This window comes from Gigantopelta aegis, chromosome 9 (assembly GCF_016097555.1).
Source record: "Gigantopelta aegis isolate Gae_Host chromosome 9, Gae_host_genome, whole genome shotgun sequence".
Classification (NCBI taxonomy): Eukaryota; Metazoa; Mollusca; class Gastropoda; order Neomphalida; family Peltospiridae; genus Gigantopelta; species Gigantopelta aegis.
The window spans coordinates 48,388,375-48,493,018 of record NC_054707.1 but is presented as its reverse complement, the minus strand read 5'-3'; the positions used below and the strand labels follow the sequence as shown (position 1 = coordinate 48,493,018).

General features: G+C 36.9%; 3 protein-coding genes across 3 annotated transcripts in view; 2 read left to right on the top strand and 1 right to left on the bottom strand.

Annotated features, from left to right (window-relative positions):
- Positions 1-1,207: 1,207 nt before the first annotated feature.
- Positions 1,208-39,833, top strand: LOC121380677 (sperm-associated antigen 1-like). The gene is made up of 23 exons (XM_041509616.1): positions 1,208-1,339; positions 3,162-3,289; positions 6,952-7,026; positions 8,553-8,637; positions 10,145-10,267; positions 11,871-11,932; positions 12,783-12,895; positions 13,988-14,046; positions 16,754-16,853; positions 17,607-17,684; positions 19,506-19,612; positions 20,263-20,890; positions 21,580-21,754; positions 24,348-24,428; positions 24,951-25,311; positions 25,697-25,804; positions 28,278-28,367; positions 28,721-28,834; positions 29,447-29,570; positions 32,832-33,182; positions 34,960-35,034; positions 35,715-35,810; positions 36,989-39,833. The coding sequence occupies exons 2-23, from the start codon at positions 3,165-3,167 to the stop codon at positions 37,087-37,089; spliced, it is 3,231 nt and encodes a 1,076-aa protein (XP_041365550.1). The 5' UTR covers positions 1,208-1,339; positions 3,162-3,164; the 3' UTR covers positions 37,090-39,833.
- Positions 39,834-47,623: 7,790 nt separating this feature from the next.
- On the bottom strand, positions 47,624-69,721 carry LOC121381613 (homeobox protein aristaless-like). The gene is made up of 6 exons (XM_041510948.1): positions 69,490-69,721; positions 62,048-62,140; positions 57,104-57,261; positions 56,203-56,278; positions 54,453-54,662; positions 47,624-47,718 (listed from the first exon to the last, which is right to left on the bottom strand). The coding sequence occupies exons 1-6, from the start codon at positions 69,719-69,721 to the stop codon at positions 47,624-47,626; spliced, it is 864 nt and encodes a 287-aa protein (XP_041366882.1).
- An 18,065-nt stretch (positions 69,722-87,786) lies between these two features.
- LOC121380632 (solute carrier family 28 member 3-like) overlaps positions 87,787-104,644 on the top strand; it is a 50,209-nt gene continuing 33,351 nt past the window's right edge. The window contains exon 1 of the mRNA XM_041509539.1: positions 87,787-87,987. The gene's annotated coding sequence lies outside the window, so the exon portion shown is untranslated. The remainder of the gene's footprint in view (positions 87,988-104,644) is intronic.

Genomic DNA, 104,644 nt, shown 5'->3' with positions numbered 1-104,644 from the left:
GCTGTCGTATAACTTTGTGTGCAAAATGATCTATGAACTAATTTAGTTTCTCAATTTTTAACTTTGGTTTGTAAATCGATGATATGTGACCTGTAAAATGATATATCTGTAGTTGGAAAGTCCGATGCATATAGAGAATAATATATGAGTTTTAAAATGTATCTAACGAGCGAAAGCGAGTTTGATACGTTTTAAAACAACGAGTTGTGAGATAAATGGTAGGCTATCTAACGGACACGAATGTATTATTCTATTTCTTACATATCCTCAAAAACCAGGTTTTAAGCAAATTTTTACATCTTTTTAAACTAAAAGTTATTTACAGCCGTTGCACTTGTAGCTGACTTACGCGTCACGGACACATGAATGTCAGGTTAACTATACGTCCATTGTGTAGTTTTTCATTGGATGTATGGCATTGGTGACCTGGTCATCACCTAGGAGCAGCCAGTCGTATGTCTTGAAATTGCACGTACATGTGTTAACAACCATGTGTAAAAAAAAATAGCGCATGGTGTTCTCACTAACGGGTGTGTAAAAACAAACAAAAAAAATTAATCTGCACAGTTGCATGATCGTAGCTAAAATGTCCTCTAACCATTCCTGTTTATATGTTGGGTTTCTTCTTCTTGCGTTCGTTCTAGTCGGAAACATGTTATGAGTGACCTCCAAAATAATGAGACTATAAAGTTCTGTGGTCTAAGAAACTGAATTTTGCCAGAATTTGACGATTTTTTCTAGTCCTGGGTAGAGAAGTTGCCCGCCCCCTGCCCCTGTCTCATACACTTATGTTTTTAACACAAAGCGAACTCTACCATCTGGCAGTTTCTCCCCCCCCCCCCCATCTCTCTCTCTCTCTCTCTCTCTCTCTCTCTCTCTCTCATATTCACTCCTTGTCTCGCATACAGTAAATGATTTTTTAAATTTGCTAACGTGTTGTTAAACATAGAGGGCTGAATTTACAAAGCCTGTTTATGTCTTACACGCGTGTAACTACGTATATATACAATGCTTAAACATAATCGGGTTTTTAGAAAAAAACAAAAAACAACAACAAAAAACAGGCTTTGTAAATTCGGCTCGTATATATTCCTTCCTGTTAGTAAACACGCCTAATATTACGGAAATAGATGGTGTGTTCCGAATACTGTTGGAAAGTACCACTACCGAAAAGAAAAAAACCTTGATTTTCATCACTACTGTGTGCTGTGTGTAAGAAATTATAACGACAATAACTATCGATACTGATCGCATTTGCGATACCAAGAAACCGAAGGCAGCGTTTAGTTTCTATTTCCCACGGCAGTAACATTCGGACAGAATATTTTAAAGGAAAAAGGTATATGTCCCAGGGAACATGGCTGTCTGACACTTCTTAAGCTTCATAGATCAACGAACTAGAAATTATTCGCTGATCACTGATTGTGAAAAACATTTTGCCAAAAAAATAGGGAGAAAAAAGTCGGTGTCAGACTGAGACTGACAGTGGTGGTGTCACTGTTCAGTTTCAGTTTCACCTCTGAGCTTGACAAGTCTTAAATATTTCCTGTTTATCGAAGACTTTAAAAATAATAAAATTGTAATTTAGTTTAATTACTTTGTCACCTCCCATATTTTTACGTTTATTTATCATAAAGAAGGAAAACAATTTTTTTGGTAATAGAACACATTGATTAATTAATCATGGCTATTGGATAAGGTACATTTCAAATAATTGGTAATTCTGACTCATAGTCATCAGAGGAAACCTGCTACAGTTTTCCTAATGCAGCAAGAGATCTTTTATATATATGCACTTTCCCACAGACACACCACAACTGGTTCATCAAAGGTATGTGCTATCCTGTATGGCATGGTGCATATAAAAGATCCCTTGCTGCTAATCGAAAAGAGTAGTCCATGAAGTGGCGACGGCGGGTTTCCTCACTCAATATCTGTGTGGTCTTTAACATATGTCCGATGCCATATTAGCCGTAAATAAAATGTGTTGAGTGTGCCCTTAAATAAAACATTTCCATCCTTCCTTTTCCCACAGACTGAAAGCACATACCACAGCCTTTGACCAGTAGTGGTGCACTGGTTGGAATGAGAAAACCCCCAATTAGCTGAATGGATTCACTGAGGTGTTTCGATCTTATGATACAAACACCTCAGGTGAGCACTCAACCGATTGAGCTAAATTGCACCCCGAATTGTAATGAAGGATACGGTGAATTCCCAAGAATTTTGTAAATTCTGAATGCAAATAACAAAAATTAGCTACAGTGTTTTGGGCCTGTGAATATATGAATGGGGTGCAATGGCCATTAAGGGCCCAAGGGGCCAAAGCCTGTTGAGGAGGGGAGGTGGGGTAGTTCTGAAGTTTTGAATACCAGCTATATATAGGGTATGTAACAATATTCGGAGGTAGAAAGAACCACACTTTCTACGTCCCTTCGGACTAGTACCCCTCTATTTTTGGTTAATAGGGTTAGTTTTAGGGTTAGAGTTAGATTTACATGTAGTTAGGGTTAGGGTTACACTTTTCAGATTAGAGTGAACTATGTTACCTCTTTATACATGTATTAATATAATGGGGGATAACAGGTGGATATTATACCATCTGCTCAAGTCGTCAAGTTATTAGCAGAAGTCGCAGTAATAGTTTGGACCTAATGGACGTGAAGACCCAGACTTGTTTATTGTCATAGCTCATTTGGCACCTTATCAGTCCGTGTTTTTATTTTGGCGCTAGACTGTACGCATGTCACGCCATATGCTGTAACCAGTCGAGCATTGTTTCAGTAATGCTAGAAAATACTGTTTATTAGTTTCTTTTTAATATTAATTATCATTATCAACACATTATCTATCAACTACTTAATAATATCACGTTTTTAATTAAACATACACATTTTTTGTTTTAATTTTTTACCAGAAGTAGTATTTTATATCAAAATATTACGATTAGAGCAGAGTGTATAAATTCGAATTTTCCTCAATGAACCCAGGACAAGGTGAAACATTACAAAATGTACCGATAAATATTCACTTATTTTTATAAAACATACCTTTCTTCTGGGAAGGGAGAAGTCACTTCCTCTACCTTTTCAATTCTAGATTAGAGCTTTGTCCATGTCTCACATTGTTTATAAGCGGGTTTATTTGATTTTTCCTCACAGAAAATGGAGGAAATGCTCTCGCACAGTCGGACGAAGCGGTTTGATATCCCATTAGGGCACATTGATTTTGATTACATTAAAAAGTGTACAGACATCAAGGAAGTTGAAAGAATCTTAAGGATTTTAAGGTACAGTTAGCTTTACATGTTTAGTTAATGCTACCAAGGTTTAAGCTGGGCTAATATTTTCTTTTACATGTAAGAATGTTAAAAAATGTTGCTATCTAGATTATAATTTTTTTTGTCAAAATAAACATATCTGATGTGTTATATATAATAAAATTCATCTTCCGACACCGTGTGAATATAACAAAACCAAAATATTATTGACTTAAATTTTTATTTATTTTTTAACAACAAAACAGAATCGGAAAATAAAAGAAATTACATGTATCAACAAATGGCGTACACCCAGAAATTATCTCCCCCTTAGAGGTAGCGTCGTCACTATACACCCTAGAATCTCGCTTTAAACAGCTGTTCAATAGTGTGATTTGAAGCCACTGGTCGTATAAAATTACATGTCCGCCTCTTTACGAACAGGAAAAGTGGTCATATTTTTTCAGACGATGATGCATTGCACAAAGAATGTCTGGACTGCATAACGGATCTAGTATATGACAAAATACAACAACAACAAAAAACAAAACAAACTGAATCGCTGAAAAACGAGGCGTTTGTATGTCACTGCCAAAAACCTATCCATTCTCGGTGTGTGGTTTTAAAACAAAATTAATTATTTATATATTATTTTAATAAAATCTAGTTGAAATATTATATTTTCTTCCTTTTATGTATGCTATGTGGACATTTGTTTATTTGTGTGTTTGGTTCACTGCTTTTTGGTGAGGGGGAGGGTTTGGGTGAGTTCGTCCTCCCCCCATGGCATTGATCATGTTTGTTGTCGATTATTTAATTAATTCATTTATTTTTAATTAATAATTTCACAGACTAAAAGAAAAAATGTTTTAGAAACAACACCTTTTTTTATTTATGTACAGGGCCAGTGGAGTGTATTTGAAAGTGGGGATGGGGTGGGGGTACTTATAGTGTGCTGTTTGTTAAAAGGTTGTGGTGTATGTGTGAGAGAGAGAGAGAGAGAGAGAGACAGACAGACAGAGAGAGAGAGAGAGAGTGTGTATACATGTATTTGAGGGCCTGAACCTGTTTGTGGGGTTTCGGTGGCATGCTCACCCAGAATAAGTTTAAATATCAGATTTTAACATAGGGCCTATGACATCTCCAGACTTTTGAGAACAGTAACAGGAAAAAAGAGGAGACCATGGCCCTATCGGCTCTCGCCTCTTCCACAGCCCCTAATACACAATTTGAAGAAGAAAATAATAGTTTGAGACATGCAAATAGCATACATACAATATAAACAGAATAGTGAGATGTGGAGTGCCCACTGAGGTGTAAAAACAATTGTTTCTTGAAACCGACCCTACCTAAAAAAAAAGTCTTACCCTGATTATTTTTTCCCTTTTTTTTTTTAAGTTAAAAAGTACAGATGTAGTTTTTTTTTTTTTTTTTTTTTTTTTTTTTTTTTTAGTTTAGACTGGCCCTACCTAATATTTTTAAGTCATGTTCCCAGAATTTTTTTTAGGTACAAGGCAGAATAAAATTTTCTTTTCTTCATTTGTTAAAACTCAACATTTGATTATTCCTTTGTTAATCTATCTATAGGGGGCCTATTAGTTGGGTATCTCTTTTGTAAGCTGTAATATGTATGTAGGATGCATTTTCTTTTTATACTAAGCATATCTGAAATTACTGATAAAAACACTACCAAAGGATGCTGTGATGGTGGTGTAAACAAATAACTGCATTTTCTTTTTATACTTAAGGCATAACAGAACAAACTGTTTTGTTTTTGCTAGTGACCCAAAAACAAACTAACCATAACAAAATACTTCCCAAATTATAATCTAGAATTTATTTACATAAATATCCTGAAACTGGAAATTTTAATATTTCTTCCAAAAATAAATTTCTTTTTTTTTTCTTTCTTTTTTTTTGAGACTGGACTATTTTGGACAAATGTAGCAAAATCCCAACATTTTATTCTCCAGTTTATAATACTTTTACTTTTTGGGGGAGTATGTTGACTACACACTGTTGGACTGAAAATATAAATACCAGATAGGTATTGTTTATGTACAGTTTATCAAATACATGTACATGCTAAGCAAGTAACTCATTATACATTGAACTTGAAACAAGCCATGTGTGAATACTGCATGTAATGCATCTCTTGAAATTAATGTAATTAGTGTTGATTGGTTTTGTACCTATATTCACTTTAAACTATTAGTAAACCATAAGTGTACTTTTATATATGGAGAGAAAAAATAGTATAATGTCTAAAGCAGTTTTCAATTGCTGTTAATTTCATTATCAGTGGAAATCATGGAAAGTCGTGAATTTTCTTGGTAAATAAGTGTATGAACCATGATAAAGATTATTTACATTGGACTTTTCTTAATATGAGTACTGAAAAGTATAAAATTTAGATACCGGTAGGTCAAATAGATTTATGTTAAAACAGGCTCAGTGAAATCAGAATTTCTATCGGATTATGTCATTTTGTCCACACAAATTAAATTATTCACATTAACAAATTATAAATATTGAAAAACAATACCACTATCATTTCTAATTTCATGTAAATGTGTGTGAAAAAGCATTGTTATATTTCTACTTACATGTGAAAAAAGAGAAAAATTAAGAACAAAAAAAACATATTTAATATTTTAAATTTCCTATTTATTTTTCATCATTTGAAAATTTAATATTTATTTCTGTAATTATATATGTATGTTATTGATTTTTTTAAATTTATTACATGTATACATATAAACATTTTTTAATTTTACATTGAATATATATTTTTTATTTATTTATTTTGTTTGGGTTGGGTTTTTTTTTTTTTTTTTTTTTTTCATTGAAATAATTTATTAAAAATAATTGTTGACAAATTTGGTTGAATTTACTCAACTCTGCAAACGAATAATTTGTGGTTTTAAACACGTATATCTTCATATTAAATCGCAATAATAAACATTGAATAGTAAATGAATGAATGAATGTTTAACGACACCCCAGCACGAAAAATACATCGGCTACTGGGTGTCAAACTATGATAAACAAATAACATTGAATAGAACCCGGAAGTAAAGAGCGAAGAATGGAATGTGGTGTTTTACAAATTAAAACTTTATTAAATGCTGTTACCGTTTTATTATTGCAAAAACACTCAAGTATTATCAGTCAAATATGTACACATTTAATGGTTTTGGCATGGTGGATATATGATAGAAAGTTGTAAGAACGGTAGGGAGTAGCCTACGTGGTTGGGGAAAACCCACAATTTAGCTGGACATTATTTTGTTCTTTTTATTCTTCCATTATTATTTTTTACTACCAACTGCGGAATTTCGTAGATTTTTATTATTAACTTTAATTTTTAGCCGTTCTACACTTTAGTCACATACATGCTCACAATTAGGTCGGGAATAATTGAGTGGATATACCGATCGGTGCTTTACGACAATACAAATTTAGAAAAAGGAATGGTGTATAGTGCATGAGTGCCACCTGTCGGAAAGTCTCTGATTGTACGCCATTAGAGAAACTATCTGTAACTTTTTTTTTAAATGAATTTTAATGACACATACTGATGATGTACAAATATTTAAAAAAAAAGAAGAAGATTGGTTTATGAATTATTTCTGTATTATGTAATATAATAAGATATTATAAATGGTCTAAATGTATTTGCTTGAATACAGGACAGGGGAGGAGGGTAATTATCCTGAACTTCAAAAACTGACAGAAGACAGACTTGAAGAACTTGATCCTAAAAAGTAAGTTACACAACTGCTCTTTGGTTTTGATTGATCATTATATAATCGTATTCCCTTTGCCTTCAAATGTGTTGTTAAGTAAGATATGTGGTGGATATTGATCAAGTAGACATAGTCGGGTATTCATGCATGCACACTGATAGCAATTCTGGACACAGCCTTCTTTAGAGTTTCTAGTGGCACATTTATGAGTCTACTAGTGTAAGCTTTAAGAGGCAACCCCTGCAATTGCCCGTGGCAATTTGCAGTGCTGTGGAGATTGCCGAGGAGTTTTTAATTCTCTGTGGCTTTTTTTTTTTGCTGTGGACTATATTGGATTTTTTTTCAAGATATATTTTTTCCTTATTGTTAAAAATAAAATATGCTTTGTAATCTGAAAACACATTAAAAGTAAATATTAAATCAGTAGCTGGACCGTTATTACTAAAGTATTTGAATCTCAGCTCCATCGGGCACGAGTGCAAATAAATGTAAATTACCAATCCAAAGTTCAACCAGCAAACGTTTTGCTTACGTTCGCAAACTATGAGAGAGTTATATCAACGTATATTTCTGGAGAGAGAGAGAGAGAGAGAGAGTGAGTGAGTGAGTGAGTGAGTGAGTGAGTGAGTGAGTGAGTGAGTGAGTGAGTTTGTGTGTTCCAGTAGTTTAATAAAACAAATTCTCTGACATTTATATTGACAACATATGCTATCCTTTTCTGGTGCTGTGTGGCCTAATAAACCCCCCCAAACCAACTAAACAAATTTTACCGATTTACTTGTGTTTGAAAGGGGGGCCTTCAGTCTTGGTGACAGATTTCCAAACAAAAATTATGCCGTTATTAAGGAAAATTATTAAAATTTTATATTGCATTAAATATATTGTGACACTATGATGTAATATAATTAAAAGATAAAGACTGAACTGTCATCCCCTTACAACCCCATTGTTCTTGATCATGCACGTGTCATTCGCATGTTAACTGTTACGTCACTTTTAGTCAACGAATAGAGCCATTGGTATAAATAAATCTTATAATACATGTATATTAATTTTCATTTTTTTGTACGATCCTCCTCCCAAATTCCCCCAAAGTTCTCTTGGCATTCTACCTCATGTCACTGGGGCCCCCTTAAATGGATTTTCTGGATCTGTCACTGGCTATTGTTTGAAAACATTTTATTGCATGATAAATTTATGAACAACAAAAGGATTGGGCTCAAGTTTACCAACTTACTTGGCCCTCTTCTATGAACACACACTATAATGGCGACAATTACTTAATTATAATATAATACTATTAATAGTAATGTGTACATATACGTACATATAAAATTTGTATACAAATTTATTTCAATAACATTGAAATCGTAGGCTATGACGCTGCTATAGCATGTGTCATAGTGACATCATAGCGTATGACGGTTTTACGATATTGTAGCAGCGCTACGATTGCTTTGAAAATCTCTAGCCAGTATTTTGACAACTGCATAGCACCTCTGTATTATTTATTATTGATTTTTTTTTTCTTTTTCTGTTTGAAGCATTTTGTTGAGAAAAACTGTTCCTGTTCCTTCATTCAAAGATATTGATAAAGATGAAAGGACTGCTCTTACGTCAGAACTTAAGGTTAGATTGTCATTGATTGAATTTGCAATTTTTAAAATTTGTTTCTTTTGCTTTATCTCATAATGGATATATGTATCTTATGATTCATACATTGTCTGTCTGTCTGTCTAGTAACAGTATGAATAATCAGCCTCTTCAGCAAATTAATGTCTCAGGATCTAGAAATCACTTTGCACAAATTACAGTGTTATAAAGCATCCAGTGCCGAGCTGTTTTATAGGCCATCACATCTTCTATTATTTTAGGTGTTGGCTTTCACAGGTTGTTCATACACACCGCCGAATCATTAAGATTTTGTATTACTTCAAAGACTTTTAGACATCTCTTTTATCCAAATGATTGCAATCAAGATGTAAACACTAATCAGCTGTCAAATAGAGATCCACTACAGCAGCCACACGTTGGTGTTGTTGTTGATGCTCTTTTTTTTATAACAGCTCTCTAAATATGTCACAGACAGTTTTTAAACTTGTCATGTGGATATTCTAAGATGATAATTACAAATTAATAAATTAATATCGGTGACAAAATTGAAAATTAAAAAGTGAAGCTCTCTAGGCCAATAGCAGGGATTCTAGATTATGATGGTCCCTTTCCCATGGCTAGTGATATTCAATGTTGGACTAGTAAATAACTACTATTGCCATGCTCGACAGCTAGTGAATTTTTTTGGTCAAATGTTGCAGTTAAGTCTTGTTTTGTAAATATAAATATCCTGCCCCCACCCCACCCCCAACTGTTAGTATTTTTAAGCTCTATCTCCCTCTTTAGGTGACATATCTGATTATTACTATTAATTTGTAAAATTGTATTTACTTAAAATAAAGTAGGGATAGTGAATTTTTTATCGTGGCTAGTAAATTTAAAAAATCACTGATCCCATGACTAATGGATTTTATAAAAATTGTAGAAGCCATGCAATAGTTACCACAAAGATTATGATGACTAGAAATGCATTGGGCACATACACACACTGATATTGTAAACAAGGTTATATATAATATTATATTTAATTGTTAAAAATGGGACCGGCCTCGGTGGCGTCGTGGCAGGCCATCGGTCTACAGGCTGGTAGGTACTGGGTTCGGATCCCAGTCGAGGCATGGGATTTTTAATCCAGATACCGACTCCAAACCCTGAGTGAGTGCTCCGCAAGGCTCAATGGGTAGGTGTAAACCACTTGCACCGACCAGTGATCCATAACTGGTTCAACAAAGGCCATGGTTTGTGCTATCCTGCCTGTGGGAAGCGCAAATAAAAGATCTCTTGCTGCCTGTCGTAAAAAGAATAGCCTATGTGGTGACAGCGGGTTTCCTCTAAAAACAGTGTCAGAATGACCATATGTTTGACGTCCAATAGCCGATGATAAGATAAAAAATCAATGTGCTCTAGCGGCATCATTAAATAAAACAAACTTTGTTAAAAATGGTAGTGATTATTGGCAAACAAGTTGGAACAGTCACATCAAGATAACCGAGTTCATACATGTGTATTGGTTTATTTTCAGGACTGGATGTCGGATATGAAAACCATGGAGGACAGTCTGAAGACAAATATGAATTTAACACAAGACGACGATTCATCTCTTCCTCCAATCCGAGGGGAGGGAGTCACAATTACTGGAGACGGGGTATTTGTTATTTTCACTAACACTGCAAAACACATGTCATTAAAGATAATATTTAGTGGTTTTCTGGATTTAACAGTATCAGAATATGGAATTAGACACATGATTAAAACAAACTGGCATCTACAAACAAAAATCGCAAACCTTGAGATGGCTGTCATTATCAGTTGTGAAATTTTACTCCTGCGAATAAAACTTTATAACAGAGTTTTTCTTTATAAGTTAGTTTGCTAGTTGTAGGGAGTATATAACATTTTCAGGTAATTAAGGTAGAATTGTATTAATAACTTTTTAAATAATGGGGAGGAAAAAAATATTTTTCACTCTGCTTTTGGTTATGCATGTACATGTAAAAACAGTCATATAGTGTAATAAAAGATTGCCTATAAAGGTCTGTATCCTAATTATATTAGTTTATCCCACTACAGTTACTGAAACCTTGATACAGTGTATGAACAGTTGGTAATTTAAGAGATCATATTTCTTGTATTATACTTGGTAAAATAGCCATTTGAAGATGATATTTAGTAATATTAACTGAGAAAATATTAAAGGGACATTCCCGAGTTTGCTGCATTATAAGGTGTTTCCGACTAATAAAATATTACTACGATTAAACTTGCATATTAAATATATTTTCTTGTTTAGAATATCAGTGTCTGTATATTCAATGTGTTCCTGGTCGACTTAATATTTGTAAGAAGGCCAAACTGGATTTTGTCTTTAAATACAGGGCTCGAACTTAAGAATTTGTGTCCCATGGCAATTTTTTAAAGAATTGCCATGGGTGAAACAGCCAACTGATGGCCATTTTGAGCCTGCCTATGGCAATTATTTTTTAAAGTGACATTTGCAGAACATAAATATGACTGAAAGGTTATTTTGCTGTATGTAAACATATTTCAAATGTGAAAATGTTAAATATTGGCAGATTATGTACACCTGGTGTATATATTTTGCCATTGTTGAGGAGTTTTACCGATGGCACAAAAGTGCTCTCTACCTATGGCAATTGGTAATTGCCGTCGGTGCCACCGTTAAGTTCGAGCCCTGGAATAATTTTTAGAAACATTTAACCTAGTACAAATACTAGAACGATCAAAAACACATTTAATATACAGCCACTAATATTTTATGCAGAAAAATATGTTTGATATGTACTTACAGTTGTCAAAAAGTCTCTGTTAGTCGATAACATCCTAAAAATTGCAGCAAAATCAGGAATGTCCCTTTAATATAATTTAGACTAATATTGTTTAAGGTTTGTAGTTGCCACGACACCATAATTTACTGTTAAAAACTCCAAAAATGTTGTATACTGACAAAAGCTTTTGCTGTTGTTTTGCTAATTATTTATGTAGTTCATTTTAGTTTTACTAAAACTGTTAACTGAAGCTACTACAGAATACACTTTTATGGAAGCTGAGACAAACTTTAGCACTAAATGTAGTAAACTGAAGCATTAAAATTGTTTTTCTTGTGAGCATTAATCCTGATAAATTGAAATTTTTGCTTTAATTTTCAGTATATTAAAATGTTTTACTTTTTTTTTTTTCATATTTAAAAAAAATTAAGGTTTGTAACTTGTAATGTTTTTTTTTTTAAGGAAGTGAAATATGACAAAACTAAAAAAAAAGTGGCACCAAGAGATTTTCGAGAATGGGACAAGTAAGTTTCTTTAACCACAAAGAGTCTTAAAGGTGTACTGTGTTTCACAATGCAGGGCATTTTTTTTTATCTTTTCCTCCCTAGTATATCACAGTATTTACTATTATGATTGAAAACAGCATATTTTAACAGTTGTTAAATGTGGCACCTGTAGGACCCCTGTGAGTGCCACTTTGTATATTACTATAGCAATTTCTCATAACTGAACCACCAGTGATTTATAGGTCAGTAAAAATGTAATTATAAGCCTTTCTGCTATTACTACAAATTTGTTCTCATGTATATAAAATATGTTTTATTTTTATTGGCCACTTTTGTTTCTGTGTTGCATGACCTGCCGCTTAGTTTATGTGGTTGTCTGTCCATAGGATTCTGTGATCTCTCTATGACTCAAGACACTTAACCCTGAGTGAGTGCTCCGCAAGGCTCAATGGGTAGGTGTAAACCACTTGCACCGACCAGTGATCCATAACTGATTCAACAAAGGCCATGGTTTGTGCTATCCTGCTTGTGGGAAGCGCAAATAAAAGATCCCCTGCTGCCTGTCGTAAAAAGAGTAGCTTATGTGGCGACGGCGGGTTTCCTCTAAAAAAATCTGTGTGGTCCTTAACCATATGTCTGACGCCATATAACCGTAATTAAAATGTGTTGAGTGCGTCGTTAAATAAAACACTTTTTTTCTTTTTTCTTGTTGTATGATAAAGTTTGTAACTGTTTGTTTGTATGTGGTTGTCTGTTTTTAAAATTCTAGGATTTTATTGTGATGAAATTTGTAATTGTTTGTATGTGGTTGTCTGTTTTAAAGATGCTATGATATTTTTTATGATGATGTTTGTGACTGTTTCTATAGGATTGATGTAGACCAGGAACTGGAGCGACTAGACAAGGAGGAAAAAACGACGATGGCTACAAAACCCTCTGGTAGAAGCATCAAGGACCTCAGTCCCAAAGTTGACACCAGTGGTGAGATTGCAGTTGGTTTTCTCTCACAACATCCACATGGGTCATGGAAAATCATTAAAAGTGAAAAAAAATGTCTTATTTAAACTAACACTTGAAGAGCAGAAATTTGCATCAAAACGTTTGTTGATGATTATGTCATGAAAAGTCATGGAATTTCATTGATAAAGTATATGAACTCTGTCTAATACATGCTTATACAAATGAGAAATAGTCAAAGTGGAGAACTAAAGATGGATTTAGTGTTTTCCCTAGACATTTTGCAAGGCATTTTTGTCATTTTCAGGGCATATATTTTTCACACCCCATATACACACATAGACAAATTAAATTTAATTAATGTAGTTTTCATAAATGGATAACAAAACATTTTAAAACAGGATCTTTGATTAATTAATGATACATATCAGGAGCAAATGGAGGTGGAGTAGCATTTAAATAGGACACCTACAGTACTCCGGGTGGGGTGCAATGTTTAAAAGAGTACACTAACATGCATTATGTATATATGACAATACTCCTGCCAACCAGGGTGTCACAAATTTTATATCAATGGCCGTGATATGCGAGTTCTTATCTATAGGCAATACCTATAAAAGATCCCTTACTGTTATTTGTTAAGAGTAGTCAGCAAGCCTCCTGTCTCACTATCTGGCCTAAGTGTTAAACTGTGCTGAGGAATCAGTCCTTTGAATGTGAAAAATTTGGATTAATATGTTCTGAATTTAGATTTTACTCAGGGTGGGATGTTGCCCAGTGGTAAAGTTGTCCTCTGATGTGCAGTCGGTCTGAGATCGATCCCCATTGGCAGGATCATTTGGTTAGTTCTCGCTCCAGCCAGTGCACCACCACTAGTATATGAAAGGCTGTGGTATGTGTTATCCTGTCAGTCGGATGGTGCATATGAAAGATCCCTTGCTACTAATGGAAAAAATGTAGCAAATTTCCTCTCTAAGAGTATCAAAATTACAAAATGTTTGACATCCAAAAGCTGATTAATAAATAAGTGTGCACTAGTGGTGTCGTTAACAAAAGACATATTTAAATATTTTTTTTAGATTTCACTGTTGTTTACTTTCTATATAACTGTTTCAGGTTTATCTGGAGAGGAAAAGTTCAGAAAGGCTAACATGGAGAAAGACAAAGGAAATGAAGTAAGCAACTGTGGTTAATAAAAATATCTTTCTTAGTTTTCAATTTTCTGATAACCACATATCTTCACCTGTATGTGGACCCTGTCTATAAGTCGACCCCCCTCTCTCTGGTAATAAAATCAGCAATTTTTTATTTGACTCGTTTATAAGATGACCCAGTTTCTGTGGCAAGTTGTCCTCGACATTACTAAATGATGACAAATATATCATTGTTATTATACGGTCGTGGTATGAGATTTTCACTTCACAAACAACAAACGTCGCCATACTTATTTTGTTATTTAAGCTATTTCCTCCATATCAGTATGAGCACCCTCTGTGGTATGTTATGTTTTATAGTAACATGAAACATTGTTTTTATTTGAAACTAAATTTATGTAAACAAATACAACAAACAAGGTGGGTTTTTTTATATACAGTATAGTACTCTTATAACGAACTGCATCAGTCTGTTATAGCAATAATTCATTATACACATTTGCGGACGGTAGCCGTTTTCATTCAAGAAATCAGCCATTTTGGATTTTTCAAATTTAAACACAGAAATTAGTGGTGTTTGTAATTATAATATTTCATCCGTTATCATCAATATCAGTGCAGTTGTTTTGGATGCATTGTCGTTAATGCTACTGACTGATAAGATACAAACAAGATAAAAATTAAGATTGGTTTGTTGTATATGCACTAAGTTACACTGAAATTCCTCACAATTTTAACAAATTGGTTCGTTTTAACCATTAATTTGCAATGCATAGTTCATTCTATACATTAAAGTTTATTAATACTATATAGGGGAAAAAACGGGACTTTACAATCAGTTCGTTCTGACTGGTAGTTTGTTATAAGCATATTCATTCTAAAAGTACTTTACTGTATTAGTGATTTCCCTAGAAATTTGGCACGGCATGGTAGACCAAACACTTTTGGGGCATTTTCACCATTTTCAGGGCACTTGTTTTTCATTAAAAATACACAAAAATTAATTGAAATAAACATTAATGTAATTTATGTGCTTGCTTTAATAAAAGAATGGCAAAAGATATAAAGGGCATATTTTATTAATTAATAATACCTTTTTGGGTGTTTTATAAAGGCAATTTTAGAATTAAATAGTGAAAAAGGCTTGTTTATTCTCAGGGCAGCATGGTGCTGATTAAGGCAAGATGGTGCTAGACTATTGAGGCATGGTGCTGCACCATGCTAAAACAAGCTAGAGAAAACACTATGTATACATTTTTACTACAGTTTCTTTTTAATAACATTTCATAATTACAACCTTCAATATTAAATGCCATAAAATGGTGTCCAATTTCAAAAGAAACAATTGTCAACAAGTACAAATATTGTATTCACAGCTGAATCATTAATCAAATTCACAATCGCTCAGTGACCAACCCCAGAGATCCTTGAAAGCTTTTATGTGTACAGACATCTGTGTTACGATGTAACCATTTTGCCTAAGTTCCAGGATCCACTCGTTCAAGTTATTTTCCATACCCGCATATAGACTAGGATTTGATTGCATCTTCTTGAGTGTTTTGGTTCATGTTTGAAGTTTTTCCTTCTTACATCTCCAATCTCACACTAATTTTTCGCTAACATCGAATTCATGTTCTGCAGTACAGTTATTATTTTCTTCGGCAAAGGCAATAACCTTAAGCTTGAATGCTGCATCATAAGAATTCCGTTTCGGCATGATTATTAACAAACAAAAAATTGTGGCAATGAAAAATGGTATACAAATAGCTGTGACGATCGAGAAATGAATAAAGTAATGTTTTATGTACATATAAATTATATCCAAATTAATCTGTGTAATTGATTACTGCACCAATAAAACAAGCCGGTGTTGCTTAATTAATATTCATTAGGTTAGTATGTAATTGATTACTGCACCATTGAAACAAGCCAAGTTTGCTTATTTAATATTCGTTAGGTTTGCCTCGTTTTCATTGGTATTGGGATCACACGAGGCCGGTAACTATTGTTTCAGGAGCAGGAAATTATGTAAGTCGTGAGTTCTTCCTACCGGCCTCGTCATATCACTGGCTGAGTATTAAAACAAAGATCGATTTGGCTGTGTTGTTTTAACATTAAACAACACACCGACTTCACTAGCTTCAAGTTTACTGGATTATGACCCTATATCATTATCTGTGGATGGTATTGTAAGCTGCCTAATTAACCACTTCTCAAGTCTTTTGGTTCAGAGACGGGTACATTTGTTTACTGATACGTGCTAAGTGGCTTTGTGAAAACAATAATAATGGATCACAAGAATCAAATAGTGTTTTATTGCAGTGAATAAATATTAAAGGTAAGTACATGTAGTACTATTGTGAGTTTGAGGCTACTTTGAGATGAGATCGTGATTTAAAAACACCCATGACAGACTTGCAAAATGTTATTTACGACATGCCAGGGCGGGGTATTTTGGTGGGGTTTTTGTTGACTCTCTTGTAAGTCGACCCTCTGGATACTTGCAGAAAATGTTGGTGTCAAAAATTTGACTTATAGTCGAAGATATACAGTATTTTATTTGTAGACAATGTACAAAACATGCATGAGGAAATTGTGAACATTTATAATTTGCTTCAGCAAAATCATAGACACAAACTTGTACATTAGTGCCACTTGTTGAAATATTTAAAATAAGAAAATATGGCTTTGAAAGAAGAAATTTTATTGATTAAATTATTTTCTTCAGGCTTTCAACTGTGGTGATTATGATGAGTCAATTATGTACTATTCCCGGAGTATCTCCATACATCCTTTGCCTAAATCGTTCAACAACAGAGCTTTAGCTTGTAAGTACTAGTGGTTTCTTGTCCCTTTCTAAACTTAAACACTCACATGCACTAATATCCACACATTACAATTACCACACACATACACAAAAGTATGCATGTAGATTCACATTAATACACACATACACATACACACACAAACCCACACACAAGCAGATATGTGCACATGTACATCGACACACATTTGCATGTGCACACATGAAGCAACAAACACACAAATACCATTGCTACATGTACATCGTAACAGGGCTTCTAGAATATTTATAAAATCCACTAGCCATGGGATCAGTGATTTTAAACATTTACTAGCCACAGTTAAAAGTTCACTAGACCTAATTTACTTTTAAGTTAATACAATTTTACTAAATAATAGTAATAATTGGATATGTCACCTAAACAGGGAGATAGAGCTTAAAAACACTAACATTGGGGTGGGGGCAGCATATTCATATTTACAAAATAAACTTTACTGCAACATTTGACAACAAAAACAATTGCTAGCCATCGGACATGACTATAGTAGTTATTTACATTGTAGTTATAACATTGAATATCACTAGCCATGGGAGTGGGGCTACCATAATCTAGAAGCCCTGCATAAACACATGCATACACTTCCACACACACACAGGTACCTACACACCCACACACACACTTGCATGCACATGTACACACACACACACAACACACACAACACACACACATCTATTAAATTTGTATGAGAAATATTATTGAACAAGGTTTTTATTGTAGATCTGAAGTTGTCAAAGTGGGACTATGCCCTGACTGATTTGGAACGAGTCATTGAAGAAGAACCAAATAATATTAAAGGTAATTATAAACATCTGTCATATTTACTTCATTAATGCATAAAATGTGAAATGTATGTTTCAGTTGGCAGATTTATATGTGGAGACAAACTAGTTAAAAAGTTAATTGGTGTATTTTTGTTCAGCATTCTCAGATGTAAGTTAAATCAGAATCAGCAAGATATGCATCTTATTCAACATTTATTACTTACTTTTTTTGTGACTGGTAATTATTAATTTAATGGCATTATTATTCTGAATATGCCATAAATAAATAAATATTCTCCTTCATACATTAACCTAACCTTTCACCACACCATGTGCATTTCAAATCATTTGATACATTTTTGGGAAAAAGAAAGAAAGAAATGTTTTATTTAACGATACACTCAACACATTTTATTGACGGTTATATGGTGTCAGACATATGGTTAAGGACCACACAGATATTGAGAGGTAAAACCCTCTGTCGCCACTTGTGGTGCACTGGATGGAACGAGAAATAGCCCAATGGGCCCACTGATGTCATTTTTGGGATGTTCAGACCAGTTCATAGGTGTGTGTGTGTGGGGGGGGGGGGGGGGGGTGTAGGGCAGGTGTGCATAGTAAGAAGTTGGGTTAAATATTCATGAAAGAGAAAACTGTAAGTTTTCTCAAAATGCATTGGGCTATGTCAGTACGGTTGCTTAGATATTTAGGAAATTTGACATGTATACTTGTTACTTTGATACCGTATATCGCTGTGTATTAGCTGACTCTGTGGATAAGCTGACCCCTTAGTTTTTCCCTCAATATCTGGTACAAAATGGTTGGTATGAGGTATAAGCTGACTCAACTTTTATGTAGTTAAAATATAGATATATCTGATCGAGATATTGTCGATCTCGGGCAACAGTGAATCGCGGGAATTTGTTTTAGTGAACCGATCAAAGTACAGTGTACAAAAACTATTATAATAAAGATTTTATGATAGCTGAAAAAGAATAAAGGTTTATAAAAAAAATCTCCTAATGTGGGATAACATTATTCTGGGGTTTTTTTAGTTCTCAATTGAATCGATGGCATGGACATCGCTAGCTGATAAATGTAGTTTCACTTTTATATGGTGGTGTAAATATTATTTAACACCCATAACAGATAATTACAATGATGAACAGAACCTATTCCGTTCTTTTTATTTATAAGTTGTGATATCTCTAATAAAACATGGTTTCTAATAATGTATTAGGAATTGCAAAATCAACAATGACGGTAAGTAAAAATCTTCATTTCTGACAAATTAAATCTTCAATTGAGGACAAAATATCAGCGGTCATAAAAATACTTAATGACCGTTCCGATCACGTGACACATTTGGTGTCAAATACTGGTGCTACTTGTTAGTGGCTTTTATCGGAAATTGTTGAGACAATGAAAATTAAATTAATTTAATTTAATTTCTCAAATAAAGTATAACTTTTATTGCGTATATCAAACAATCAGATGGACCCTTGTATGAGACTTAATACAGGCTGTTAAATATATTTGATAACAACGGTAAGGTTTTGAAGCCTAGATTGACCGACGCGTTTTCGTTAGTATCGTATTTCCGTACACAGCAATATTTTGTTGTATTTTCTTAGACGTTTTTTGTTGACTCCTTGTATTGGCCAACCACTCTTCTCATGATGGTATTTAGAGGCTTGAAAAGTCGGCTAATACACAGTGATATATGGTACTTTAATGCTCTGACTTACACATTAATTTTGCTAACATATATCTTTATCTCAATGCACAATGCAGTGATGCAGAAATAATGTGTGCTAGATATGAAGCAGTTGTTACTCTTGTATCATTATTTCAGCTCTTCTGAGGATGGGCATGGCTTATAAAGGAAAGAAGCGCTTCGAGGAAGCCAAGAAATGTTTTGAAAAGGTTTTGCAGCTGGAACCCAACAACAAACGAGCAGAGGTTTTTACAGTTATTGTTTAGTATCCACTTGAGTTAAGGATAAAGCTTTTGATAAACATTTACAAAACATGTAAACTAAGAGCTGAAACTTCATAACTTGTTACCCACAGCAGCTTTGAAATGTTTTTGCTGTAGACAAAATGTTCACCTACTGCAATTTTGAGCCTGCCCACAGCAATTTTAAACAAGTAACTTTTGCTTAAAATAAACACCTGAATGGTTTGTTGTCTATATGTAATAATGTTTTATCACTTTGTTGGTATTAATAATATTTAATAACCCAATTAGAATAGAATAGATTAGTCAGTTTTTTCACATGATGTATTGCCCTTTGATCTTTTGTTGGCTACTATCTCTAGTATTGGTCACAAAAATACATTGTTAGTAATGGTTTGAGCACTCTCTGCAATTAATATTGTAAACAAATTAAAATATTGCAATATATTTCACTGTTGAGCACACACAATCCATAACTTACTTTCTTATTAGGAATACAAACATTTTCAGAGTATTGGAAACTTTAATATGTGAATCATTGTGACAGTTAAAATACCCACTGTCAATTTGATTTAGCCATATTTATTGATTTCATATGATGAGATGTTTCGAAGACTGATACATAGATCTGTTAACATAAGTTATGTTTTTAGGCCGCATTGGAAGAATCGGAAAAAGAAGAAAAGAAATACAAATCTGAGAAAGAGAAGAGGAAAGTGAAGGGTAGAAGGATGAAGATTGAAGATGTCAGTGATTCCGAGGAGACTAAGGAGGTGGAACAGAAAGTCATCAATGGCTGGCAGAAAACTGAAACTGGAGAGGAAACGAACCAGACCGTCAAGGGTAATAGAGGATCTGTTAAGGAGAATGCTGTAACTGGTCAAGACCGACCAACGATATGTCCTACTGGAATGAGTGCTGAAAACAGAGATACTAAAGATATTTGGCAGAGTGATGAAGTAAATGAGGAAACGGAGTCGGAAAATTCCACAAATACGACATGTGTCGCTTCAACATCCGAGTCATCACCACATTCCTCTCTTGACGGAAACACTAGTCTGGCTTCTGGAGACTGCGAGACTAGAACAGACACTCCCACTGATTCACAAGAGGCAGCTGCCGGGGCATCTAGTCCGTTTCACACCCGAACGGTGCTGTATCAGTACCCCATGTCATCCGGCTGTGCCAAACTGCGGGAAGAAGGGAACACACTGTTTAGGTCAGGGCGGTATGCAGAGGCTTCAGAAAAATACCAACAAGCTATCACCAAATTTGGGAAAGGTAATACTTGATGTAACTTTGCAGATCATTCCATTGCAATATTTATTTGCATGCTCCTATACCACTAGAGTTTAGAGCATGTCTGTCCCGGGCCCGATCTCTGGATAGCCAGTGGTCTGACCCGGGACAGAAAGCTTTGCAGATCAGTTGATTTTGTTTTTGTGTGGATATGTTGGTCCGACTTAATTAAAACCAAAGTTTGACAGTTTTGATAATCTGTTTATTTATTAAGCGTGGCAGATTTATCTGCCTGCCTGCCAGAATGTAAAGCATTACTGTGAATAACTTGCCTAGGGCAGGTTTGAATACCTTTGGGAAATACATTTCCGCTGTGCATTTCAACAAAATAAGCAGTCCATGGGCTTTTTGCAATATGATATCTCACAGTGCAGTGCATAAAGACTTGAAAAGTTGATGTGATGTTGCTTGAGAGATCCTAAGAGATCTTTGATAGATCCCAGGTATTTTGATTGGATAGTTCTGAAATTTTGTAATTTGTCAAGGCAGTCTGCACAAGCAAATACTCCAGCCTCAACGACCTCTTGTTTTATAGCTTTTGATACATCCATATGAATATAACAATCAAATCAAATAGCTTCTTACAAGTAGAAACGGACATGAACATAAAGAAAATATTTACTTGCTTTTACAGTGTACTGTAAGCAGTGTTTCCTATTGTATCTTTTCAGTAACTGAAGAAACCACTGTGAGCCTATCTCTTGTGCATAGCAATCTAGCTGCATGTTTACACAAAATGGGCAATTGTTCTTCTGCTGTAGACAATTCTAAAAAAGCCTTGGATCTGGTTCCACATTCCATAAAACCTCTGCTCAGACGGGCTACTGCATATGAAGCCTTGGAACTGTAAGTTGGTTGAATCGTTTCTGTATCAGATGAGGAGGAATTAGTGATTGACAATAGATTATTTTAGCACATCTAAGCTGAAGATTGAATGTAAAAAAAAAAACCCCACATAAAAGAAACCTTGAGCAGTAGTACCTATGACTTTGTTCTTTTCATTGTTACTTAATAAAAGGAGACTAGTGTTGTAACTGCACCATGACTGATATATCAAATACCGTGGTATGTGCTATCCAGTCTGTGGGATGATGCATATCAAAGATCCCTTGCTACTAATGGAAAAATATAGAATGTATAGCTATGTAAAAATTACTAAATGTTTGACATCCAATAGCCGATAATTAATAAATCAATGTGCTCTAAAAACAATTAGTGTTGCAACTGAAAAAGAAGGAAAAATGTCTCTAGCCAAAATTTTAGTCACATGCAGATTTAAAAATAAGTAATATAAATCTTTTATGTTTTTTGTAGCTATTTTAAGGCCTACTTTGATTAAAAAATAAGTAATATAAATCTTGTATGTTTTTTGTTGTAGCTATCCTAAGGCCTATGTTGATTAAGAAATAAGTAATATAAATCTTGTACATTTTTTGTTGTAGCTATCCTAATGCCTATTTCAATTAAGAAATAAGTAATATAAATCTTGTATTTTTTTTATTATAGCTATTCTGATGGCTATGTCAGTTAAGAAATAAGTAATATAAATCTTGTATGTTTTTTGTTGTAGCTATCCTAAGGCTTATGGTGATTAAGAAATAGTATAAATCGTGTACGTTGTTTGTTGTAGCTATCCTAAGGCCTATGTTGACTGCAAGCATATTCTAAGTATTGATAAATTAATATACCGTATACGCAAATATGTTTGCGAATAAAATAAACCGCGTAAATCGCGAACACGTTGTTAGCACCGCGAATTTAATTACGCGCGAACTTATTTCCGATTTGGTGTATTATTATTTACCTTATAATATATAGTCTTATCTCTACACGCCCAACCCATATCAGAATCAAGCAGTCGGAGGTCCGCAAGGTCACGTGATTCTGTAAACCTGCCTGGTCATATGGATTTGATCCAAATGATACACATTTGGGTGCAAGTCTGTTGTTACGTAATCTCAGTTTGTTTGTTTTTTTCTTTGTAACCGTAAATGGAAGTTTGTGAGTATCACCAATAATGAAAAGTTATTTCTTCTGATATTTGCGTTTTTCAATGTTCTGTATCGCATGTGCGTGTTCCATCGATAACATGACAATAGTCTTATCAGACATACATTCAACATTGACGTCTGACTGGCTATCCAGAGATCGGGCCCGGGACAGACATGCTCGAAACTCTAGTGGTATATGAGCATGTAAATAAATATTGGTAATGGTAATGGTCTCGCTGACAGCATAGTGAACATGTCCAAGTATGTGCGTGAAATCGTCATTGAAAACAGTTTGGCAAATGAAATATGGGTAATTTTTATTTTATTATCGGGGGACACAGTCGCGAAAATGTAAAATGAAAGCCCGATCGTGAATTATTTTAGCCGCGAAAATATTTGCGTATACGGTAATAAAAAACCACATAAAAGAAACCTTGAGCAGTAGTACCTATGACTTTGTTCTTGTCATTGTTACTTAATAAAAGGAAACTAATGTTGGAACTACACCACGACTGATATATCAAGTACTGTGGTATCCAGTCTGTGGGATGATGCATATCAAAGATCCCTTGCTACTAATGGAAAAATGTAGCAGGTTTCCTCTATGTAAAAATTACTAAATGTTTGACATCCAATAGCCGATGATTAATAAATCAATGTGCTCTAGTGGTGTTAAACGAAACAATTTTTTTTAGTGTTGCAACTGAAAAAGAAGGAAAAATGTCTTTAGCCAAAATTTTAGTCACATGCAGATTTAATAACCTTTTTTTTAAAATTGGCCAATGGCTAATTTTGCTACCGACAGCACGGACCCTGAACTGTGTTTTCTAATTAAAAAATAAGTAATATAAATCTTTTATGTTTTTTGTTGTAGCTATCCTAATGCCTATATCAATGAAGAAATAAGTAATATAAATCTTGTATGTTTTTTGTTGTAGCTGTCCTAAGGCTTATGTCGATTAAGAAATAAGTAGTATAAATCTTGTATGTTTTATTTTTGTAGCTATCCTAAGGCTTATGTCGATTAAGAAATAAGTAATATAAATCTTGTACGTTGTTTGTTGTAGGTATCGGCCTATGTTGATTAAGAAATAAGTAGTATAAATCTTGTACTTTGTTTGTTGTAGGTATCCTAAGGCCTATGTCGATTAAGAAATAAGTAGTATAAATCTTGTACGTTGTTTGTTGTAGGTATCCTAAGGCCTATGTTGATTAAGAAATAAGTAGTATAAATCTTGTACGTTGTTTGTTGTAGGTATCCTAAGGCCTATGTCGATTAAGAAATAAGTAGTATAAATCTTGTACGTTGTTTGTTGTAGGTATTCTAAGGCCTATGTCGATTAAGAAATAAGTAGTATAAATCTTGTCCGTTTTATTTTTGTAGCTATCCTTAGGCCTATGTTGATTAAGAAATAAGTAATATAAATCTTGTATGTTTTTTGTTGTAGGTATCCTAAGGCCTATGTTGACTTCAAGCATATTCTAAGTATAGATAGCTCTATACAACAGGCCCATCAGGGATCTTCCAGGTGAGTTTAAGAGTTGTTAATTACATTTTTTTCTAACTGTCATGTACAGTTGTGTAATATAAGAATGTGCTATTGTTATATCAGAATTTACCCGGGTTATAACTTAAGATTTTCTATCATGAAGTAATGAAAAGGATTTCATGGAGAAAATATCAAGTCAAAATTAATGTATTTGTAACATACTGCTATCTGACCTCATAAAATGAATTATGACTGCTGTGTTTACGAAGACTGGTCACGTGTTGACTGAGGTAGAGAATGGGTTTTTTAATGTTAGTTTTGCATGTCTGCAGTCAAGAATGGGAGGGAAAGAGTTTAAAAATATAGAACACCATGAAGTGTTTTTCTTGAAAAGTTATTCAGTTGTGTCTGTTTGTTTATTATGTCGCGGGAGAATTGTTTTGAGTGGATTTTGTAATTATTTCAAAATGATACAACTTTATTACACTAAAATAATTAATTTTAATATCATAAGATTGTTATCTTGTTTATTTGACATGACATGAGTTAATTTTCACTCAGATGCCAACATGTCCTGAGCGACCGACATGGATCCACATGGCGTGAGAAGTTACCTCCACTTGTTAAAGTGAACCCCTGGGAAATCCCTCTAATCCTGGAAGTTGGTCCTGACGGCAAGAAGCCAAGTGTGCCAGTTCAGGTTCAATCAGCGGAGAAACCCTTGCTCAGTCCCTCCCAGCCCTCGACTGCTGACACCATAGCACAGAATACACACTGTGCCGACTCTCACACCATTGGGGTGGACCCAGCGGCCGAGGGTAGTTGTTTAGAAGGTGATGCGGCCGATTCTTGTGTGGAGTGTCCAGACCCTGATGGGTGCTTCCAGCAGCTGAAGTTGCAAGGCAATGAAAACGTCCAGAAGGTTTTCTTTTTATGTATTTCCTATAGCTTTGGGCTTTACATACTGAAGGAAAGAAATAAGGCATGCATAAATAGTAAATTTGTGATATTAAATCATAAATAATTGCTTTTTATTCTTGGAATATAGCTGTGAGTTCATTTACTTAGTTCACCAGAAATATAATTTTTGATTTGCTGCTTTAGCATAATGTTTTGAGGTAAGTTATTTTCATTTTAAAAAAACCCAACAAAACAAGAGAAAGCATCAGCTAAATTTTATACTACTTCCACAATTTTGGTGAACGTTTTTTTTTTTTCAACCACTTTTATTCACATGTTTAGTGTGGGGGTTTTTAAATTTGGTTTTCAAAGAATTTTTTGTATTAATGTTTGTGTTTTTCTGCCAGAATAACTTCAAGGAAGCTGTAGAGTGCTATACGAAGTGTATAGATATCTTCCCAGACCGAGCTGTAGGCTACACGAACAGAGCTCTGTGCTATCTCAGGTTAAATCAGGTAAACAAACAACACATCCAGTTTGTTCAAACTAAACCAGCCTTGGTCATATAATAGCAGTGTTCTCGCTGGGTGAAAATTAAAGGATGGCTGCCGCACAGCACTACACCATTCAAAACAACAACAACAAAAAAAGAAAAAAAGTGTGTGTGTGAGCTTGGTTACCATATTATTGTTATTTGGTAGATATTGTGGAAAGACATACTCCTTATTTTGCCTACAAAAAGGTAAAAAAAAGTTTAGACGAAATACAAGCAGACTCGTCTTTTAATTGAACCAAAGATATCGGTCTGACATTCATGGGCAGTTCCGGTTTTGCTAAACCGATCAAAGTTTTAATATTATTTTAATAAAGATTTCAAGATATACGAAAAACAATAAAAAGTTTGTAAAGTGATCCCCTAATGTCGGATACATTTTTTGTTCTTGCCATCTTCATCGAATGAATCGGTCGCTGTGATAAAATATTATCGCCAGCTGATAAAAAGTGGTTTCGTTTTTGTAAAGGCGGTGTATATATTATTTGGCACCCAAGATAAATGATTTTAATGATAAACACTACCACTTCCATTGTTTTTATAAGCAGTGATATCCCCCAAAAATGAAAAGTTTACAATATTTTATAAAGAACTGCTGAATAAACAGAATGACAGAAATGACAGAAAGTAAAAATCATCATTTACAACCAATTATATCTGCATTTGAGGACAGAAGACAGAATGACTGTTCTGATCACGCCAGATAAGTGTGGGGGGGTTTTCAATCGGAGATTGCCGAATCCGTAAAAAAAAAAAAAAAAATTCATTGCTCAAATAAAAGCTCAAATAAAACATAACTTTTATTGTGTGTATTAAAACATACAAATGGATACAGGTATGGGACAAAATAGAAGGTTAAAAATACTGTTAAATTACGTTACGGTAACTGTCATAAATGTTTTGTCAATTGCTTTTTCGTAGGCTACACAACGTGATTTGTTTCCTTTGATGTCCAGTGTGCAGACTGATCGTTGTGTTTTTTTATGTGTGGAAAAAAGTGTGCATTTAGAAATAGCAGAGATAGGTGCTGAAAAATATAGTAGGGTGCTGGAAACTAAAGAGGGACGCAGAAAAATAAAGCAGGGTGGAGAATGTGAAAGGAGGGCAGCAAAATGCAATAGCAGGGCAGGCCGCTCCACTTAAATGGAACGGCGAAAACACTGAATAGTGGTAGGGTTAGTTCTGGGTTATGAGATAATTTTACCAAATTTGCTGTTGTACTTCAACAATTGCAGAAATTCACAGTTCTCAATCAATACCTGAAATTATTTAGCCAAATTAAAATAAAATTTGCGATTTGTTTTTAAATTTTGCAATTGGCGAGTGACAGAGCTAGCTATGGTAGTTAAGTCATGAATTAGACTTAAGTTGGTAGGTACTGGGTTCACAACCTGGTACTGCCTCCCAACCAGAGTGAGTTTTGACAGGTAACTGAAGAGGTGTATGACCACTTCACCGACTTAACTTTCACGAACAGTAATTAACCCACCATCCTGGAGTGATAACTGATGTTGGTGCCCAGTGCCCTGTTCCACGAAATGATCTTAGCACTACTATCACCGTAAATACCATCATTACGACCGTAACTTTTTTCTACAATTGCCAGCCTGTTCCACGACACGCTGTAGCTTTCTTTCGTCGTAAATTACGGTGAAAATTTACAATTGATATGAGACAGTTGTAATCCACTAACGTAGATGTCAAATGGCAGTTGGATGATGACTTGATCATTTTCTAAGAAGGATTCTAATGTTTTGTGTTAAAATGGTTCTAATACCAAATATGTTTTATGAAACTGTGTTCGATGAAAAACTGTCTTCGTAATACGACCTTCACACAAAAATATGGGAGATAAGTCTCATTTCTTATGCATTCGGCAATTATCGCTTAGCAAATAAACTGACAAAGTTACTTCCTGGATGTCTGATACCAATGAATACATCCAAGATGTTCCAAAAAGTCGGAAACCAATTTATTATTTAACTAATTTGCACTTCTTCGCAAAGAAGATTTTAATCATTAAAGGGGTACTTACGACTACCGTAAGGTTGCTTTGTAGAACGACTGTAAAGATTACAGTGTCAGTTGTAAAACTCACCTTAAGTCACTACAATTAACCTTAGCTACGATTCTTTTGTGGAACGGTGCCCAGAACAGTGTATTTGAACCTTTATTGGATGTAAGCACAAATGTTACATTAAACTGAAACTGTTGAAACTCTGTACACAATATTTAGGGTATTTCCAGGACATTTCGCCAAGAAGTGAAGACGCCCAGATTGTAACAATGTTTTATGTATAGCAAACCTGCTGAAAAGATTTAGTTAATGCCAATACTAGCTACATGTATTCATTTTATTATATTGGTCATTTGGGTTGAGAAAGGTTGAGTTGATATCCACAGAAGACCATCTTTAATGATCTCTCTTTTTCTAGGCACTAGAAGCCCATGCCGACTGTTGTAAGGCTCTGGAACTGGAAGCAGAGAACACTAAGGCATTGTACAGGAAAGCACAGGCGAAAAAGGTGAGAAAGAGAACACAGTTTGTAACAAATTGTCTTTGTGAAAAGGTAGGGCTGTAAACAGTTTGCCTGGCATGTGATATCTCAAACATAAGATAACAAGATGCAAAAAAAAGACTTACTACCTGTGATGTTTATATTTTTTTGGCACAGGTCTTTCCACTGTGTTAATTTACCTTTTGACTTATTTTTATATTGACGTCATTTGTTTATATTTATTTTTTCTCATATTTTTCTTTGATTGATATCCAATAGTTGATGTTTTTTTTGTCCAAGGGTGTTGTTATAGCATTCATATCATTCATTCATTCATTCATTCATTCATTCATTCATTCATTCATTCATTCACTTCTTAGATGATGCACCAGTACAAAGAAAGTCTCCAAGATCTCTTCACTCTGTTGAAGCTGGAACCAAATAATGTAGCTGCCAAGAAGGAAGTTGAAATAGTCAAAAAATATTACAAAGAGGTTTGCCATCTTGTGACAGTATCTTGTCTAGTTGCAATTAGATATTAGAATGACATTTTACAAGTGTTGCAATATTCACACCTTTTATTAAAGTCTGAGGTCCCAGAGCGATACCCAATCCAAATGAGTTGACCAATTTGAAAAAAGAAAAGCCCAGCAAAAGATAAATAATTTAGCCTCTACTGCTAATGATTTTGCATTGCAGAACTAGTCCAGTTTCAAAAACTTTCTTTCAGTTTATGCAAATGACAGGTAAAGATTTTGAGTGCGATTGCAAATAATGTTTACATGCTCATATACCACTAGAGTTTTGAGCATGTCTGTCCCGGGGCCTGTCTCTAGATAGCCAGGGGCAAGATTTTGAATTGTTTTCCTAAAGGGTAAAGGGAAGTAACTCACTGGACTAACTGTAGTGATTTGGCTATGCAGAGTGTAAATGAAAGTAAGTTGTTTGGGGACGTACAACTCACATCCTCAGCTCATTGAAGTGGTAAACATTTTACTTCTGACTGATCAAGCGTGACAGATAAATAGTATTGTGGTTATGTCCAGGACATATATGATTATGACAGAGAATTAATAGCTAATATTAAATATTTCACTGTTGCCTAGGAACTGGAAAAAGTAAACTGTCAGAGTGCTAAAACCACACCTTCAAAGAAAGAAGACAAACCGAGGAAAAGGATGAATATTGTAGAAGTGGATGGTGACGAGGAAGACGGCACTAAAGAACATAGTATGTATTTACATCTTCTTGTCCGAAGCCCTGAAGGCATCAAAGTTTTTGTCTTTGAAAATGGAAACCACCGTTGGCTGTACTCGGCAACGTTGTGGCAGACAGAAGGATCCACTATAATACTGAAATTGTGTAAATATTTAGGACACCAAAAATTATTTCAAGCAAATAGTTGCATTACATCATGGACTTTGGTACAGATTGTTGTATACTGGTGGTCTACCTCAGGGTTGAAAATTAACATGAAAACCATGGTTGCCAGCAGGGCCACTTGAAAATAAATCTTACTGGCCCTTCTCATGTTCAACTAGCCCTCCAATTGTCACATTGAAATATACCTGTGCAGCCAAATTCAAAACTAGAATGTTCTTTGTTAACTAATAGCCATGTGTTGACTGCATACAGTTTCGTCAAAAGGAAACCGATAATAAATACATGAATACAGTTAAAATTCATATAAAAACATGTTACTAAGTTTTTAGCCCATACTAACTGAAATAACAAAATTTGAAAAAGAAATTCATCATAAATAAAAATGTTTCTTTGCAAATTACCATTAAATTATACACATATAAAATTTCATTTTTAATTGACTTGCATTGTCTCTGAAGTCAAATATAATGCAGTACAAACAGAATTGTGCGTGCTTTAGTAAACTAGTCTGGGAGTGGCAGTCCTCGGCAATGCAAGAGGGGAGGAATAAACTTTGTGGCAATTCAAGAGTAGTGAAATTTCAAGTAAACTAATTCCTTGGGAGTGGCTGTCCTTCTATAGATGAAGCACTTGATAGAGATTCATGGAATAATCCACTATTTTGCCAATTGCTCATTCAACTTTGCATCATGTATTACGGTTTTGTCATTCAGATTACCTTGGATTTTCCAACAATTGCCTTAAAAAATGTAAAACAAGAAAATTTAACCTAAGCAGTTTCATGGTAATTTGTAAAAACAAAATCTTTTTAATTAATATTTGAGATAGTATAGGTTTAAAACTGAATAAATTGATATGTTTTTTTATATGAATTTTATCTTTATTCACTATGAAGCTACATGCCAATTCATCTGTTCCCTTTTGACGCAAATGGACAATAGTTAAAAAATTAATATTTTCTGCCTCAGTAAAATGTAATAATGTGCGGGTGTGGGTGTTGGTGTACGCATGCGTGTACGTTTAATTTGGATATTGTAAATGCTACAGTAGTAGGCTACTAATAAAATAAATGTTGAAAAATAAATCTTTGAAAAATATCATACCAAATATTTTACGAAAATATATAATGTATCATATCACAAAGCATAAAAGAGTATTTATTATCTATTCTAATAAAAATTTCATATAAGCCTTTTTTCCATTGGTTAATTTTCGTGATAAATCGGACGGTAGATGTACGCTGTCATGGGCAACCAGGATTTAACACAATGACAAAATTCCGATATGCCGTCACTTAGCCTCATGTTACTATTTTGTTGTTATTTCGTGCCATTGTAACTTTTAACACTTTGTTAACAGCAATGAACGTGCACCCACCCACCCCAAGTACGGTCCTGTCACTGATCAATCGCGGCAGTCACCAGCATGTGTCTTGTGGTCTGCTCTTCTAATTTGTGTTCTTAAAAGAGTGCAAGCAGGTTCATCAGAAATAATTATATCACATTCTGAAGTACCTTATTTTTGTTTACAACATACTTTTTGGGACAATAAAATTGATAAAGAAGACAAGGTGGAAAGGACTTGATTTTTCAAACACAATTTTAAACATTAACTGCTTTAAAATATCGCACAATTTTGAAAAACGTTTGCAAATAATACACTTTAGTAAATGCATATTATTTTATGTATTTATAAAAACTTTATGTGAAAATATGTTAGCAACAGTTATGAACTTGTAGACCTACCCCATTAAAGTTGATTTTGTACAAAATTAAACCAGGTGAATTCCTCAAAATTATTCAATATGAAGTTGAAACACTGCTCAAAATTGTAAAATCCAATCATATCCATATATCTTGCAACAGAAATTAACAGCCAACGATAATATTTCTTTTAGTGTATCCTGTATTACAATAAATCATGTTCAAAATACAGACTACAATGCCAATAAATTTGTCTTTGGTTCGCTCCTAAGTCAGTGATGTCATGTGAAGAGAACGAAAAAAACCCAATTACGTCATACTTTTACTTACTACAAGCATTTTCATTGAATATCGTAAGGAGAATAGATAATTAGGTTTTTAATATTTGTGGTATTTCTTTAATAAAAACACCATAAAATTGCTTACAGATACTCCTAATAGGGGTAGTATTAGAATAGGGATAATATCAGTTTCATTGTTAACTATAAGGATTTATCACAAAAGTTTTGGATTTAGGGACTCGACTTCCAAATGTTGTGATAAGTCCTTATAGGTAACAACGAAACACAGTGATATTATCCCCTAATTACAGTAATCTTTGGACGGTTAAGTCATCATGTAAGTCTTGGTGTCAAGATGTTAGATCTGATCTGTTCTTATTTCATGTTGTATTGTCTTCTGCTGCCAGATCTGCAGTTCGCGCCAGCACAGACACAGTCTGTTTTGTCACATTCGATTCAGTTTTAGTGCGTTTCTTTTTCTTACTGGCACTGTACCCACCAAACCCTAAAATTGATGATTACCCAATGGACTATCTTTGTAAGATTCTTTGTCGCCCTTAGCCAATAAAGGTCGCCATGGGCAACTGCTAATTTTCAACCCTGCTACCTATGTAAAACGGAATACATTCAGCCCTGAATGTGAGCACTTGCAGTGTCGGAGGTTATACCCAAGGTGGACATGCTTGAATTGGATATGGGCATGTAAAAGTGGTTCATTGATTTTCTGACATATCCATTTAAACAAGGCTCCGTGACTTGTATCTTGTCTGTTTGGAATTATGTGTTTGAAATCAAATAGTCAAAAATTGCACAAATTAGAGATGATGATGAACAAAGTTTCATTTCCTCTTTGAACACTTGTTTTTGAAAATATTGCATTTCTTGATTAACTTTAAATGTAATAATTCAGGGCTAGCTCTGGGTGGGCAAAACGTTTTGACAAATTATCTTTTTAAAAATGCAAAACCATACTTGTTTTTCAATCAGTGCATTAATTTTTTTCACTAACTTAATATAGAATTTGGCTAGTGCCAGTCCTAGTCCTGTCATTTAAATCTGAGATCTATGAACTTGACTAATAATATTATCAATGAACAATCAATTAATTTTATTTTTGTTTGCAGAAAAATCTGAAACTAAAACACATTTGCCATCGAAGAAGTCGGTCCCCAATGCAGCAGGAAAACAGCCAGGAGCTGAATCCGCTGAGAATAAATCTGCAGCCACGGGAAACAAAACAGCTGCCAGTCCAGCTACAGATGCAGGCACTCAGCCTAATAGAAAATCCAAAAAGAAAGCAAAATCTGCTAAAACAACGGGCACCAACTCCCCGACACCTGCCCCGAGTGTTCCCAATTTGGAGAAGGCCAGCCCGTACGAGTTCATCCAGGCGTGGAATGCGTTGAAGACATCACAGGGGATACAACCGTACGCCGATCTGCTGAGGAACGTGGCACCCGACGAGTTACCAAGAGGTCTCATTTACAGTTACTCTTTGTGTTGTCATGGGTTACCAAGAGGTCTCATTTACAGTTACTCTTTGTATTGTCAGGTGTTACCAAGAGGTCTCATTTACAGCCACTATTTGTGTTGTCAGGGTTACTAAGAGGTCTTATTTACAGTCACTTTGTGTTGTCATGGGTTACCAAGAGGTCTCATTTACAGTTACTCTTTGTATTGTCAGGGTTTACCAAGAGGTCTCATTTACAGCCACTATTTGTGTTGTCAGGGTTACCAAGAGGTCTCATTTACAGCCACTCTTTGTGTTGTCAGGGATACCAAGAGGTCTCATTTACAGCCACTCTTGTGTTGTCAGGGTTACCAAGAGGTCTCATTTACAGCCACTATTTGTGTTGTCAGGGTTACCAAGAGGTCTCATTTACAGCCACTCTTTGTGTTGTCAGGGTTACCAAGAGGTCTCATTTACAGCCACTCTTTGTATTGTCAGGGTTTACCAAGAGGTCTCATTTACAGCCACTCTTGTGTTGTCAGGGTTACCAAGAGGTCTCATTTACAGCCACTATTTGTGTTGTCAGGGTTACCAAGAGGTCTCATTTACAGCCACTCTTTGTGTTGTCAGGGTTACTAAGAAGTCTTATTTACAGTCACTTTGTGTTGTCATGGGTTACCAAGAGGTCTCATTTACAGTTACTCTTTGTGTTGTCAGGGGTTACCAAGAGGTGTCATTTACAGCCACTCTTTGTGTTTTCAGGGGTTACCAACAGGTCACATTTACAGCCACTCTTTGTGTTGTCAGGGTTACCAAGAGGTCTCATTTACAGCCACTCTTTGTGTTGTCAGGGATACCAACAGGTCTCATTTACAGCCACTTTGTGTTGTCAGGGGTTACCATCAGGTCTCATTTACAGCCACTATTTGTGTTGTCAGGGTTACCAAGAGGTCTCATTTACAGCCACTCTTTGTGTTTTCAGGGGTTACCAACAGGTCACATTTACAGCCACTCTTTGTGTTGTCAGGGTTACCAAGAGGTCTCATTTACAGCCATTCTTTGTGTTGTCAAAGGTTACCAAGAGGTCTCATTTACAGCCACTCTTTGTGTTGTCAGGGGTTACCAACAGGTCTCATTTACAGCCACTATTTGTGTTGTCAGGGATACCAACAGGTCTCATTTACAGCCACTTTGTGTTGTCAGGGGTTACCAACAGGTCTCATTTACAGCCACTATTTGTGTTGTCAGGGTTACCAAGAGGTCTCATTTACAGCCACTCTTTGTGTTGTCAGGGTTACCAAGAGGTCTCATTTACAGCCACTCTTTGTGTTGTCAGGGTTACCAAGAGGTCTCATTTACAGCCACTCTTTGTGTTGTCAGGGTTACCAAGAGGTCTCATTTACAGCCACTCTTGTGTTGTCAGGGTTACCAAGAGGTCTCATTTACAGCCACTCTTTGTGTTAATGTAATGTTTGATTTCAGTTATCATCAATGGCTCTAATAGTGAAAAACACGCCTTACTGTTTAAGGGTCTGTCCCAATAAAGGTGAACAACAATATGTAATTTTTGTTTCTGCTATGTAGACAACAAAACAAACAAAATTAATTACTAAAATAAAATAAGAGAAAAATCTAATGCTGTTAATAGTGTGAAATTTTTTTAAATGATTTACTGATTTCTGAATCTATTATCTAAAAAATACATTTCTTTTATAATTTGTAAAAGATGAAAATCATTACAATTTGTTCATTCACATGATATGACTTGATTGAAAGTATCAAATTATTATTATTTTTTTCAGTAATTAGTAAACACTTTGATGGACCTATGTTGCAAAAGATCACTGCTTGTGTGAAAAATGACTTCATTAAAAATAGTAAGTACTAAAATGCCACCTCCCCAAAACCACCCACAAAAGTATTAAAATGTCTGAATTTAACCCAGTTTCATTATTACTTTCTTTTTCTTTTTACATAGCTTTGCTTTATGTGTTTGTAATTAGGCTATTGTAAAATTATTACTGAAAAATGTAATAGATCTTTTTTCCTTGATTCATAATTATTATTACTGTAACTTAAAAACGTGCTGAATACTATTGCAGTGCTTTAAAACATGAGCACCGTAACATCTTTTTAACTCTTTGAACACCTGAGATATCTTTTGTATAATTTGATATAAAAAAAAAAAAAAAAAATTCAGATATAACGCTCACAATAACACTTACTATTACTATTAGTATATTGTATTAGTCTAGAAAACACCCCCCCCCCCCCCCCCCCAAAACAAAAACAGAGTATACCAAAATCCAGATATTCGTGAGAAACCTCTGGAAGATTTTAAAAATTATAATTATTTTAAATATTTTAACAAAATGTATGTCAGCTGTTATAGGGTTAAAATGCTTTCATACTTCCATTATCTGTTTGGAAAATGTACCTTCTAACTGATTGTTAGTCGTTTTTCTAAAACTAATATATTTATTATCAGGTACGTTTTATAATAAATGAGCAATGAGTTTGACTTAAAACTGTCATATATATTTATGTTTCATTGCAGAAGACTTTGACAGAGGATACAAGACTCTTTTTCATCTCTGCAAAGTGTCCCGATTTGGCACTGTGTCAATGTTCATGTCCAAGGTGGACAAAAATGGTAAACAATTACACATATCTTCTGTTTAGTTTTATATCTTGATTATCAGTCATGACATTTTCTCTTTATTTTCTTTTATTTTCAGTGTTTTTAGTCCAGTTTTATTGAAAGATAAAGTATCTTTGTTAGCATCCAAATAAATGCTTCATTTGTTTATATGTATGTGTTCCTGTATTCATTTCAGTACAATAAACATTGGGGTACAGTAATGTAGTCTCTGGGTACAAAAAATATCATGAATGTGTCTAAAATAAAATAGCACTATTTTGTATTTCAAGATAAGGGTGGGTTGAGGGGGGGGGGAGCAACTAATGCAGTCAAGTCATAAGCTTTAGCGTGCACATTCCGAGCAAGCTGTTTTAGCACACGCCTGTCTTGGGCACAGGTGCCGGCTCCTCTGTCCAGGACAGGAAACGGTTGGGGAGGGAGGAAAAGGGGACCACCCACTGTGGCAGGTGCAAGGGAGCACCAGTAGCCCGACTGAGGTCGACAACTGGCAGGGAGTTGGTTTTGGTGGGTATGGACTTTGGAATGTCCCATAGGATTAATGCCAAAGGAAAAAAGGTGCACAATTTGAATGAAGGAAATTTGGCACATTTTGATCGGTCCACCGAATTGGAAAGAGGGAACTCATGCAAGTTAGGGCCAGTGTGCAATATAATAACTCTGATCTGTATATTACTGAAGGTATGTTATATAATGCTGTTGTAACTAGTGTGTATTGCCATGGTTAAGACTACAGTGTGACTTGTAATAACTCTCATCTGTATATTACTGAAGGTATGTTATATAATGCTGTTGTAACTAGTGTGTATTGCCATGGTTAAGACTACAGTATGACTTGTAATAACTCTGATCTGTATATTACTGAAGGTATGTTATATAATGTTATAGTAACTATTGTGCATTGCATTGTGCATTGCAATGGTTAAGACTACAGTATTTTAACTCATCTGTATATTACTATACATATGTTATATAATGTTTAGTAACTATTATGTATTGCCATGGTAAACACTACATTATGATTGGTAATAACTCATCTGTATATTAATAAGGGTACATTATATAATGCTCTTTTAACTGTTGTGTATTGATACCAGATGCTACTTTATTTGAAGTATTGAATAATTTAAAATTAAAATATGTGCTTTATACTTTTAAAACCATATTTTCAGAAATGAGAGAAATCATGACCAGCCTAGCCACCCACAAATCCGAGATGTACTCTGCAAGCGACATTGACTACTTACGAGAGAAATACAGCGTTAAAGTATAGCACAGACACTGTAGTTAACTTGACCCAGTGTGATAACGTCGCCATGTGATATTTACCTGCAGCTAATGCTATGGCAATAACACTAATGTACTTGTGACATTTAATATAAAAACCTTTGTGTTTGTAAATTATGATCCAGTTCTATACTTCAGTAATAATTTATGACAATGTGTTCACTAACAATTGAAGAGTTATTTAAGTATGGTATGTATGACTATAGTTTTCTGTGCAATTCTTCAGTCAGCACCTGTCTTAGGTTAATAACATTAGATAACACAATAGAGTTTGATTCTTTTTTCAACATTCCAGTTTTCTGTGCTCAGTATCATGCTTTTTGCCTTTTGATTGAAATCATTTTACTTTGAAATCCTTTATATTTTCATAGGTTTAAAATGTGTGGTTTTATGAAGAAAAAAAACATTTCGTTGTGTAGTTAAATTTGTAGTAGTATAAAATTCATGTTATGTGTATTCGTGGATTATAATTTCATTATGTTCTTAAAGGTACAGATCCTAGTTTTAACCAGTGAAAATGTACACCAAGTTCAGTTAATCACAAACATGCAACATATCTGGATATGGTTATAACAGAGAGACGCTAAAGTCTGTGGGTTTTTAACGGGGAAATACTGTCTAAAAGTAACTGGAGCTAGTCTTGATAATCATTATTTCTCAGATGAATGTGTGTTTTAAGAATTATGAAAACTGCATTTCAGGGTATTACAAAAAATTGCATGACCAGAACCACATCAGGTCTAGAAAAATAAATATTGTAAACAATAAAATGTAAATACTTTTTATTTAAATGATAAAAAACAGCTTTAAAAGTAAAAAACATACATCATAGTGTTTAAAAACTAGGGTCTGTCACTTTAAATTCTTTGATTACACTAGTCCGAGAGTTACACAAAAATTAGCTCACCATGGATAAAAATTATTTCACAGCGATTGTTTTTGTCCGTAGTATCAAATCTGACTCACTTGCATTACTGAATGAATGGGAGTGCCAGTTTATGCCATAAAGATAGTCTGATAAGAAGATACTTATGTAACTGTTTATTGTCCCCCAAGAGGGTAATAAATACCAGCTCTGTAGAGTGAATCCTGCACATGAGTGTTAAACAGCCACTTGAAAGAGTGGCCCAGATTGACTTTACCGTGTACCAGCACTGTTTTAAGTGTCATCAGTTATTTCAGTTTGAATTGACAGAAAAGAAAAAGTACTTCTGAAATAATAATGTTTCTATTTTTATGTGCAATTTATAAAAGCATTGGTAGGATATAAATAAAACAACTATACTTGTCCATAGTAAAAAATGTTGTCTGCTTAACAAATTTGATGTTATATTTTCTTTATTAATCTCTCTTAGTTGGACATTTTTTGTATGTAACAGAAAGAAAAAACTTGTATCTTCTTTAATAGACTGTCCAGTTTTTACATACATTATACAATTTTGAACTCGAAACACTGAGTTATTCCAGCAGAGAAATATGATTGGCTACCCTGAAAAAGAAGTTGAATTTATTTTTGTTGTTTTACTTTCAGACATTAAGCCATCTGCAGGTTTCGTCTCTAAGACTGTTAAAATTACCAAATGTTTGACACCCAGTAGCCGATGATTAATAAATCAGTGTGCTCTAGTGATGTTGCTAAACAAAACAATATTTTGTTATATTTAAGAAGTTGGCCGTATTAGAATAGGGAATCACTGAAATCATTTGCATTCATTAACCATATGTCTTTGCTTTTGTGCTTTTTTATAATAAAATATTGCTTATATCTCTTTAAGACCTTATTTTGAATTTTTGTGTTGGAGACAAACAAAAACCATTTTAGAAAATGACCTTTGCAACTTGCAAGCTGTTACAGGGGAGGATAAGTTAGAGGTTCATTGTAGTTACAGTGTGACCTCCTGTACAAGGATGCCAATGGAAGCTACATTGTGCCTGCCAGGGGTATGGCTGTAGCCTTCCAATTAGAAACCATGCAGTGCACATTTGCAATAGTGTTTATTTTGTATGGTCACAAAAGTTGATCTCACCCAAACCTCGAAATAGGAAGTAAAATACGACCTGCTGTTACGTTTTTCAGAATAGCAGAAAGCTAAAGAAATATGTCCTGCTCAAAAAAAATAAAACAATGTCCAGCTAGAAATAAGACCGCACATAAAGGAAGGGTTTGGGATGGTGTGTAGAAAACTGGACCTCTAAGATGTAGTTTAGAGCATTATGGAATTACAATATAACACAATTACAAGCTAAATAGCAGATGAGATAATCCTACCAACATGTCTCTTGGAAAAATGACCTGTTATTTTTTTTTTGAAGTTTTATGAGGTGAATTTCTATTTCACCTAATAGGTCTAACAAATTAACTGCTTTGCACAGTCCTTTTTAAAAAAAAATTTTGCCCTGCTCCTGCTTCTATCAAAGTTATTTGGCTTTCCAAGGTGATATAATAGTCTGACTGTTGTAATCAATGCTATTGGATGTCAAACAATCAATTAATTGTAATGCCAAAAAAAATGGCAGGTGGCGATGTTGGGTGTTGCTACACATTTTATTTGTGGCAGTCATTTTCCCATTTCTGCTTTAAGATGTACGATTCAGTTTCTTAACATCCAGATCGATCCCCGTCGGTGGGCCTATTGGGCTATTTCTCGTTCTAACCAGTGCACCACGACTAGTATGTCAAAGGCTGTTGTATGTGCTATCCTGTCTGGGATGATGCATACAAAAGATCCCTTGCTGCATTAGAAAAAATGTAGCGGGTTTTCTCTGATGACTACATGTCAGAATTACTAAATGTTTGACATCCAATAGCCAATGATTAAATAATCAATGTGCTCTAGTGGTGTCGTTAAAAAAACACAAAAAAACCCATCCAGTCCAGTTTTGAGGTTTTCCCATTAGGCTGGGTTAAACAAAGGAAGACTGCCATGCAAAAATATAAAAATAGTCAAATACAAGGTCTTCACGAAAATAGCTTATGACAATAGCTTATGTAGATGATATCATATTTCTTAGTTTTTTTGTTATGATACTTGTGCCCGTGTGTGAAATATAATAGAATTATTAACATTCATCTCATAAATATACATGTAGTGTTGACTGGTAATAATGTTACTCGAAGCAATATTCCTACTAATAATCCTTTTAGCATACAGTTTTCACTGTGAAAGTACTTGCAATAAAGTTACAGTATATTAGCTTTCTGTAGAACTGACTAAAAACTGAAAATAAAATAATTATCTTTGTAAAGTGACATCTTTACAAAAATGTTTTGTTTTGTAATGAGAGTTACACGTAATAGTTACTGGAATATAGGCCACATTTTGCAGTATTCTTTGTTGTAGTGTTGAGTATTTATTAAACAATGAATGTATAATATATGAAGAGTTTCATTGCAAAACGCGATAAACGCCACTATACACACCCAGTCCTAAAAACGTTTTATTCCAAACCACCATAAACACTATGCCAGTTTCTCTGCAATCTGCGATATATCCTCAGACAATCGTATCGCATTTTGCTGAAAACTGAATTTGAACTTGTGTTTGTCTACGTGTGAACAGCGTCCGAGTGGTGTTGGCACAATGGTTTTTAATATGGCGTTTTGCGATGAAACTCTTCATATATATATATATATGCGTGTGTGTGTTAAACACTAACACTTGTTTTTTTTTTTATATATTCTTTTTATTAATTAAAATAAATTATTTTTGCTAATTAAATATGAAATATGTTATTTGTGTTTTTGTGAAGATATTACTGTTACTGCACTGCTGTGAATTTATGGTTTATCATATATCAAGTTGTTTGTTTTTGAAGATATATATTTTACATGGCTGTAGCCTTTGAATGTGCTCATGTTATAATTAGTAAGAAGGCCTCAGGGGAGAATAGTCTAGAACTAATTGAGCTACCTTCTATAAATAAATTTATTATTATTATTACATGATATAATGGCATGTTCAGGATGAACAAGTTGACTGGTTTTCATCATATCTTATCCTATTACAATCATTTTATGTTAGGTGCAAAACCCAGTCTAGTAAGTGACTGTGAGCACATGATCTCCCAAGCATTCCTCAGATTTATTTATCAATGTATTGAGGTGTGTGCAGTTTACAGTCTTTATGCAAACATAAAAAAAAACACTTTATATGCAAATTGTGTTGCTAACCAAATTGTATATTATTCACATTTTTCAGGTTACACAATAATTAGGTCTAAAAAGTACACAGTATCATTAGTAATATTCATTTTACTTATGTTGTTCACTTTTTACTTTTTATTGCGAATGCCTATTATTGATGTACCCCATTTTGGTTTTTTAAACAGGAGTGCATGAACTTAATGTTATTACTGTACAAGTAAATTATTTACTTTTAGTACTACATGGGATATTTGTTAATGGCCAAATTTCTCTTTTTTTTGTATTCCTGGGATAAAGTTGATGTTATTTTTCTCATTTTAAAAACCAGTAAAATAGTTTTCTCTTGGGATAAAACAGCGTTAAAAATAATATTAAAATTCTTCCTTTTGGGGAGGAAAGTTAGAGGATGTGGTTATTATTAGGATTTTTTTGTTTGTGGTAATTTACTATTCATTAAAACATCTGGACCACCATGTTTTCTTTATCATTGTTGTTATGTGTGTCAGGTGTTTCAGTTTCCTTATGGAAACTGTAAAACATTGAGAAAAATGTGGCAGAGAAGAATGTGTCTAAAAATCCAGTTCTGATTCTTGCTTTAGAACATAACTGGAGGGTGTTCCATTGTCAAATAGACCAGACAGACAAATTAAAGCTGTGATCCTACTTTTTAATACCGGTGGTGTTGTGGTTAAAACTGACAGGTACTGGATTCTTACCCTGTTCCTACCCAGAGATTGTTCTAACAATTCAATGGGAAGATGTAAGGCCATGACATCGACTTCTCTGTCATTAACCACTAGCTATTAACCCCTATCCTGGACAGATAGCCGAGTTGTGTGCCCAGGACATCTTTCTTGAAGTAACCACAAAAATAAACACATAAAACAAAATCTTTTTTTATTATCGAAGCATTTAGAATAGATCATCAAGTTAAGTTTTCTGGATGTAATGCACCATTCTTCGATTTAAGTGAGGACCATCTTCAGTCTAGATCACATAAAAGTCCACTTTTAGCCCTATTGAAGTAGTGATAACGTAAATGGTATGACATACTTAAAATAAGAATAAGACTTTACATGAAGAAGACAATTGGTATCTGTGTAACTTTATGATGAAAGCATTCATGAATTTATTAAAACTCTAATTGTCTAACTTGTATATTGGTAAACAAGAATCGATGTGCACTTCTCACTTATTGAATTTGCTTTGACCGTTTTATTTAGTCCATTGAATTATGGTCATGCGTCGTCTTTTGCACACCAATAAGAAGCATATTTGAAGGTATGTGTGAGGTACGAGCTATGTTATTGATTTTTTAAAAATGTATATATTTGGAAGAACAAAATATACTACCAGTGTCTCATTCTAACCAGTGCATCACGACTAGTATATCAAAGGCCGTGGTGTATGCTATCCTGTCAGTGGGATAGTGCATATAAAAGATACCTTTACTAATGGGGAAAATGTAGCAGGTGTCCTGTCTAAGACTAAAAATTACCAAATGTTTGACATCCAATAGCCGAAAATCGTGGTAGGCCATCAGTCTACAGGCTGGTAGGTACTGGGTTCGGATCCCAGTTGAGGCATGGGATTTTTAATCCAGATACCGACTCCAAACCCTGAGTGAGTGCTCCGCAAGGCTCAATGGGTAGGTGTAAACCACTTGCACCGACCAGTGATCCATAACTGGTTCAACAAAGGCCATGGTTTGTGCTATCCTGCCTGTGGGAAGCGCAAATAAAAGATCCCTTGCTGCTAATCGGAAGAGTAGCCCATGTAGTGGCGACAGCGGGTTTCCTCTCAAAATCTGTGTGTCTGATGCCATATAACCGTAAATAAAATGTGTTGAGTGCGTCGTTAAATAAAACAATTCTTTCTTTCCAGTAGCCGAAAATTAATGTGCTTTAGTGGTGTCGTTAAACAAAACAAACTTTAACTGTCTGTCTCCCCCCCCCCCCCCCCCGTGTCTCCGTCTCGGGAGTAAATAATGTCTTATGTTTGTTTTCGATTTTGTGTGTGTTCGTCCGTCCGTCTGTCCGTCAGTCCATGAGTATGTAGCTGTAAATTTACTCAAGTATTTGTCAGCATGCAAGCGTTCTTTTATTTACAGTCCGTTTTCAGGAATATGCTCGTCGATAACATTTCACATACAGTTAACATTAAGTCCATTGGACTGAGCGTACATGCGATTATCCTTTGACTATAGTAGTGTCGGAAATAGAATAAAACTGATTTTCGTCGATTTGTCTTTCATATTAAACTGACAAGTAAATATTTTGTAAATATCTATTTAATGATACTCTACCTAATTTAGTATTTACTTGTTTGGGTTCTTATTGGTGTACAAGGTGGTGTTTACTCTTGAAATTAAAAGAAAGATGTCGGTAAACAGGTGATTTGTGAAAAAGATCGACATGTGTCAATTCCATTGCTGTTGCAATATGTGAGGGACTGTCTCTGATGATGGTTTACCCCTATCCCTCTCCAAAACAAAATATTTGTAGACATTTCTGAGTAACTTTTGAGCAAAACTGTCAAACAAAATAATTTTATCTACTAGTAGAAAATATATTTTTATTGGAGAATCTTCATCACAAACAGATGCTCACATATAACTATGATATTGCACCTTTAAGTGATTGCAAGACTGGGTAAATTTCTAATGTACTTATATTGAATTTATATTCACTAAATATGCTGACCATAATTAATAATTTATGCTGCAATTCAAAATACTTGCAGTTTTAAATTAAAAGTTTGTTTAAGGGTAAATGAAATTGACACGTCGATCAAAATTTGTTATAGTCTATTCCAATAAAGTGCACAAATCACCTGTTTACTGACATTTTTCTTTTAATTTCAAGAGTAAATACCACCTTGTACATCAATGAGAACTCGAACAAGTAAATACTAAATTAGGTAGAGTAACATTAAATAGGTATTTACAAAATATTTACTTGTCAATTTAATATGAAAGAAATAATCGACGAAAATCAGTTTTATTCTATTTCCGACACTACTTTAGTGATGGCATGTGAGTATTCTTTGACTTCCTTTGTTTGGCCTACTGAACTATGGTCATGGCATGCGAATGTTCCTTGGCTTTCATACGAAGTTGCTCTATGCTGGATGATCTGTTGTCAGATACATGTAGTCTTACGTCGTCACTATGGAAACCATTGTGCGTCGCGGCATCAAGGTTGGTGAATTCTCGACCTGGGAGGGAAAGAAAATGAACAATTATTCTCTGTTTGAAGCCGTATGAGTGTCCATTCCAGAAAAAGAATAAAATAAAACCTCATGATGTCAATAAATTGTGATTTAATGCCAGCTACGGCTGTACCCAATCATACGGTAATCGTTAAAAAATTTATTCTGGAATGCACGGGCGGATCCAGGGCATTTTTAGGAGGGTAGAAGCAAAAAAAAAAAAGGGGCACATTGACTGGTTAAAAGGGCATCTTAATAAATACAAAGGGGCACTTGTAAATTACAGCTTTAAAAGGCACTATTCTAGGGACGGTTCTGTCTAGGTAGGGCAATTATACATGAAAACAATACAAAAGAGCACTTAAAAATTATAACTTTAAAGGGCACTATTCTAGGGACGGTTCTGTATAGGTTAGGTAGGGCAGTTATAAAAGGAGCACTTGTAAATTATAACTTTAAAGGGCACTATTCTAGAGACTGGTCTGTCTAAGTAGGGCAGATATACATAAAAATGACAGAGTTCATTAGTAATTTTGAAGATCTATACAATTAAAAAAAACCCCAACCTATTGGGTATCATTATGCAACTTAGATCATGCAACTTTACTCGCGTTAGACAATATGGTGAACTCCATTGAGACTTTGTAACACAGACACACATCCGCATACACACATCCGCATATACGCATAACTTATCTTCATGCAGCTAAAAATGCTTACGTGCAAAACAATTTTTATACAAACAAAAAGGGCACTTGAACATTTTGAGGGCACTTGAAAAATTGAGGGGGGGGGGGGGACGCGAACCCCTGGTTCCCCCTCTGGATCCGCCTCTGGAATAATGAATCTTTAACAACACCCAGCACGAAAAATACATCGGCTACTTGGGTGTCAACAAATTATAAATATATCAATGAACCGATGATCAACATCAATATAAAATACAAAACTGTGTAAAGTGCTGTGCATGAAATACAAATATCAGTTATAGGTAGAATTAAATTGAAATTGAGAATAAAATTCAGTATCTCGGAGAGAGTTCAACACAAGTTCAGGATATCTCTACCTGGGTACTAGAAGAGAGCAAATATTACATTGTCAACTTCGTCTTGGTATTTGTAATTTAAATGGTCATAAGGTTTCACGTTTTATATCCGATGAACCAACCTGTGGCTGTGAGCATTATTTTAAAGATTGTGGGCATTTTATTCGGTATTGTCCCGTATACACTGAACTTCGGAACAAGATCATGTTTCAGTATATAAATCTTGATTCCACTACTATTCTTTCTGGAAATCCAAATTACTCAACACATGAGAATGAAGTTATTATTATTATTTTTTAAAATTTATTATTGTCCCCAGACCATTAGACAGTGCCAGGGTTGGGGAGCCTTGATACCCCGCCTTACAATTTATCTTAAAATTAATATTCATACATGTGTAAACATACATACATATACACAAACATACACACATACATACGCACACACGCACGCACGTACGCACTCACATTACATTCTATTCTGATATATGCAGGTACAAATCAAAATAAAATAGTACTTCCTTTTATGCACGCCTTATGGTCCAGGACTTTTAAAAAAGAAAAAGAAAAAAGGGTAACAACGAGAGAAGAAGAAGATGAAAAAGAAGGAAAAGAAGAAGAACAAGAATGAAGTTATGGTTAAGTCTACTCATAAGTTTATTATTGAAAGTAAACGGTTTGATGTTTAATGTATAAATCTCTCTCTCTCTCTCTCTCTCTCTCTCTCTCTCTCTCTCTCTCTCTCTCTCTCTCTCTCTCTCTCTCTCTCTCTTTCTCTCTCGCAATAAGCGTACGAGACCGGGGGAAGGGGGGCAACGTCCCCTAATGCTGGAGAAAAAACATCAAATTCGGGCAAACATACAGATATTCGGGAAATCTGAGACCTTTTACCTTGTATTTCCATCATTCTATCCTCAACATTAGTTATAATTCATGTATATAATGCGTAGTGATTCGTTTGCAATCTTATATAACTGTTTGGTTAGTAATGCTAATATGAATAAATGTTGTTATCCAGGTTCGGGCATTTTCGTTTAAATCGGGCAAAAGCCAGCCTGCCCCCCTACAAAAATCGGAACCCGTACACTTACAATTCTTCTTCAGAACAAATGATTGAGTCCACTATGACCGATGCGAGCACGACATAACGACTATTTTTACCCTTCCTGCACCGCCAGTAGGATCACTGCCATTCCCAGGACTGACTTGAAAAAAATGAAGTTTGTCGCAACCGCCCCATTCCAATCATCTTGCCAAATTCTAAAGATATATTGGTTGATGCCATGTTTAAAATCAGTGTCATCATCATTTCCTGTCATGCCTAGTGGCATTTAGGGCTGCGACGAAGTTCCCCCACGCCGGTCTATCCCTTGCCAATCTCTCGATGGTGCCCCAACTGTGTCCTGTCTCCTTCATATCCATTTCCACTGTTCGGCGCCATGTTGTTTTCGGACGTCCTCTCTTTCTTTTCCCTTCTGGGGTCCAGCGCACTGCAGTTCTGGTGATAGATGTGTCTTCTTTTCGGAGTACGTGGCCAATCCACTTCCACCGTCTTCTGGTGATGATGGTTCTCATGCTTTCCTGATTGGTCTCTTCCAGTACTTGCTCATTGGAGATTTTTCTGGGCCAGAATATCTTTAGGATTCTCCGGAGACTGGTTGTGTGGAAGGAAGATAGCCTAGACATGTCTTTCTCTGTCATACGCCAGCACTCTGATCCATAGAGAAGGGTGGTAAGTATGCAGCTCTGGTAGATTGTTAGCTTCGTACGTGTGTTATATTGTGCTAATTTCCATGCTGTCTTCATGGTCATGAAAACACCTCTGGCCTTATTCAATTTGCTCTGAATATCCATGCTTGCACCTCCATCCTGGCTAATGACGCTACCCAAGTATGTGAAGGTGGTTGTACTTGTTAGTTCAGACTGCCCGACCTTCACTGCTGATGGACTTGGGACGCTCAGTCATCACTTTTGTTTTCTTTTGGCTAATGTTTAGTCCAACTTGTTGGCTGAAAGTGTTGAGCCTTGTCTTTACTTGTATATGGCAATGAGGGTGCGACAAGAGAGCAAAGACTGAATGTAATGAATGTTTAACGACACCCCAGCACGAAAAATACATCTGCTATTGGGTGTCAAACACGAGAGCAAGGTCATCTGCAAAATCAAGGTCCTCTAGAGTGGAGAAGAGCGTCCATCCGATACCTTTTGGTTTGTCTTCTGTTGTACGTCGTAGTACCCAGTCAATGATAATTTTGAAGAGGATGGCCGACATTACACATAACTCCGGTTTTCACACCATGCTATGCTATCAAATGCCTTTTCAAAGTCAACAAAGTTGATATATAGCTGTCTTTGCCATTCTGGACACTGTTCGATGATGTTGCGAAGCGTAAAAATTTGGTCTGTGCATCCCCATCCTCTACGGAATCTAGCTTGTTCTTTCCTAAAAGCATCATCAATAGCATCTGTGATTCGTCGGACAATTATTTTGCATAGGATCTTACTTGGTACAAATAGAAGGGTAATTCAGTGTGGGGCTCACAAACCCTGGCATGAGGCAAGTCTAACGCAGACTTGGCAGCTGAATAGGCCATTTTATTACCTCTGATATAAACATGTATGGGCACTCAACCAAAAAAAAAAAGAAGGTCTTTATTGACAATATATAAAAAGACGCACTTTCATATCTCCATCCCAATTAAGGGATGTTCCAGCTTCATATTATATAAATCTTAGAGACACAGACGTGAAACTGTAAACATAATAAATTTGGAATCCTTCATTTCTGGGGGCATGCAGTTTGAGCTGTTTTCGTCATAAATTAAGCAAAGGAAGCAATAAATAAATAAATCAATTAAAAAAATAAATATATATAGGCCCTACTAACGTCCAAAAGAAAGTATAAAAAAAAAAAAAAAAAGTATTTCAATTCCTTTATATTTTGGATTATGGAAATGAAATGGTGGTTAAAAATGTCGCCAAGTAGAACCAAATGTATCCAATTACCTAAAGCCGGTAAAGCGTCAATTTTCATTAAAAAAAACCCCGTGCATATTGCTATAACGACATCTGCACCCATATAAATTCACGTGCTAAACTGGTATAAAAATCTCTTGAAACTGCACGTTAGTAACACAGTACCCGAAAGCACACAAAAAATGCCTCGTTTATCAGCAGCACAGGGAGAGGGAGAGGGAGGGAGAGAGGAGAGAGAGAGAGAGAGAGAGAGAGAGAGAGAGAGAGAGAGAGAGAGAGAGAGAGAGAGAGAGAGAGAGAGAGAGAGAGAGAGAGAGAGAGAGAGAGAGAGAGAGTCATTGGTATGGCCCAGCTGGGAGCCACGCATGACCACATTGTAAGAACATTCGCTTGTACCCGTGCTACCATAACCAGGTTGATGGAACGTTTTTAGCAGACAGGGCAGACACCTGACAGGGCTAGGAGCGGAAGACCGCGTGTGACCACGCCCATTCAAGACCGTTACTTGCGTATTCTCCATCTCCGAAATCGCTTCCTCCCCGTGACTACATCGGCATCAACGTCAGTATAGAATGGATAATAAAAATAATCTGTGCTTAATGAGATTAAAAGTTTCTTTTTGTTTAATGGCATCATTAGAGCACATTTATTTATTAATGATCGACTATTGGTTGTCAAACATTTGATAATTGATGACATTGGGGGTGGTCTGTATGGGTGTGAACATTGTCAAAAATGCACTAAAAAATCATGCAGTTTCGACACATTATGATGAAAGTAACCCAAATATTTAACTAAAAATATTTAAAATATGTCCTCTTTCTTATTATGATCCTTTTTGTAACTTCCTTGAGACTAAAAATACCTGTATCTTTCTTCTTTTTTTTTAACCACAAGTGAGCATTTAGGATGCCATGGGCTGGTATGCATAAATCTCAGCTGAAGATCCACAAATAACTGTGGTCTACTACCTTATCTAGAGGAAGGCCACTGCATCAGCAGTAACGTATCATTTATATGCACTTTTGTTCCACAGGACAGCACATACCACGTCTTGATATACCAGTCGTTGGGCGCTGGATAAAACGGGGGAGAAAAGCAATCGTAGAACAATGGATTCGATCCTACTACGCAACAGAAGCGAGTACTTTACCCACTGAACCAACTCTCATCCAGGGTATAACCAGGACACAGTGATGGACCTTTTCCAGCTAAAATATCACTTTTCACAAACTTGAGGGTGAGGGCAGCAATTGTGGCAGGCGATGTTGTATAAATTAGCTTCTTATCATTTGTATGAAATTTAGGTCACGACTACAATTGGTGAAGCTAGAGACACGCGTGACAGCCGATGGGCGTACATTATCGTTCTGTCATGACATAAATACTACAAGTATTTAAACTAAGTCATGCGTGAACGAGAATTTTTGTATACCGGTGAATGAATGAATCCAACCATCATTGATGCACAGGAGACATGAAGTACGTGTGTACTTGTGTTTTACCGATTTATTTTATCACCACCCCACCCTCCAAAACACTGAAACACAACAACAATAAACAAACAAGCAAACAAAACCCCAAACACTCCTCCAAAATCAAACAAACACAAAACCTCTCCCCGAAAAAACAAACAACCAACAAAAAAGCCCACCCCTCCCACACACCCAAAAAAAAACCCCTCAAAACAAAACACACAAAAAACCAACAAAACAATCAACAAGACAAAGCAAAGACGAAGAACTACAAAAAAACCCCAAAACAACAAAAAAGCACAAAAACAACAACAAAAAACCCTAAAAAAAAAACCCCGTAAAAAAACCCCTCTCCAACGCAGATATATTTTTGTTTATTTCCCAATCTAATTAAAATTAGCTCCACTATTACATGGATCTAACACCAGCCAGTTGGAGCTCATGTCCATCAATCAAAACCTTACTTGCAGAATCCTGCCAGTGATTTAAAAATAATTTGAAAACATTCCGAATTATCCTGAGGGTATACGACATGTTTCGTGTGAATTACGAATGCCTTAAAACATGTAGTAGTGGAGCTAATTTTAATTAGATTGTTTATTTCCATATCCATCAAGCTACAGTTCTTTTAATCCCATTGGTATATTATTTCATTTTGACTTACCCGTCAAATATCAGCTATTTAGGCTGTCAGTCTGGGTACCGTCGGTTAATTTTGTTAGTGGTTAGTGAGAAAGAAGTGGGTGTAGTTAGCTGGGTGGGAGCCGGTACTGACAAGGAGTTTGACCACCACACTTATTGGATTACCAGTAATATACAACAATAAAATAGCCTTCTAGAACTGTGTAATACGAGCTGTGACATACATGGTGGTTTGCTCTCTCTCTCGCTCTCTCTCTCTCTCTCTCTCTCTCTCTCTCTCTCTCTCTCTCTCTCTCTCTCCCAACCCCCCCAACCCCCCCCCCCCCCAAAAAAAAAAAAACCCCAACGTTTTCGGGAACATGCTGGAAATAAGATAAGGTTGGCCGGTTTTATTATTATATTTTGTTAATTTAAAAAAACTTTAAAAAACCTCCTCTTTCTATTGCAATAATAATAAAGAATAATACACTGAACTCTTTTTTTTTTTTTTTTTAAAGGGACATTCCTGAGTTTGCTGCAATTTGAAAGATGTTATTGACTAACAGAGACCTTTTAACGAATGTAATTACATATTAAATATTACATAAAATATTAGTAGCTATATATTAAACGTGTTTCTAATCGTTCTAATATTTGTACTAGGTTAAATTTCATTTTATTTCCTAAAATGCAATTTGGGCTTCTTACAAATATTAAGACGACCAAAAACACATTGAATATACAGACACTAATATTCTAAAAAAAACCCCCAACATATTTAATATCTAAGTTTAATCGTAGAAATATTTTATTAGTCGGAAACATCTTACAATGCAGCAAACTCAGGAATGTCCCTTTAAAATGGTCGGCCTTTTTTGTAGGTACATGCAGGGTCGGCTACTCTGAAACAAACTGTTTAGGCCTTATATACAACTGTTTTAAATATATTAAACTATATATTATATCTGTTCGACTTGGTAAGATGATTGGAATGGTGCAGTTGTGAACAAACTTTATTCTGTCAAGCTAGTCCTAGGAAAGTGGCAGTCCTCCTAAAGGCGGTGCAAAAAGGATGAAGTAGTCATGTGCCGTGCCCGCATCGGCCATACGTATTTGACGCATCCTTTTAATTTAAAGTATGAATTTTGCCAGTTTACATACTAACTGTGCCACCTTTTGGTGGAGTGTAATCATCTTTAGCCGATGAGAAAATATATTTGATAACATAATTATGGAAGAATCTTTGAAGTTCCACTCAGAATTCATTAAATTAAAACAAACCCACAAAAAACATTTTGATTTCTATACAAAATGTTTTATTATACTCATTTTTATTTTTGTATTGTATTATATATACTCCCCCCCCCCCACCTCAACTCTTTACACTGATTTTACATAACTATATACTATTCTGTTTTTTTAACACAATCATATTCATATACTTGTCTCTGACACACAATAGCCGATGTGTATTTTTGTGCTGTATCATTAAACATTAATTCATTCATTCCACAGTGAAATACTTGAAAAAAAGTTTGTTTTGTGTAACGACACCACTAGAGCATATTGATTAATTAATCCTCGGCTATTGGATGTCAAGCATTTGGTCATTCTGACATGTAGTCATCAGAGGAAACCCGCTACATTTTTTCCTAATGCAGTAAGGGATCTTTTATATGCACTTTCCCACAGACAAGAAAGCACATACCAGTTGCAAATGCTAGATCCTATACACAACCAGGAGCTTAGGCTTTGTCTTCGTGCTTTCAAAACATCTCCTGTGGAGAGCTTGTACGTTGATGCACACGAACCTGGTTTAGGTTCTAGACGTGCAAAGTTTTCTCTTCAGTATGCTACAAAGATTAAATCAATGCCAATACATCCTGCACAGAATGCGGCGTTTGATAACAAATATATGAAGGTATTTGATCTGAAGCCGAATGTCATTCGAACATTTGGTCTTCGCATTAAGCAGTTTTTATCCGTTTTCAACATTGATTGAAAGGGACATTCCTGAGTTTGCTGCAATTTTAAAGATGTTATCGACTAACAGAGACTTTTTGACGACTGTAATGACATAAATATATTTTTCTGCATGAAAGATTAGTGGCTGTATATTAAAAGTGTTTCTGATCGTTCTAATATTTGTACTAGGTTAAATTCCATTTTATTTCATAAAACAGATTTTTTCATACGTACGAAATTATTTGAAGACAAAATCCAGTTAAGACGATCAGAAACACATTGAATATACAGACACTGATATTCTAAACAAGAAAATATATTTAATATGTAAGTTTAATCGTAGAAATATTTTATTAGTCCGGAAATATCTTACAATGCAGCAAACTCGGGAATGTCCCTTTAACTCATGAGGGACGGGACGTAGCCCAGTGGTACAGCGCTCGCTCGATGCGCGGTCAGTGTGGGATCGATCCCCGTCGGTGGACCCATTGGGCTATTTCTCGTTCTAGCCAGTGCACCACGACTGGTATATCAAAAGCCGTGATGTGTACTACCCTGTCTGCGGGATGGTGCATATAAAAGATCCCTGGCTGCTAATCGAAAAAAGTAGCCCATGAAGTGGCGACACCGGGTTTCCTCTCGCCATATATGTGTGGTCCTTAACCATATGTCCGACGCCATATAACCGTAAATAAAATATGTTGAGTGCGTCGTGAAATATAACATTTATTTTTTCATTAACTCATGATAAAAATATACCACACAGTTTCCTAAAATTTGTATTTGGACACACAGTAAGTAGCAGGCACGGCGGAGCATGGGGGTGGAGGGGGGTGGGTCGGGTTCTCTAGCACCCCCAAATAAATCTGAATCAAAAATATTATTGGTAGTATATCTTAAGGCAGATATGAATTTTAATTTACTTTACTTTGTCCTCGATCTAAATCAGCTCCCCTACCCCCATGTCAACTTACTACCACTGTGCCTGGGTGGAAGCAGTAATGTGGGAAAATGTATAGTTATAGATACTTGTTAATTTTCAGACACGAGACTTGGAATTTGGGTACGTTTTTATTAGTCACGTACGTCTGTTAAATATATTATTTTATAAACTTCCCACGTGTTTTATTTCAAACAATCTTACTCGTTTATAATATATCTTTAGATATTTTAGATATTTTGAAATTTGAATGACAGTTTCATTATTATTGCAAAAATATGACTTTATGTTATTGTACATCTTCAACATCTTTTTACAATAACAATAAAACTGTCTTTAAAATATTTTAAAATGTAGGCCTATTATTAGTTTTGTTTAACGGCATCACTAGAACACATTGATTTATTAATCATCGGCTATTGAATGTCAAACATTTGATAATTTTGACACATAGTCTTAGAGATGAAACCCACATTTGTTTTTCATTAGTAGCATGGGATCTTTTATATGTACTATCCCTCAGACAGAATAGCACATAGGACGGTCTTTGATATACCAGTTGTGGTGCACTGGCTACGAGAAATAGCCCAATTGGCCCACCGACGGGGATCGATCCCAAACCAACCGCGCGTCAGGCGGACGCTTTATCACTGGGCTACGTGCATCCCCTGTTATAAACGAGTGTGAATATATGAAACAAAACATTGAGTTTATTTTCATAAATAGAGCTTACACAATACAAATTTTAGTAAATAATTTAATAAAATCAATTAAAATAAGGTCTAGTTTAAAAACAATAAAATTGACACTCCCAAGTGCACACACAAACGCGATGACGACAATTAATCATAGGCATCGGCAACTGGAAGGCAGCAGTTATAATTTCTTTTTTCAGCTAGGGACAGGTAGAGGGATACATACTCTTCCGGCGCCTTTGCAAATGACAACTAAATTATGGAGTTTGAGGGTCTCACCTTCTTTGCTGGTTGTGGTAAGGAATGACGTCAAAGGACCTGACGTCACTGCATTACCGTATGGCGGCGCCCAATCCGCGTTCAGATTGTTGTGGAAATATACGCTTGGCAGAGGGATGCCTGTGATTGGTGGGACGCTGGGTCGGTTGGGTGGTGACACGCCCACTACGTCACAGCTGTGCCTCGGGCTCTTAGTATTTGACGGTAATGCTGTGTGTAGCAAAGGAAAACATTTAGTTTTAAACAGAAAATCAGAATATCTTATCTCAAAGTGTATGTGTTTTCCCGTACAAAGAGTGTTTTAGAGCTTATATATACAGCTGGTGATGGTACCTTACGTATCTATCACAGTGGCGTAGGAAGGAGCCAAAACGTGGGAAGGGAAGGGGTCGCGCGCACGCACACACACACATACATACATAGATGTGTGTGTGTGTGTGTGTGTGTGTGTGTGTGTGTGTTCTTCAAAAACGTAGGGGAACTCTAATAAGAATTTACAATTGCCAAAATTGTAAGGTATAGGCCTATTAGCTGTGGGGAATGGTTATATAATAATAGTGAATTAATTTGGCAAGCATTACAACCAGTAGTTCAGTACTACAGTAGGTTTTATGACCACCAAAGATCTTGAAGGACGATTGGGGTCAGAAGTGAAATTTGAAAGTTGACGGGTTTTTTTTTATCAGTAAATCGCAAATTCAAACAATAAAAATGACTAAAAACAAAATAAACAATAACAACTGTATGGTCAACAGAATGAAAAAGATTGACAGAAATAATGTTCCACAGTGATAAATGGACCTTCCTGGAAATTGTCAAAATCGAGAATGACACCCCACGCACGTGTACGTGGCAACTGCGTGACGCATGTGCAAACTACGGAATGTGTTTCGGTGTGTTGATAAACAGACCTGAACGTTCGTTACTAGGATATCTGTGGTCAAAACGTATGTTCGGTTTAATAGTTGATATTAACATTAATATTTCAGGTTCCCCTACTTTTTTTGAAGAGTATATATATATATAAAGCTACTGTATCAAGAAACGTGTGTGTGTGTGTGTGTGTGTGTGTGTGTGTGTGTGTGTGTTCCTCCTTGCCCCCCTTCCTACGCCAGTGTATCACATGAAACAAATCTGGCAATTAACTACGGCAATCGGCAATGCCTAGTTTAGAGAGAAATGGGGAAAACGCGCTGTTTTTCAGAGGGACCAGGGTACAAGTTACAAGGCACCTACAGTATTCCACTACTAATGTTGTATTAAAGGCAATCCCCCCCCCCCCCCCCCCCAAATCTCCCAGCTGACAAAGAATGGCATTGGATTTCATCTCCCCAAGGGGCGGGACGTAGCCCACTGGTAAAGCGATCGCTATTTCTCGCTCCACCCAGTGTACCACGACTGGTACATCAAAGGCCATGGTATGTGCTACCCTGTCTGTGGGATGTGCATATAGAAGATCCCTTGCTGCTATTCGAAAAGAGTAGCCCATGAAGTGGCGACAGCGGGTTTCCTCTCTCAATATATGTATGGTCCTTAACCATATGTCTGACGCCATATAACTGTACATAAAATGTGTTGAGTGCGTCGTTAAATAAAACATTTCCTTCCTTCATCTCCCCAACTAAACAGAAATACGAGCGTTATACCCGTTAAATACTGAATTTTCGTGGCACTTTCAATTGAGGGAGTGGGTGGATGTGCACCACAGTACTCCCTACGATCTGCGACTGAAGTGCGCAGTTACCCTTACCTTGCGACACGTCCAGGTCCCTGACATGAGCTTTTTGTTGTTTTCTCCATTTGGCTCTTCGGTTTTGAAACCACACCTAAACAAGACAGGGTTGAAACTGAAGTCACTGTCATGCGGAACCGCAGTTATTATGAGATAATGGTTTGCAAAGTAACATTATATAGGACAGGCCCCAAGGAACGATATTAAAGGGACATTCCTGAGTTTGCTGCATTGTAAGATGTTTCCGACTAATAAAAATATTTCTACGATTAAACTTGGATATTAAATATATTTTCTTGTTTAGAATATTAGTGTCTGTATATTCAATGTATTTTTGGTCGTCTTAATATTTGTAAGAAGCCCAAATTGCATTTTGTCTTCAAATATTTCGTACGTACGAAAAAATATATTTTAGGAGATAAAATGAAATTTAACCTAATACAAATATTAGAACGATCAGAAACACGTTTAATATATAGCTACTAATATTTTATGCAGAAAAATATATTTAATATGTAATTACATTCGTTAAAAGGTCTCTGTTAGTCGATAACATCTTACAAATTACAGCAAACTCAGGAATGTCCCTTTAAAAGGGGGAGGGGACACACGCTTTAGTAGTGAAAATCACAAGCATAAACATAACCATATGCTTATATAAATAGGATGACCCCCCAAAGCAAATTCTTAAAAACGCCTTTGATTAAACATTAATCTCACGAAACAGCCCGTATTAATCCTATTACCAGCTTACCCTCAAAACATAAATAAAATAAAATAACTTAAAATAAAGAAATAAAATTTTAATTAAAGTTTCAACTCCCAAAATAAATTAATTAAATAAAAACAATTTAAAATTAGAACCACACAATTGGTTTGTTTGTATATGTTTTTTATTTATTATTATTACTATACTAACCTGAACGCGAGCTTCCGTTAAGTCTATTTTGAGCGCTAACTCTTCTCTGAAGAACACGTCCGGGTAGTGCGTTCTCTGAAACGCTTTTTCCAGTTCCTCCAGCTGGAAACCCGTGAACGTGGTCCTGTAGCGCCGCTGTTTCCTTCTCGGAGAAGTGCCTAGAAATATATAACATCACATTCGAATTTATTTTCTGTATCTGGATCATAGGCGTATGGGTTTCCATTTCTTCGGGGGTGGGGTGGGGTGGGGTGGGGGTGGGGGTGGGGGTGGAGAGGGCAGGCAGATTTTCCCCCCGAATTAAACGAAAATGCCCGAATCGGAAAAACAACATTTATTCATATTGGTACTATTTCCAAAAAGCTATATAGGGTGCAATCTAATCACTACGCATTTTTATACGGATTACAAGTAATTTTTCGTGTAGATTGATGAAAATACATGGTAAAAAGGTCTCGTGTTGGCATATTATTTCCGGATTTAAGGATTTGCTCCAGCAGTTGGCCCCACTATCTTTTAATAACAGGTGTATTATACGCTTATGATATGGACACATTTACCTTGTGACTGTCGTGGGTACAGGGGTGACCGGAGAGATATGGGGCCCACCCCTAGATCATACACGAAGTGGGACCTCCTGAACCTACCCCCCAACACCCCCCAAAAAAAATCCCAACAACAACAACAAAACAACAACAACAACAACAACCAAAAAACCAAAACAAACCCAAACCCAAACCCAACAACAAAATAAAAAACGAAACCAAAAACCAAAAACAACAACACCCCCGCTCCTTCATAATTATATAAAATGTGTACATGCGGTGAACGGACTGAATAAACAACTTCACCAGTACATGCAGGGGGACACGACTAACCCGACGCAGCTACGAGGCAGCCACCTCAACACAGACTGGAGATCCCTGGAGGACGGCAGCAAATACGAACTCCACAACAAGATGTTTGGAACTCATGACACCGTAGTCGTGACGCACCAGAGGGACAAGACCTACCGCCAAGTCATACTTCCGGCCAAGTTGGATAACAAGAACATCCACAAGATGATCCGGGCGGTCTGTGGCCCCGACTACGGTGCTGTAGTGCGTACTTTGCTACGACGCCAACATCTCCTGCCTCTACTCCGGGAATCTTCAGGCTCGCCAAAGTAGACGCCAACCTCCTTTTTCTTTTTTTGGGCTTAGTTGGAGTTTAAAAATTTTCGGCCGCGGCTCAAAATTCTTATGTTTATTTTTTTATAAATAGTCCAACGCACTTTACTTGGGTGCCCGATCAATTGCTCAAATCACCTTAAAACCTTTTAGGCCGAGCAGTCAAAAACGTTTGGTTTTAAATTCTTAGTCCGGACATGTGTAGAATGTCGTTAGGATTTTAGGACTTAGGTCTTTGAGCGACCACTAAATTTTGTATTCCAAATTCCGCCCACCTCAAACGTACCCCTCCCCCCTCCTGGCCCGGACTTAGTCACTGGCGAAAGTCAGAGATTAAGCCCGTGACAGGCGTGCGTGAAACCTTCGTGGTATATACGCACGTGTAAAACTTTTACTCACTCACATGCGATCTTAGCGTTAAGATCGCGTCGTAGAACTGGCCCTAGGATGTATAGTTCAGTTTATAAGCCTTAAACAACCTTTAAAATATTAAGTCCATAAGTAAGATTTTAGAAACTTTACCATCATCTTGTGATTCCCCGGAAGAAGTTCTCAAGAACAGCCACTACATCCAAGACCTGAAAAGCCACAGGCGATTTGGCGTAGCTAGGATTTCATCTTGGGAGTTACCTACATTGGGTAGGGGGTGAGGGGCATCCACAATGTATTTTACATGTGCTGTGGGAAAAAATATAAATATATACGATAGTGGAAAAAAGGAGTGGTGTGGGGGTGGTGTGGGGGTGGTGGGGGCACGCCGGTGTGTAGTCCCCACACCTCTAGTGTAATTTTCTGCTGTTAACACCATCAATTTCTGTAGTTTGATTCGCACAACTTTTAGCGGAATTGATTTTGTTAAATTAAGTCTGAGCCGCTCCCAGCATACGAAAGGTTTCTTTAATTAATAATATTTACAGACGACTATCGATATGTGAGGTCAATCGTTTCTGGGTCTTTAGACCAAAGTGGCAAACTACATTTTATTCTTTGTTTTAACTTTTTGACCAGCTGAAAAAATCTAGCGGTATTGAAAAACCGAGCGTAAAGACACCTTACCATTTCTATATTCCTGTGTTATTGGTGTAAAGATAACGTGTGGATCGGTTAATTTGTTATTAATTGGTACACATAAATGCGAAAATAGCGAAATAATACTCTTGTAAAGGAATGTTTTATTTAACGACGCACTCAACACATTTTATTTACGGTTATATTTCAGGAAGACTGAAGAGGCCCCATACTTCTGATGAGCATGTTAACATAGGCATAACTTGACAGTCGAACATGTTAAAAATATGTTACTATTAAATGAACCCAATTTATATGATGATCTTATAATTTGAATAACAGCTCCTTTTGCTTTTGACAGAGTATGTTGTAATGCCAAATTTCTACTAAGTTTCTTAGTGAAATTCATACCAAGGTATTTATAACTATTTACAACTTTGATTTCAAGGTTTCCATATTTCCATTTTTCTATAGCAGAAAGGTACCCACCATTTCTAAAGACAACAATATTAGTCTTATCTAAATTCACAGTTAGACAAAGTCTATCAGCAGATTTCTTCAAATTATTAATTTGCGTTTGCAGTCCACCAGGGGTAATTGATAACAAAACTATATCATCTGCATAAAGGAGCAAAAATAACTCATTTAAGTTTGGTAGAATTCGTACACTATATTTACCACTCTCTATTACTTCATTTGCCAATTCATTTATATAAAAAAAAAAAAAAAAATGCAGAGGGCTTATTTTACACCCCAGTTTTACACCGAAGGGATATTCAAAGAAATAGGTAAACTCGTGTGAATTGTATCTGCCTTAACAGATGCATACATAGCTTTCAACATTTCCATTGTCTTACCATGAATTCCAATAGTTCTTAAAATATTCCACAATATATTTCTATTAACAGTCAAAAGCCTTCTTGAAATTAATAAAAGCCACATACAACTTAGTACCTGATAGCAATCACTTTTGGATGGACTCATATAGAGTAAAAATATGGCCAGTTGTTGAGTAATTAGTTCTGAACCCTGCTTGTTCTTCTAAAAGTGTTCCTGTACTTTCAGCCCAGTGAGTTAAATGTTTATTTATAATGTGTGCATATATTTTACTCATAACAACCAATAAAGAGATACTACGATAATTATCTGGGTTATTTATATCTCCCTTTTTATGCAGAGGAATGATCACCGATGTAGCCCAAACCTGTGAATATATGGTCGTTTTATAGTTGTTCGAAATTAAAGTGACAGATCTTTGTGTTTAAACACTACAGCGTATGTTTCACTATTAAAGTCGATTTAAATAACTGAAATTAAACATTACTTGCATTTTATTATTTATATTACCTATTACCGTATGTTTTAGAATCATTCTAAAAACGCATGTACCTCCGAGAAGTAACAGTTATAGAGACGAGCTGTAGTCTATTTGTAGAGGGTATTTCCCTCTATTCAACTCTCTTGTAACTATTTTTAGAGGGTATTTCTCTGTATTTAACTGTGTGGTAACTGTTTTTAGAGGGTATTTCTCTGTATTTAACTCTCTTGTAACTATTTTTAGAGGGTATTTCTCTGTATTTAACTGTGTGGTAACTGTTTTTAGAGGGTACTTCTCTGTATTTAACTCTGTTGTAACTATTTTTAGAGGGTATTTCCCTGTATTTAACTCTGTTGTAACTATTTCCCTGTATTTAACTCTGTTGTAACTATTTTTAGAGGGTATTTCCCTGTATTTAACTCTGTTGTAACTATTTCCCTGTATTTAACTCTGTGGTAACTATTTTTAGAGGCTATTTCCCTGTATTTAACTCTGTTGCAACTATTTCCCTGTATTTAACTCTGTGGTAACTATTTTTAGAGGGTATTTCTCTGTATTTAATTCTGTTGTAACTATTTTTAGAGGGTACTTCTCTGTATTTAACTCTGTTGTAACTATTTTTAGAGGGTATTTCCCTGTATTTAACTCTGTTGTAACTATTTCCCTGTATTTAACTCTGTTGTAACTATTTTTAGAGGGTATTTCCCTGTATTTAACTCTGTTGTAACTATTTCCCTGTATTTAACTCTGTGGTAACTATTTTTAGAGGCTATTTCCCTGTATTTAACTCTGTTGCAACTATTTCCCTGTATTTAACTCTGTGGTAACTATTTTTAGAGGGTATTTCTCTGTATTTAATTCTGTTGTAACTATTTTTAGAGGGTATTTCTCTGTATTTAACTGTGTGGTAACTATTTTTAGAGGGTATTTCTCTGTATTTAACTCTGTTGTAACTATTTTTAGATGGTATTTCCCTGTATTTAACTCTGTTGTAACTATTTTAGAGGTTATTTCCCTGTATTTAACTCTGTGGTAACTAGTTTTAGAGGCTATTTCCCTGTATTTAACTCTGTTGTAACTATTTTTAGAGGCTATTTCCCTGTATTTAACTCTGTTGTAACTATTTTTAGAGGGTATTTCCCTGTATTTAACTCTGTTGTAACTTTATCCAAATATGTTACAGATTTGCAGATTAACCAAACCTCCATTTTCACGAGTTGAAGCTAGGGTCTGCAACTCTAACTTTATACGAAAGAAAAAAACCCCCATACACACAGAAAAATTACGTCCCTCAGAAACCCGAAACCTTTGTGGTATAGGGGCATGTTAAAAGGTACTCTCTCAGAAACTAAGGCCAGTGACTTGAAACACTGAATTCTGTTCTAAATTGTACAATCACAATCTCTGATTAATATAAATATCAGGCGATTTGTAAATTACAGTACTTACTTTGCAAGTCATGAAAATTGCCGTCATACCGATCAGATGTCAATCGACTGTGACCATCTTCCTTTGTAACCGCCGTGCCACACGCGTGAATACCTGAAACAAGTCAAACTAATTCATTTAAAAGCAAAACAATAGTTCTAGGAAGAAATGTGAAACTTGTCTTCGGCTGAATGACTCTTCATTCTCCTTTTCCCCCGAGATGTCTTTTTATTTGTTGAATTTTTTATTTTGTTACGCGTTTTTGGAAATTCTTTTTGGAAATCATCTGGTTACACAGTCGTACGTCTATACAATTTTGAAACCAGGACGAGAAAACCTTTGAACATAGGACTGAATGATTTACAGAAAGTTTACACAAACTCGCGTTAAAAGAGAAGACTGTGCAACATAATAAAAAGAAAAAAGAAAGAAATGTTTTATTTAACGACGCACTCAACACATTTTATTTACGGTTATATGGCGTCAGACATATGGTTAAGGTCGACACAGATTTTAAGAGGAAACCCGCTGTCGCCACTACATGGGCTACTCTTTCCGATTAGCAGCAAGGGATCTTTTATTTGCGCTTCCCACAGGCAGGATAGCACAAACCATGGCCTTTGTTGAACCAGTTATGGATCACTGGTCGGTGCAAGTGGTTTACACCTACCCATTGAGCCTCAAAATCTGTGTGGTCCTTAACCATATGTCTGACGCCATATAACCGTAAATAAAATGTGTTGAGTGCGTCATTAAATAAAACATTTCTTTCTTTCTTTCATGTTAACAATACGAATTATAGTGTCTTATTGTACAGATGGTAAATAATACAAGATCTCCTTACAAGCGCCATGTGCTATTTTCTATACAAATTCACACTGTAAACATTTTAAAACCCTCCTACTATGGGAACAATCCCTAATGTTAATCAGAGGCTGTGCCCACAGTAAGTGTGTTTGAATTCTCGGAATATAAGCACGTTAATACCTACCAAACAAACAAAGAAACATTTTCAACAGTGTACAAACCGTAAGCTAGTCGGGAGGGACCTAATGTTAGCGTACGCTGTACATTGTATTGGGAAATGAAGAGTTACGAGGATATTCCCTTACTTAAAACACACCACAAAATAATGGTTTAGCAGGGCAGGTGTATTTTAATACATTTATTATGAATACTTTTAGGAGGGGCAACCGGTTTAGCGAAACAGTGTATGTTTGTGAAAATATTCACAACTGTGAACTAACCCGTAATTTAAAGCCACTGGTCTAGGTTCCGAGTCATGCCTTCATTATTTATTTATTTATTTATTTATTTATTTATTTTAAAGTTACATTCTCTGGTTACCATAGTATAACATCATGTACAAATGTGAATTACAAGCTCAAATGCACTTTTTAAAAAGTCGTGTGTGTTCGCTATGAACGGATATCGTCAAACGTATACGCTCGATTCGTCACCTGTGCCGCCATAGCTCGGCAAAGCACAAACGACAGCCTGTTGTCAGTTTCAGTTAACACGTGCGTTTGCCGATTTCAAATTGCAGGGTTCGTCTCAAAAAATTAAAAAGAGAAATCTTGCGCTGTACGAAGAACGTTCGGTTGAGGATACGGTACTAGAGTCTTTAGTTAAAACCGGTTTGATCTTGACAACGTATTATTGACAGTCGTACCTTCCTATTTCAGAATTGATATTTTATAAAGTGTTAGTAGAATTTTCAAAGTTTAGTTTGTATACTAGTAACACATTAATCATGTATATATTTTTAAAATAAAATATACTAAAGTAGACAATGAACGTTTTCACTTCTTAATTTTACGTGTTAAAATCGACAAAATCAAATAAATATTATTTCGTTTGGAAAGGGTAAAATGTGTGTGTGTGTGTGTGTGTGTGTGTGTGTGTGTGTGTTTAACGACATCAAAGATAAAGCATATTAATTTAATAATCATCCGACCCCATACAACCGTAAATAAAATGTGTTGAGTGCGTCGTTAAATAAAACATATCCTAGCCTTCCTTCCATCTGCTGTTGGATGTCTAACATTTGGTAATTTTGACATATAATCTTAGAGAGGAATCGAGTGCATGTGCAGGGGGAGGGTATTGGAGGTCGAAACCCTTACTAGCCCAAGCTTAAAACAAATTGAAATGTATTTTTTGGGGGAGCATGGCCCCATATAAACTTCGCTCAACACAGTCTATAACCCCAACCCCGCTGAAATCCCTGCACACGCGCCTTGGAAACCCGCTACATTTTTTTTAGCAAGAGATCGTTTATATGTACCATCCCACAGACAGGATATCACATACCATGGTCTTTTTGTATACCCGCCGATGGGGATCGATCGTAGACTGACCGCGCATTTCCAAAAAACACCTTTTTAGGTCTAAGTAATGAATAAAAATAACATATAGTCTTGAAAAATGTTACGTAAATCGAACACAGTACCCTCTTCCTCTACCCCTAGAGCGTTACGTAATTAGTAATACCCCCTTACATGTAACGCGTATGCCAACAGCTGGCCACTGTCAAAATTTCAAGGCAAATCCCCCCACTCACCGACCCCTGGAAAGGCGTTGTACCATACCCCTATGGATATAAATGTTTTGGAGATATGAGACGACCCCTCAATCAAGACAGTTAAATTTGTTCAAAAATTGCGAAATCTCACGTGATCTCTTGTTGGGGAATTCGACACTTGTGATAAGCCAATGAAAACTGAGATCGGCACGAGCCCGTCAAAAGTGTTCCACTTTCAAAATACTGGCTTTGTTTTTGACCTGGATAAGCCAGCGTAGTGAAACCAATGCGGAGTGCGGCGTCATATATGCACCAAACGTAATTGGATTTTCTGTTCTATATGCTTAAATAATAAAAATATTCCAGGGAATGTAATTTTAAGTGTTTGTTGTTTTCTTTTTTTTTTTTCTGGCAAAGAAATAATTTTGAACTACCATTAATACAAACACCATGACAACGAGAAAGACGTTGGGTTTGTCAAAAGTGATAATTTAAGTAAAATGGTTTAAATGATGTTCTGTTAACGGTACAACGGCTGGAATGCTCAAACTACACTAAACAACAAAAGAAACGCGATTATTAATTTAATTTTCTTTAATTTATTTTAATTTATTCCATTTGGATCCCATTAGTTTTTGTATCTATTAAAATTATCAATGTCTTTTTGACAGAGCCTTTTTGACAGTCTATTTACTAAATTAATTGTAAAAAAAATTAATATGATTTTTTTTTATCATATCTTTTGTTGCTCTGTATATTTTTTTACTCTTTAGTAGCAAAGGTCAACCAACGTCTTAGGTGTGTTTTGTTTCACTGGTTCACACAAAGTGTGTCAGGCGTTTCACTTTTGATGTAAGGTGTATTCTGTTTCCAGTTAGTCATAACGTCAACACGCCAAGCACAACGGCTTCTATCGTGCTGCGATTTAACAACGGCGCTTCGCTCGTTGACAAAAACTTAATAAAATTGTTGCACTTCTCAAACTTCGTTGTAATTACTCGCTGATGCCGGATAATTTGACGAGAAGGGAAGCCAAACGACTCGACTGAACTCCAGCGTCTAAACAGCAGACGACATGTTAACCCCGGTGGGCTCTCACAGATTTCTGGGGGTTTTTCTTGTCCTTATAATTATCTTTTCATTATAAGTTGTAATTTAAAAAAAAATTGAGAGCTTATAGAATGATATTACGCGACAAATATAGTTAAAATCAAATCGATATTCGCTTGATATTTGAAATATGAACAATAATATGTTTTACTATCCATTGCTTAACTATGTTTTTTCGTTTTTGAATTGACTGTAATTTAATACCTTTTAACACATTATGCCTGTATAAGATTGTTTTTTACTCTGCATATTTTGTTGAATATTATAATTAATTAGCTAATACGAATCAAATGTGGTTTTTTAAAAGATTCATAAAATAAACTTTCCATTTACAGCAGCAACCCTAGTTATTAGACAATGTAAATTTTCGGCGATTGCAATTGTTTTTGACTGTTAAATTACTTACACTCGACGACATCAAAGGAATATTATACAAAAATCAATTTGTAATGTACACGCGACAAGATAATTGGCAATAAATGTTAACTGAATTTAAACACATACGTATACAGAATATGTTACTGTTGAAAACCCCTCAAACAAAACTCCAAACCAAAACAAAATAAAAGCAAAAACAAACAACAAGAAATAACAAAAACAATAAAACACCCCCCTCTTCAAAACAAACCCTCAACCCACTTAAAAAAACCCCTCAAAACCCAACCAACACCCACAAGAAACAAGACCCCTCTCCCCCAAAAAACCCCCAAAAACCAAACAAAAACAAACAAAAAACAAAAAAACCCCACAAACAACAAAGCAATTATAACATGGTACATTAAGTGTCTGATTTGTTCTGGTGCTTGATCCTAAGTTTGAAATCTACTTACCTGTGATATTTATATTTTACACAGCTCTTTACGCTGTTTCCATTTACCTTTTGAATGTTAATATTCATGTTGATCATCACTTCATTTCAGCATTGACCTTAGTTTGACACCCAATTGGCGATGTATTTTTAGTGCTGGGATGTCGTTAAACGTTCATTCATTCATTCATTCATTCATTCATTGAGTCCTGGTGTTTGTAGTAGCTTAAAAATCTGTTTTATGCAGAGCAAAAGGTACATATTTCAGGAACTGTGGCCAGTGACTTTAATACAGCTGTTCTGTATCATGTGAAAATTACGAAAAAAGAAGAAGAAAAAAGGAATAAACCACCAACAAAAAAGCCAACCTCCAAAAAGCCAAATAAACAAACCCACAAATCCGTTTAAAAGTCTCGTTTCTAAATTTAGGCATATAATCATATTCTTGTATTTCAAAAATATTTTCAAATGTACAGTATTATACATTTATAATAACAATTATATTATTTTGATATAAACCACTGAAATCCGTTGGAATGGATTGTTATAAAAGCTGGTTGAAAGTTTCTTTCTTCTACACAATTAGTATTGGTATAACAATAACCTATTTCATGCTTAGCATTTCTGTTTTGGAATATTAATATTGGTAAAAGTGTTATCTCGATTAAATATCACATAGTTTGTTCATCGCTAGATACAACAACACAATACAACAACCAGGCCCATATTGGGAGGGGTGGGGGGGGGGGGAAGTTCGGGGGGTTCGTCCGAACTCTCCCGCAAAAGCTGAAGTCCACTTTAAAAAAAAGATTGCACAAATAGTTGACTTTAACTTTTGCAACTCTCGCATAAAACAATATTCGTCATTTAGCAATCCCCTTACCAAAGCTGCAGTGTACATGATTCAGAATTTTTAACTAATCTGGCAAAAAAGAAAAAAAAACGAAAAAAAAGGAACCTACATGATTGTAGCAAACATGTTTAATTGTACTTTCTGCTATACTGATGACCTCGTAGCACTCCATAATCACATAACAATGACAGCAGTTCACCGCCCATTGATTTATTAACCAAAGTTAAAAATAAAAGGTTAACAACAGAAAGTAATCCATTTAGGTCATGTCAGGTCATAGGTTTTAACATGAATATTCAGAACAAGCATGTCATGAGCGCAGGCGTCGACATTCGCTGGCTCCTCCGTCCAGGACAGGAATAGGGTTGAATTGGGTGGGAGACGGGGCAACCCGCGATGGCATATGCAATGGACCACAAGCAGCCCGACCAGGGTCGGTAGCGGGTGAGAGTTGGTTTTGGTGCTCTTGAATTTGCAAATGTCCCGTAGGATTAAGGCCAATTAGAAAATGTTGCGTACTTTCTTGAAGGTAATTTCCAAGTATTTCAAAACGTTTTATGGCCAACATGTAGATGCCATTTTGATGATATGACGTATCAGTGACAAAATTGCAATGGGATGCAATACCTTTTGCTAAAAACGTTTGAGGACTACACCTGTACTCTTAACAGATACAATTTTTATGAACGTAATGTGTTTCGTTTTTCATAAATATGTGCATTATTAAAGGAACTGATAATAGTTCTGAGGTACACGCACTTTTTCTGTTACTAAGGTTATAAGCAATTGCCGAAAATATTTAACATATACCTCGGGTCAATACCTATAAAGGAACATTCCGGAGTTTACTGCATTGTAAAGATGTTTCCGACTAATAAAATATTTCTACGATTAAACTTACTTATTAAATATACGTTCTTGTTTAGAATATCAGTGTCTGTATATTCAATGTGTTTCTGGTCGTCTTAATATTGGTAAGAAGCCCAAACTGCATTTTGTATTTAAATAATTTCGTACGTACAAAAAACCAAAAAAACATTTAGGAAATAAAATGAAATTTAACCTAGTACAAATATTAGAACAATCAGAAACACGTTTAATATACAGCCACTAACAGTTTATGCAAAAAATATATATTTGATATGTAATTACCACCGTTAAAAAGTGTCTGTTAGTCGATAACATCTTAAAAATTGCAGCAAACTCAAAAATGTCCCTTTAATTCCTATAGTGTGCTAGAATTTCATTATCTTGGATTTTAATTTAAAAAACCCAAACATTAATAACACAAATACAATCTATAAAATAGTAGAAAATTGTTGTTTTAAAATATAAAATTTTAATTTACAGATGCCAGGAAAACGCGTTTTAGGCTTTCAGATTAAACATTTTAATTTACAGATGCCAGGAAAACGCGTTTTAGGCTTTCAGATTAATCATTTTACGGGTAGACTCTGGAACCCCATACAAAGTTCGGGCGTTTTGCGTCCTCAAAAAACTTTATATCCAAAAGGCCCCGGCAAATACCTAGTCAAACCCTCCAACTCGAAATGCTGGCTACGGTCTGACAACACAACTTAACATGCATCATGTCAGGTCATAGGGTTTTACGTGCACATTCAGAACAAACTGTTGTAGCGCACGCCCTTAATATGCATAACAATGACGTTCACTTTGAAGTATGAAAGACGAAAAGAAAAATGGTTTTGGAAATGAAACAAAAGTTTCACCTTAATACCAAAATTCGTTGCTTGTTCAGACGCTGCACTAAAATAAATTATCTTTACCAATGCCCTTTTTTATCCAGCAATCACTATATGTATTATAAAGATATGATGACTAGATACATTTCGATATTTTTGGTCACTGACATATGATAGGCATTCAGCACATGTAGACATACTACTATGGAACACGGTAAAGTTGTGAATTAAAACATTACATCTATATATATATATATATATTGTTTTAAAGTTCAGGAAACTATCAACAATACATTCGACGTCAAATAACACATTTAACTGTGGATGTTCTATTTCTTCAGTGCTGTAAAGAACAAAATTATGCATATTTAATTTACCAAATTCATATGAAGATTACAGCTGCGAGCCACCAACAGTTACCGTAATTGTATTAATAAATTTAGCAAATTAAATCACAGCACTTACCGAGATTAAAGGTTCCAGCGGTCACTCCTCCATCTGCAGCGGTCATTCCATCTCTAGCGGCTCCGGACGCATGGGCAGCGGACGAGCTCACGGGCGGTACCACGGTGTAAAATGTGGCCGGCTGCCTGACGCCTATATCCCCCACCCCCTCACCAAGAGATAGGTAGCGTCGGGCCGGACCCGGGGCACTCTCTTTAGTATCGTAGTTACGAGGCTGATAATAGCTCTCCATCGGCGGATACGTTTGTTAAGTGAGCGCAGCAAATGTAATTTGGATATCAAGGAGTGCGCGTTCGATCCTGATTTAATATTGTATATTAGGAGGGATTGAAGGGTTTCAATGCGTAATTTACGCACCATCATCCAATAGCAGTTGATTAAGCAGCCATATAAATTTTTTTTTTTGTCGTCACGGGAGTTAATACACGTGCCGTTTGAGAAACTGCTGAAGGGCATCTTTTCACATCGACTTAGGGACACGACTTGATACTTTGTTGTGTTATTCTAGAATTATTCTAGTACCAGAAACAAGGCCAAAATATAGTCGGCTCTCTGGTCAGATCAAAGTTTAAGAATTTTAAATTTGAAGTATAGAATGCACAGAAAAGGTGGGTTTATTTGTGTGGGTTTTTTGTGTGTCCTCATCTACCTTGGACCTTCCTCATTGGCCATAGTTACCCCTCATTTGCATTTCCTTCACATTTTCCATATAGACAAAGGAACAGAATCTGTTTTTAGAGAGATGGTGCGTTCAAATAGTATTATTTGAGCCAGCGTAGCATTAGTTTTTAGTATAGATGGCGTTGTTGTAGTTACCGCGGGAAATTAAAATGTTGTTGCGACACGCGCGCTAACCCGAGACCAGCAATAATAATATTAATATATATATAAATATATATCATAATAAATATAATTTAAAAAGTACACACACACACACACACACACACACACACACACACACACACACACACACACACACACAGAGTAGTTATACGGAATGGTATTGGCTTGTGAAGATATATACCACCCCGAATGTAACGAACTGGAATACTTTACATTTTTATTCACAAGATGAAACTAAAATGAATGTTTTTCTGTCTGTCTATCTGTCTGTCTGTACTATCCTTTAACGTTAGCTGAGGCAGCGAAGTCGGACATCAAAGAGAAAAACCGGTTTCTTCCCAGCTTAGACAACCTCTAAGTGAATAATAATCACAGAAAACCTGCAAGTTGATGACACGTGCTTCAGATATAATCAAAGACGCTGTTTAGAAGTAGTCTGTTTTCAGATTCCTTTGTAATCAGCCAAGGTGATTGTTAATCTTTTTAATGAAGATACTGTTCTCGAACGTAGTTCAGCATTGTACCAAGCCTAAAATAACCGGGTGGTGTGTGTGTGTGTGTGGTGTGGTGTGGTGTGGTGTGGTGTGGTGTGTGTGTGGTGTGGTGTGTGTTTGTGTGTGTGTGTGACAGTATGTGTGTGTGTGTGTGAGTGCGCGCGCGCGTGTGTGAAATAAACAAATAGGTTACATTATTACAGTAAACAAGAAAAAAAACACACCCCAACAACATAAAACCCACACACTGACACAACACACACACACACTAAATACAATTAAAACCCAACCCCCCAAAAAAAAACCCCAACAACAACAACAATTTAACGAAACAAAAACTCAATCCAACAAAACAAAACAACAACCCCCCCAAAAAAAAACCCCAACAACAATAAAACAAGACACCACCCCACGAAGAAAAAAATCTACCCCCCCCCCCCAAAAAAAAAAACCCAAACAAAAAACAACAAACATATATTTTTCGTATTTTCAGGAGTGGAGTGGGGGAGGCAATGGCCCCCTTAGCCTGAGTAATCTGACTGCAAGAGAGCTAGACGGACATTTGGACGGACGGTTATGACGTTCTCATAACATTCGAATGCCCGTCTAGATCTCTTACAGTCAGAGTACTCGGGCTATGCCCCCCCCCCCCCCCCCCATTCAACTCTAGCGACGGCCATGCAGTTTACTGTCAATCAATTCAAAGGAAAGGAATATTTATTTGACTACGACAATGCAGAATGACACTGAAAGAAACTAGATCATAAATCTGAACGACACAACTGTAACACGTGATCAGGGCCTAATTAACTAAACTCTCGCAACTTTGCGATCTCGCAGTGCAATGCTAAAAAACTTGCATAGAGGATGTTTTGTTGTCTAGCAGCGCCTAAGAGAGCTTTGTAAATTAGGCCCCTGCAGGGCTGTGACCACAGGAACATAGTAACAATAAAACATTCACTGAATAGTCATGCATTCAAAACCGCTTTAAAGCCACAAACAAAGAGCATTTCTAGATACCAAAAGAAGCGAGATTTTGCCGTGTACATTAACATGTAAAAGTGTACCAAACCCAATGTTATTGAAACTCAATAGGATTTAACAAATGTTTTCAGATAGATAATACTAAGGGGCGGTAATCCTCATACCATATGACACTGTATCTGCCTTTCATGTCGCAAGGAGTATCAATACAAATACCGGTATTTCAATGTCGCGTCACGACGTGATAAAGACAACGAAACAAAAATAACAAAAGAGAAGGGGGGGGGGGGGGGGGGGGGGGAGAGAGAGAGACAACTCCCCAAACAAACCCAACCTCCCAAGAACAACAAAACCCCCACACTCAAACCGCTGTAAAGAAAGGACTGTTGATGCTTTAAAAGAGCATAGTTGGTATATATTTCAGACTTTGACTTGTACTCGTATTCAGGCTAGGTTTCACAAGGGTGTGGCCAGGCTAGGTTTTACAGGGGCGTAGTCAGCCTAACTTTTACAGTGGTTTTGCCAAGCTAGGTTTTACAGGGATGTAACCAGGCTAGGTTTCACAGGGGTGTAGTGTAGCCAGGCTAGGTTTTATATGGGTGTAGCCAAGCTAGGTTTTACAGGGGTGTAGCCGGGATAGGTTTTACAGGGGTGTAACCAGGCTAGGTTTCACAGGGGTGTAGTGTAGCCAGGCTAGGTTTTATATAGGTGTAGCCAAGCTAGGTTTTACAGGGGTGTAGCCGGGATAGGTTTTACAGGGGTGTAACCAGGCTAGGTTTCACAGGGGTGTAGTGTAATCAGGCTATGTTTTACAGGGGTGTAGTCAGGCTAGGTTTTACAGGAGTGTAGTCAGGCTAGGTTTTACAGGAGTGTAGTCAGGCTAGCTTTTACAGGGGTGTAGCCAGGCTAGATTTTACAGGGGTGTAGTCAGGCTAGGTTTTACAGGGATGTAGTGTAGCCATGCTACGTTTTACAGGGGTGTAGTTAGGCTAGGTTGTACAGGGGTGTAGACAGACTAGGTTTTACAGGGGTGTAGACAGACTAGGTTTTACAGGAGTGTAGCCAAGCTAGGTTTTACAGGGGTGTAGTCAGGCTAGGTTTTACAGGGGTGTAGACAGACTAGGTTTTACAGGGGTGTAGACAGACTAGGTTTTACAGGAGTGTAGCCAAGCTAGGTTTTACAGGGGTGTAGTCAGGCTAGGTTTTACAGGAGTGTAGTCAGGCTAGGTTTAACAGGGGTGTAGTCAGGCTAGGTTTTACAGGGGTGTAGTCAGGCTAGGTTTTACAGGAGTGTAGTCAGGCTAGGTTTTACAGGAGTGTAGTCAGGCTAGCTTTTACAGGGGTGTAGCCAGGCTAGATTTTACAGGGGTGTAGTCAGGCTAGGTTTTACAGGGATGTAGTGTAGCCATGCTACGTTTTACAGGGGTGTAGTTAGGCTAGGTTGTACAGGGGTGTAGACAGACTAGGTTTTACAGGGGTGTAGACAGACTAGGTTTTACAGGGGTGTAGTCAGGCTAGGTTTTACAGGAGTGTAGTCAGACTAGGTTTTACAGGGGTGTAGACAGACTAGGTTTTACAGGGGTGTAGTCAGGCTAGGTTTTACAGGAGTGTAGCCAAGCTAGGTTTTACAGGGGTGTAGTCAGGCTAGGTTTTACAGGAGTGTAGTCAGGCTAGGTTTAACAGGGGTGTAGTCAGGCTAGGTTTTACAGGGGTGTAGTCAGGCTAGGTTTTACAGGGGTGTAGCTAGGGTAGGTTTTACAAGGGTGTAACTAGGCTAGGTTTTATAGGGGAGTAGCTAGGGTAGGTTTAACAAGAGTGTAACCAGGCTAGGTTTATAGGTGTGTAACCAGGCTAGGTTTTACAGGGGTGTAGACAGACTAGGTTTTACAGGAGTGTAGTCAGGCTAGGCTTTACAGGGGTGTAGACAGTCTAGGTTTTACAGGAGTGTAGTCAGGCTAGGTTTTACAGGGGTGTAGTCAGGCTAGGTTTTACAGGGGTGTAGACAGACTAGGTTTTACAGGGGTGTAGCCAGGCTAGGTTTTACAGGGGTGTAGCCAGGCTAGGTTTTACAGGGGTGTAGCCAAGCCAGGTTTTACAGGGGTGTAGTCAGGCTAGGTTTTACAGGAGTGTAGTCAGGCTAGGTTTTACAGGGATGTAACCTGGCTAGGTTTTACAGAAGTGTAGCTAGTTTTGGTTTTATAGGGGTGTAGCTAGGGTAGGTTTTACAAGGGTGTAACTAGGGTAGGTTTTATAGGGGTGTAACTAGGGTAGGTTTTACGAGGGTTTAACTAGGGTAGGTTTTACAAGGGTGTAACTAGGCTAGGTTTTATAGAGGTGTAGCTAGGGTAGGTTTTACAGGGGTGTAACCAGGCTAGGTTTCACAGAGTGTGGGTAGGCTAGGTTTTGTTGTAACCAGATTATATTTTACAAGATGTAGCTAGACTAGGTTTAACAAGTATGTAGTTAGCCTAGGTTTGACAAGTATGTAATCAGGCTATGTTTTACAGGTTTGTAACGAATGGTCTTTGTCCATTGTTCATGTTACATATATGCTAATTTAACAAACATCTGTATTCAATTGCATTTAACATATTCAACAGCAGAACATCATGACATAATATCATCAATAATAGCATATACAATAGCAATTGACTGACTAAGGGTACACAGACCAACACACTGTTTCTGTTACTTAATTCTTCAATAGCTATATTTATGTTTTTGGGGTCATAGCTAAGGTCTCACTGCACAGCTCACTTCCAGATGTGAGTTCATTGATCACGGTCCTAAATGTGACACATATTATGGTTCACATATTCACTTCTAGGAAATGGTGAAGAATTAAAACAATATGTATGTTTAATTGTAAGCCTTCTGGCTGTATGTTGCCCATGTTATTGTGTGATATTGTGCATTGACCTTTTGGGACATGGGTGTATAGCGCGAGAGACAGCCGGAGTGAATCGGGTAATGAAGCACCTGTTCGGACCGGTACTACAGCCAGATGTGGTCTTATAGCAAATACCTGAGACGTAAATGTTCTCAATTTTGGAGTGAAAATACTTATATAATGTATGTTCGAAATAGTTTATGTTCTATTGGCATTCTTCATTTGAAGATGGGCAATTTAATATGGGTTTCAATGGCAGATAACATCTGTGTAGTGAGACCTAAACAAGTTTAGGGCACCCCAATGGAAATAAAAAATCAAAAGAGGGCAACAAAATAGGGCTCTTAAATATTTTAAAGGTTTGGACGGGTCTCCTGGTCTCCCCCTCGGATCCGCCTCTGAAAGGTATAGCTAGGTTTTACAGAGGTGGAGCTAGGCTAGGGTTTACAGATGTGGAGCTAGGCTAGGTTTTACACAGGTGGAGCTAGGCTAGGTTTTACAGAGGTGAAGCTAGGCTAGGTTTTACAGAGGTGGAGCTAGGCTAGGTGTTACAGAGGTGGAGCTAGGATAGGTTTTACAGAGGTGGAGCTAGGATAGGTTTTACAGAGGTGGAGCTAGGCTAGGTGTTACAGAGGTGGAGCTAGGATAGGTTTTACAGAGGTGGAGCTAGGCTAGGTGTTACAGAGGTGGAGCTAGGATAGGTGTTACAGAGGTGGAGCTAGGCTAGGTTTTACAGAGGTGGAGCTAGGCTAGGTGTTACAGAGGTGGAGCTAGGATAGGTTTTACAGAGGTGGAGCTAGGCTAGGTGTTACAGAGGTGGAGCTAGGATAGGTTTTACAGAGGTGGAGCTAGGATAGGTTTTACAGAGGTGGAGCTAGGCTAGGTGTTACAGAGGTGGAGCTAGGCTAGGTTTTACAGAGGTGGAGCTAGGATAGGTTTTACAGAGGTGGAGCTAGGCTAGGTGTTACAGAGGTGGAGCTAGGCTAGGTGTTACAGAGGTGGAGCTAGGATAGGTTTTACAGAGGTGGAGCTGCGCTAGGTTTTACAGAGGTGGAGCTAGGCTAGGTTTTACACAGGTGGAGCTGCGCTAGGTGTTACAGAGGTGGAGCTGCGCTAGGTTTTACAGAGGTGGAGCTAGGCTAGGTTTTACAGAGGTGGAGCTAGGCTAGGTGTTACAGAGGTGGAGCTAGGATAGGTTTTACAGAGGTGGAGCTAGGCTAGGTGTTACAGAGGTGGAGCTAGGATAGGTTTTACAGAGGTGGAGCTAGGATAGGTTTTACAGAGGTGGAGCTAGGCTAGGTGTTACAGAGGTGGAGCTAGGCTAGGTTTTACAGAGGTGGAGCTAGGATAGGTTTTACAGAGGTGGAGCTAGGCTAGGTGTTACAGAGGTGGAGCTAGGCTAGGTGTTACAGAGGTGGAGCTAGGATAGGTTTTACAGAGGTGGAGCTGCGCTAGGTTTTACAGAGGTGGAGCTAGGCTAGGTTTTACACAGGTGGAGCTGCGCTAGGTGTTACAGAGGTGGAGCTGCGCTAGGTTTTACAGAGGTGGAGCTAGGCTAGGTTTTACACAGGTGGAGCTAGGCTAGGTGTTACAGAGGTGGAGCTAGGCTAGGTTTTACAGAGGTGGAGCTAGGCTAGGTGTTACAGAGGTGAAGCTAGGCTAGGTTTTACAGAGGTGAAGCTAGGCTAGGTGTTACAGAGGTGAAGCTAGGCTAGGTTTTACAGAGGTGGAGCTAGGCTAGGTGTTACAGAGGTGGAGCTGCGCTAGGTGTTACAGAGGTAGAGCTGCGCTAGGTTTTACAGAGGTGGAGCTGCGCTAGGTGTTACAGAGGTGGAGCTAGGCTAGGTTTTACAGAGGTGGAGCTGCGCTAGGTGTTACAGAGGTGAAGCTAGGCTAGGTTTTACAGAGGTGGAGCTAGGCTAGGTGTTACAGAGGTGGAGCTGCGCTAGGTGTTACAGAAGTGGAGCTGCGCTAGGTTTTACAGAGGTGGAGCTGCGCTAGGTGTTACAGAGGTGGAGCTAGGCTAGGTTTTACAGAGATGGAGCTGCGCTAGGTGTTACAGAGGTGGAGCTGCGCTAGGTTTTACAGAGGTGGAGCTGCGCTAGGTGTTACAGAGGTGAAGCTAGGCTAGGTTTTACAGAGGTGGAGCTAGGATAGGTGTTACAGAGGTGGAGCTGGGCTAGGTGTTACAGAGGTGGAGCTAGGCTAGGTGTTACAGAGGTGGAGCTAGGCTAGCTTTTACAGAGGTGGAGCTAGGATAGGTGTTACAGAGGTGGAGCTGGGCTAGGTGTTACAGAGGTGGAGCTAGGCTAGGTGTTACAGAGGTGGAGCTAGGCTAGGTGTTACAGAGGTGGAGCTAGGATAGGTGTTACAGAGGTGGAGCTGGGCTAGGTGTTACAGGGGTGGAGCTAGGCTAGGTTTTACAGAGGTGAAGCTAGGCTAGGTGTTACAGAGGTGAAGCTAGGCTAGGTTTTACAGAGGTGGAGCTAGGCTAGGTGTTACAGAGGTGGAGCTGCGCTAGGTGTTACAGAGGTGGAGCTGCGCTAGGTGTTACAGAGGTGGAGCTGCGCTAGGTGTTACAGAGGTGGAGCTGCGCTAGGTTTTACAGAGGTGAAGCTAGGCTAGGTGTTACAGAGGTGGAGCTAGGTTAGGTGTTACAGAGGTGGAGCTGGGCTAGGTTTTACAGAGGTGGAGCTAGGCTAGCTTTTACAGAGGTGGAGCTAGGCTAGGTGTTACAGAGGTGGAGCTAGGCTAGGTGTTACAGAGGTGGAGCTAGGCTAGGTGTTACAGAGGTGGAGCTGCGCTAGGTTTTACAGAGGTGGAGCTGCGCTAGGTGTTACAGAGGTGGAGCTGCGCTAGGTTTTACAGAGGTGAAGCTAGGCTAGGTGTTACAGAGGTGGAGCTAGGTTAGGTGTTACAGAGGTGGAGCTGGGCTAGGTGTTACAGAGGTGGAGCTAGGCTAGGTGTTACAGAGGTGGAGCTAGGCTAGGTGTTACAGAGGTGGAGCTAGGATAGGTGTTACAGAGGTGGAGCTGGGCTAGGTGTTACAGGGGTGGAGCTAGGCTAGGTTTTACAGAGGTTAAGCTAAACTAGGTTTTTCAGAGGTGGAGCTAGGCTAGATGTTACTGAGTTGGAGCTAGGCTAGGTCTTTAAGCATTATGTCCGACGCCATATAACCGTAAATAAAATGTGTTGAGTGCGTCGTTAAATAAAACATTTCCTTCCTTCCTTGATAACTTTTTTAAAAGTTACTATTCTGGGGACAGATCTTTCTAAGTATGGCAAATATAACCTACAAAACAAAAAACGATACAAAGGGGCACTTGTAAGCACTTATCTAGCTAGGGCAATACATAAAATCTATACAAAGGAGCACTTGACAATTATGACTTTAAAGAGCACTATTCTAGGGACGGCTCTGTCTAGGTAGAGCAGTTATACATAAAAAAAAAGATATAGAGGAGAGAGAGAGAGAGAGAGAGAGAGAGAGAGAGAGAGAGAGAGAGAGAGAGAGAGAGAGAGAGAGAGAGAGAGAGAGAGAGAGAGAGAGAATTAGAGAGAGTTAGAGATATAGAGGGGTAACTTCGGACTTTGGTAACTTCGGCCTGGTAACTTCGGACCCGAGTAATCTCGGCTCCAGGTAATCTCGGACCTCATCGGCTTAGTTAAGAGGAATTCCGATGACATTTTTCTACTGGTCTCGACGACGCAGTGCCTAAGCAAATGTCGGTCTTACAAGGATGACAGGTACAAAGTTCGCATCCCGGTACCGGCTCCAGCCCAGAGTTTCGGGGGTGGGGGTTGTGTCATGGTCTGAGCAGCCATTGCCCATGGTTATCGTTCACCACTAGTCGTCATTGATGGCAATTTAAATGCTCAACATTACCGCGATGACATTCTCGCTCATCACGTCATTCCTCTGTTCCATAACAACGCCAACATCTCGATTTTTCAGCATGATAATGCCACTTCTCATATAGCTAGAGACACTGCAAATTTTCTTAGGACAAATAACATTGATTTCATTGATGACTGGCCTGCTAAAAGTCCTGATCTCAACCCCATCGAGCATGTCTGGGATAGCCTGGACAAACGACCAGTAAAGTCAGTCCCGATCGTCGTTTTGCGTATATTTCGACCCCGCCAGTGCGACCAAATTACGATATCAATATCTCATACTATTATCCTGTTCAATTATTTAGACCCAAAGTTTTTTGCAAATGTTACGTTTATTTCCTATTCGATATTTGTTTTCTTTGTATTTACATGAAAACAAACCCAAACCCCGACAGGTGTTATATACAAATCATCATATAAAATGCACGAAGTTGACTTAATTCCACTTTTTAAAAATCTCTGTGTCTTTTGAACGCACGTTATTTCTCCTATAAATAACTAAGGTCATTTGCATATCAAAACATTGGGATCTGAGGCTACGTGAAGGCCATTATAGCTTGTTTCACTAAATCAAGGTTATTATTGTTTTGCAGTGTGTAACAGCATTGACTAATCTTTCCGTTAAACATAGATGTAAACAAACAGAACTTGTAACCCTTTCTTGTAGGTGCATTATATTTAATAAATTTAGCTAATGTATTATGTATTTTTATTTTATTATATCAATTATATATTAGCATACCATACCTAACCTAACACAACTGAGGTGTAGCACAGTAATAAACACAAATCACCTCACACACCGCAGGAATGTGCTTTCCAAATTTATAAATAAATTTAATGCAGGGCCGGACCCAGAAGACCAGGGGGGGGGGGAATAAAATGTCAAAGGCCACCAACATCAAATAATAATTAAAATGTTATTTAATTTGCCTCTAAATTGGGAACTCATACGTATATATATATATATATATATATATATATATATATATATATATATATATATATATATATATATATATAGTATTTAGGGTGGTGCTAGGGGCTGGGGTTTAGGGGTGGGGTGTTACATTTGTAATGCGAAAAACCAAAGGGCTATTGTTCGGACTCGTATGGGTTCAACCACTTTTTCATCCCGCAGACACAGCCCTGAATGTTCAAAATACGATAGCATTGCTTGGTCAATAACATCATTATTTCGATCTATGACTGCACGTGCTATTGTAGCAATGTGTAAACCACGTAAAATACAAGTTAGGTAGGGTATATAAATTCATTGAAAATGTATCAGTCGACATTCTTGTTATTGTTATTTGAGGAAAAATATGGGTAAATCGAAAAACACTTCAGTTGTTGTAAAATCGTGTATTAAGAACGTTTTCGATTATTTTGAAGATGAATATCAGCGCGGTAGACCTAGGTATGCTTCTTATCGAATTGTCGATCGAGTTGCCGCTGCACTTAAAGTTGCGGTTTCAACAGTAAAAAAGAACTGTGAAAAATCTAAGCTCTACGAATCCAAGCACAGAAATCAATGTTAAAAAACGCGACCGAAAACTCATCGATTTATTTGATAAAGATGTTATTAGACGACGAGTATACAAATTTTATTGAGAGGGCGAATTACCTACATTACATAAGATTAACGTGGCTTTAAGGGAGGAATGTGGAATCAACATATCCATATCAACTTTACGAAGAACACTCCATGACCTCGATTTTAAATACCAACATATGTCTACAACCGGAAAAGTGATTTTTGAGGACGCCAATATATCAGACAGGAGACTGTCCTATCTCCATGAAATATCCAGTTTACGAGAACAGGTGTATTTAATAGTGTATCAAGATGAGACCTGGGTGAATGTCAACCACACAACATCCCACCACTGGACAGATATCCACCCGGGCACAAGTACCGCCAATCACCTGCCGAAATCAGACGCTGCTGATCGTATTCCTAAACTCTGTTCGGTGACTGGGAAGGGAAAAAGACTTATTATTTGTCATGCTGGCTGTGATAAATATGGATTGATAGATGGCTGTGAATTGATCTTTGAGGCTAAAAAAACAGACGAAAACTATCATGGTGAGATGAATCATGACAATTTCATCAAATGGTTTGAAAAACAACTTATGCCTTCTCTACCAGAACCTTCTGTTATCGTCATGGATAACGCAAGCTACCACAACAAATCAACTGAGATTACACGATGTCCTGCACTAAACGCTAAAAAGGAAGAAATTCAGTCGTGGCTACGAAACAAAAATATACCTTTTGAGAGTAACATGACAAAGCCAGTTCTTTATGAACTTGTGAAAAGTAACAAATGTGCAAAGCAATTTGTTACGGATGAACGCCATGGGCACTTGTGTCTAAGACTGCCGCCAAGACATTCTGAACTCAATCCGATAGAACTGATCTGGAGTCGAGTCAAAGGGCACATAGCTCGTCATAATGATGGTAAAATGACCACGGTGCGGAGAGAACTTGCACATGCATTGAACTCTGTAACACCTACACACTTCTCTGACGCAGTTAAACATGTAATAAAGATCGAAGAAGATTTTAGAAACAAAATAGTTTTATAAGAAATAAAATACCCCCTGTGATAGTCCCCCTTAACGAAGATAGTGTTGAAGAAATGAGTTCGTCGACTGATTAAGTTATTTCTCCATACCCATCAGGAGTATTACTTTAATGTATGCATGAACTCTTTAACACCAAAAACAATTTATTTCCATATCATTCACTATCAAACAACCTAACAACCTATAAACTAATCGACTAGAAATGCATATAGACTACACATACATACGAGAGAAATGTTTATTTAACGACACACTCAACGCATTTGATATACGTTTATGTGGCGTCAGACAAAACGGTTAAGGAGCATTATGACAGTGAGAAAGAAACTCGCTACCGCCACATGGGCCACTGTTTCCGATAAGCAATTTTGATAAGCAATAAGGGACGTTTTATATGCACCATCCCATAGACAGGATAGCACATACCACAGCCTTTATACATCAGTTGTGGTGCACAGGCTGGAACTAGACACAACCCAATGGGTCCACCATGTGGGATCGATCAGTCGACCTACCATGAGCGAACGCTTTACCTCTGAGCTACGTCCCGCTCCATATACAAAAGAAGCCTTAAGTGTGGTTGGGGTTGCATACCATATTCTTCTCTCTCCCTATAACCATATAACCATAGATTAAAATATGTTGAGTGCGTCGTTACATAAATGACGTCTCTCTCTCGCTCTCTCTCTCTCTCTCTCTCTCTCTCTCTCTCTCTCTCTCTCTCTCTCTCTCTCTCTCTCTCTCTCTCTCTTCAGCGCGCGCGCTTGTGTATTCCACAATATAATTATAATATTTGATACATTTTTTTTTTTCAAACTGAGGTTTTGTCACTTGAACTCCCGCGCCTGCTTCATGTTTACAGATATTTTCTTCAATATAGGTCATACTACGATTTGTGCGGATAGGACGATAGAACCGAACATTAGTTTGAAACGCGCTATAGAATGATGCTTTTGATATGCAAATGACCTTAGTTATTTATAGGAGAAATAACGTGCATTCAAAAGACAGAGATTTTTAAAAAGTGGAATTAAGTCAACTTCGTGCATTTTATATAATGATTTGTATATAACACCTGTCGGGGTTTGGGTTTGTTTTCATGTAAATGCAAAGAAAACAAATATCGAATAGGAAATATACGTAACATTTGCAAAAAACTTTGGGTCTAAATAATTGAACAGGATAATAGTATTTGTTCATTCCCAAGGCTGTTCAACAATAACTGATCTAAATTTAATGCTTGCTTTGTTTTAGCCGAGACTGAAATAGGTAACAGGAAGTAAAGTAAACACCAATGTTCTGTCTTTTGAAATGAATTAAAACTGTTAAAGAGAGATACACGTTTAAGTCGTTGAAAAACCGCCCATCGCAATCTGTTCACATAACCAACTTTCAGTTTCCGGAAAACATTGTCAACCGATTAATATTAATGAAGCGATGTAACGCGCTGATTGGCTGCAAGCCAGTCATCAGACTCTAGAGCCGACACTCATTCGGATTACGAGAACAGGCGTTCCACGCGTCAATTAAATAGCATTGTAACCAATAAACTGTCTATACAAATTACAATAGCCATTCCAGCGGAAAGTCGCTATAATCACGTTTGATGTTGAAAGAAACGATACAGGTCAGAAGTCGGCATGACACGTGTTTAATGCTTATGTACCTGTTCGAAGATACAGCCTAAATCTACCGAGTCTAATAAAATGTGTTAATGATAATTAGGACACAATAGAATAAATTTACAGACTAATTCACTAGGAAACAAAAGAAGTGTTGTTATCCGTTATTGAGATGTGTAATGACTGAGGCCACAAAGTGAGTTGTGGTTTTTATTTATTTGACCCTGTCGAAGTGAGGTAAACGGTAAACACTACGAATGCCGTATTTCTTCCGTTATATCGGCAGAGGTAATATCAACGTTTGAAATGGGAACCCCCAAAAAGGGTAAATCACGCTGTGAATTGACTTTGAAACAAAAAGTTACTTTAATAAATGACAGTCCAGGAAAAAGTCAACGCACGCTTGCAGAGAAATTCGGTATCGGAAAAACGCAAGTACAGTTAATATTGAAAAGAAAGGCAGAGATTTTGGATGGCTACGAGAAAAATAAAGATAATGATCGAAAACGTTTATGTGTACGTTCTCCCGTAGAACAGCTGAATACATTAATGTGGGAATGGTTTCAACGCATGCGCGGTCAAGATGTACTGATTTCAGGCCCCATGTTAAAAATGAAAGCTTTGAAATATGCAACTGAACATGGAATTGCAGAAAGTGAGTTTAAGGCTTCAAATGGCTGGTTAAACAGATTCAGGCAACGACACAATATAGCCTTTGGAATAATCAGTGGAGAAAGTGCCAGCGTTTCAGATGAGGATGTCGCGAAGTGGATGGAAAAGTTGCCTGACATTGTTTCGGGTTACGCTTCGTGTGACATTTATAACATGGACGAGACTGGACCGTTTTATCGGGCTCTACCTGACAAAACATTACGAGTACGGGGTGAAGAATGCAAAGGTGGCAAAAAATCCAAAGATCGAATAACTGTAGCCTTGTGTGTAAATATGGAAGGTCACTTCGACAAGCCACTTGTGATTGGAAAGGCAGCTAAACCACGTTGTTTTCGGAACATAAACGTTGCCCGTCTTCAAGTGACATGGAAATCGAACAAGAAAGCCTGGATGACAGGATTCCTGTTCACAGAATGACTTTGATAAACGCATGAGACTATCAAAACGTAAGGTTTTACTTCTTCTTGATAATGCCACTTCACATGCCAGTACGTGAAAGTCGTGTTTCTTCCTGCCAATACAACGTCGAAATTGCAGCCACTAGACCAAGGCATTATCCAGGCTATGAAGATGGGTTATAGAAAACGGCTTCTCAAATCAGTGATAGCTCGACTGGACAGTGAAGAAAATGTCAGCTCAGCTGATATTGCAAAAAGTGTCTCTGTGTTGGATGCTGTACAGTGGTTGAAAGCTGCAGTTAAAGATGTGAGAACGGAAACTGTGAAGCGATGTTTTGCAAAGGCTAGTATTCACAGTGCTGCCACGCCAACAAATGAAGATGGTGATCCAGATGATGATGTGCCCCTAAGTGAACTTCGTGAGCTAGTTGTCATGGCAAATGGTAGACTTGAGATAGATGATCCCATGAGTGTTGAGGAATATTCAAACATGGACTTTGATTTGCCCGTTTGTGAGAATTTAGAAGAAGACTGGGAGGATACACTGGTGCACAGAATCAATGGAAAGGAAAGTGAGGAAAATGTGGAACCATCTGTAAATGACAGCGACGATGACGACAAAACTGAGGGTAGCTTGATTACCAGCCACCAAGATGCGCTTAAGTGGCTAAGAGAGATTAGTATGTTCTTTTTGACAAAAGAGATTGATGGTGTCCCAGAATTGATGCAGAAAGCACAAGAGGAATTTGAAACTCGGGCTGTTCATGTTAAGTGTTCATCTAAGCAGTCAACAATAGATCCAGAGTTCACACATGCATACTGATTGACTTTATATACATGTACATTTTTAATTTTCATTTTCTTAGTGCTCAGTTATATTGTACGGTTCATTTCATGTTGACAAATATAATATGTAATTCAAGTAAATATTTGTAGTACCTTTTTTTTTTTTTTTTAATAACTTTATACACAACACAATTAAAATTTTAAAAACCTTCTAAATGTTAGTAATTCGGTAATAGGACCACCCCACTATTAAGACCAATTTTCATAAGTCCCACAGGTGGTCTTAATAGAGGAGTTTCACTGTATATACATATATATATATATATATATATATATATATATATATATATATATATATATATATATATATATATATATATATATATATATCTATATATATATATATATATATATATATAGAGAGAGAGAGAGAGAGAGAGAGAGAGAGAGAGAGAGAGAGAGAGAGAGAGAGAGAGAGAGAGAGAGGTAGAGGTAGAGGTAGAGAGAGAGAGAGAGAGAGAGAGAATTAGAGAGAGAGAGAATTAGAGAGAGAGTTAGAGATATAGCGTTAAAGAGAGTTAGAGAGAAAGAGGGGAAAGTTGAATTTGAATGAATGTTTAACGACACCCCAGCACAAAAATACACATGGGCTATTGGGTTAAAAGGGGGAAGAGACTGAGAGAGAGAGACCGAGAGAGAGACCGAGAGAGAGAGAGAGAGAGAGAGAGAGAGAGAGAGAGAGGAGAGAGAGTGATAATATATATATATATATATATATATATATATACTGAACAAAAAAAAGAAACTTCCGATTTGTACATATAGTATTTGTTGTGTTAAAGAATTCATTGTGTAATGAAATTATATAATTATATAGGTAGTATTAGCCTTGAGCTGTATTATCAGGATTCATGAATTTATCGATTATGTTTTGCACTGTTAATCGTCGACAATGTGAAATTCAGTTTGCACGTGCATGCATGGTTCGACATGTCCCGTGTAGTATTCGGTCAATTTGTTTTACTTGTCTTACTGACATTGTTGTCAAGTGAACGAAAACGCTACAAAATTTGTAAAAAAATTAACGTTTTTTACATTGTAGCATTTTTAGTATGCCAAGAATACCCAATAATTTACGCGAACGGGCGATTGGCATGTTTGATGCTGGCATGTCGACAGAAGACGTTGCAAGGCATGTTGGGAGTTCTAGTCGAGCGATACGAAATCTTCGCGTAAGATTTCGAACGACAGGAAGCACCAACAACTTGCCACGTCGTGGACGTCCGCGTGTTACAACGCGTGGTCAAGACCGCTATATCATGAACACGCATTTGCGCAATCGATTCCAAACTGCCACTGCTACTGCTGCTAACACACCTAGGCTTCATAATAACCGAATCAGTGGGAAAACTGTTAGTAATCGTCTGCGGGAGAACGGTTTACATGCACGACGTCCTTAACGCAACGTCATCGTCTAAATCGTCTTAATTGGGCACGTGTACACACTCGTTGGATACGGCGATGCTGGAATGCCGTTCTTTTTTCGGATGAATCCAGATTTTCTTTACAAGGTGGTGATGGCAGGGTGCGCGTCTTCCGTAGGAGAAATGAACGCTATGCTGACTGTTGTGTTCTTGAACGAGATCGTTTCGGGGGTGGGGGTTGTGCCATGGTCTGAGCAGCCATTGCCCATGGTTATCGTTCACCACTAGTCGTCATTGATGGCAATTTAAATGCTCAACGTTACCGCGATGACATTCTCGCTCATCACGTCATTCCTCTGTTCCATAACAACGCCAATATCTCGATTTTTCAGCATGATAATGCCACTTCTCATACAGCTAGAGACACTGTAAATTTTCTTAGGACAAATAACATTGATTTCATTGATGACTGGCCCGCTAAAAGTCCTGATCTCAACCCCATCGAGCATGTCTGGGATAGCCTGGACAAACGATTGAGGCGTCGTCCCAACCCACCCGCTAACGTCAACGAACTTCGTCAAGCGCTCATTCAGGAATGGAACAATATTCCACAGGCAGAAATCAACACTTTAGTCAATTCTATGCGCCTGCGATGCACTACAGTGGTCAATTCAAGAGGTGGTCATACCCGTTATTAAGTGGGTTTTTTTTTTTTTTTTTTTAACCCCTACCACACTTGGTCAAAATTTCTCCCAGTTTCTATTAACCTATGGCCATGATTTTTGCACCAAATGATGCATCATGGAACACTCTTTAAACGCATATATAACAATTATTCCCCCGGTTTGTTTTCATCAAGTTATGTTCAAGCAAAGTTAGCGGAAGTTTCTTATATATATATATATATATATATATATATATATATATATATATATATATATATATATATATATATATATATATATATATATATATATATAGATATATATATATAGAGAGAGAGAGAGAGAGAGAGAGAGAGATTGAGAGAGAGAGAGAGAGAGAGGAGAGAGAGAGAGATTTTTCAAAATCAAATCAAAAACGACAAAACGACACCCTAGCACAAAAATACACATGGGCTATTGGGTTAAGAGGGGGAAGAGACTGTGAGAGAGAGAGAGAGAGAGAGAGAGAGAGAGAGAGAGAGAGAGAGAGAGAGAGAGAGAGAGAGAGAGAGAGAGAGAGAGATTCTTCTCGCTTTAACGGTTTAGGAAAGAAAGAAAGAAATGTTTTATTTAACGACGCACTCAACACATTTTAGTTACGGTTATATGGCGTCAGACATATGGTTAAGGACCACACAGATTTTGAGAGGAAACCCGCTGTCGCCACTACATGGGCTACTCTTTCCGATTAGCAGGAAGGGATCTTTTATTTGCGCTTCCCACAGGCAGGATAGCACAAACAATGGCCTTTGTTGAACCAGGTATGGATCACTGGTCGGTGCAAGTGGCTTACACCTACCCATTGAGCCTTGCGGAGCACTCACTCAAGGTTTGGAGTCAGTATCTGGATTAAAAATCCCATGCCTCGACTGGGATCCTAACCCAGTACCTACCAGCCTGTAGACCGATGGCCTAACCACGACGCCACCGAAGCCGGTTTGACGGTTTATGAAGGAAAATCCTTCAAGCGACGCCAGCCCAGACATATTGCGCGTCGAGAAACCAGGTCAAAGGTGACTAGTCGTGGTGCACAGGTAAACATACATTGTACTAGTTCACCGACGTCATCCTAAATCGTACGTTCTGTATTAGTACACACAGTTCGACGTGAATACCCGAGCTCAAGTATAAAGTAACACAGCAAAAAAAGAAAAAGGAATAACTTGTGTGGAGTCGAGAGTGGCGACAACAGGTAAGAATAAGATACGTTCTTGTCATGTTATTTACGTTTTCCAGACTCTCTTCATTCAGCGAGTGTGACGGATTGTCCCGACAAACTACGGCAAGGGTTCGGGACCTTTTCATCAAACTCGTACCTAGTTCATCAAGATAAACGTCTCCGAAACGATATTTATTATTGTGATGTTTATTGCTGTGGCTCGTAGATGTTTACCTTGGTGAAATAACTCGTACCCACATTTCCGTAAACAAACGAGGGTTAGCACCCCTCCCATGATTCAGTCGATGATTTTCAATTACATGTATGTTAAAATGTCTAACGTACTTTACTTTCGGCCATAACACACGTTACTAGACACACAAATGTACATAGTGTTAAAACGTGTGCATTTTTGAATTACTTTTGCTGTCCAGGAAACAATTCTGAGAGCCGCCTTTCTCACAATTACAATATGCTCATCAAGTAAGGGAGTGGGTACTAAAAAAAAAAAGAAGTAGTGTCGGAAATAGAATAAAAATGATTTTCGTCGATTATTTATTACATAATAAACTGACAAGTAAATATTTTGTAAATATCTATTTAATGATACTCTACCTAATTTAGCATTTACTTGTTTGGGCTCTCATTGATTTATAAGGTGGTGTTTACTCTTGAAATTAAAAAAAAGATGTCAGTAAACAGGTGATATGTGCACTTTATTGGAACAGACTATATCAAATTTTGGTCAACGTGTCAATTTCATTGTTGTTACAATATGTGAGGGACTGTTTCTGATGATGGTTTACCCCTATCCCTCTCCAATAAAAAATTCTTTGTAGTCATTTATAAGTAACTTTTCAGCAAAACTGTAAAGAACCATTCTGAGTTTGTGATCTATTATACCGGTATTAAAGGTGATATCTCAAAGTTGCATAATGACAGTTATTGCAGATCATTTTCTTAATAAAATTTTGATTTAACATTTAAAGAAGCCACCTTTAACTATATGCGCATAAATGATTATAGGAAATAATTTTATCTACTGGTAGAAAATACATTTTTATTGGAGAATCTTTATCAGAAACAGATGCTCACATTTAACTATGATATAGCACCTTTAAGTGGTTGCAAGATTGTGTAAATTTCTAATGTACTTATATTGAATTTATATTCAATAAATATGTTTGTCATAATTAATAATTTATGCTGCAATTTGAAATAATCAGTTAACTTGCAGTTTTAAATAAAAAAATTGTTTAAGGGTAAATGAAATTGACACATATGATCAAAATGTTATAGTCTGTTCCAATAAAGGTCACACATCACCTGTTTACTGACATGTTTATTTTCATTTCAAGAGTAAACACCACCTTGTACATCAATGAGAGCCCAAACAACTAATGCTCAATTAGGTAGAGTATCATTAAATAGGTATTTACAAAATATTTACTTGTCAGTTTAACATGAAAAAAATAATTGACGAAAATAATTTTTATTCTATTTCTGACACTACTTTAGTTTGGGAATTACTAATGTTATTTGTTAGAAACATTTGTATTTACATTTTACATAGAAACGTTTTGTAAAAAAAAAAAATGTATGGGAGTTTGTATAATTTAATTATTTTTTTTACATTTTATCCCAAAACCACCTTTCTTTCTGTCCCTGAATTCCATCTCATTTCTTCCCGATCTGGCAACTCCTAACTTTAAACTTGTTTCGCTGTCCACCTCTACACCCCAGTCCCTGTCCCTCAAACCGCGACAGTTGCTTTTAAAACTTAGGCTTAAAACTTAATATATATTTTGTATGGCTTTTAACGCTATTCCTAATAAAAGTACACATGCCGGTTCCCTTTTGACGTCAACGGACTATAACTGACAGCTAACTACAGCTCAGTTACAACAAATGAATATTTATTTGAAATATAACCTCACACGTAATCTACCAGAAGAGTTTATTCATTCTGGCTGTCCACCAACGACATAAGAGGAGCATAATCCAATCACAGGGACAATTATGTAGGAAAACATTTTACCATACAAAGTTAAAGTTTGTAGTCATCAGAGGAAACCCGCTATATGCTTCCTAATGCAGCAAGGGATCTTTTATATACACTTTACCACTGACAGAAAAGTACATACCACGGTATTTGACCAGTTGTGGTGCACTAGATGGAACGAGAAAAAACACAATCAGTTGAATAGATCTACAGAGGTGGTTCGATCCTCAAGCGAGCACTCAACCGACTGAGCTAAATCCGGCTCTTTTACCATACAAGTTAAACAGTGATTTATAACTATAAGTGAGTTGCTACATTTTTCCAAACATACAGACAGATAATTTATTAACGCCGCACCTTATGTACATCACACATACACAAAACAAAACAAACATAAAGGTACATACGCCATTCCTTATGGAGTTATAAAAAACAGTATAGTTAAATAATACAAGTATGTACAATTAATATAATAATGATGTCACTATTGTGTATATAAAAAAGTCTTTACGGCGTTGTAAAATATAAAAACAAGTTTTCAATTAAAATAATAATGATGTCACTATTGTGTATATATAAAAAGTCTTTACGGCGTTGTAAAATATAAAAACAAGTTTTCAATTAAAATAATGATGTCACTATTGTGTATATATAAAAAGTCTTTACGGCGTTGTAAAATATAAAAACAAGTTTTCAATTAAAATAATAAAGATGTCACTATTGTGTATATATAAAAAGTCTTTACGGCGTTGTAAAATATAAAAACAAGTTTTCAGTTAAAATAATAAAGATGTCACTATTGTGTATATATCAAAAGTCTTTACGGCGTTGTAAAATATAAAAACAAGTTTTCAATTAAAATAATGATGTCACTATTGTGTATATAAAAAGTCTTTACGACGTTATAAAATATAAAAACAAGTTTTCAATTAAAATAATAAAGATGTCACTATTGTGTATATATAAAAAGTCTTTACGGCGTTGTAAAATATAAAAACAAGTTTTCAATTAAAATAATAAAGATGTCACTATTGTGTATATATAAAAAGTCTTTACGGCGTTGTAAAATATAAAAACAAGTTTTCAATTAAAATAATGATGTCACTATTGTGTATATAAAAAGTCTTTACGACGTTGTAAAATATAAAAACAAGTTTTCAATTAAAATAATAAAGATGTCACTATTGTGTATATATAAAAAGTCTTTACGGCGTTGTAAAATATAAAAACAAGTTTTCAATTAAAATAATAAAGATGTCACTATTGTGTATATATAAAAAGTCTTTACGGCGTTGTAAAATATAAAAACAAGTTTTCAATTAAAATAATAAAGATGTCACTATTGTGTATATATAAAAAGTCTTTACGGCGTTGTGAAATATAAAAACAAGTTTTCAATTAAAATAATGATGTCACTATTGTATATATAAAAAGTCTTTACGGCGTTATAAAATATAAAAACAGGTTTTCAATTAAAATAATAAAGATGTCACTATTGTGTATATATAAAAAGTATTTACGACACTGTAAAATATAAAATCAGGTTTTTAATTAAAATAATGATAACAGTATTTTGTATAAAGAAGTCTCTACGACGTTGTAAAATATAAAATTAGGTTTTCCACGTGCAAGCAGAATTCGGCCTGTATTAAACAGGCACTTGTCATAAGAGGGCACTTGCTCTGATAGCTGTTTAGCATATGTAATATGAAACGTATATACAACTATAAAATTATTCGATCTAGATTTATAACCCAGGTTTAGCTTTAAATTTCAACTGCCATTGACTGACAGCCACTCAGGGTGCACGTATTATATACAGCGGTTTCAAGTCTACTTGTTTGCTCAGACGGGGCATTGCCACTTTATATACAAAACTCTGGTTGTCAGCTGTCGACGTAAATAAACACCCAGTTTTAAAGTACATGTATCATGTGTCTCAGTTTTAGCTATGATACATATTTTAACTGTTAACTTACGCATTACTTAAGCGGTTTGTTTTTAATGTGTGTTTCTAGGAATCCGACACTACCTAGAAAAAATGGGCGACCCTTAAATATATTCTTTTTTCGATTAAAAAAATTAATATGTAAGTTAAAAGAGTTAAAAAACAAAAACAGAAGTAAAAAAGCTGACCGTCCCTAAACAAAATTCCAGCGTGTTCCCGGAAACACATGTTTTGAAGGAGTTACAACGTTTTGAAGGAGTTACAACGTTTTGCTTACATGATTAACTTTGCTAAATTAAATGTTTTTCTGACTGACCCTATTTTCGTGATAATTCAATATTTTATGAAAAAGTACGTTTCTTAGAAACTCTAGGTTTTGCGGCTTTTAATATTTATGGAATACGGACATTTGCCCCCCAGTCCAAAAATGGATAGGTGGACATTTGTCTCCCCCCAGTCGAAATGATGGCTAGGACATTTGCCCCCCAGTAGAAATGTTGGCTAGGACATTTGCCCCCCCAGTAGAAATGTTGGCTAGGACATTTGCCCCCCAGTTGATATCTACTATATTGATAAAATTAAACAAAAACACTAAATATTGTGAACAACTTTATTTTCATTTTGAGCACTGGGTTAGGGTTAGGGTTAGGGTTAGGGTTAGTAATTTAAGTTGTTAATTAAACCAATTTTTATACTGGGGGGGGGGGGCAAATGTCCTAGCCAACATTTCTACTGGGGGGCAAATGTCCTAGCCAACATTTCTACTGGAGGGCAAATGTCCTAGCCATCATTTCGACTGGGGGGCAAATGTCCACCTATCCATTTTTGGACTGGGGGGCAAATGTCCTGGGGGGGCAAATGTCCTGGATTCAATATTTATATATGTTTATAGATACTTTAGTTATGCAAATAGCCTTATTTATTGACAGTTGAAAGAATTCGCATTCAAAATATAGATATTTGTTTCAAATTGAAACAATTAAACATCGTGCCTTTTTGATTAAAGCTTATATATGAAATATGTCGGGGTTTTGGTTTGTTTTCATAAGTAAGTAAAGAAAAATAATACTACATAGGATCTTAATAAACTGAACATGTTTATTGCATAAAGTATTACATAACAATTACAGCAAACATACAATGACAAAATACAAATTAAATGTAGAGTCAGTGACTCAGTAAGTAAGAAGGCTAGTTGAAGAAAATACATGAAAGTATAAAGCTGTGAGGAACAGATAAGAAACCAGTTATAACAATAACAGAACAATAATCGTAGTTATATAGTTATTATATTTCTTTTCTTAAAAGTGTAGGTGTATTCACCTATACTTTTCAGTTATCTACAACTGTATTTAAAACAAAACAAAAAACAAATAACAATAATGAATAATACAATGTACAGTGAAACTCCTATAAACCGGACACCCTTAGGACCAAGACAAATGTCCGGTTTAAAGAGGAATCTGGTTTAGAGAGGTTAAGTTTGTCTTGGTTTTTAAAAAGGGACTCTGTAAAGCGTCCGGTTTTAAGGGAATTCCGGATTACAGAGGGCCCGGTCTTGAGAGGTTTCACTGTACCTTTATTGTCATAACTTACATTGAAATCCGCAAGGTTTGCCTCGGTGGCCCCACGACCAAAACTGTAGGGGTATTCACCAATACACGTCGTAAAGTGTGGGTATAACTATTACTCACTCCCCTTGTTTGCCTCGGAGGCCCCACGACCAAAACTGTAGGGGTATTCACCAATACACGTCGTAAAGTGTGGGTATAACTATTACTCACTCCCCTTGTTTGCCTCGGAGGCCCCACGACCAAAACTGTAGGGGTATTCACCAATACACGTCGTAAAGTGTGGGTATAACTATTACTCACTCCCCTTGTTTGCCTCGGAGGCCCCACGACCAAATCTGTAGGGGTATTCACCAATACACGTCGTAAAGTGTGGGTATAACTATTACTCACTCCCCTTGTTGGAACCATGGTATTATTTCCCATAGGAAATTGTAGGAATGTGCGTATGTTGTTGGATTTTTTTAAAAACCTGTTATCTCATGCACGCATGATCGAACGCACACATTCCATAATTTGTCTCGTTTTCATTTCATTTTAATTTCTTGTCTTGCTCATATCCAATTAACCACACTGTCCTGGACCCCCCCCCCCCATATCTGGACAGTAGGTTAGTGGTTAGAGTAATGGTACCCATTGCGTCATTAAACTCGCTCTGGGTGAGAGCCAGGACCAGGAGGCGAACCCAGTACCTGTCAGACATAAGTCAAATGGTTTAACCACTAGACGAACGAGACCGACCTCTCAAACATAAACACAAATGACCGATTTACAAAGCCTCGTTTTCTTTTCTTAAAGGGACATTCCTGAGTTTGCTGCAATTTTAAAAAATGTTATCGCCTAACAGAGCCTTTTAACGATTGTAATTACATATCAAATATATTTTTCTGCATAAAATATTAGTAGCTGTATATTAAACGTATTTCTGATCGTTCTACTATTTGTACTAGGTTAAACTTCATTTTATTTCCTAAAATAAATGTTTTTCGTACGTAAAATATTATTTGAAGACCAAATCCAGTTTGGGCTTCTTACAAATATTAAAAACGACCAAAACACATTGAATATGCAGACACTGATATTCTAAACAAGAAACTATATTTAATATGTAAGTTTAATCGTAGAAACATTTTATTAGTCGGAAACATCTTACAATGCAGCACACTCAGGAATGTCCCTTTAAACGCAGGTGTCAACGCATTGGAAATATAAGTAGCTACACGCGTGTACGAAAAAACAACAACAGGATTTGTAAATCCGGCCCCGCGTGTATGAATCGTACACAAGTAGTTACACCCATGGACGACAAAACAGGATTTGTAAATCCGGCCCCGCGTGTCTGAATCATGGGCCACTGACACACCAGTGCACTTTATGGCTAATTTGTGGCTGAAATATGGTGATCTCGAATACAAACCCGCTTTCGCCACGTATACTCTATACTACCGAACAGCAACAAGGAATCGTTTACATGCATTATCCCACAGGCATACTGGGGAACCGTGGCAATTAACTTTCAGTTTACTATGTCACCTTTCGTAGTTAATTTTGGTGGTGGTGTAATTCTGACAAATTAAGAATTCTCTTTTACACATTGTCCGCAATTACCATGCCTGATAACACGACTTTGTTATAGCAGTCGTGAAGCACTGGGAGACAGCGAAATTTCCAACCAAGAGGGATCAATTCTACGATAGACATCGGCACGAAAGAGAAAACTGGAGGGTAGTGATTAATTGCTCCCCTAATTTAGATTATGGGGAATTGTTTATGATATTACCATATTGAGCATTAATATGTAATCCTTTTCAGTACCGCAAGGCTCAATGGTTAGGTGTAAACCACTTGCACCGACCAGTGATCCATAACTGGTTCAATAAAGGCCATGGTTTGTGCTATCCTGCCTGTGGGAAGCGCAAATAAAAGATCCCTTGCTGTTAATCGGAAAGAGTAGCCCATGTAGTGGCGACAGCGGGTTTCCTCTCAAAATCTGTGTGGTCCTTAACCATATGTCGGACGCCATATAACCGTAAATAAAATGTGTTGAGTGCGTCGTTAAATAAAACATTTCTTTCTTTCTTTTTCCTTTTCAGTACTCATTAAAGTTCCCTTGCCAAGGAGAGCTAAAATGACTATCTTTGAACAAGTTTCAGGGGAGTGAGAGTGAGTGAGAGTGATGCCCCCCCCCCCCCCCCCCTAGACCACGAGTTCAAGCTGGGGCTATACCACTGAGCTATATCCCGCTCCTGTTTAAACAGCGATCCGCATACTCCACTCTATTGAAATACTAACAGTACATCTCTTTTTTTTTCGCTACACCGGTAAACACAGCTGCGTTTCTTTCTTGGTCTGTTTGCAAAATATTTCATTTTTGTCAAAGCTGAAATGAACACGTACATCCTAAACCGTGCAATACGGCGATATCGCCCACCAGTTAAACATAACGGCACCCACTGTATGCAAGTCTAGGAAGCCGTACACAATGTGTTGTATAGTGCAATTGTCACTAAATAATCGGCAAGGATTTAAAGGTCATCGCAACGTGGGACCGATTATAAACATAGGACGGACAAAACTACAGCAAAAGTTCGTCGAGTTTAGACGCGTCTTCCATTGTACAACTATAGACTGTTTGCATTAAAAGGAAACCAATGAATTGGCATGTAACTATATTATAAATAAATTTTAAATCTATAACATTTTCTTTCTTTTTTTCTGAAAAATATATTATTGTAAATTTTTTAAAGTTTCTTTACAAAGTACCATTACAACTGTATATAGCTTACAGCTTATTTGTTTCATACAGGGAGGAAGGCAACTGATAGAACAGCTAAAGTAAAGCACTTTCACGCCTAGTTCTGCCTTTCACGACTCTGGAGACTGCATTATCGATTACTGAACCCATACGAACTCCTATAAAATTTCGTACAAAAAATATATGTCAATAAAAATATTTCTCAACAAATTATCATCAAAATAGTATAGATTAAATCTTATTTTTAGTGCAGGAGAGAATACAAAATGCTGGAACAGACATGGTATGCATAATGGTTACTATCGTCCTTTTCAACTGTTTAGAGCCTAAGTCTTTTTGTAAATGTTACGTTTAATTCCTATTCAATACTTGCTTTCTTTTCATACGCTTTCACGCGTACAAACCCAAATCTGGACATATTTCATACATAATACATCAGCTAAATGTAACATTTGTAAAAACTTTAGGCTCTAAACAGTTGAACAGGACAATAGTAATCGGTAATGCAGTATACAGATACTAAAGGTAGAACTACATGGGCTTTACCTGGCTGTGCCATCAATTGCCGTCATCCCTGTATAAAATAGAGGCTATTGTTGTTGTTTTAAAATATAATATTTATGTCCATGAGTGACGTGTGAAAACCATATTTTCACGAATTGCGAAACCAGTAATTTGCCACCAAGAACAATTTCAAAATCCATCAATTTTACGCATTAAGCCTAAAGTGGAGGCCTTTTTTAAAAGTTCCAATAATACACATTTAAAACCAGCAATAGATTATTATTTTGTTGTAGCATGTAATTCATATTGTATACATTTCACAACAAAAGTTAATAAATAAATATTTTTGTATTATGCAACTTTGAGATTTCCCCTTTAACTTAAAAATGGTAGTAACAATGGCAAGTAGATTTGTATAACTGCTCGAAGGCAGTGAACGATATTCGTTATTAGTGTTTTGCAGTGTGTAACAGCATTGTCTAATCTTTCCGTTAAACATAGATGTAAACAAACAGAACATGTAACCCTTTCTTGTAGGTGCATTATATTTAATAAATTTAGCTAATGTATTATGTATTTTTATTTTATTATATCAATTATATATTAGCATACCATACCTAACCTAACACAACTGAGGTGTAGCACAGTAATAAACACAAATCACCTCACACACCGCAGGAATGTGCTTTCCAAATTTATAAATAAATTTAATGCAGGGCCGGACCCAGAAGACCGGGGGGGGGGGGGGAAATAAAATGTCAAAGGCCACCAACATCAAATAATAATAAAAATGTTATTTAATTTGCCTCTAAATTGGGAACTCATACGTATATATATATATATATATATATATATATATATATATATATATATATATATATATATATATATATATATATATATAGTATTTAGGGTGGTGCTAGGGGCTGGTGTTTGGGGGTTGGGTGTTACATTTGTAATGCGAAAAACCAAAGGGCTATTGTTCGGACTCGTATGGGTTCAGCCACTTTTTCATCCCGCAGACCCAGCCCTGAATGTTCTAAATACGATAGCATTGCTTAGTCAATAACATCATTATTTCGATCTATGACTGCACGTGCTATTGTAGCAATGTGTAAACCACGTAAAATACAAGTTAGGTAGGGCATATAAATTCATTGAAAATGTATTAGTCGACATTCTTGTTATTGTTATTTGAGGGAAAATATGGGTAAATCGAAAAACACTTCAGTTGATGTAAAATCGTGTATTAAGAACGTTTTCGATTATTTTGAAGATGAATATCAGCGCGGTAGACCTAGGTATGCTTCTTATCGAACTGTCAATCGAGTTGCCGCTGCACTTAAAGTTTCGGTTTCAACAGTCAAAAGAACTGTGAAAAATCTAAGCTCTACGAATCCAAGCACAGAAATCACTGTTAAAAAACGCGACCGAAAACTCATCGATTTATTTGATAAAGATGTTATTAGACGACGAGTATACAGATTTTATAGAGAGGGCGAATTACTTACATTACATAAGATTAACGTGGCTTTAAGGGAGGAATGTGGAATCAACATATCCATATCAGTAGTATTAGGGCCTGTATAGCCCCATGACCTACTTTCCGTGACCTTGATGACGTCACGTGACCTCGTCCTACTGGCCCTGACCTACTTAGACTGGCCTACTGTGCCGTGTGCAACGCCCTACTGACCCGGTCCTGACCTACTTAGACCGGCCCCTGACCTACTTAGTCTAGTCCTGACCTACTTAGTCTAGTCCTGACCTATTTAGCCCGGCCCCGACCCGTCGTACTTAGCAACGCCCGTGCTATCCTGTCTGTAGGATCCCTTGCTACTAATGGGAAAGTGCAGGGGGGTTTTCCTCTCTAAAACTGTCAGAAGTATGTTTCACATCCAATAGCCAATGATTCATAAATCGAGTGCTCTAGTGGTGTCGTTAACCTACCACTTCTAAGGACTCTGCCCGATGCGAGGTAGTGTGTTTAATTTTAGCGCGCTGAATGATGAATGGTTATCACTGTTTACATCCGGGAAGCGGTGGTATCTTGTGTTGTCAGTCTCTAAATAAAATACTCTTCGGAACTAGACGTGAAATAAGAAATGATTTAAATAGGTGTAAAATAGAATTGTCGTCCCACTATGTCTCCCGCGCTAGCGCATTCACAAGATTATTATTAACTGACCTATTTCGTCACTTTATTCCGCGCTTCGCCGCTCACACATATAACGGTTTAAATGACAGGTTTTGTTAACATGCGTTTAGTAGTCAAGTGCGAACGACTTCGCGTCCAGCGCTGAGGGTACGTCGTTCGTATCTAATGTGGGGAAATTCTAAAACTGTCCAAAAGTATGTTTCACATCCAATAGTCAATGATTCATAAATCGAGGTGCTCTAGTGGTGTCGTTAACCTACCACTTCTAAGGACTCGGCCCGACGCGAGGTAGTGTGTTTAATTTTAGCGCACTGAATGATGAATGGTTATCACTGTTTACATCCGGGAAGCGGTGGTATCTTGTGTTGGCAGTCTCTAAATAAAATACTCTTCGGAACTAGAAGTTACATTCTTAAAGACGTGAAATAAGAAATGATTTAAATAGGTGTAAAATAGAATTGTCGTCCCACTATGTCTCCCGCGCTAGCGCATTCACAAGATTATTATTAACTGACCTATTTCGTCACTTCATTCCGCGCTTCGCCGCTCGCACATATAATGGTTTAAATGACAGATTTTGTTGATGTCTCGGTAGCTCAGTCGTTAGCGTAGTCGACTTTAGCGTGAAAGGTACGTCGTTCGTATCTCATGTGGGGAAATTATATTTTTCTATTATTTTTAAAACAAAATAATAATTTATAGTTTGTTTTTATTTTACTTATTTACTTACTTATTTATTTGTTTATTTATTTATTATGTTACGATTTTTTTTCAAGCATCCTCTAATAACCCTGTGGGGACGGGACGTAGCTCAGTGTTCCCTTGATGTGGGTCGGTCTGGTATATATCCAGCCAATGCTCCACAACTGGACAACGGTATGTACTATCCTGTCTGTGGGATGGTGTAGGATCCCTTGCTGCTAATCGGAAGAGTAGCCCATGCAGTGGCGACAGCGGGTTTTCTCAATCAATATCTGTGTGGTCCTTAACCATATGTCCATATAACCGTAAATAAAATGTGTTGAGTGCGTCTTCTAAATAAGCTATAAAAGGAACTATGTGGGTCAGATATCGTCATTTCATTTAGAGTCGTCATGCAGAGCACATGTTCAGAATGTGGTTTCACATTCTCGAGGAGAGACGCCATGTTAAGACATTTTCAACAAAAACATGCTACACTTACCTGTATCTTGACACGTAAAGGTCTACCACCACCACCACCACCACAGCACCACCACCACCACCACCACCACCACCACAGCAGCAGCCACCACCACCACCACCACCACCACCACCACCACCAGCAGCAGCAGCCACCACCACCACCACCACCACCACCACCACAGCAGCAGCCACCACCACCACCACCACCACCACCACACCACCACCACCACCACAGCAGCAGCAGCAGCCCCTAAGATTGTTACATCCGTTCACCATGATCGTGTCGGGACCCACGTCGTGTGGAAAGACAGTTTTGTTGTACAAACTGCTAAGGGATGGTAAAATCCACCCGCCTCCCCAGCGCATCATCTGGCTCTACAAACGATGGCAACCCCTCTATGATACGATCAAAATGGTTGCTCGAGTGAAATTTGTTCAAGGCATACCCGATAATTTGGAAAAGGATCGTTATTTGGATCCCAGAGTCAGAAATCTCATCGTGTTGGACGACTTGATGTCTACAGCTGGAAAAGACCCTCGCATCACCGACCTGTTCACGGAAGGAAGTCACCACAGAAACCTCTCTGTGATTGCCATCAACCAGAACTTGTATCACAGCAAGGACCCGACACAGAGAGAAAAACTGTCATTACCTGGCACTGTTTAACAACCCCATCGACAAGCAGCAAGTCCTAACCTTGGCACAGCAGATGTATCCTGGAAATACTCGTCATTTCATGCAGCGGTTTGAGGAAGCTACCCATAGGCCCTACGGATATCTCTTGGTGGACTTGAAACCGACCACGCCCGAACATTGGCGTCTTCGGCCTAATGGTTTAGAGACGGGGCCGTCCGAATGGTATAAAAGCACGAACGTAACGGCGAATGTCTCAGAAGAGTTGCAGCCACCGACGAAGAAAGAGCTCTACATGCAAATCATGCAAAGAAACGCATTCAAGAGAAAATTACCAGGCATACCCGCCTACGAAAGTGACGACGAAGGAGAAGATGAGGTGGAACCCTATCTGAAAAAAGTCAAGAGAATGCAGTCTTGCGATACGTGTGGTCTGGTCTTTAAAGACGGAAGCGACTTGCAGCGACACGTGAAAACGTGCGAAAAGGGAAATGAAAAAGAAGAAGAGCCGTCGCCCGACCTGGAAAACGAAGGCATTCGTCTCATGGTGGAACGAGAATTCGACATCAATCGTGACTATCTCCAAAGCAAGAGGAAACGCTACGAAGAAAAAAACATGTCCCAAGATGCCATTGAAAGAAACATGAAGACATTGCAATGGAAGTTATTTAAAGACACGTACTCTCGCTTTCTGACCTATATGCATTACTTTGACAAAGGTCCCAACACCAGAAATTTTTTACAGTTTGTGAATCCAGACAAAGATGTGAACCCACAGATTCGTTCCTAAATTAAATCAGTATCGTTCATGGATCGGCGAATATTTGGATGAACAAGACGACGACGATACCGACGATGAGGAGGACGACGATGATGAAGAGAAATGAACACTCATATTATTCACATGTCGCCCTTAAGGCCTCTCGATGTAACCCAGTGTGTATCCATTTTATATATGTGTCAGTGATTTGTAATTTAGAAATAAATGAAAAACCAAACCATTGCGTTTGTTTTTTTGTGTTTTTTACTCTATGACTAGATTTGTGATTGGATATTTCTACCGCTACTTTATAGTAGCAAGAGCTGTGTGTACAAGACAGAACATACCACGACCTTTCATATACCAGACATAATACACTGGTTGGCTATAGCTTAATGGGCCACCGACGGGGATCGATCCTAGATCGACCACTGTATTTACCCATTTGGTAATTAAAAAAGCCCTGTAAAAAGGCTTGTACTCTAGGGAAATACTTGTGCTTAAAATGCAGCTAAAAGATCATAGTTTAGGTCGGAGCGTTCAGTTGCAGTCACGCGTTCTTTCTTCAAAGCAATGGGCTGGGGATGTTTCACACACACACACACACACACACACACACACACACACACACACACACACACACACACACACACACATTCCTTTCTTCTCCTTAACAAATATTCCTTTCTTCTCCTTAACAAATATTCCTTTCTTCTCCTTAACACATATGCCTTTCTTCTTAACAAACATTCCTTTCTTCGAGACAAATATGTCTTTCTTTTCCTATGGCTAAAACAAAATAAAATATTTGTGTTCAATTAATCTTTATTTTACGAGGAAGGAAATGTTTTATTTACTCAACATATTTTATTTATGGTTATACAAGAAAGAAAGAAATGTTTTATTTAATGACGCACTCAACACATTGTATTTACGGTTATACGGACATATGGTTAAGGACCACACAGATTTTGAGAGAAAACCCGCTGTCGCCACTGCATGGGCTACTCTTCCGATTAGCAGCAAGGGATCCTACACCATCCCACAGACAGGATAGTACATACCGTTGTCCAGTTGTGGAGCATTGGCTGGATATATACCAGACCGACCCACATCAAGGGAACACTGAGCTACGTCCCGTCCCCACAGGGTTATTAGAGGATGCTTGAAAAAAAATCGTAACATAATAAATAAATAAACAAATAAATAAGTAAGTAAATAAGTAAAATAAAAACAAACTATAAATTATTATTTTGTTTTAAAAATAATAGAAAAATATAATTTCCCCACATGAGATACGAACGACGTACCTTTCACGCTAAAGTCGACTACGCTAACGACTGAGCTACCGAGACATCAACAAAATCTGTCATTTAAACCATTATATGTGCGAGCGGCGAAGCGCGGAATGAAGTGACGAAATAGGTCAGTTAATAATAATCTTGTGAATGCGCTAGCGCGGGAGACATAGTGGGACGACAATTCTATTTTACACCTATTTAAATCATTTCTTATTTCACGTCTTTAAGAATGTAACTTCTAGTTCCGAAGAGTATTTTATTTAGAGACTGCCAACACAAGATACCACCGCTTCCCGGATGTAAACAGTGATAACCATTCATCATTCAGTGCGCTAAAATTAAACACACTACCTCGCGTCGGGCCGAGTCCTTAGAAGTGGTAGGTTAACGACACCACTAGAGCACCTCGATTTATGAATCATTGACTATTGGATGTGAAACATACTTTTGGACAGTTTTAGAATTTCCCCACATTAGATACGAACGACGTACCCTCAGCGCTGGACGCGAAGTCGTTCGCACTTGACTACTAAACGCATGTTAACAAAACCTGTCATTTAAACCGTTATATGTGTGAGCGGCGAAGCGCGGAATAAAGTGACGAAATAGGTCAGTTAATAATAATCTTGTGAATGCGCTAGCGCGGGAGACATAGTGGGACGACAATTCTATTTTACACCTATTTAAATCATTTCTTATTTCACGTCTAGTTCCGAAGAGTATTTTATTTAGAGACTGACAACACAAGATACCACCGCTTCCCGGATGTAAACAGTGATAACCATTCATCATTCAGCGCGCTAAAATTAAACACACTACCTCGCATCGGGCAGAGTCCTTAGAAGTGGTAGGTTAACGACACCACTAGAGCACTCGATTTATGAATCATTGGCTATTGGATGTGAAACATACTTCTGACAGTTTTAGAGAGGAAAACCCCCCTGCACTTTCCCATTAGTAGCAAGGGATCCCACAGACAGGATAGCACGGGCGTTACTAAGTACGACGTGTCGGGGCCGGGCTAAATAGGTCAGGACTAGACTAAGTAGGTCAGGGGCCGGTCTAAGTAGGTCAGGACCGGGTCAGTAGGGCGTTGCACACGGCACAGTAGGACAGTCTAAGTAGGTCAGGGCCAGTAGGACGAGGTCACGTGACGTCATCAAGGTCACGGAAAGTAGGTCATGGGGCTATACAGGCCCTAATACTACTCATATCAACTTTACGAAGAACACTCCATGACCTCGATTTTAAATACCAACATATGTCTACAACCGGAAAAGTGATTTTTGAGGACGCCAATATATCAGACAGGAGACTGTCCTATCTCCATGAAATATCCAGTTTACGAGAACAGGGGTATTTAATAGTGTATCAAGATGAGACCTGGGTGAATGTCAACCACACAACATCCCACCACTGGACAGATATCCACCCGGGCACAAGTACCGCCAATCACCTGCCGAAATAAGACGCTGCTGATCAGGTTCCTAAACTCTGTTCGGTGACTGGGAAGGGAAAAAGACTTATTATTTGTCATGCTGGCTGTGATAAATATGGATTGATAGATGGCTGTGAATTGATCTTTGAGGCTAAAAAAACAGACGGAGAGTATCATGGTGAGATGAATCATGAAAATTTCATCAAATGGTTTGAAGAACAACTTATGCCTTCTCTACCAGAACCTTCTGTTATCGTCATGGATAACGCAAGCTACCACAACAAATTAACTGAGATTACACGATGTCCTGCACTAAACGCTAAAAAGGAAGAAATTCAGTCGTGGCTACGAAACAAAAATATACCTTTTGAGAGTAACATGACAAAGCCAGTTCTTTATGAACTTGTGAAAAGTAACAAATTGCTTTGCATGATATTTGATGATATTGCTGAACG

Coding starts and splice junctions, on each gene's coding strand:
- LOC121380677 (XM_041509616.1), top strand. CDS start 3,165: ATGGAGGAAATGCTCTCGCACAGTCGGACGAAGCGGTTTGATATCCCA. Junction 24,429..24,950: donor GCCCATCAGGGATCTTCCAG/GTGAGTTTAAGA, acceptor ATTTTCACTCAG/ATGCCAACATGTCCTGAGCG. Junction 25,312..25,696: donor GCAATGAAAACGTCCAGAAG/GTTTTCTTTTTA, acceptor TTTTTCTGCCAG/AATAACTTCAAGGAAGCTGT.
- LOC121381613 (XM_041510948.1), bottom strand. CDS start 69,721: ATGGAGAGCTATTATCAGCCTCGTAACTACGATACTAAAGAGAGTGCC. Junction 57,262..62,047: donor CAATTTTCATGACTTGCAAA/GTAAGTACTGTA, acceptor ATATATTTCTAG/GCACTTCTCCGAGAAGGAAA. Junction 47,719..54,452: donor TACCACAACCAGCAAAGAAG/GTGAGACCCTCA, acceptor GACGTACAACAG/AAGACAAACCAAAAGGTATC.